The sequence below is a fragment of the Pelodiscus sinensis genome, chromosome 2 (genome assembly GCF_052426305.1).
Source record: "Pelodiscus sinensis isolate ZL-2025 chromosome 2, ASM5242630v1, whole genome shotgun sequence".
Lineage (NCBI taxonomy): Eukaryota > Metazoa > Chordata > Testudines > Trionychidae > Pelodiscus > Pelodiscus sinensis.
In genome coordinates, this window is record NC_143053.1 from 19,932,295 (window position 1) to 20,076,473 (window position 144,179).

General features: G+C 44.2%; 1 long non-coding RNA gene across 1 annotated transcript; it reads left to right on the forward strand.

Moving 5' to 3' along the window:
- The first annotated feature begins 60,091 nt into the window (after positions 1–60,091).
- On the forward strand, positions 60,092–62,476 carry LOC142826692 (uncharacterized). The gene is made up of 2 exons (XR_012900895.2): positions 60,092–60,207; positions 62,276–62,476. It is a non-coding gene; the product is annotated as an uncharacterized LOC142826692 (long non-coding RNA).
- The last annotated feature ends 81,703 nt before the right edge of the window (positions 62,477–144,179 follow it).

Sequence of the window (144,179 nt, forward strand, 5' to 3'; positions counted from 1 at the left end):
AAAGGGTCCCAACCCCCACCCCGGACAGACAGTTCTCAGGGGTGCCCCGCTTGCAAAGCATTCCTGGCTTGGAGTGCCCTGTGTACCCACACTGGGCACATCACACCACTCGGCCATCAGCCCGGCTGCACTTGCTGCAGGCTGCCATCTGGGGAGAGGGGGCAATCAGGGGGCTGCAGGAGAGCTTCCACACCCAGAAGCCCGCAGAGCCAGCCCAGTCCCCCCCATCGGGGGCTCATACCCCATTCCTCCCTCACCTCCTTCCACTTACCCTTCCCGAGCCCCCCTTCCTGATGTACAAAATAAAGGACAATTGTGTTCAAAAATGGAATCTGTCTTTATTGAACAAAACTGGGAGAGACTGGGAAAAGGAGGTGGGAGAGGGGAAGAGAGAGGGTGGGAGAGAGGAGGGCAACTATAATGATTGGGGTTGTGAACAGGTCCCATATGAAGAGAGGTTAAAGATACTGGGACTTTTCAGCTTAGAAAAGAGGAGACGGAGGGGGGGCAGGATAGAGGTCTCTAAAAGCAGGAGTTGGGTGGAGAGGGTGCATACAGAAAAGTTCTTCATTAGTTCCCATAAAGAAGGACTAGGGGTGTGTCTAGACTACATGCCTCCTTCGACGGAGGCATGTAGATTAGCCAGATCGGAAGAGGGAAATGAAGCCGCGATTAAAATAATCGCGGCTTCATTTAAATTTAAATGGCTGCCCCGATCTGCCGATCAGCTGTTTGTCGGCAGATCGGGGGAGTCTGGACGCGATGCCCCGACAAAGAAGCCTTTCTTCATCGACACAGGTAAACCTTGTTTCACGAGGCTTACCTGTGTCGATGAAGAAAGGCTTCTTTGTCGGGGCATCGCGTCCAGACTCCCCCGATCTGCCGACAAACAGCTGATCGGCAGATCGGGGCAGCCATTTAAATTTAAATGAAGCCGCGATTATTTTAATCGCGGCTTCATTTCCCTCTTCCGATCTGGCTAATCTACATGCCTCCGTCGAAGGAGGCATGTAGTCTAGACACACCCTAGAGGACACCAAAGGAAAGGAATGGGTAGCAGGCTTCAAACTAGTAACAGAAAGTTGTTCTTCACAAAGCAGAGTCAACCTGTGGAACTCCTTGCTGCAGGAGGCTGTGAAGGATAGAACTAGAACAGAGTTTAAAGGAATGTGAGATCAAGTGATGGAGGTTGGGTCCATGGAGTGCTATTAGCCCGGGGGTAGGAGTGGCGTCCCTGCCCAAAGTTTGTGGAAGGCTGGAGAGGGATGGCACGAGACAAATGGCTTGGTCACTGTCTTCGGTCCATCCCCTCCAAGGTCCCTAGGGTTGGCCACTGTCGGCAAACAGGCTACTGGGCTAGATGGAGCTTTGGTCTGACCCAGGACGGCCATTGTAAGCTCAGGGCTCAGGGTTGGGGGTCTCAGTAGACCCCCTTGATTTTCATGCAAACCTGCTCCTGGGTGGCCAGGCTGGCAGCTCTCCTGCCCTAGCTGGCCACTTTCCTGTGCCTAGTGCGGAGATCGTGGACCTTGTCCGCCAGCCTGGTTCCGGGAAGAGGGAGAGGGCTGGGGGGCATCGGGTGGCTGGCTCGAGCCTTGCCAGGTGCAGGGTCTGCTGGCTGGGTGCTGGCAGGCTTGCACCTGGCACGGGCACTGTAGCCAGCCCATGCCACTTTAAGGGGTCCGGGGCCGGGAGGGGGGCAAGAGAGTTTCCCTGGTGTTGGCCAGAGTGGCCACCAGGGAAACCTGGGGAGGGCTAGCCTCCCACTAGTTCGAATTAAGGGGCTACACACCCCTTAATTTGAACTAGCTAGTTCGAACTAGGCTTAATCCTCGTAAAATGAGGTTTTCCTAGTTCGAAGTAAGCGCTCCGCTAGTTCGAATTAAGTTTGAACTAGCGGAGCACTAGTGTAGCGCTTATGAAAGTTAGTTCGAACTAACATCCATTAGTTCGAACTAACTCTGTAGTGTAGACATACCCTTTGGTATCATCCGCAAACTTTACTACCTCACTTCTTACCCCTTTCTCCAGCTCATTTATGAATAAGTTGAAAAGGATTGGTCCCAGGACTGACCCTTGGGGGACACTACTAGTTACCCCTCTCCAATCTGAAAATTTACCATTTATTCCTACCCTTTGTTTTCTGTCTTTTAACCAGTTCTCAATCCAAGAAAGGACCTTCCCTCTTATCCCATGGCCATGTAATTTACACAAGAGCCTTTGGTGAGGGACCTTGTCAAAGGCTTTCTGAAAATCTAAGTATACTCTATCTACTGAATCCCCCTTGTCCGCATGTTTGTTAACCCCTTCAAAGAACTCTAACAGATTAGTAAAACAGGATTTCCCTTCACAGAAACTATGTTGACTTTTGTCCATCAAATTATGTTCTTCTACATGCTTCACAATTTTATTCTTTACTATTGTTTCGACTAATTTGCCCGGTACTGAAGTTAGACTTACCGGTCTGTAATTGCCAGGATCGCCTCTAGAGGCCTTTTTAAATATTGGTGTCACGTTGGCTACCTTCCAGTCATTAGGTACGGAAGCCAATTTAAAGGATAGGTTACAAACTACAGATAATAGCTCAGCAGTTTCCCATTTGAGTTCTTTTAGAACCCTTGGATGAATGCCATCCGGTCCCGGAGATTTGTTAACATTAAGTTTTTCTGTTTGTTCCAAAACCTTTAAAGAAAATAATCTTCTGTTGGTAGCATCTGACTCAGATGGTGAAAATGAAGGTACATCAATCCACACTGTTTAGGATCATTATCAAGCCCAGAACCTGCCCATTTTATCTTTCAGGTGACCCTGTAAGTAAGCAGAAGGCAGCATTTCTTCTTAAATATAAACAAACCTATTTAAGCCTTTTGCTGAACAAGTAGGACTGAGTGGACTTATAGGTTCTAAAGTTTTACATTCTTTTTGAATATAGTTATGTCACAAAAATAATTCTGCATTTGTACATTACAATTTCACAATAAAGAGATTGCACTACAGCAGTTGCATGAGATAAGCTGAAAAATACTGTTTCTTTTGTTTATCTTGTTACAGTGCAAATGTTTGTAATAAAATAATATAAAGTAAATACATTTTGTATTCTGTGTTGTCATTGAAATCAACATATTGAAAATGAAGAAAAACATCCAAACTAGTTATAATAAATTTAAATTCATACTCTATTATTATTTAACGGTGCAATTAAAACTGCAATTAATCATGATTAATTTTTAACTGAGTTAATTTGTTTTGAGTTAATCATTTGAGTTAACTCTGATTAATTTCCCACACTACTAGAAAGGCATTTTTAGGGACACATGAAGAGAAAATACCCCAAAATCAAGATGTGTCATCATTTCCAAGAATTCAAGCAGTCTAGAGCACTAATACACTGTTGACTTGGTGTGGCAAAGGAGCTCAGCTAGAAAGCTGGGACCTGGAGAATAGAAGATGCTTACATTCAGAAGCTGAGCAGACAGTGTGTTCAAGAAGGCAGTTCAGAGATGTGTATGACTAGTATTTCCTCCTGGGTGGAGGAAAACGGTATCTTGGATGTACTGTGCTGCAGTATTTGTCGCAGTCTAATCAGGAAGAGGATTTGTAGCAGATGTGAGAACAGCTATTAAACTTAAATCTTATGGCTAAACAAAAGAGGTGCTTGTTGACAGTGGTTGTCAGATGGAAAGAGGCCACGAAGGATATGAGCCACTTGTGCAGATGATACCTTGATGAAAAATTAGATTTATATTATTCCTTTGCTTGGGAAAGTAAATCCACCTGGAACCAGGAGAGCTATTTGCTGGCAACTTCCAGGAAGAATTAAAAATTAAAAATGGAAGCATAACATTCACATTAAAAAATCGGGGAGAATGGACAAAGAAGTTACAAATCTTTGTGAATTAGTTAAAAATCAGTTAAAAATACTGGACCAGTTCCTGAGCAGCAGTAATTCAGCATATCTGAAGCTAAATTGCACCAGTTGAGGATTTGATCCATTATGTTCATAAGTTCAATATTCTTTTATGTTTGTCCAGTGGGAATCCAACATAAAAGCTATTTACATACAGAAGAGCTTACATTCAGCTTTCACTGGAGTGAGAGGGAGGGAACCAACTGGTACACTCAACATGGGGAGAGGGGAAATACTGGCTAAGGACAGATGGGAAAACCCAAATTCCTAAAAAAATGCCATGGCATCTTTAACATTCATTCTGATATTTTCTAGTTTAGCCTTCATCCCTTAGCATCCTTGCTCCTTCCAGCATGACCAGGATGTGTCATGTGTGACTCCATGCAGATTGACTAGGACATGGATTCCCAAACTGGGGGGCATGCAGAAATTCCAGGGGGGTGCGAGATCCCCCCCCTTAATCCCTCTCCCCTACGTTTTGCTGCTATTTTTGTTTTTCAGCCCCAGTCAGTTCCTTTTTTTTTTTTTTTTTTTTTTTGTCCACAAGTTTTGCTGCTATGGGGTGGGGGGAGGGGAGAGGATTTCTCAAAAATCAAAAAGGGGGAGTGATGCTGAAAAGTTTGGGAACCACTGAACTAGGATATTGGGGCTTAATTCTGCTCTGTTGTGGATCCATTTTATGGCATTTTTACTGAGTGTTAACCCTGATTTATGTTTACGTGAAATCAGACTCAAACCACTGGAGTTTTTTTGGGTCTCAGGCAAAACTTCACAACTATCTGCCTTGGAAGCATAGGTCAGAGCCTCAAGGTTCAGAGCTCTGCTGTGCTGTGCCAATGCTTGGGGCTCTTTGAATATGGAGTTGTGATTTGATACCAGCTCTGCTCAGAAGTATGACACTGTTCCTGACAGAATTTGATACAGTGGTTCCTGTCCTTTCAAACTTGATCTCATTTGCTATACCAAAACCTACATAAAGGTGATTCCCATGCTATGTAGACATTTATATAGCAAGGCGTAGCACTGAAGGCAGTGAAAGTTAGTATATCTAATACTGCATTAAATTAGGTTGCCCATTATTTTCCTTCATGTGCCTGAGGCTCAGTAGTGTATGCCTACCTACAACTGGGGCAATTCAAGAAAATTTCTCTCTCTGCATTGTCTGAAACTCAAGTACAAGGTACTCATTCTGCACTGGATTCTGTGCATTACCTAGCCATTTTCTTTAGAGCTACATACTGCAGTTCAGGCAATTAAAAAAGAAAGCACTGCATTAAATGCACAGCCCTGTGAGATGGGTGGGAATTTGGCAATTAATTTTCATGTTGCTGATTGAGGTATGTTGTAAACAATCAAGGTTGCTGGCCAATGATGTTCTGTTAAAGAACGAAATAGCTAAATGGACATAGTTCCACAAAACCTGAGAAAGGCCCCAAATTTGACCTATTTTTCAGTTATCACTTTGAAAAATCAATAACAGCTGGGTTGCTTTAGTCTCAAAATAAAAATCCTCCATCTGTTTTTTCTTTCCAATGCCAGCTGTCCAGGACTCATGAGCCACTGTATAATAATGAGCTGCCGGGCCACTACAGTACAGAATGTAGCAATCAAAGGAGTCAGAAAATTGCAAAGAAGCAACTGTAAGTAATTCTTTTGCATTTAGCAACAGAATATGGTGGGGAACTATCTATGTCACAGTAACTGTTTTTTACAATACAGGCAGCATGCATAAAGCACTGGCCTGGAACTCAGAAGATGTGTGGGTTCTTCCTGGCACTGTCGCTGACCTTCTGTGTGACATAGGTAAGTTAGTCTTCTGTCCCTTCCTGCCCTTTGGCTACGTCTACACTGCAGAGCTATTTCAAAAAGTATCCCAAAATAGCTATTATGCGTCTTTTGAGCAAGCTCATTATTTTGAAATATAACAGGCTCACTCTTCCAACGTCCTTGAAAACCTCATTTTACAAGGAGTACAGGATGTTTTGGAATAGTGCTCTGCACAGAGCCAAATTTCGAAATAAGCTACACAATTTGCATAGCTCAAATTCCGTAGCTTATTTCGAGCTATGGTACAGTGTAGACAAACCCTTTGTCTACTGAGACTGAAACCCTTTGCAGCAGGGACCATCTCCTACTGTGTGTGTACAGCATCTAGCAGCAGAATGGAGACTTGGTCTCACTCTGGATGGTACTGTAATACAAATAAATAATAATAATAAATAGGGAAGTGGAGACGTCAGACAGAGGTGATGGATCTACATAATAAATATTATTATAAACAACCAGCAGGGCCATTCTGTATAGCAACAAAGCAATTTATCACTAAGAAGTTTCACACTTTCATACAAACCTAAATTAAAAATAAAATCATGTCCCCAAATCAAATTTTGCTCTCAGTGGCTACAGTTTAAATGTACAGTAATGCCACTGACATCAATGGAGATGCTCAGCATTGAATGAAGAGCAGCATTACCCCATATGTATCAAATAGTTTTGCTTACTGTGTGAGACCAGGTAATGCATATTTATTTTATATATAAAATATGCTTATTTTCCATGTCCTGTTATTCTTCTGGAGTTTTTTCTTCCGACCTACTTTTATATTTGAAATACATTGTTCAGAGAAAGGATCAGATTCTCAGCTGAAATAAAGTAGTTATGCCAGTTTACACCAACTGAGGGCCAAGCCCATGGGGCCCAACCCTGAAGTTACAACTTCTATAGACTGCGGTAATGTCAATGCAAGAAAAGACTAAATAAACAAGAAGTAAACGCTGAATAGGAACCTGGATTTGGCCCATTAGTTCTGCTTGACAGTAATTTTATTGCTTTATTAATCTGTTTCACAAAGTTCCATTTATGGTGAGCTGCTGGAATATGCATCAAGAAATACAAGATTCTTAATTGCTATAATTCCTCCTTTCTCTCTCCTCTCCCCACAAAAAAACAAGCCCCTTCAACTCCATTGTTTTTCTGTTATCCAGGGCATGTGATCAATTTCATGCAGATATTATATATGTCACATCATGATCCAAGCCCTGGCCTTGCATCTGGAACTGCAAGTGTAGATCCCTTCACCCAAAACTGACTTCAGTGGAACTCTGTATAAACACAAAAGATATATGCTAGAAGACTGTGATATAGGTCTAGGGCTTCTTAGGCCAGGTCTGCACTAAACTAAGAAGGTTGGCTTAAGGCACGCAACTCCAGCTACATAAATAATGTATCTGGATCTGACATACCTTAAGCCAGGGATGGGCAATAATTTTTGACCGAGGGCCATTTGAGGAATTTGTGAAGTGGTCCCGGGCCACCCAGAAGGGGTGGGGCCTCAGGTGGAAGGGGTGGGACCAGCACACTTCCGCACTGGTGGTTGACTCTAAGTGGTTAGGTCCATAAAAGGCTATTAGCCAGGGGATAAAATGGTGTCCTTGGCCTCTGTTTGTCAGAGGCTGGAGAGAGATGGCAGGAGACAAATTGCTTGATCATTGTCTTCGGTCAACCCTCTCTGGGGTACCTGGTGCTGGCCACTGTCAATAGACAGGATACTGGGCTAGATGGACCTTTGGTCTGACCCAGTATGGCCGTTCTTATGTTCTTATGCATCGCTCCCTTGCAGTGCGGGAGGCGACTTCACGTCCTCCCACTGCCCCCAAGCTCTGATTGGCTTGGGGACGGGGGAACACATGAAGTCTCCTCCCACCCTGCCCCCGTCCTTCAAGGAGTATGTGGTGCTTAGAAGCAATGCACGCCTCGCAGGGTAGGAGGAAGCTTTGCGTGCTCCTCTCCCCTTCCCCCCGCCCCCACTCCCATGCCATTCAGGCTTTAGGGACAGGGGGAGCATGCAAAGTCTCCTACTGTCTTGCCAGGAGCTTGCGGCACTTCTAAATACCGCACACTCCTTGCAGGGTGGGGCAGGAGGAGACTTTGCATGCTTCCCTCTGCCCCTTAGGCCCTGATTGATCTGGGGACAGGGGGAGCAGCAGGGCCTCCGCAGGCTGGATCAACTCACTTGGCGGGCCAAATCCAGTCCGTGGAGGCCCTTTTGCCCATCCCTGCCTTAAGATGAGTTTGGCACTTTTTTTACCGTGGGAGCTTGATGGGAGTAAATGGTCCTATTGGCTTCCCTTACTCCTCGTGACTGCGAGGAGTACCAGTGAAAATTGAAGGCACCCTCAGCATTCAATTTAGTGTGTCTTAACTAGATCCGCTAAATTGAACGCCAGAAGATCAATCTCCATGCATACGTATAGATGTGGCTTTCATCTAGTTTTAAAGGACTCAAATTATAATGTTTCCACCTTTTCCTTACAGATACTAGTTCACAAGCCACTACTGTAGATCTCAACAATAGGACATATTTTCTGACATACAGTCAGACTAGATTTTCATTGTTTTGAATGAGGTTGAATACTGTATGGTCGTCTTCACGTCTTTTTTTTTTTTATCTGTATATTTTCAGAGTTCTAATCCATCACGGATATCAAACAAATTATTTTCTGTAGGTTATCGGAATATGAACTGACAACATTTAACCATCCTCCTCACCCCCTCAACAAAACATATTTTGAGCTGTCAAACAGCTATTTTATAGCACTATCCTATTGCAGAGGCTTTCGATTGCTGATGCTGTTTTGTCTTTGATTATGCTAGTCAACCACTAGTCAGTTTGATCTGTATAAAATCATTTTTTCTGGCTCTAATTCCAGGAGACTAATAAAATTCTGGGCAGCATTTTGACAAGGGAAGTACATCTGATTTGTCCAATATATTTTATAACATGATGCTTTCCCAGATTTTGATACAATAGTGAGTGATTTTGGTGGCTTGTATATTAGGTTTTTAATTGTAAACAGAATCATATGCATATATTAATAATATGTGGGCATCTGCCTTGTCTTTTTGTATGCTTTTTGGTTCCGGTGGTGTGTGTTTATGTTTCAAATTCTAAGAATAATAATTGTGTTTTTCTGTGTATTTTACTATCATGGTTCATGACAGATGGGCATGTGTATGGTGCTTTGATTAACTTTCCAGATTTATATCAAAAACTGTATTTATTGACCTTGTAGTACAGATAGACTAGAGTGAGACTGTCAAAAGATTTTTCAGTGTTTGGTGATTTTGTTGCTCTTGAAGTTTCTCATTTTCCTTCTAATATTGTGTCATTAATCATTATATCATTAGTCATTGTATCACCAGATGTAGCTACTACAGATGTTCTTGTTAAAGCTATATTTGCTGTAACTGGATTGAGAGTGCAAGTCTCCTTGAGTATGTCTACACGGCAGCTGGGAGGTATGATGGGGTGGCTAACAAACTCCCACCAGCTCAACTGAAACTAGCATGCTAAAAATAGTACTGTGAGTACTGCAACACTGTCACTGGTTTGGACTAGCTGACTGAATCCAAACTCACCAGCCTCCCTGGGTCTGTGCTCAGGCAGCTAGTCCAAACCACTCCCAATAGCACAATGTCCACACTGCTGTTTTTAGCTGAGCTAGCAAGCTGGGACAGGTAGGGTAATTCCCAATTACAGTATAGATATAGCCATTGACTTTTAATGTGATCTGAAAACTACATCATAGTTCAGAATAAGCATTTCAACCAAGAACTAAATGCTCACAAACTGATGGGGGGATTTTCAAGAGTGCCCACAAATGTTCTAAATCATATATATATATTGTAGCCCAATGTCTGTGACTCAGTAACCCTGTAGCATTACGTGTTGCCTCTGGGGGGCGCTGTTGCCTCCCGCCGTGGTGCTCGGCTGACTTCTGCACCACTCAGCCAGGCCTCCATGGGGGAGCAAGCGGCCCAGCTGAGCGGCGCAGAAGTCAGCTGAGCACCACGGCGGGAAGGGAAGGGAAGGGAGGACGGGGCAGTGACGTTCACGGCCAGCGGCCGGGGCCTGGAGCTACTGCCACACCACACTTCACCGTCCCACCCCCCTTCGCCTCCTGCTGTGGCGCTCGGCTGATTTCTGCGCCGCTCAGCCGGGTCTCCATGCAGGAGCAAGCGGAGCAAAAGGCTGTTTGGGATCCCCCGCAGCGGCCCAGCTGAGCGGCGCAGAAGTCAGCCGAGTGCCACGGTGGGAGGTGAAGGAGGGGGCAGGGCAGTGACATGCAGCATGACAGCAGCTCCAGGCCCCGCCCCCTGGCCGTGAACAGACCCTGGCCGGGGGGAGGGCAGGGGAACAAGGGGTAGGGAGAGGAGAAGGACAACTAGGAGGCTGCAGGATCAGTACTGGGGTGAAGGGAAACAGTGCAGGGGGGCAGCTGGAGATCATAGGCAGCCACTCAGCTGGGCTGCCACATGGGAGCTAGCGGCGCAAACAGTCGTTTGGGCTCCGCACTCCCCATGAAGGAAGAGGAGAAGAGAAAGAGAGACAGAGAGAGAGGCAGGAAATGGAGGAGAACTGAGGGGGTGGAGGCAGTAGGAGTCAGGGAGAGAGAGAGAGATGGAGTAAGAGACCGGAGGCTCAAGAGAGAAGACCGAGATAGAAAGGGAATAGGATGTGGAGGAGAGACTTGAAAATTCCGTTTTATGATGGGCTAATTGGCTAGTTTTATAAATAATAAAGGTTGCTGGCCAATGGTGTTCTGTTAAAGAATGAAATAGCTAAATGGATATAATTCCACAAAACCTGAGGTCCGGTCTAACTAAATACATAGCAGGAGTTGGCTTACCTTAAGCCAAACTTGGCACAGTCTTCATAGAGGGAGGCTGATGGGAGCAAACATTCCCGTCCGCTTCCTTTACTCCTCACAACTGCAAAGAGTACTGCCCCTAACCAGAGTTGCCCTCAGCATTGATTTAACAGGTCTCAACTAGACCTGCTAAACTGAACACCTTGGTCTGAGAAAGATGTATAAGATGTATGAGAGTCAGGCAAGTTAATAATGTGGCTCTTGAAAGAAGTGCTTTTTGGCAATTATACTTCTTTTAAGCTAAGCATAGCATCAAATAAAACTTCTCTTCAGTGCCTGAATTTCACCTGAAACACATTCTCCAGTATAGCTGTTGCCTATTGATTTATAATCATGCAATCAAAACAAACCAATATATTGTATTGAGACATTATAAATATGTGCTTTTTGGCCTACATTTTGTTTGGTTTTGAGAAGGAAAGGGAATGTGATTTAGATCCAAGTAAAGACTGTAGGATTTTTCCCTATTTTGTTTAGCCTAGTGGCACATCTCCTAGGGTACGTCTACAAAGCAGCGTTATTTCGGAATAACTGACTTTATTCTGAAATAACAAAGAGCACATCTACACTACAAGCCTTTATTTTGAAATAGTGTTGAGCTGGAAGACTTCTTACTCCAATTCATGGTACCCCTCTGTCGTGGGGTTATCGGGGCCCGTGGCCCACCCCACATGTTCCGTGAACTATCTGTAGACTGGCCCCAACCCTCGGGGCTGGGTGGCCGGACAGCCAGAGGCAATAACCCAGCCCTTTAAAGCAGGGCTGGGTGGCCTGCCAGCCAGAATCTCTATTAAAGTCAATCACAGGCCCTTCAAAGCACGGCTGAGTGGCCCATTGGCCAGAGTCTCTATTAAAGTAAATTGCGGTCCTTTAAGGTTGGGCTGAGTGGCCACTGAGCCAAGTCACAGGGTGGGGCTGTGCCCCAGCAGGGGAACCCGGGCCCACCCTACTCCACCAGGTCCCAGCCCAGGGCTCTGAGGGTGTGTCTAAACTACACCCTCTGCTGACAGAGGGATGTAGATTAAGCACATCGCTATTGCAAATGAAGCAGGGATTTAAATATCCTGCACTTCATTTGAATAGAAATGGCCGCCGCTTTTTGCCGCCACAGCACTCTGCCGGTAAAAAGCTGCAGTCTAGACGGTGATCGGTCAACAAGGAGAGCCTTTTCCGACCGATCCTGTAAACCTCATTGCACAAGGCATAAGGGATCGGTCAGAAACGCTTTCCTTGTCAACTGATCCCTGTCTAGACTGCCACTTTTTGCCGGCAAAGTGCCGCGGTGGCAAAAAGCGGCGGCCATTTCTATTCCACTCAGTGTGGACGCGCTATTTTGAAATAGCAAAAAGCTATTTCGAAATGCATTTTGTGTGTGGATACATTATTTTGAAATAACTATTTTGAAATAAGGTATTTAGAAATAACAGTGTAGTGTAGACGTACCCATTGAGATTTGTTGTATATCTTTTAGCAAGAGAATCATATCTAATCGCTATCTCTGCACTACTGTTTTGGCCCCATCTAATATTTTGTTCTCTTGAGCAATTATAACATGCAGGCAGTTGATACATCTAAAAATAATCTAGTCAGAAGGAGATATTACGGCAGAACAAACTTTGCTGGAGATATGGTCAGCTGTCAAACAGCATTTTCCCCAAGATATAACTTCAGGATAACCCACACTTTTTCATCTTAATATACTATCTGTAATAGCATCACATGGTGATGTCCAGTAATGTGACATCCACTTCTTTAAAATCAGAGAGATGTTAAGTAGTCCCCAAACACTTTCTGAAATAAAAGGCTATCACACATAAACATGCCAAAATAAAACATTTTAGATACATTTTTTCTCTCTTGAGTTTAAAAGGCTGTACAGATTTTATTTTGAAAAAGACAAGTCTCTTCCATGATGAAAACTGTTTTCTTGATTAATTTTTCTCACATTTTGATGCTGCTATTTTTTTTTATCCTTGTGATGTTTCAGCTTCTATTCCATGGTGTAACCATGGAGCATTTGATCCAGATTCTGACAATGTACTCTGGAGGTGTGTCTACACTCGAAATAAGCTACACAATTTGCTTATTGCATAGCTTATTTTGAGTCAGTTTTGAAATAGCTTATTTCAAAATTTGGTGCTGTCCACACAGCACTTATTTCTAAATAAATCTCTATTCCAAAATGTCCCTTACTCCTCGTGGAATGAGGTTTACAAGGACATCAGAATAGCGAGCCTTTTATATTTCGAAATAATGGGTGCACTCAAAAATGCAGAATAGCTATTTCGGGATACCTCCGGAAATCCTGTGGATAGCTCCACAGTGTAGATGCAGACTGGATAAATAGAGCTTAGGACTAGATGCACACTACTAGCTGCCACTTTAGGTACCTAATTCCAACATTTAGTTGCTACTGAGCTCTTCAAAATCACTCCTCAGTTATCACTTAACTCTGAAGGCGTCTAAAGTCTCTAGGCACCTAAATGTCCACTGGAGAAGTCTCTCAGCTGTCTAGATTGTTAGATACCATCTGATGCCCAGATGCCAATTATCCTCAAACTAAGTGTTCCCCCTACCCATTTTTTTTTGATCTGAGGAAGTGGGTCTGGCCCACGAAAGCTCATCATCTAATAAACCATCTTGTTAGTCTTTAAAGTGCTACATTGTCCTGCATTTTGCTTCAACTACCCCAGACTAACACGGCTACATTTCTATCACTACCCTACCCATTGATGTAGTAGACTGTCTCAACAGCCACCTACCAGATTGTACCCCACACAAAATGCCAGAGGAAGAGGTATTGCCTTTCCATTTTCAGGTCAGTAGTGGGAGCTCTCTCCCCAGAAGTGGGAAACTCTGGTTCAATTCCTTTCTCTGCCTAATGTAAAGAAAAGGTGTGAACTGGATTCTTCCCATTCCCAGGAGAGTGCTCCAACCACTGGGTTGTGCAGATTCACTCACTCTCTTCTGTTGAAACTGTTCCAATGTGTATAAATATATGTGTATGGAGCCAGAGAGAGTCGGAATGACTCTACATCCCAGTGGTTAGTGCAATTACCTGGGATATAGGAGACACTGACCTCCTACTCCAAAGCTTGTTAAGTTATTTAGCCACAGTGGAACAGTGTCAACAGGAGAGAATGAGACCGACTTCGATAGCCCATAAGGTCCTCTCCTGGAAGAGGAGACACCCAAGCTCAAGTCCCTTCTCTAAATCCAAATGGTGGGTGAACTGAACCAGGCTCTCCCACATGCGGGATACTCTGACCACTGACCTAGTAGTTAAAGGAAGGACACCACCACTACCTTTTCTGGTAGTGTCGTTGTTTACAAGAAAGGTCTCAGGAGTCTAGCAGCAGGCAAGGGTTCTGGCTATGAAACCCTAGCAGATGGAAGTGCCTAACTTCAACCCAGAGTTAGAGACCTGCTGCCATATGTGGGGCAGGGATTAGATCGCTCTGCTATGCTTGGTATTTCCTGTTGGTCAGAGTAGGTGGCTCCACACTGACCATCCCTTCGTAAGGCACTAAACTATCCCCATGTATTATACAGGGAGCCTACATGCCTAGCTCGGGAATTTCATTGGGTGGCAAGATCCCTAAAAGTTAGGAGCACTGCTATGTGTCTTTGTGGGTCCAGCCTCTACTCTATCAATAGTACTACTCAAGTCCATTGGCCGCTTGTGGAATAAAATGCTTCCTAAGTTGAGTAAGAGTGTCAGACTCTGGCCCTTAATATCAATTACTTCCATGAGTTTTGCACCAAACAGGGTCAGTCATTTTCCTCATGTTCTATTTGCTGAAGAGTAGGTCTCCTGGGATGGTAAGTCTCTGTTGCTTTTTCATCATAATTCCATTCCTTTTTCTCATTCTATGGAGTGGAAAATATTCAGGTGATTTCATCTGAATATTTCAGTTGAAGATGGTACTTAACAGGGATCATCTGGTGGTACTGACACAGCTCTTTAGTGGTACAGAAACATCTACATTTCCTATGTCTGATTCTTAACTAAAATGCATTTCCCAATAGGCTTTTTTGTAGTAAATCACTTAATTTCTTCATTTGTCTTCAGCTAGAATCCTGTTATGGTGAAACCCTGCATATGTGGCAAAGCTCTTAAATTTCTGCCCCGAAAGGGAAGGGTAGGTCATCTCCATTTTCACTGTCTCTGGAATTTGAAATATGGAAAGTGTCTTGCACAACAGTTGGAAGCTTGTGTTGTCTGCTATAGAATGTACTATTTCTGCCTCAAAGTACTGTGAACACTCACCATCTAGCTTCCCTTTCTGGGAAAGGTCTGTGCAGTTGTTCACTTCTTTCCATCCATTGCCTCTCAGAGATTTTGACCATTTTCATTTTCGTGACTCTCAGTTTGTGGGTGAAGGGGGGGCAGCAAGACACAGAATCCAAATTTTGTGCTACTGGTAAACTAATGTGTCCATCAGAGAAAACTAGATCCTGCACTGAAAAAAAAAGTGTTTTCTCTGTATAATTCCTTGGTGCCCACCTGGTGCATGTGGTACTATTGATTTTTTGATGTATCAGGGAAGGCAGGATTGGGCTTTGACAGCTCCATTGTAGCTGACAGTTCTGTAGCTTTCCACTGGGCTGCTAAGTTTAGCTGTTTTTTCCTTTGTTTACACTGTTTGTGATTTTTCAAAAGCAACTCACGATTTTGGGTGCCTCGATTTTGAGGAGTCCATGTTGAGACATCTCAGAGAAGCAAATCTTCGCCCTGGTTCTTTTTTGTGCTTTTCTGCTTTTAACCCTTATTCTGTTCACCAGATTATCTCAGACACAGACATGGATGCTCCTGCAGCTATTGTCAGCTAAGTTTTATTCTTCTGGAGGTCCCTTCCAATTCTAGTATTCTATGATTCAACCTGTTAACTCTGACCCCTTGAGGTCACTTGCTGTACTTCAGACCTTTAAAGCATACGACTGACTTTCCTGGATTCCCATTTAATAAATAAGCCAAAACTCTTTTTACCTCATGAAAAAAAGACCCAAATCAGTCATTTCCCACACTCACAGACATTAAATTATATTTCCAGAAATCTCTTGGCAAATGGCACGAAAAGACATGATGAAAAATCCTAGAAGTCTTTACTGAGTTTTGGTAACAATATAATATATTTTTAAAAGTTTGCCTGAGAGTAGAAGTGGTTCTGTAAAGGAGCCTCTTGCCTTAGATGTGCAACAGCTTGACAGGGAGAAATGATGCTTTGAAGAATACTGCTTCAAGACAAAATGCTATCATTTGAGAGAGAAAGCTCATCAGATGGTTCTATTATATCTCTTGCAAGGCTGAGACATGTTAAGGATTGCTTAAGCAGCAGCGTCTCAAACCATTATGCTTCCTCATATTAGAGGTAGAGCACTGCTTGCTTTCCAATATGTCTCTAGTGGTGCATTGGGGGATTCTCCTCATCCTAGCAAGCTGTTTCCTCCCCTGCATGCTCTTCTGACTTTGGAAGGGGGATGCACATCTTCCCACTGCCACCCCCTTGGGCATGAAGGCAGGGAAGGTACAATTTAGCTCTGACTGTGGGGGATGAAAAAAAGCAAACAGCAGTCTTGTAGCACCTCACAGACTAAGGGTGCATCTACTCAACAGGGCTTAACTCGAAATAAGCTACACAAATTGAGCTAGGTCAATTGCGTATCTTATTTCGAAATAGCTTACTTCGAAATTGGGAGCATCTACACAGCACTTCTTTCAAAGTAGAGCACTCGTCCTCTGACTTCCGTTAGGGTGTGTCTACACTGCACCCTTAACTTGAAATATGATACACAATTTGCATAATGCACATTGCATATCTTATTTCAGCTCTATTTTTGTCTATACAGAGCCAAATTTCAAAATACACTATTTTGAGACATCCCTTTTCCCTCATGGAACAAGGTTTACAGGAATGACAAAATACCGCATTCACTATATTTCACAATAACGGACACGTTCAAAAGACACGGAGTAACAATTTCAGGATACCTCTGCTATCCCAAAATGATGATGATGTTCATCCATCGTGTTCGAAGAGGACCTCGACATCTAACGAGTTGTGGGCTGTCCACGGTGTGTCCGCAGATGGCTGATAAGGCCAATGCAGGCACGAAATGTTCTGCCACATGTCAGGCAGACATGTGCAGGCACCACTGTTGCAGCGTTTGCCACTCTGGCTTTACGGAGTGCTCGCTTCTCTTGTGCTATGGTTGTCCTTCTGGCTTCAGATGTTTGACAGCCTTGGTGGATCAGCATGCGCCATGTCGATTGGTCTTGTGCCATGGTCTCCCAGGAGGTGGTGTCGATTTCCAGGGACTTGAGAGAGGCTTTAAGCATGTCATTGTATCTCTTCTTTTGTCCCCCGTGCGATCGCTTTCCTTGAGACAGCTCACCATAGAAGAGCTGTTTAGGGATGCGATGGTCTGGCATTCTTACAACATGGCCAGCCCAGCGTGTCTGGGCTTTCATCAGCAGGGTGTGAACTGACGGCAGGCCTGCTCTAAAAGGACTTCTGAGTCTGGCACCTTATCCTGCCACCGGATCCTCAGAAGTCTGCGGAGGCAAATCATGTGGAAGTGGTTCAGTTGCCTAGCGTGCCTCCTGTATACAGTCCAAGTCTCACTGGCATACATCAGGGTAGTTAACACTACTGCTCGATAGACTTTAAGCTTTGTAGCAAGGCTTATTCCACGGCGGTCCCACACTTTGGTCAGCAGTCTGCCGAATGCAGAGCTTGCCTTGGCAATTCTGCAGTTGACCTCGATGTCAATTGTCACTGCGCGGGAGAGGGTGCTGCCAAGGTATGTAAATTGGTCCACTGCTTGCAGCTTTTGTCCCTTCTCTGTGATGGTGGGCTCTTGATGTTGGGCTTTCTGAGCTGGCTGGTGCATCACTTCAGTTTTCTTTGTGTTTATGAGAAGGCCGAAGTTGTCGCATGCTGCTGTGAATTTGTCCATGCTGGCTTGCATTTCCTGCTCTGATCCAGCATTCAGGGCGCAGTCGTCTACAAAAAGGAGGTCTCGTAGCACAGTCTCCTTTATCTTGGTGACAGCCTGGAGTCTTCGCAGGTTGAACAGTTTCCCATAGGTCCTGTATCTCAGGCTGACTCCCAAGGAACTGTTCTGAAAGGCGTCTGACAGCATGGCTGAAAATATTATGCTGAACAGGGTCGGTGCCAGCACGCACCCTTGCTTGACGCCGTTTGTGATGGAAAAAGCCTCTGAAGCTTCTCCGTCGTCCAGAACATGAGCAGTCATGCTGTCGTGGAACTGATGTATCATCAGGATGAATCTGTCAGGACACCCAAACTTTGACATGATGCACCACAGACCTTCGCGACTGACAGTGTCAAAAGCCTTGGTGAGATCCACAAAGATGGTGTACAGTTCACGATTCTGCTCTTGACACTTCTCTTGGAGCTGTCGGGCTGCAAAGATCATATCCACAGTGCCACATAGCCTTGCAGTGTAGACGTACTCTTATTCCTTATACAATGAGGGTTACAGGAGTTGGAGTAAGAAGTCTTCCAGCTTGACAGTATTTCGACAATATTTCGAAGTAACTGCCTGCTGTGTAGATACAACTAAGTTATTTCGAAATAATGTTGTTGTGTAGATAAACCCAAACAAGTGCTTGGCATAGTCTACTCTGCCCATCTAGGACCAGAGAAAAGAGCATGGAATGTCTCAGGGTAGTAATGGGAAAAGAAACTAACAAACAAACCTGGTAATCTGTTCAGCCAGAGACAGATGTCTGTGCATGGAAAATGGCAGAATGATAGCATAGCAAACACCAATCACGGGCTACAGCCCTCAAGAGTGAGTGTAATATGCATGTAAACAACCTGGAGAAGAATAAGCAGGACGGGAGGGATACCTATAGACATGGGTCAACTGCAGCAGTTGGTTGCACATTAGCACTCAAACCCAACCCGATGTGCTATAGATGTTGGAAATAAGTAATCTACTGGCAATGGGCATGAGCCCAAGCAGGAATTTATCAGTAGGAATGAGAATCAGCCAGGCTTACTCACTGCCTGCATGAAGTGGAGAAACAAGGCTGTGTGTACCTGAGAGTATGTGCGGAGTGAACACGTGCCTTCATCTAACCACACAGTAAAGATGTCAGCAGCCACTAAATACAGAATGGCTCTTGATTACCAAAGTGCTGAAATGTTTATCTCTGACATAGGAGAGGGAAAGAAGGTACTTTGGCACTTTTAAACTTATGGAACATTTTCGGCTTCTAGGAAGGATGCTGTATAAAATGATTTAGTGTCACACTGTATCACATGAAATCAAAAGTTTGCCACAGCAGGCTTGAACATTGGTTCCCCTCATTCAACAAAAGCAGTAGCCTTCGCTCCATTGTTCTGCCCTTCAGGAAGAATTCTCTGACATGCACTGTACAGGACTCCTTTTGAAGAAAGCCTTCGCCATGTTCATTTTGTGTCTGAAACTTTGATGTTCAGGGCAAACTGCACATTTAAATAGCTAGCTCTGTCCCATTGTTTTCTCTATTCTTAAACCAATGCAGATGATCTGGGGAGGCACACACCACGAGTTTTCTCAGAGGAACATTACTTTTGTTGTTGTATTAATCTAAAAATACAGTATTCAAACCGAAAGGCTCTTTTTGTTCTTTGTATATGCTAAAATACTATGTTCTAAATCCATCAACAAATGAAAAGAATTTGCTTTAGTATTTTAGATGTTTCTTAAAGATTGTCAATGTTCCTTTAGAGCGCTGCAACTTTAATTCACCACTGATCTTCAGAGGGACTACAAGAGCATGCCAATAAAACTGGATTTATCTTGCCCCTCAGCAAAGTATAACCTTTCTCCCAATACATTATCAGCAATGCATACGCATCGGGAGCTTGCAGAGAATTTTTTAAATCCAGTAACGCACTAGTGCTGCTACATGGATTAGTTAGCAAAAGCAACCAGAGCAGATTGAATTTGTCAAATGATTTGTTGTCTACACAGAATCTGACATGTAAAAATCCTATTTTGCCACCAGATCATGATCTAATAATGTTTATCCTGAACGTATAATTAAAATATAATTAGCCCTAGTTTTGCTTTTCTTCCAGTATCTATATTCATCTACTATGTATTTGAGAGAATTTGTCTGTTTTTGTATATGTCTGTCAGTCTGTCTGTTTGGTCAAGAACTCCTCCTAAACAGTAAGAGTTAGGACCACCAAATTTGGCATATAGCTTCCTCTTATCATAACTTAAAGCAAGATCAAGGTTTGGTTGTACCAGGAAAATGGGATATGCCTGAAATGGGATTGCTTCTAATAAAACCATACAGAAAAGACACAGAATCACAAGGCAGGAGCTGGCTGGGGGCACACACCCGTCCATCTGGGACTGCTCCAGTCCCAAGCCTCCCACCCTCCAGGAACCCTTTAAGGAGGATGAGTGGGCTGAAGCTCTTCTCCTCCCCCAATTTGTACAAGGACATTGCTGCCTGATCCCCTTTGTATATGAGGTAGACAAGGCTTTCTTCAGACAACTAACAGAAGCTTCCAGATCAGAGGCCCTCGTACTTATGGGGGAATCACCTTGACACATGCTGGGAGACCAATACAGCAGTACACGGACAATCCAGGAAGTTTTTGGAGAATACAGGGGACACCTTCCTGGTACAAGTGCTGAAGAAACCAACTAGAGGCCATGCACAGCTTGACCTGCTACTCACAAACAGGGAAGAATTAGTAGGGGAAGTAGATGTGGGTGGCAATCTGGGCAGAAGTGATCATGAGATGGTCGAGTTCAGGATCCTGTCCAAAGGAAGAAAGGAGAGCAGCAAAATACACACCCTGGACTTCAGAAAGGCAGACTTTGACTCCCTCATGGGCACGCCAATAAAGCTGCCCCTCAGCAAAGTATAACTCATGGGCACGATTGCTTGGGATACTAACAAGGGGAAAGGAATATAGGAGAACTGGCAGTATTTTAAAGAAGCCTTATTGAAGGCACAGGAACAAACCATCCCCATGCCCAATCAGAAAAGCTAATGTGATAGGCAACCAGTTTGGCTTAACAGTGAAATCCTTGGCGAGCTTAAGCACAAAAAGGAAGCTTACAAGAAGTGGAAACTGGACAAATGATGAAAGAGGAGTATGAATATATTGCTCGAGGTCAGGGAAGATACAGGATGCTTACTGAATGAGGGAGGTAACCTAGTGACACTAAGCTAGGGAGAGAGGTAGATATGTCAGAGGGCAGGGATAGAGTCCAAAGTGAATTAGACAAATTGGAGGTTTGGGCCAAAAGAAATCTGGGTTCAACAAGGACAAGAGCAGAGTCCTGCACTTGGGACGGAAGAATCACAAGCACTGTTACAGGCTAAGCAGAAAAAGACCTGGAGATTACAATGGATCAGAAGCTGGATATGAGTCAAAAGTGTGCCCTTGTAGCCAAGAAGCTAACAGCATATTAAGTTGCACTAGGAGGAGCATTGCCAGCAGTTCTAGAGAACTGATTATTCCTTCTTTATTTGGCACTGGTGAGACCACATCTGGAGTAATGTGTCCAGTTGTGGACCCCTCCCCCCATTACAGAAAGGATGTGGACACATTGGAGAAAGTCCAGCAGAGGGCAACCAAAATGACTAGTATCAGAGGGGTAGCCGTGTTAGTCTGGATCTGCAAAAGTGACAAGGAGTCCTGTAGCACCTTATAGACTAACAGAAGTATTGGAGCATAAGCTTTCATGGACAAAGACCCACTTTGTCAGATGCATTCTCCAATATATCTGTTAGTCTATAAGGTGCTACAGGACTCCTTGTCGCTTTTGCGAAATGACTAGGGGGATGAAGAACTTTGCTTACAAGGAGAGGCTGAGGAATTTGGGCTTATTCAGTCTACAAAAGAGAAGAATGAGGCAGGATTTAATAGCAGCCTTCAACCACCTGAAGGGAGGCTCCAAAGAGGAAGGAGAGAGGCTGTTCTCAGTAGTGATAGATGACAGAACAAGGAGCAATGGTCTCAAGTTGCAGTGGGGAAGGTCTAGGTTGGAGATTAGGAAAAACTATTTCACTAGGAGCGTGGTGAAGTACTAGAATGGGTTACCTAGGGAGGTAGTGGAACCTCTATCCCTAAAGGTTTTTAAGTCCCATCTTGACAAAGCCCTGGCTGAGAAGATTTTGTTGGTTTGGGCCTGCTTTTAGCAAGGGGGTTGGATGACTTCATGAGGTCTCTTCCAACCCTATGATTCTATGATTTAGGGAGCAAAGGGAAAGTGCACAGTTTGCTGCATTCCTCACTCTGGCTGGGGAGCACAGGGGGCAGATGAACCTGGACCTGCCCCAGCTGGGGGACATGCACCCATCCCCTGGCTATGCCTGCTGGAGCTGCAGCAGCCTTGGAGGGGCACGTCCCACGTGGCCCCAAGCTGCTGTGGTCAGAGAAGACTGGGTTAGTCCTCTCTCCCCTGGGGAAGCCTCTATACTGAATCTCTCATCCCAAGCCCCACCCCAGAGCAATGATTTAAATGCAGCATGTACATTTTCATTTTATTTAAAAAAATGGAATTAAGAATCCAAGCAATACCAGTTTTCTACTATGCTATACATATATGTAGAAAATTCCCTCCCCACACCCCAAGACCACTCGTTTTATAAACAAATGGCAAGAAAAGTCATTGCATGAAAACTCTTGTGCAGGGTATTAATCAAAATCAACAGAGCTTCAGATGGTATAAAATTTGACACTGGAATAAAGAGAAATGAGTCTGGTCCATATCCATAGTTGGCAACATCTCCAAACAACAGGCAACAGGATCTGGATGCCTCTATATCTGAAACTTGTCACAGCCTATGTAATAGATTGCACGGAAAACCCTTCACTAAAACTCCTCAAACTTTGGGAACTTTAATTTCCTCTCCAAACTTTATGTCCCACCCATCTCTCATAAAAATGCACTATTCACTTCTTTGTTAATTAGCTCAGTCTAGCTAATCTTTAATGCCTTATCTGAATGACATTATGTTTGCATCTCAGTTATACTAGCGTTCCACTGAAGATTGGTCTTTAGGATTTAAAATATTGAACATGACAGCACAGCAACATCATCCCTGATTTGATTGCTATCTTTTTGTCTAGAGTGCTGCAGGCTCATTCATGCCTTTGATGCATTCTAATTAACAAAGTGGTTGCCTTGGTGAAAAAGATAATCACTGGTCTATTTTTTTCTGTATCTTGTGAATAATATAGACTAATGTTTTTCCTAACAAAGAGAAATCCCCCAAGGAAGGTAAATGCAGTTGCAACATTTATCATAAAAGAACTATTTCTACCAGTTTGCTTACCTGAGAACAGTGAGCACATCCATTCAGCTATACCCGTGCAAAACCACTGATATCACATGGATGAAATGTGGCCTGGTTCTCCTCATTGCTGAAGTCCTGTAAGTTTAAGACAAATCCTGCTTTTGGATGCAGTACTGGTGCCCAATTTACTTCTCACTTAAGACAGTGTAAGCTAGGAATAACTCCACCAACATATATGACACCTCACTGGTGTAAAACTCAGTGAGTTGGAAAGAAACAGACCCTGCAAGTTTAAAAGGCACCTCTGCTCTTATATCCCCATGTGAGCAGAGGTGTCTCTCTCTCTCTGCAAAGTGAATTTAAAACACAACAGAATTAACCCCCCTATTAAAACAAAAAGAATCAAAATTGAGGCAATGCCCACAAACTAGATAATATATAACATTATTATTCATGGCAGTATTGCAGAGCAGAGGTGATGCATGAGGAGGACATGTGGGGTCACATGCCTCTTCGGGTTTATGTCATCGGCTTTCCTTTTCCCACTGTACCTACAGGCAGTAGGAGACTGGGTGGGCTCCTTCCTGCTTGTTCCTTAACAACTCAGAGCCATCCCTTCCCTGTGATCCCCATCCGGGCATGAAGCAACTGATTACTAGAAGTGCTGTCTGAGCTGAGCTCCCCTCCTCTTCTTCTCACTCCGTAGGTCAGGTTCTCTTTCCCTGCCACTCCCAGGGTCACATCCACAGGCAAAACAACTCCCTTCAGCCTCACCTGTCTTCCCCAGCCAGCTCACAGGCTGGTGTCTGCCAGGACTGAGCTTCTTACCTGTGAATGGCTCTGCTCCAGCTGCCTGCAAAAGTCCAGGAAAAAGTCACTATCTGAGGTTCAACTGTCTCTATGTCTCCTCCCATCACAGAGGTGATGCCAACTTTTACATTGGGCCCTCCACCATCATCAAGAGCTCTGCGCTGTCTCTAGCCTAGAGGTTCCAATCTGGGGGTAAGGTGGTCCTATCCTGCAAACTGCTGTACACCCAAGTCAAGCCCTTACCCATAGAGTGTACAGGCTGACCATATGACCTGAGAACAGGTGAATACATTACATAAATGGGAGGAAAGTGTGGATAGGACACAGTAAAAAAGAAACAAACTTGGTGTAGTATAGCAGGCAGGAGTCACAGCACACCAGCTACTTAGCTATTGCAGAGTGTTTGGTAGGCATCATGGCACTGGAGGATTTCAAAGGAGGATAATGTGATGCCTTTATGGATTTTTTCTCATGTCTGATGGGCAGCTTGAGAGAAAGGTGAAAGCGTGGAAGGGTAAATTAGATTAATGGTCACTGAAGGCTGGCATGCTTGGCACAGCAGTGGCAGGAGCTAATGGCTCAATTGCCAAAGAATTAAATCAAGACACATTTAAATTAAATAAGCTTTAAAGTAGCAGCGGAGGAGCTTTCTCATGCACAGCTGCCTTCATACACTTGTCCTCCCACTCTTCTCCACTGTGCTAACTGTTCTATAGCTCCTTGTGGAATCACACTTTAGAGAGTATTCCTTCCTGCTGTACTCACAGAGCATCCTGACTCTAGGTGGAGAGGCTCTCGCATGTTAACCTGACAGCAAGGGCAGAAAAATGGCTGCTCCCTTCTGCCCTGTTCAGGAAGCTCCAAGATAGCTCAGTCCTTGCTAGCATGAGTGTGTCTACCAAGCTGCATAAAAGCTTGCTATTAGCTACAGTGTACCTATACCCGCATCTACATTGGCTTATTCCCAGCATCCCTTGTAGCAACACCTTCTAATCTCTAAGGGTATGTCTATACTACCCTCCTAGTTCGAACTAGCGGGGTAATGTAGGCATACCGCACTTGCAAATGAAGCCCGGGATTTGAATTTCCCGGGCTTCATTTGCATAAACTGGGCGCCGCCATTTTTAAATCCCTGCTCATTCAAACCCCGTGCCGCACGGCTACACGCAGCACGAACTACGTAGTTCGGACTAGGCTTCCTAGTCCGAACTACCGTTACTCCTCATTCCACTACCTAGTTCGTGCCGCGTGTAGCCGCGCGGCACGGGGTTCGAACGAGCAGGGATTTAAAAATGGCGGGCTTCATTTGCAAGTGCGGTATGCCTACATTACCCTCCTAGTTCGAACTAGCAGGGTAGTGTAGACATACCCTTAGGTTCCCTCTGGACTAAAAAAATCTCATTTCTACCAGAAATAGGGTAGTTCTAGGCCAGAGTATAACACCCATACTGCAGTTCTATACTGCGGGGAGAATTAACATGGTGTGCAATAGCTTGTGAACTAAGAATGAAATCCACCCATATAAATAGGGGCTGAGGAAGCCCAGAGCAAGTGTCACAATTCTGCTGTGCAGCACACTGATGGGTGCAATGAGGCCAGCTCAGACAGGGTAGTGAAGGCCAGCGAAGGCCATATTCATGGATAGTGCGTTGTTAGTCACACAGGGCATGTCTACTCAGCAAAGTTAATTCGAAATAACAGCTGTTATTTCGAATTAACTTTAACAGCATCTCTACATGCAAACTGCTATTTCGAAATTAATTTGAAATAGCGGAGCGCTTATTTTGAATTTGGTAAACCTAATTCTACAAGAAATAACACCAAATTCAAAATAACTATTTCGAATTAAGTGCTGTGTAGACACTTAATTCGAAACAGGGGGCCTCCAGCTCTTCCCAGGGAGCCCTGGTGGCCACTCTGGGCACAACCAGGAAAACTCCTCTCCTCTCCCCCAGCCCCGGGGCCTTTAAAGGGGTAGAGTCTGGCTATTGGGCATGTACGAGCCAGAGACCTGCCTGCAGAAAGCCAGCACTGCCAGCCCTGCACCCAGTGGCCTGTCATGAGCCGGGCAGCCAGTGCCAGCCCGGTGTCCCCCCCCCAGTCCCCCAGCTCCCAGGGGCCAGCCAGGGACCGTAGATGGTGCGCTCCCGCCTGGACTGGTGCAAAGATCATGGACCTGATTGAGGTTTCGGGGGAGGCCCCCAATGTCCATGATCTCCGCACCAGGTGGAGGAACGCAACCGTCTATGGCAGCGTAGTGGCCACCATAGCCAGAAAGGGTCACAGGCGCACCCTAGATCAGGTGCGCCTCAAAATAAAGGAGCTGCAGCAGGTGTATGCCAGGGCCACCAGGGGCGGAGCAACAGCAGGGGCTGACACCTGCCCCTACTTCCCCGCCCTCGACCACATCCTGGAGGGCAGGACGGTCAAGTATTCTTGAGCAAGAGGGTAGGTGTAGGCAGGCAAATTCATTTCTTGCACAAGAAAGCCTGATGGCTAAAATGGCTTTTCCTATAAACTTTTCTGTTAAAAGTATTTGCGTGAAATCATGCTCGTCTAGACGCAGTCTTAATGTTTTGCAGGTGTGTGTTGATTTTTGATGACATTTTCAATGGAAACATTCTGGACACCATGGCTACGTCTAGACTGACTGCTTGAATTTGCGCACGAACACTGACAATCTAATGTAAGATTGTCAGGGTTCTTCCGCAAATGCTATGATGCTCCCATTCAGGAAAAAGCCCTCTTGCGCAAATGTATTTGCGCAAGAGGGCCAGTGTAGACAGCTCAGGACTGTTTTGCGCAAAAAAGCCCCGATGGCGAAAATGGCGATCGGGGCTTTCTTGCGCAAAACTGCGTCTAGATTGGCACGGACGCTTTTCCGCAAAAAGTGCTTTTGCACAAAAGCGTCCGTGCCAATCTAGACGCTTTTTTCCACAAATGCTTTTAACGGAAAATCTTTTCCATTAAAAGCATTTGCGGAAAATCATGCCAGTCTAGGCGTAGCCCATTTGAATTAAAATGGAGTATTTTGTTTTGCCTTTCTCACTTTGATTTAGCTATTTTTTAACTTTAAATTAATTGTAACATCTCTATTATATGCATGTAATATTCATAGTTATTATAGTATAACGTTTAGCTATTACATTTTTCAGGAAGGTTGTCTGGATATTTCTGAAATGAAATATTTTGGAATTTCCATGCTGTGGTAAATTGAAACTCTTTGGCCTGAGTGGTCTGAAAGGAAATTCAAATTAAAAGTGTTGAATTATCCTGCAGAAATGAAATTCCATCTCCCACCACCCAAGCTCTAAAACATAATGATTCAGAGAAAGAGGAGAATCTGGACCACAGACCAGTCACCCACAGAAATAATAAATTATTTTATTTTCTGGTGCAAAGAATTGGTCTAAACATCTGAGTAAACATGAGCTGCAGTCCCAATGCAGAGGAGGCTTCAAACACTGAAGACAGTGGGACTGGAAGCATCTGGGCCTCGCGATGGAAAATACATCGCCTATTCATTTTTTTCTTCAATCTGGTGCTGGCATTACAAATTTATCTTTCATATTTCATATGAGCATTTAATAAACCGAAAACGGGAAAAAATAGCATACATACATAGAATGGGGAGGGAAGAAAGCTGTGCTCTGAGAAAAAGCATGCAACTTTCAAGATGAAAAATGCCAAGGAATATGCCAAGAGTGTTGAAATACATTGTGTGTATAATTTATAGAGCAAGACTCCACTTCAGGGGAAGAAAGTCTTGTGGATCCTCTTCAAGTTCTCAGTGTATGTTTTGTCTGGGAGTTAAGTTATATAATTAGTGCCCACTTCAAAAACTAAACTTTCTGAATAATTTGTATGACATGGCAATATGGGTCAAGATTATGGGAGCCTGCAGATAACCTCTGCATATTACAAAAAAAGACAGAGGAATCTGTTAAATAAAAAGATGCCATTCGTGGGTGGGGGGGCGGAATATTGAGGGAGTATAAAATACAGAGCTGGAAAAGGATGAAACTGCAAGCAACTGGCATCACTCATAAATAACTGTTCTCTCAAGGATTTGACATTACAGTCACTGGGAAAAACTAACAAGTACAATTATTTTCAACTGGCTGCACAACATTTTTAATTGGTCGACGTGGCTCCGTGCTTGACAGAAGAATGAACTGAAGCCAAAGGCAATCTTGATCCATCAGTCTGATTGAACACCATTAGCAGCAGCATCGGCAATATATGAAACCTTTGCTCCCAGGACAAGCCCAAACTTTTCACAAAGTGAAAGCATATCTGAATGTGAGATGCATTCTGCTAGACTTGTGTGGTGCTTATCCTACCAACATGCAGGCTGATACACTACATTTCCAGAAAAAGTCATCTGAGCACAGGTCTGGGAGCAGGGAAATCAAGTCTCTTCACTACTTCCACACTCACTCACTCAAGCTTTAAACAAATTATTCAGAACCTGATCTTCACTCTGGCTGATACCAACTATTAACTTTAGTGGTGCAGAATCCAGGCTTTCACCATTCCACGTTAATTGTCCTCATCTGTAAGATGGAGATAAAAACATGACCTTACAGAGACTTTGAGAGAATTCCTAGTCAATGCTATAGTGATGCTACTGATGCCATCATTAAATGCTATCTGTCTTTTCTCTTTATCATACTGTGTCATTGTACTATAAGATCATCATTGCATCTGAAAGTGAAGATAGAGGTAGTACAGCTGAAGCAGCAAAACTGTGATGCAAAATCAGTGAATTGTGTCATTTTAAGTAAATGGGTTCAGTGTGGTGCATTATTTTGTTTTGTATCTCATCCTATGACAACATAGGATGCACACTGCAATCAGATAGCTTTAAAAAGCAAAGGTGAACTCAGAGGAGCAGAGGAATGCAGCTTTTCTAGACCTGACCACAGTGATCTACACATTCATGACATCAAGACATGAGTACTGAAGCTCATTAGTTCTAGGAATGAAGTCACACACACACACACACAACTGCACCACATTTTAAAAGTCACACATACACAACTGCATCATGGTGCAACACATACATCGGCACATCTGGTTAGCAATGCAGGTCACTGCCGGCAGAGCAACTGGGCATTCTGCTGTCTTGTGTTTGTTCCCCATGGAATACACAATTCGAGGTCACTGTCTTGAGATTCAAAGCCCTGTACTGGATTGAGCCTGAAAGATCACCTCTCCCTTTTCATATATGACTTCTCATGACAGATATCTTCCCACAGAATTTGGGAAACTTGAAATTGTTGACAAATAACAGAAGACTTGTCAGTGTTGGAGACAGCACTTGGTCCGGAGAATGGAAAGCTGCAAAACTTAAGTCTCGCCACATGCAGAACTAACTGGAAAATTAATTTATATGATTTTGGCTGCCTTTCAATAATATCTTCAAATAGACACAAAACACCCACTCACCCACATTAAAAGAATAATCCTAATCAAGCTATTTCTCCTACAGGCAAAGAAGAAAGAAAAAGTGAATAAGAGATTGTCATTGCTATTTCTACTTTTAAAATCTTTCAAGACACTTAGCTGTTACATTGGTGGAACTATATAAGAACTACTAGATTGACAGTTTTCTGGGAGACAAGCTGTTTTTCCATTATTTGTCTGTACAGTGCCTAGTACAATGGGACCCTGATTGGGGTCATTAGCAAGTAGTATAATAGCTAATAATAATAGATTGAGATCTAAAGATCTTTCACAGTGATATTTTTAAAAGGAAGGGAAAAGGAGATAGTAGAGATGAGCCTGAACCCCAGAATTTGGACTGGATTTTGAATTGCGTAATGATTCAGAGATGTTTCAAGAGTTATTAAGATAAAAGTTAGCTGTGAGGAGTCGGCTCATGCAGATCTGGATTCAAATTCAGACCCTCTCCTGTAACATCTGGCCATGAGGGTTGCTTGGGGCTTTTTTTACAGGTCAAGGCAATTATTTTACCAGCTGACGAGTGCAGGAACAAAGTCAAGTTGCTGGCTGTCAGCACCTAGTCATTAGAAAACCTAGTACAACATTTTTCATTGATGCTAATCCAAAATCACTTTCTTCTCTCATCAGAGAACAAGAGATTCATCTCATGACAGGTTTGGAGATGAAGAAAATGTTAACTATGTCAGGATTCCTGAAGCACTGACAGAACAACTCCTGCAGCAGCGCTGGAACAATTTTTAGTGTGGGTGTGCTGAGCTGTGCAGCTCCCTCTGCTTACCCCATCCACAACCCCCACTGCCACAGGCTGGGGCCATATCTGGGAGAGGCTGTGGAGCCCTGAGCAAAAGGCCAACGGTCAAGGCTCCAAGGCCTGCAGCAGAAACCCTGGGCCTAGCAGCCAGGACCCTGAGCGGCAGCTGAGACCTCCAGTGTTGGGACCCTGGGACTGACAGCAAAGCCCACAGGGCTGGTGACCAGGACCCCTGGAGGCAGCAAGGCCAGTAGCCACTGTCATGATTATGAGGGTTAGCCAGCAGCCTGGGGATTAAAGAGTTAACTAAACCTAGCCAGGTGGAGTGACCAGTAGGAATGTAGGTGGGACTTTCAAACTGGGACAAAGGAATTTGGGTTTTTCCCTTTTCTCTCTTGGAGTCCTCTGCAGCTACAGGGAGGGACAAGCATGTCTCTCTCTCCAAGAAACAATTCTTCACTTTCTGTAAGTAGGGTAACATTTAGGTAGTTTCGTTGCACTTTATTCTTTTAAGGGTTGGGTATGGGATCTGATATCTGGCACTGCTTAAGAGAGGTTTGGCTTTTCTTTTTAACTAAGTTCTAGCCCATGGTGTAATTTCTCCATGAGTATATTTTGTTACCTTTCCCTCTGATCCTTATGCTTGCAACAGGAATATTGTTGTAATAATAAAAGTTTTCTCTTTTCTTTTTATTAACCTGGCATTGGTTAATTGTGTGTCCTGATTTTTATAATAGGGGTGAGATTTCCCAAATGATCTTTCCCCTGATTTCTTTATCAACATTTGGGTTTTCACACTGGTGCAGATTTGTCAGGCCAGCGGAATCTGTTGGAGCCATACCAGAGGTCCAGATACTTTCATGTCTCACTATACCCGAAGGCATAAAACATTGAGTGGGCCAAACCATCCCTTCATTCCTTTGTATCTTTCTTGGCTGTGTGACAGAACCTTTTGTGTGTGTGCTATGTAATATAAATCCCCTTTATATATAGATGTGTAGGGTTAGGATTAGTTATTACTACCCATGCGCTATTCAAAATTTTTCTCCTTTACAGAATTAGGATCTTCTGGGAACCCAGGCTTCAAAACTTGCCCCTCTTCCAGGTATCTAGCTCGTGGAGGGCACTCAAGGTAGGGACTCCCCAATAGGTGTGGAAGTTATCATTCTTTCTTCAAAAGAACTCAGAAGGCAAAGCAAACCCAGCATAAGCTTTTTCTTCTGGAGCACTCAATGAGAGCATCCTATGCTCCAGAAAAAAAATCCTGTAATGGATCCAAGCAGACTGCATCTCTGCATGCTGCTATGAGCAATGGCTCAGCCTTGAGTGCCTGGCCTCAAGACAGCTGATGATCCATACTGTTGGCATCAGCTTCTGAGAGAAGCTAGGTCCTCCCTCCACGTAATCCTCATAAGGGGGTACAAAGGAACAGTGAGCACAGATTAGGTCATCCTCTGAGAACTCAAATAGAGACAGGCATACACTGATAGCCTCAAATTGATCAATTAAAGGCTTGTTCATGACACAAATCAAGGTTCCTCTGGCGTCTTCACAGAGATGGGTCACCTACCGCTGATAATCTTCAATGGAGATGAGTATTTCACCCAGTACCAACTGTTCAGTACTGTCATTGGTGCACAAGGTACTGATGACCTCACTATCCATAACCCTGGTACTACAGAGCAATTGCTCTTGATATTGACCTTCTCAACACTATTTTTGGTACTGAGTGATTTAAAGATGCCTGCACAGCCTGAGTCACCATTACTATCCACTATGAGAGTGCCATGTACAGTGCTATCTTGATACAAGAGGCTTTTAGCTGCATTATCCTGGTTAAGAAAAGCAGCAGCACTGATGAGAGCAATCAGCCACGCAGCTGTAAGCATGCAGAGAAGGAGAAAACATCATAATTTCACCTGCCCAATTAGCAAAGCAAAAGCAGAGCCTGTATCATAATGCTTAAATATGCACTAAAATGTAGTTATTTAGGCTTTTTATAAATATTACACAGTGATACTTTAAGGTAAGGTTAGCTAGAAATCTCAAATGGAAGTCACAATGATTTTACCTTGGAAAATCAAAATGGAGGATTTTGAACTGACCAATAGTGTACAGGTACCTAGGGGTGAAGTAAAGTTCAACAGGGTAAAATTATTAATTTCACTCTAAAATGTCTGGAGAGAGGGATCAATCAAGTGAGGAGTTTCTCAGCTAGCTCCATCTCAAATGACAGATAAAGCTGATTGTTTGAACAGGTATCACCCCACCAGCAGGGGACTATGCTAATTGCTAAGCATTGAGAAAGCAACCAATCGAAAAGGGTCAAAAATCATATATAAGGCAGAGAACTGACAAGCTTTACTGTGGGTGTTTAGCATTGGAGCAGATGAAGTAGAGCAGACACAGACCAGAAAGTGAAGACAGGAGAAGAGGGCAGAAGAATCCATCAAAGAGCTGCCATCATTTTGACAGAGCCGAAAGACCTAGACAAATCAACAGGATATGAAGAGGAGTGGGTCTGAGAATAATCATCTTGACACAAAGAATGCATAGGAATGGTTACAAATAAATCTGGCTGTCTGCACCTGAATGGATTTTACCCCACTCATTCTATGGTTGCCTGCTCACCACTTAGAGAATGCTATTTGCTCAGTAATGTCATCTAATGTGTCATATTGTAATATTGTCTTATACATTGATATATAAGGGATTTCTATGTTACATTGGTATAGATTTTGTACCATCTTGCAACATTGCACTGAGGCTTTATACATCTGTATTATGGGTCTAATTATACCATATTGTGCAACATTTTTTATCTGCTATATGGATTACGTAGTTCATAGCATCACCTTACTCTAGCATGTGTTACTGCATTATTCCATTGATTATTGAATACATTATGATTGACTGAGGTGTTTAACTAAACATTAGTTTGTTTTCAAAGAATTTCTGTTGAGTGGCAATCCTTAGAGCAGAGGGCTGTATCTGCATCTTCCCAATGGTAAACAGAATTACTTTGTTCTGGGGACTCCTCTAAGGATCAGGGACAAACTCCCTGATAAAATTAGGTAATTCCCATAGGGTGGGCCACTTCCTGTGACCCAGTGAAATGGCCAAATTCACAATTGACTTACAGTCATAGGCAAGCCCTTACTGATATCTTGGGTCCAAATTCTGAGGTAACTAACTACCACACCATGACAGGCTCAACCACCTCTTCAGTTCTGACAATGAAAGAGGACTTTAACTCACCCTCAAACCCTTTAGAGTAGCCCTGGCACTTGAGGGCTCAGAGCCAAGTGTCATCCCCTACTCACTCATCTTGGCCTCACTCTTTGACTCCTACTGGTAAGACAGGAAATCTAGGACTAGACATTATGGACAGAGCCCAAGAGGAGAAGTCACCTTAGTATGCATTCTGGGGCCCCCAAGACTCTTACTTCTACAACACTAAGTTCTGGCCCTACTTAGGGCATGCAACCTACAAGGAAACGTACTATGCCTGAAAGTCTAACATGGCCTCTTCTGGAAATCGTCCTCCCCAGGGTGCACTGCCTCGCACTGCTCAGCAATAAAATGAGGAGGAGGAGCACATTCAGACAGAGGAGCAGTTATTTCCTTGTCATCCTTAATAAGGCAGTAGTGCCCACCACATCTTGTCACCTGATGATTATACGCCTTTTCAAGAACTGCTGCACTGGACAGCAATATCCTTGAGATCCCAGCTGAAACTGTAGAAAATTTTTTAAAAACTATTTGATATTTTGCATAAGATAATGCCAAGGAGAATGATCAGGCTAATTAATTAGCAGCTCTTAGAGCTAGCAAAACATTTTCTTTTTCAGACCTAAGCATCTGTAGAACCTGTCTTTGAAAAAGGCAGGCAAGCAATATGAGCCAGGTTAAAATAGTCACACTCACTCAGCCCAAAGATCCTTAGTGATAGATAGTGCTTGTGCATGAGCAATTCAGACAGCAAGGGCCTCTGAAAGAAACTCCAAGAGACAAAGAGCTTCTCAACTTTTTTTTGAAGTTTAGAAGTGTATGTTGCTATCAGTGCCTATTAGCAAAATACAATTACTTACCTGGGACCCAATGTCTAACTTTATTGAAAAATTTCCCCAAGAGCACAGGGAAGCACTAAAATCCATTATCAGTGGGAGTTAGCTGATAACCAGTACTTTTCTGCAGGCAGCACTAGATGCATCGGACAGAGCAGCAAGATCTATGGCCACATACATTGCCACATGCCTACGGCTTCCTCATTACCATCTGCAGGGATACCAAAGGAAGTCCAGACAAGTGTGACCTCTTTAACATCAAGACTGATGAAATGTTGCACTTCTTGAAAGATCTGCATGCTACTCTTTCATCCTTGATGGTTCATGCCACAGCATCTAAAAGAAAATAGTCTCATCTGTAGAGTTATGCTAGACAGAGGTCCTCAACCAAGAGCCTCTGAACAAACTAGGGAAAAGCAGAGATTTCACAGGAGGTGATTTTCTGCTTCTACCTCTACGACTACTCATCCTGCACCCAGCTGAAGACAGCAAATGTAATGCTTTCATCAAGAAATGTTTGGAAAATGCAGAGGTTCAATTTATTCTCACCAGGCAGGATGCATGTTTTCACTTACCAATCCATCCAGTACACAGAAACTGCCTGGGTCCCAAGTGGGAAATTCTCACTATCAGTATATAGTCCTGCTCTTTGGTCTTTCATCAGTGCCAAGAATATTCATCAAAGACTTAGTAGTTACGGTGGCTTGTCTGAGAAAGTGAGGGATCCAGGTTTATCGTAGCTTGATGACTGGCTAATTTGAGGAAAATCACCACAAATGAATTTCTCCATTTGCATGTTCTTACAACTTTTCACTATCCTGGATCTCAGAATTGTCCGAAAAGATGCCAGTTCTAGTGCCTCCTCAGAGGTCATAGGAGCAGAGCTAGGTTCCACGATGGCTGGAGTTTATCTGCCTTAAGACAGATTCGATACATGGATCAACCACAGAAATCACACTTGGGTTTCCTGCTTGGCAGGAGAAAGGACCAGCATGTCCGAATGAGAATCTTCTCTAATGGCAAACCCCTTCAGAACTATCCCTCTTCTGCCTTGTCAGCCATTGGGAGCAGTACAACCTCTCGCTCTTGGTTTTACTGTAGCTTAGGGGAGAAGCGGAGCAAATTCTTTGCTGAGGGGAAGAGATATGTGAACATTAAAGCCGGTGTCTCTCTTCTTAACTTCTTCAGATGGCAGAGCCCCTGATCGTTATGCCATTGCAAATAGGAGACCTGCATAGGGATCTGTGTATTTCCAGCCATGGAAGGCAATTTTTTGCACCTGCAGGACAAGGAACAAACCAGACAGATAATCTTTGTTTCCACAGATGGTCCCTATAGGTTTAATATCAATATATAATAAGTGCAGTTATCATGCAGGGCCCAATTATCTACCAGCTAATATTAACTAATTATTCATCTACTATAGACAGGAAGAAGGAAGTACAAGAATACATGGTGACATTCATGTACCTCCAGATCATAACAGATCCAAGAGGGTTTTTGGAATCCTGAGCCATTCAGGTTACACTAAGGTACAACATCTACCTGTCAGTATCAGTTTTATAAGGTCATTTATCTCCATGAAATTTGAATCTCTGTGACACATTGCACAACCTCCAGCCAGGCAAAATAATTATATGAAGAACACAGCTATTAGTTACAGCTATTTCTCCTTTTTAACAAACACGCTGTGCTACATGAACCCAGTGAGCCAGTACTGTTTCTGCAAAGATGATGTTCAATATCCCTCAGTAGGATCTAGATGAAAAAGCATCTCAAAGAACCATGGTTACTTTAAGGGGGAATTGTCCACCTAATGTGTCAGGCAGACTAAAGGAGCTTTGGAAAATCATTTCAGTGTCAATAACTATGTTATCTCCTATTGATTGACTATATTGGTTCAATTTGTTAACAGGTAAAAGTTAGAACAACAGTAGAACCAGGAAATCCCCAGCTCATACCAGCAGCAAAAGAGAAAAAAATCCACCAGTAGTATCTGGAGACTATGGAAGTTAGCATGGACATCATAAAAGGCAACTAAAGTCAAGATTTATAACTGTGGAGATATACCCTGCAATTATTTCATTATTGATCTTCCGGAAGGATCTCATGAGGCATGCAAGCAACAACAAAGCAAAGGGAAAGGAAAAAAGCACTATGTTAGTCATCAAAAGTTCTTTTTCAGAATCAATTCTGTGATGTCTGAAAAAGCCAAAGTGCCATACAGTCATTAGTTTTGCTGTATTGCTGCATGCCACCATGTTTAATACAGAAATAAGCTTCATGCCATCTTCCAATTTCTGAAACCTGTTTTGCTTTGTTTTAGCAAATGGAAGAGGAATTTAAAAACTTAGCACGGTAGGCACATTTCCATTTTCCTGTGGGGCCGCAGATACTGCACTCCTGCTAGGTTTCATTCAACACCCTCCAACATAGCCTCTGGCAACCCCTCAATGCATCCACATGCCCATCTGTCTTTGAATCCTCCCATAACTTTTATATTTTAAGTTGAAATTTACTAAACTTGGATTTTGCTTTCCTGAGCCCTGGGTACTTCCACTTTACATTTACACATGATTTGGCTTGTGGTACTCTGGAGGCTACATGAGTACAGTTGAATTCATAATAAATGACTGTCCAGAGGATTCAGCAGTGGAGTGAGTTGCCACATAGAGAGCTCCTCTGCATGCCAAAGGGATTAAAAATTTAGCCAGAAGAAAAGAGACACATCCACCTTACTTGGAAATATAATAAGGGTAATGGGCTGCCCTTTTGAGAAATCTGGGATCTATAACACTCTCCAATGTTTTCTGTCCCGATAAACAGGCTCCTATCAAATATTTGTCACTAGCTAGATAAGTTTCTGGGGAAACAGAGAAACTAAACACTGGGGGGGGGGGGGAGGGGGAAGCCTATGGATCCTAACTCACCTATTCCCTGAGTTCCATTTAAGAACCCTTTATGGGACAGAAACCTTACATTGTGTTATAAAAAAAAACCTTTAAATGTAGTTAAATATGCATCTACTATTGGTTCAATCAGTCCTTCCCTGCAACATCACTTTTTCTAAGAATACACCACCCCCTCACATAAGATAGGTGCAGTGAAACTTTGTAATGAGCAGATGTCCCCATGTCTTTGGGTTAGTGAATATTTCAGTTCTCTCTCCTCTTAGGTATTGCTCCCTTTCTAGTTTTGCTGTCGTCAGTAAACTTTATACCATTAAATTTACTTCCACTTTCCTCTTGGTTCTTGAGAACAGTGTAGATCCACAAACTGACCTCTGCTGTCTTTTATTTGATACCAGTGTCCATTTGTGGGTCTTTACTCTCTGCACTACTCTATTTTAATAGTAAATAATGGTTGAAAAAGTCACCAGAACTACTTAGCATTGCCTGTACACTTTTTTCAAGAACAAAAGCATCATCCAAGAATAGCCCTGTTTGGACTTTGTACAAAAGGTGTTGGAATGTTACCAGAGCATTGCAAAGCTCAGATAGCCTGACATTCCAGTCAAGAAAGTCTTTGTGATGACAGGATGTGGCTACTTTATGTACTTTTGGGGCCCCTGTGATTTATCAGTAACCAGATACCAAATTCATAGTAGAAAACCAGTGAACATTAATGTGTGGAGAGTTTACTGGATGTGTGGTGATGGACAAACATCTTTAAGTGTACCATCACTGAGAGGATTGAATTTGATACAAAAAAATAAAGATTTGGTCTTTTTCATCTCCCATTCTATCCTAGTCTAAACAGTTTCTTAAGCCACCCTGAGCATTGTAGCACCGGGGTACCTTTAACTCCACACCATCACTCTGGCTCTTTATTTTCAATTTTTACTAATTTTCCAAAAAAAATTATGGGATTTTAAAAAAAATATTATTTTCACCAAACTTTGGATGCACCAGAACTTCTTGGACCTAGCTCTCCACTCCAGATGGAAATATGATTGCTCAGTCTCCCCACACAGTATTCATGCTCAGAGGAAGGTAATTTCAGTTTGGTGGCTACTTTGATGCAGTGGGGGAGCATGATGGACTAGGTCAGCTGACTGCTGCAGTGACAGACCCACAAGGAGGCAAAGGTTTCATCCAATGCTACATCAAAGTAAATACCAGGGAACTTCACCTCCTCCATCTGCTTCTGCCCCGCTTCCCCCATGAATTCTGGGCATCCATTCCCCCACTGAGCACCTGCCACCTGCAGCTTTCCTTGAGTACTGATTGAAACTTTGAGCCATTGTATGAAGTGCAGCAGAAACTGGAATCCAGTTCTTCCACAAACAGAACTTTCTCTAATAAAGGTCTATTTCATTTTGATCAACAATGTCTCCATCAAACTTTAGCAGAAAGAGCATTGGTGGAAAGTTCAGAGAAAAACAAATCTTTTCATGCCCATGTTGCCAGTCAGTGAGCAAGATACATTCGGAAAGGCTTTCCAAAGACCCTAATGCAGAGCTGTCAAGGAAATGAAAAGCTACTGTCACTCATATTATGTCCCCGCAAGCTTTTAGAGCCAGCCATCATTCTGGAAAGTTATTGTGCTGTTTAATCTCCCATTGCAAAGGGTGGCCTATACTGACAAATGTCATAATTGTTTTTGCATCCTATTCCCCACTATGTCTCCTAATGAAAAAAAAATGGCTAAACTGGACTGTGAATTGCATGCACATGTTGTGATATTTCCTCTAGACATCACTCTATTTAAAATATAGAAAATCCTCTGCACCAAAGGTGTGTCATGTAGCTTCTCACACCCTCATTGTCATGCGTGGCTCAGCTGATGTAGAGAGAATATTTTCCAAATTCAGCTACATCTGGAACCGTAGGAGGATGAACCTTGAGAAAAACACATGCACAAAAACTGATGTGAGCCTACACCAACCTGGATTTTTGAAATTCAAACTGAATCCTCTTGTATCAAGAGTAAGAAACAAAGAAAACCTCTTTTTAAAATAAAGTTTTATTTCTGCAATGGGGATCAGAGAACTATCTTCCTAGTCTGATCAGCTATTTCTTTCTGGTTTTGCTTAGCCAGTTTCACAGGGAGCTCCTCTAGTTTATATGCTATGCTGCACTAGTCAAATCTCAGGGTCTTGTGGAAAACACATCAACACATATTTTTGGAGCATGAGTCAATCCCAACATTTCCTTGCCTCCTAGTTCTGTGGAACAGCTTTCCATTGTTGTATTCACCAGTGCTCTCTGGGATAGCACAGGGATTATCCGTACCATGTTGCTGAATAGTGCTGACAGCTGTCCCTTTGTTGCATCTAACAGAAATACTTTCACTCCATCTACCTCCCTTCATTAAAGTTTATAGTATTGGTTGCAACTTGTAGATTCTCAGAGGAACAATTTTTGTGCTCTGAGTATTTGCCAGAATTCTGGTTTTTAGTACAGTGAAACTACATAAAACTTTGAATACAGGTTGGACCTCCCTGTTCCAGCACCTTCAGGACCTGACCAGTCCTGAACAAGGGAATTAGCTGGACCAGGGGAGGTTCCCTTCCACCGTCCCCCCAGCCTGCCAACCCTCCCCACTACCAGCTGTGCTTCTGGCCCACACAGCTCTCTTCCTCTAGCCCAGTTGGATGGCTGGCCCCAGGCAGACCCTAGCCTCCCTACCACTTGGGTAGGAGACTGGCACCCTCCGCCCACCTTGGGAGTGACCAGACAGCCAACACAACATAAGAGACCTGCTGAAGGCAGGGCAGTGGAGTGGGATCTGGAGTGGACTAGGGGTTATTGCATCTGCCTTAGTAGCACAGGCTGGTGGCCTCAAGTCCCCCCACCCTTGGAGCAGCCAGACAGCCAATACAATGCCCATCATGAGGCAATGTCACATGTGCTCGCACAGTAGATATGTGCCTAGTTGCCAACAGTGAAGCTGCAGTGTACAAGCCTAGCAAAAGAAAATCAGCATGAAGTGAGTTCAGGCACTTACAGGATTAGGGAGCCAGTGTTTTGTGGGCTGCCTAAAACCAAGACTCAGACACTTAAATACCTTTGTGGGTCCCAGCCCAAACTTAAGGTCTTTTAAAAGAAAGTTTCCCTCTCTTCTGTTGTGCCCGCTGGTCCTGCTGTCTACTCTGACTGCCCAGTACCCTGACACAGCTCCCCACCACCACCCCGACTCAGATTCTGATCTCCTCGTAACAGGACACCTGACTTTGACCCTGCCCTCTGGCACTGCTGTAGAATCTGAACGCCTGGCTCCCGACCTGGACTCTCTCCAGCGCCAGCCATTAAGTCAAATTGCCTGCAGCCTGGTAGTGAAATGACATTTCTGCTGCACTTTTAATTACATTAGCTATTCTCGGTGTTCTGTCATAAAACCTAAGGCCTAACTTTTATAGCATTGCACACAAGGCTGGCTAGGTCTCAGTGTTGGGAGAAGCGGTTCTCTATACATCAACTGTAGAGCAGTTTAAATTTGTCAAGAGCTTTGTATTTGTCCAGGATGGAAAAAATACCATATAAATGTAAAATACTCCATTATTGTTTATTATTCCATGCATGGTAAGCACCACTGGGATATCCTCTTTGATGTGCATTAGATGTAGTGTGTTATGATGCTGATATGCTACCCAGCATTGCAACTTGCCTCAGCAAAAGGAGCTTCACACATGAAGACATTAGATAAATGAGCCAGCTCTCTCCCAGCCTTGCATTTTACATTTCTTAGATCTTGTAGCTTTTGCTTCTTTAGGTGTCTGGAAATGACACCTTCATATTTATTGAGTGAAATCTCTCTGCCGTATCTGTCTTCCGTCTGTCATTGCTGCTCAGTTCGATATGGATGAAAGTAGCCTGTGGTTCTAAATAGCTGGAGTGCGCCAGCCTGGAAGCTTTGCTCTGAGAGTAACTCTGATGAATTTTTGTTTCTTTCCAAAGAAAGGACAAAGGACTGGCAGAGAAACAATATACGTTTCTGTTTTCAAAGGAGGTGCTGTGATGTTTTGGAAAACATCTCTGGAACACTCAGTTATGTTTTGCCATCCCTGACCCAGACACCTAAGCAAAGCCGCCCGTCCTGCTTTCATGCAGGTCTGCGTTTCAGATGTGGTCTTACCACATAGGATCCATGCTTTCATCACTTCTGAAAGCTCCACATGGGGCTCAAAGTGAAGGCAACACATTCAGCAGGCAGATGCTTACCTTTTAAGTCCCACATCCCATGAGATTAGAATCCCTCAGATGTGGAGATTCACAATGATTTCCCACCTAATTTCAAATCAGTGTCAAGGTTCTCGTCCTTATCTTTAAAGTTCTCAATGAAATATTGTTGAGATGGAACCTAAGAAAAACCTGTCCATGTTCCATTGCAACCGGAAAGGTTAAAAGACCCTGGTGCAGGGTGTTCAGCGTTTGGGTAATGTTGATTATAGAATTCTCTGCCAGTTTGAAACATGATTCACCTAACTTCTGGCACTTTTAGGGAGCAGTGTAATACTCTTTTCTCCGGGCCTGATCCCAAGCCCATTGAAGTAATTAAAAATATTCCCCTTCTCAAATAGCCTGGGAAAGCAGCTGCTGGAAGCATTTATCTGAGAGACAGTTAACACGGAGACCCCTAACACGTTGCCCTGGGGCCCACCATGGCTGTCAGTCCCACTACAATAGCATAGATTGAACCTGTTTTATACCAGGCCGGTGAGGGATATGTGCAAAACCAAGGAGTACAAAGAAAGGAGTGAGGAAGTCAAATATTACTTCATTGTGGTATACATATGAAGACCATATAGTTCAGATCTACTGTGTCTAGAGCAAGTGTTAGATTTGGATTGGGAGGCTGGGAAGGAAGGTAGTCTATGGGAGTAGTCATAGAGAATCATAGGGTTGGAAGAGATCTCAGGAGGTCATTGAGTCCAACCCCCTATCCAAAGCAAGAACAACCCCAACTAAATCATCCCAGAGGCTATATTATCAAACTGTGAGTCAGAGGTACTGAGAACACTGGAGAAGGGAGAGTGAAGTCTAGCCTACAGCCTTAGCTAAGGGTCAATCAGTTTTTAGCTCATGTGGTAGAGACCCATGGCTTTAGCCCCTAAGGTCCCAAGTTCAATCATGCCTGCTGAGGCCTCGGATTCATTGGCTTTACAAAACGAATGGAGTACACAACATTGAATATTCACCAAAAATAAACTGTGCATAGTGTTGTTTCACTGATGTTTTTGTTCCTCACACAAGCCATCTTGGGCCCCAAAAAAGAACAAAGAGGCCCTGAACATGTCCCATCAGAATCATGCATGGGACAGAATTTTTTCAAATGCCAAAGAATTTATTTCTAGCTACATTTGTGTGTAAGAGCCAAGGTCTTTGTTATGTAAATTCAGCTGCCACAATCAAATCTGTCTTTGTATTCAGGGGGATTCCTCCACTACCAAATGTAATGAACATCTGTCCGTGTATGTGACTGCTAAGCAAAGTTTGGTTGCAGAGATACATCTGTCTTGATTTCTAGCCAAATAGGCTAGTTAAGGCTTTTACCTAAAAACCTTAGTTTAATTTGGCCAGTGTGATTATTAACTGCATTGTTACAGTCCTTCTTATTTGACCTCTGTATCAGTTAAGCCGAGACATCCGAAGTGAGATCTCTCCAAAGCAGACCCTGTCTGATTGCAACACATTTATAATATATCTTTTCATAAGAAGTTCTTTAAAAATATGTGGTGTCTTGCAAAACTCTTTTACTTTGGTAATATAGTGTGCAAGTAAAATGTGCCTTTGCAGTGACATGGTGTAAAAAAGCAAACAGCTTTGATTTTCCTCCACCTCAAACTTCATGAAAGGCAGCTAAACCAGAGCCTGCAGAGTCCAAGCAACACACAAAAAACTCATGAGAAACTCTCAGAAATACAATCCTTATCTTCTGGCTTCTAAGCCTAGACTGATTTCTTTCTTTTCATGCTTCTTGAATTCAGGACTTCCCTTTGTGATAGAAAATAATTTCTGTGGGTGAATTCCCTTTTAAATGGACAGGCGCCTGGCTATCTCCAGACTTTGTGCAAACACTTTTTTTCATTACTTCTCCAGGAATTCAGCTGAATCACTTAACCAAGATAGTATTTTGGAAAAAAAACATATTCCTGCTTTACTACTACATGTACAGAGCTCAGTCAGTACTGGAGATGGGGGAGGGGAGGCATTTAGCTGTTTCCAAATGCTGTTGAAGGATAACTCCCCAATATCAATTGAAAGGGCTCTGTGTGTGTGTGTGTGTGTGTGTGTGTGTGTGTGTGTGTGTGTGTGTGTGTGTGTGTGAGAGAGAGAGAGAGAGAGAGAGAGAGAGATGCATATAAAAATCAAAAAAATTTCCATAGTAATTAAAAACCCATTGAAGATGCTGTAAATATATCATGAATTCCAATTCATATGGCAACATGAAACATTTTACCACTTATATACAGCTTGTAAATTAGTACACATTAAGTAATATAACAACCCACAGAATTCTGATAAGATTAAAACCTGATTGCAAAGCATGACCATGTGTAGTAAGATGTTATGAAAACATTTAAAAACTGAAAAATTTCCCTTTCCCTAACTGACATTAAGTCAGTTTCCATTAGCAGAGGTCTGGGTTGTCTTTGTTAAGTTCCACTAGCATAGAATTGAGCTAGCTGGAAATTTGTTTTAACCACTGAACAAAGCACACGGTGCCTTCTGTACATGGTGTGCCAGGCGTTCCTGGGCCTGGAGCACCATCACTTGCACACCAGGGGTTGGCTGTTTTTACAACACCCAAGTGTATTTATGTTTCCTTTGGATCCTGATCAGACAATAGCTTGACTTTTTTCTTGTGTTGAGATTGTAGCCTAGATCATTGTTAACTTTCTGAAGATGAACACTAGGAATTTGACAGGGTTGTTTGTATTTTGTTTGGGAGGCTTTTTTGTCATTTCAAATTTCTCTTTGGAGCTTCTTATCCACTTCACTACCCGCTACAATGAGATCAACTTTATTCTAGTTATGAAAGACAAAGTTAGAATGTAGGTGTTTCCTTATTCTGAAAGGTTCTTACAGAAGCATGTTAACAGCGGCATTAGAGCATACCATGTATGTCCCTCTTCCAGTGCTTGACACAGAGGTGTAGTGATGGATGACAGAACAAGAAACAATGGTCTCAAGTTACAGTGGGGGAGGTCTAGGTTGGATATTAGGAAAAACTATTTCACTAGGAGAGTGGTGAAGCACTGGAATGGGTTACCTAGGGAGATAGTGGAATCTCCATCCCTGGAGGTTTTTAAGTCTCGGCTTGACAAAGTCCTGGCTGGGTTGATTTAGTTGGGATTGGTTCTGCTTTGAGCAAGGGGCTGGACTTGATGACCTCCTGAGGTCTCTTCCAGCTCTATGATTCTAGGAGACTCTGGAATGTGCCTTTTGTTTTCCATATGTCAGGGGGTGAACACCCCCAGTGTGCCTCAGTGCCCGCTGACTGTCCTCATATAGCCCCTCACAGGGCCAGTTACAGTCTGATTGGGGTTGCTCATCATAGGCATTTGTCTCAACTGCTCAGCTTACCTAGTTGGCCTCATGATCTGCCCGCAAGCCAGGGGCTTTTTTTCCAGCCCCTAGCCAGGGGGAGTTTTAGCTGGCCCTTCTCCAGCCTATCTCCCTCCAAGGAGCTCCTGCTTCCTCTGCAGTCAGCCCTCCACTGGCTCTCCTTAAGCAAACTGTGCTTCTCTATTTATAGTTGTCAGCTGGGCTTTCACTTGCCCTAACAGCTTCAGCTGGGCTCTCCAAGCCAACCGGGCTTCTCTGTATAGCTGCCTGCTGGGCTCTCACTAGCCCTAATGGGTCCAGCTGGCTTCCACAAGCCAATTGTGCTGCCCTAGATAGTTGCCAGCTGGGCTCTCCCTGGCCCAAACAGCTCCAGCTGGCCTCTTTCTTTCTAGCCCTGGCTCAGGGCCTGAGTCCTGGTCTTAAAGGGCCAGTGCAGGGCAGGCGCCCTGTCACACCATACTACACTGTTACATGTAATGATTCACTGATCTTTCTCATTTTTGCACCACCAATACTTGACTGGTCATTCTTCCCATGTGTGCAACCTCCATCTCTCCTTTAAGTCTGAAATCGTGTCTCAATTTCAATCTGAAGCAGCATTTTGTCTGGCCAGACTCATCTGATAAAACAGGAGCTGCAGTTTGTGGGTTAGAAATGGACAGTTGTCACACAGGGATCTGTCACAGAGTCCATCTTCAAGGCAGAGATGGGAGAAGGTCACAGGCTGAGAAGGAAGAAGTTTCTGGCTGGCATAGCAGAGGTCTTAATCTAATCAAGTAGCACAGTTGTCTAAAAAGCCAAAGAATCACTGATCTGCACCTTCTGTAAAATTTGACCATCGAACTTACAAGCAACTAAGCTGTCTTGTCATGTTATCCATTACAATTCACATGTCAAAATGTAGGTGCATTGGTGCCAAGAACAGAGGCTGGCTGAGAGTGATCTGGTTGGAGTTCAGGCTTAGTAAGTCTGTTGATCGATTGGCCTGCCAGGTGCCTGGTTTTCAACCAGACCATCTAGTCGAAAAGAGACTCCGGTGATTCCGATTACCACCACTGACTGGTCTGGTTGAGAGGCTTCCTACATGGCTCTGCACATCTCCTGGAAGCGGCAACACGTTCTTCTGGCTTCTAGGCAGAGGGACAGCCATCGGGGCTTCCCTGCCCCCATGTGCTGCTGCTGCAGCTCCCATTGGCTGGAAACTGCAGCCCATAATCCAACTCCCCAGCCCAGAGCCTTCCTGCACCTTAAACCCCTCATCCCTGGTCCCACCCCAGAGCCTGCAGTCCAAATCTCTTGCCCCAGCTTGGAGTACCCACTTTCATCCTAAGACCCTCATTTCTGACCCCAACCCAGAACACACATCTCCAGCTGGAGCCCTCACCCTCTCCTGAACCCTAACCTCCTGCCTCAATCTAGTGAAAATTAGCGAGTGAATGCGGGAGGGGGAAATCAAGCAACTGAGGAAGGAGGGATGGAGCGAACAGGGATGGGACCTCAGTAAAGGGACAGGGTGAAGCCTCATAGAAGGGGCAGGACAAAGGTATTTGGTTTTGTCCAACTAGAAAGTTGGCAATCCTAATGATTGATAAAAGAAAGCAGGAGTGACATCTGCTCCTTTGCTTAGAAGAGTTTTATTTTCTTTTGTTGTTTAAGTTTACAGTCTGATTGGGTCTCTAGGACCTAGGAGGCTAAATAATAGGAGAGACTGATAACACTTATTTCTCCTATCTGTAACTGACCAGGAAAGTATAACCTCTTTTTTTGGATGAAGGCCTTGATACAATCATTCATAATCTTGCACCCTCCAGATTTTATTATTGTGATGTGTTCTATACAGGAATGCTCCTGAAGACCATTAACTGCTCACTTTATATTCTTATTTTATTGCAATTATTTGCACTGTAAAAATGATAAAAACCAGCATTTTCAATTCACCCCATACTATTACTGTAGTGCAATCTGATTGTCATGAATGTGCAACCTTAAAATGTAGATTTTTTTGTAGATTTTTTATATAACTGCACTCAAAAACAAAATAATGCAAATCTTTAGAGCCTACAAGTCCACTCAGTCCTACTTTTTGTTCGCCCAATTGCTTTGCGAAACAAGTTGTTTACATTTACGGGAGATCATGCTGCCTGCTTCTTATTTACATTGTCACCTGAAAGTAAGAGCAGCTGTTCTCACATGGCACGTTTGCAGCTGGCATTGCAAGGTATTTACTTGCTAGATATGCTAAGCATTCATAGCCCCCTTCATACTTCACCCACCATTCTAAAGGACATACATCAATACTGATAATGTTCATTTAAAAAAATGCATTAAGCAAATTTGTGACTAAACTCCTTGGGGAAGAATTGTATGTCACCTGCTCTGTTTTATCTGCATTCTGCCATATATTTCATGTTATAACAGTCTGAGACAGTGACCCAGCGCATGCACATGTGAAGAACACTTTCACTGCAGATTTGACAAAATACAAAGAAGGTAACAAAATGAGATTTCTAATAATAGCTACAGCTCTCAACCCAAGGATCAAGAACCTGACATGTAGGAGCGATTGGTGAAGGGGGCACAGGAGGGGAGGGGGCAGCAGCCACGTAACACCCCCCCCCACCTATACCCAGGAATGGACGGGGCAACCCCCTCTGCCTCAGGCCCCACCTCTCCCTGCTCCTGCTCTCCTTGTCCCCCACCTCTTATCCCAACCAAAGTGGCCCGCAGACTACCAGCCTCAAGGGTCTCTCACCAGCAGTGGCAGAGGAGATGGAGCAACACAGCCCCAGCTCATTTTGCTCCCCCAGCATGTCACTCTGCTTTCCACTTATGAGTGCGGGGCAGTCCTGCCCCTCCCCCGAGTGATGCACTGGGAGAGTAGAGTGAGCTGGGACTGTGTTGCTCCACTTCCCCCGTCATTGCTGGTGAGTGCACGAGGATCACACCCCTGCTGCAGGCTCCAGACCCCCATGCAAATTCTGTGGATGCCCAGGGACTCTGGCCCTGCCAGTTTCTGGCTGATCTGTTACCCCTCCTGCCCACAGCATTTGGAAGCATATGCCCCCTTGTATCCTCGCACATGTCGCCCATGCTGATGTGACATCCAAAATCGTAGAGGGAAGAGCTGCAGAGCATTCCTTCAGAAGTCTTAAAAAAGCAACACGCCAGTGAGGAAACTACAGAACCCAAACCACCAAAAAAAGAAAATATCTTCTGCTGGTGGCCTCTGACTCAGATGCTGAAAATGAACAGGCGCTGGTCCACACTGCTTTGGCTCATTATCGAGCAGAACCCATCATCAGCATGGGCACATGTTCTCTAGAATGGTGTTGAAACATGAAAGGAATTTAAGAATCCTTAGCATATCGAGCATGTAAAAATCTTGTGATGCCAGCTACAACAGTGCCATTGAGTGCCTGTTCTCACTTTTAGGTGACACTGTCAACACACTGTAAACAAGAAGTGGGCAGCATGATCTCCCATAAATGTCAACAAACTTGTTTCTCTAAGCAATTGGGTGAACACAGAGTAGGACTGAGTGGGCTTGTATGCACTAAAGTTTTACATTGCTTTATTTTTGAATGCAGTGGGGGGGTTTATGTTTGTTTTACAAAATTCTACATTTGTAAATTCAGCTTTCATGGTAAAAAGATACACTACAGTACTTGTAATGAGGAAATTGAAAAATAAACATTATTTTGCTTTTTTAGAATTCAAATATTTGCAATAAATATAAAGTGAGCACTGTAAACTTTGTGTTCTGTTGTAATTTAAATCAATATGCTTGAAAATGTAGAAGACATCCAAAAATATTAGAATACATAGTATTCTGTTATTGTTTAACAGTGTGATTAATTTTTTTTAATCACTTGGCAGCCCTCGTTTCCCTACTTTGGGTTGCCACAATTATAAAACTAACTACATCTCTGTCCCACTGCAGGTTTGAGTGTACCCCCTCAATAGTCAGGCCTCCTGCCTTTCTCTCTCTATGAATGGAATTTTGCAATTCTCCCACTCTTAGACCAGAGTGTGCTGAGTATCAGCTGTTTTTATCCACCTGGCCTGACTGAGTTCAGCTACTTGAGATCCTTTGCTTTGGGAGTCTGTGATCAGTAGCGTATACAATAATCAGACATCCTTTTGAAAACAAAGTGTTATTATTTTGAATGACTGGGACAAACCATCAAAGGCACAAATGGAGCTAAGATTCAAACTGAAATTCACACTTCTGAAAACCTCCCCAGTAATCACTACAACACTCAAAAGCCTCTTGCTACATAAACATCCAGTAACAGTGAACTTTTTTTCACTACTAACCTGAGCTGGATTTGAATCAGCAATCTAGACTTTGGCAATAGCAAATTCCAACAGAACCCCTGAGTACAAATACAAATGGGTGGAAAATAGAGATAATTAATTAGTCATTTCATTTGTTTTCCATTGTTCATTGATTAGGGTAAGAGCTTCACAAATAAACTCAACTACCTATAGACACTATATAATAGAATTCACTGCAGTTATTTGTTATAAAAAAGTCAATAAGGAAACAAAGATCAAGAAGGAAAGACTATGAATTCTCCAGTCAAATGGATTCAGGCTGAGGTCTCCATAAGTCTTCCCAGTATTTCATGCAATTTATTTTTAAGAGGTAAAATAAACAACCTAGTACTGCCTACAACAATAAGCCTTCTGCACAATAATGAGTATCACCTGTTTCATTAGCTATGCCTAGGAACAAATTACATAATTGAATTAGACCATCTGGAATTAGTTAAATTGAATCCTTGAACATAGACAATTGTGTTCCAACAGTAGCTGTATCTGATTCTCCTTTAAGGTAGCGAGGGACATCTTGTAAATAACCAAGGATTTCTCTTAAGCCCAATCATCTTCGTATGAACAGTTCAGTCCAACAGTCAGTTTTGCTGGCTAGGACACCATCTTTTGCATTCCAATTTGAGAAAATTCTGCTCAGAGAATTATGTATTTTATCTTCTCATTGGGTTCTGATAGGATAGGAACGTGTTCATATGTTGTCCCTTATATATTTGGTCTAAATTGTACCTTAGGCTCAGTTCCAAACAAAATGTGGCGTGTAAGTTGCACACCATATCAAGGGTGGCTCTAGAAGAATTGGATACCAGAATAGTGTCTAGGCCTTCCTCTTTTTTCCCCTGTCGTTCTTAGACAAGGAGCTCTCACTCTCCCTTCCTTCTTGGCATGACTATATAAGGCTAGACTGTGACTTAAAGATGGCTCTTGTAAAATGATAGGTATTTTCAAATCCATATGACTTTTTTAACAAGTGGTTCATTTAGTCACGATTACATCCCACAAAGGGTTTGATCCAGAGACCACTTAGGTCAATAGAAACCTTTCTGTTAATTCGGTGCACTATGGCTCAGACCCAAGCTACTGAGAAATATCTACAAATATCACAAGGAAGTTTCATGCTTTCTCATCTACCTTAACTCTGCTCTGTCATGACACTTTACCCATAAGACTAGGGGATTTTAGTGTGTCTGCCCCTATAAGCAACTATCTTTTAAATACACGGTAGGCATTTGATATTTCTCCATTCCAGGGTGAGTTGTTTAAGTGCCTTAACCATGTATTGTCATAGCTTTGAGCGTTAGACTAAAATTGTAATTTGTTCTCTTAATGTATCTTTAGCATCCCTGTCCAGCAATGAAATCTGCTTCTGTGCTTAAGCAGACACAGAGATCCCTCTTAACAAAGAATATCGTAGGATGTAGCCTTTGATTGCAAGCTGTCCAGAGAAGGGTCTGTGTAGCAGGTGCTCAGCTGGGGAAAATGTCAGTAGAACTATGATCACTTGCATTGAGACCATGCTTTAGCTGGTGCAAGTTCTTAGTAATAATGAGAGAGCAAAATGTGTTTATGCTGCTTATAAGTGTGAAATGGCAATTGCCAACACAGCAGAGTATAGGCCCTCAAACAGACACAAGACACAAACACCACACCTACCTTTTGATTGCTACCAAGAACACCACAGCGAATCATAGAGGATTAGGGTTGGAAGAGACCTAATTCCAGGGCTTCACCATTCTCAAAGTGAAATAGGTTTTCCTAATATCCAACCTAGACCTCCCCCTCTGCAACTTGAGACCATTGCTCCTCATTCTGTCATCTGTCACCACTGAGAACAGCCTCTCTCCATCCTCTTTGGAACCCCCTTTCGAGTATCTGAAAGCTGCTATCAAATCCAGCCCTTATTCTGTTCTGCAGATTAAATAAACCCAATTCCTTCAGTCTCTCCTCAAAAGTCAGGAGCCTCCTTATAATTTTTTGTTGCCCTATCCTGAACTCTTTCCAGTTTGTCCACATCCTTTTTGTAGCGGTGGTACAGGGCAAACTGGATGCAATACTCCAGATGTGGCCTAACCAGTGCTGAATAAAGGGGAATAATCACTTCCCTTGATCTACTGCTAATTCTCCTATTAATGCAGCCCATTAGCCTTCTTGGCAACAAGGACACACTCTTGACTTATATAGATCTTCTCTTCTACTGTAACCCCCAGTCCTTTTCTTCAGAAGTACCACTTAGCCAGTCGGTCCCCAGCCTGTACTAGTGCATGGGATTCTTCCATCCTAAGTGCAGAGTCCTGCACTTCTCCTTATTGAAGCTCGCAGATTTCTTTTGGCCAATCCTGCAATTTGTCTTGGTCACTCCGGACCCTGTCCCTACCCTCCAGCATATCTGCTTCTCCCCCCAGTATAGTGTCACCTGAAAATTTGCTGAGTGTGCAAACCAACCCATCATCTACATCAGAGGCGTGTTCTGGGTCTGCAGCATACACATATGGGCCTGAGTGGCCCACGGTCCACCCACTTAGCACCAAGACCCACCCCCTTTCAGCCTGCCCAGCAAACCAGCCAGGGAAAGGGGCCAGGGTGCCCAGGATTGCCCTGCTCAGCCCCTGCTCTGGCCAGGGAGTGGGCCTGGGACTTGCTCCTTTCACCCTGATGCTCTGCCTGGGAAGCAGGGCTGAGATACTGGGACTTGCTCTGCTCCAAGCACTGGGGTGGGGCTCAGAGCTTGTTCCACTCTATTCCAGCTCTCCGGCTGGGGAGCAGAGCTGGGGCTCAGGGGCGGATTTGCAGTGAAACATACCATGCTCTGGCACAGGGCCCTCCCAACAACACGGGGCCTCCAGGACCGGGAAGTCCAGCACTGGGTTTGGCACAGACCCCTGCACAGGGGAAGGCCACTCTGGGATGGGGGGGAGCAATCCCTCTGCAGAGAGATTTATGGGGGGTGGGGCAGAAGATCAGGGAGGCTCACCTGCAGGCTGCAGCCTCAGGAGAGCTGGCAGGAGGCAGTGAGCAATGCAGACATGGGCTGGAAAGCTTCAGAGTTGCATAGGGCAGCCACGTAGCTGGATGGAGAAAAGCAGCGCTTGGAAGGGGGAAAGTGATACTTCTTGCCAGCTGCCAGCTGTGTGGCTACCCAGTGTTCCTCTGAAGCCTTTCAGCCCATGTTCATGCTGCTGGCCACCACCTGGTGAGTGGCGGCAGGGTGAAGGAGAGTGGTTGGCTGTGGTTCCCCACGTGGGCGGGGGGTGGTGCCCAGGGGCTGGAGAGCCTGCAAACTGTATAGCTGGCAGGAAAAAGCTTTTAATTTGAAGCAGGAAAGAGCTGCTTCTCTCCCGCAGCTAGCTGTGTGGCTGCACTTCCCCCTCCTCCTGAATCCTGTAATGTTGGGTTGCTTTTGGCTGCCACCTGGTGAGTGGCTGCTGCCCGTGGACCAGGAGGAGTGGCCAGTGGATGAAGAGCCTGTGGCGGTGGGGGGAGGTGGTGTTCAGGTGCCCAATGGAACTGTGGGACCCCCCTCACCTTCAAGTGGAGCACATCTGAGTCTCTGCCCACTTCTCTGGGCCAGCCAGCTGGGATGCCTGAAGCTGTCCTCTGCAGCCATAGAGATCTTTGTATCTCCTCTGTCAGTCTTCTTCTCCAGCCCCACCATAGCAGCTCTGCTCCTGCACTGGGCCCCCAGCTCGACCCTTTCCACCCGAGGCCCCACCCAGACCTGCCCCCCACGTCTTGCCCAGGGGCCTGTCTATTCTGTCAGCAGCCCTGTGTGACCCTTAATTCTTGTGCCTATGGCCCATACCCAGGTCTGGACCTGCACCTAGGAGAAACAGGGGCTGGCTTTCAGCACCCCATTATTAAAATGTTCCAGTGCCACTGGTGTTAAACTTAAATGTGGTATGGGTGTTGAAGTAAAGGAGGAAATCTACCCTGAAGACATTGCTTTATGGCCAAAATCTATTTCATTGGATATGATACACTATTTCTTAGTAAATAAACTGAAACATATAGGTAATATGGAATATTTGAGAAAAGAGTATGAGGCTGGAAGACAAAAGCAATTTAGAGGTCTTAGTGAGTCCCATTTTCTGAGGATGAAGAAAAATGGCATCACAGAAATGAAAAATTGGTTGATTTTTTTTGGAAACCACCAACGCAATCTGCTGTTACGTTTGCAAATTGTTCCCTGACCATAGTAAAGGAAAACAAACATTTGTCGATGGACACTCTAATTGGAGTGCGATCAAATTGCTGATTATGAAACTTCCAAAGCTCATATTAATGCTGTTTAAGTTTGTTCAAAGATGTAAATTATCTGGAAGAATTGATTCTGTGCTATCAGTTCATTTTGAGAAGGAGTGCTCTTATTGGAGGAAAGTGCTGAGATGTTTTTGCTACGGTGAAACTGCTGTCTTCTTTGGGACTCTCTCTAAGACAGGGCTTCTAAACACGTGGCCTGCGGGTCACATGCAGCCCAAAGCCCATTTGTTTGGAGCCCACGATGTGGTTTGGGTTTACATGGGACTCAATATGCAGCCCGTAGGTGGGATCCTTTGAACATGGCCTCCACTGGGAACACACTTCACAATGGCAAGGCATCACCCAGGTGGGGTGAGCATTGAAAAATGCAAGTGGACGGGTTGGGTGGAACAGATGGGTACAGGGTGTTGGCATTTTTAGCCCTCAGGGAGGAAGTGCCAGAAGCGCCGGGGCATTGTGGGAAGTACTGGCTGCTTAGCCTTATAGGCAGAGCCTGAGAGGTGCAGACTGGCTCATACTGGCCACGTTTGGGTCTGATGCTGAGGCTTAAGGCTTAATCTTCATGCCCATCAGTGTGAAAGAAGCCATTGCATATATTTGCAGATATATATACAACCACACTTAAGTTGCAGCCCTGGGCATGTGCTTTGAGTATCATTGTGGCCCATGGGGCTTCCAAAGTTGAGTAGACCTGCTCTAAGAGGACATGATGAGTCATCAGTGTCAAATCGAAAAAAGTAATTTTTTAACCTGCCTCAAATATTTTAGTGAATTTGACAATATTCTCAATGAACATATGAAAATGATCACTATTGTGGCTCAGGGAAGACCAATTTTTTAACACACCAAACCTAGAATGAATTCATTACTATAATGGCAGAGCAGCTCAGAAACCAATTCTCTGATGACGTAAAGGATGCAAAGTAGTATTCCATAATAGCCGATTCAACCCCAGGTGTGAGACACGTAGACCAATAAACATTAATGTTAAGGTATGTGACTGGCAATGGTGACATTGTAGAGCGATTTCTTTGTTTCGTCCCACTAAAATCCCACACTTCTGAATGTCTATGTATGGGTGCAGGAGGAGGGGCAGAGGGTTGGGGGGAAGGAGAGGCTGGGGTGTCAGAAGCAGGCACTGGCTGCGAGACTTACCTGGGTGACTCCTGGCCAGCAGCCCACACGTTTCTCAGGCAGCCTCCCTGTCTGTCCCACCCTCGCACCGGTTTCAGGGGCCATCTGTGTCTGTGAATAAGATTCTGAGGGAAGGTGCTTGGGCGCTTCCTGTTCTTCAAAACTGGCCAGTGGGATTGTTCTGAGGTGGGACCAGTGCATGAATCTTCTCTGCCCCTTTCCCTGGCTCACAGCAGTGAAACACAAATGGTGCTGCAGCTGCTTTTCTGAGTGGCATGTGGAGGGAGGAGGCTGCATTGCATCCGTGGGCTGGATCCAATGGCTTGGTGGGCTGGATCAAGCCCCCAGGCCATATTTTGCCCTGCCCTGATCTAGATCCTTAATGAAGACATTGAGCATAACTGGCCCCAGGACCAACCGATGGGACACTCTGTTTGAGACCGGCTGCCAACCAGACATCAAGCCTTTAATCACTACCCATTGAGCCCAACAGAGTCCATTCATTCAAGCCATACTTCTTTAACTTGCTGGCAAGAATCCTGTAGGAGATTATATAAAAAACTTAGCTAAAGTCAGGATATATCACATCCACTGCTTTCCCCATATCCACTGAGCCAGTTACCTCTTCATAGAAAGCAATCAGCTTGGTCAGGCCTGGCTTGCCCTTGGTGAATCCCTGTTGACTGTTCCTGATCACATAGTGGTTGTCTCTAACTACAATGGTAAGCAAACATGATTCAAGACCCAATACCAGAACTACAGCTTGGAGACAGTTTGATTTTCAGTGCCTCGGTGACATGCAAAAGTGACCCGAAACTTTTGACAGAAAAGTGAAGTGTAGTACTCAACAGGCCAGTGAGGTGGGGGAGGGGGGAGCTAAGAGGCCTTATCAGACAGACACCTGCACCCTTGAAGTGTGAGAAGCGGGATTCAGAAATGTCTCAAGAGGGCTCTGCTGATGATTTGGAATAATCCCTTGACTGGCAGTCACAGGAAAGTTCAAACTAACGTTTTCTACTAAAACCAGCAAAATACCAAGGAGCCTGAAAGATGCAGCAAGGTAACACGGAGAGAGGCCAGAGGCCTTAGGTCAGAGCCTACAGCTTTGAAGCTGCTGGGAGTATTAACATGAGATTCGTTAGCAGCAGAATCTCATCCATAGTGCTTGCTCAGGTTGACCCAGCTGTGGCATTGCTGAGATACTTGGGTTGCCCGTGGTAACTCAGTTGTATTGATTTAATTAAATGAAACATGTGGCTGTGACTCTTTTAATATCCTTCTGGTGAGAACCTTTAGCAGAGAATAGCTGAGTTACCTCAAGCTACATTTCCTCTTTGAACAAGGAGTATTAATGGCTCTATAAGGAGGAAATAAAACAATTCATTTATTGTTTTGATGCTATTTAGCATTTGTTCAAACTCCTTCATGCTGAAATAAAAGAGTTACATAATTGTGAACTTCCCCCAAAGGGTTAAGATAGTAAAAATAAAAGAGGACATTAAAGATTCTCTTCCCTAATCAGTATTTTTTTATCTGCCACCACACTGGATTATATGTATCTGTGGAGAATTGCAAGAATTTATAGTGATTCTTGCATATTACTATGTCTACTTCTGAATTCCTCAGGCATACCAGGAATAAAAGCAGTTGGCTGTTCTTTTTAACTCTCTGCTTTTCATTCTGACCACGAAGAGAGGAGAAATAGGTTAATGGTTTGAAAAGGTTCCCTAATTTTCCATTGACCCATTGTCTATCTGTTTTAAAAGATTTGTGAGTAACAGATCACTGAAGTTAAATAACTAGTTTAAAAGCCATTTCTTGCAAGTTACCCATTTTAAACAAAATAGCATTAATGGGCTGACCCTAAGCCAATAATTGCATTTTAATTTTTCACAGCTAATATGTCAGGCTTTTAGTGCCAACTGGAAATCAGCATTAATATTGGATTACCAAAGTATTTGTAACACAACTTCAGGAGTCATTCAGATAATGCATCATTATAATTTACATATGCACTAATGTTTAGATTGTTATAACTTTGCCCACAGTAGGTATAGACTAGATGACTTCTTGGGGTCCCTTCCAATGCTACATTTCTACGACTATTTTGTCCTACAAATAGTGCCCTGGGAAGTCAAATTGTGAAGAATACCCCTACCCTATGTAAGCATGTTGCAGTCTTTGGTCACAGTGTAATACATTAATGTTATATTTAGTGTTTAGGATACAGTTCTCAAGAGTGACAACCCAATTATTTCAAATGAGTGCTGATAAAAACTTATACCATGTTACTCAAGTAGGTATTCTGTAATTGTTATGTGTTACAGAAATTATTTTAGTAACATTAAGTTTTCTGTAAAGATGTTAAAATGTTAGTGAGACTTGCATCTGTCTGCCTCTAAAGTCAGGAGTATTGGTTGCCATCTGAGTTCACGGCAATTACATTTGTATTCCTCTTCTGTGTTCTAGCAAGGGCACCTGCTCTCCGGCTTTGGCACCCATGTCTCTTCATGATTACCAGGCCTTTTCCAGATTGCAAAGTTCCTTGGATATGCACGTTGTGTAAACAGGCCTGTTCTGTGCTTTCTGCCTCTTTGAAGGCTATAAAGAGAATAATTACCCACAGCTAACTTACCATCCAGCTCTTTCTAAGGAAGCAGATTTATTCTTAAGGCAAAAGCACTACAGAGAAGACATATTAAAACATAAGAATCTATGTGCCTGTTAATAACCAGACATCATCCCTGACTCCAACAAGGGCTTTGGACAGCAAATGGCCCTTTTCATAGAATCATAGAATATTCGAACTGGAAGGGACCTTGAGAGATCATCAAGTCCATCCCCTGCCCTTACAGCAGGACCAAGCACCATCTAGATCATTGCTGACAGATGTCTATCCTATCTGCTTTTAAATACCTCCATTGATGGAGATTCCTCAACTTCCCCAGGCAATTTATTCCAGTGTTTAATCACTCTGGGTATGTCTACACTACCCCGCTAGTTCGAACTAGCGGGGTAATGTAGGCATACCGCACTTGCAAATGAAGCCCGGGATTTGAATTTCCCGGGCTTCATTTGCATAAGCGGGGCGCCGCCATTTTTAAAACCCCGCTGGTTCGAACCCCGTGCAGCGTGGCTACACGGGGCATGAACTAGGTAGTTCGAACTAGGCTTCCTAGTTTGAACTACCGTTACTCCTCGTGGAATGAGTAGTCGCTTCCCATTTTGTATATGTGAAATGGATTATTCCTTCCTAAATGGGGTACTTTGCATTTGTCCTTATTAAATTCATCCTATTTACCTCAGATCATTTGTCCTGTTCATCCAGATCATTTTGAATTATGACCCTATCCTCCAAAGTGCTTGCCACCTCTCCCAGCTTGGTATCATCTGCAAACAGAATAAGCATACTCTCTATGCCATCATCAAAATCATTGACGAAAATATTGAACCGAACCGGACCCAAAACAAACTCCTGTGGAACCCCACTTGTTATGCCCTTCCAGCATGACTGTGAACCATTCATAACTACTCTCTGAGGGTACGTCTACACTACAACGTTAATTCGAACTAATTTAGTTCGAATTAGTTAATTCGAACTAAGCTAATTCGAACTAACGGATCCAGACTAAAAAACTAGTTTGAATTAGCATTTTGCTAATTCAAACTAGCATGTCCACATTAAGTGGACCCTGAACCAGGCTTAAGGATGGCCGGAAGCAGTGCCGGCAGGGCATCAGAGGAGGACTTAGAGCGTGGAGATGCTGTCTCAGGCTAGCCGAGGGCTGTGCTTAAAGGGTCCCGACCCCCACCTCGGACAGACAGTTCTCAGGGGTGCCCCGCTTGCAAAGCAGTCCTGGCTTGGATTGCCCGGGGGGACAGAATAGAGGTCTCTAAAAGCAGGAGTTGGGTGGAGACAGTGCATACAGAAAAGTTCTTCATTAGTTCCCATAAAGAAGGACTAGAGGACACCAAAGGAAAGGAATGGGTAGCAGGCTTCAAACTAGTAACAGAAAGTTGTTCTTCACAAAGCAAAGAGTCAACCTGTGGAACTCCTTGCTGCAGGAGGCTGTGAAGGCTAGAACTAGAACAGAGTTTAAAGGGAAGTGAGATCAAGTCATGGAGGTTGGGTCCATGCAGTGCTATTAGCCAGGGGGTAGGAGTGGTATCCCTGCCCAAGGTTTGTGGAAGGCTGGAGAGGGATGGCATGAGACAAATGGCTTGGTCACTGTCTTCAGTCCATCCACTCCAGGGTCCCTAGGGTCGGCCGCTGTCAGCAGACAGGCTACTGGGCTAGATGGACCTTTGGTCTGACCCAGTACGGCCATTGTAAGCTCAGGGCTCAGGGTCGGGGGTCTCACTGGACCACCTTGATTTTCATGCAAACCTGCTCCTGAGTGGCCAGGCTGGCAGCTCTCCTGCCCTAGCCGGCCACTTTCCTGTGCCTAGTGCAGAGGTCGTGGACGAGATCCACGATGTCCGCACTAGCCCAGGAGGGTGCCCGCCTCTTACGGTCCCGGGCAAGCTCCCAGGAGCCGCCAGCCTGGTCCCGGGAAGAGGGGGAGGGCTGGGGGGCAGCAGGTGGCTGGCTCGAGCCGTGCCAGGTGCAGGGTCTGCTGGCTGGGTGCTGGCAGGCTTGCACCTGGCACGGGCACCGTAGCCAGCCCGTGCCCCTTTAAGGGCTCCGGGGCTGGGAGGGGGGGCACACGAGTTTCCATGGTGTTGGCCAGAGTGGCCACCAGGGAAAGCTGGGGAGGGCTAGCCTCCCACTAGTTCGAATTAAGGGGCTACACACCCCTTAATTCGAACTAGCTAGTTCGAACTAGGCTTAATCCTCGTAAAATGAGGTTTTCCTAGTTCGAACTAAGCGCTTAAATTTGAACTAGCGGAGCGCTAGTGTAGCGCCTATTAAAGTTAGTTCGAACTAACTTTGTAGTGTAGACATACCCTGAGAATAGTTATCCAGCCAGTTATTCACCCACCTTATGGTAGTCCCATCTAGATTGCATTTCCCTAATTTATTGATAAGAAGGTCATGTGAAACTGTGTCAAATGCCTTACTAAATTCTAGGTGTACCACATCCACTGCTTCTCCCTTATCCACAAGGCTTGTTATCCTATCAAAGAAAGCTATCACATTCATCTGACATGACTTGCTCTTTACAAATGCATACTGGCTATTACTTATCATCTTCTTATCTTCCAGATGTTTGCAGATGAATTCTTTAATTATTTACTCCATTGTCTTCCCTGGCACACAAGTTAAACTGACTGGTCTGTGGTTTTCTGGGTTATTCTTATTTCCTCTTTTATAGATGGGCACTATATTTGCCCTTTTCCAGTCCTCTAGAATCTCTCCTGACTTCCATGATTTTTCAAAGACAATAGCCAAAGATACCTCCTCTATCAGCTCCTTGAGTATTCTAGGATGCATTTCATCAGGCCCTGGTGACTTGAAGATATCCAACTTTTCTAAGTAATTTTAACTTGTTCTTTTTTTGTATTTTAACTTCTAAACCTACCCCATCTCTACTAGCATTCACTATGTTAGGCATCCCTTCATCAAACTTCTTGGTGAAGACTGAAACAAAGAAGTCTGCCATTTCCAGGTTTCCCGGTTCTCCCTCTTCACTGAGCAATGGGCCTACCCTGCCCTTGGCCTTCCTGTTGCTTCTTCTATAAATATATTAGGTCTTCTTGTTATCCTTTATGTCTCTGGCTAGTGTGAGCTCATTTTCTGCCTTTGCCTTTCTAATCTTGTTCCTGCTCACCTGAGTTGTTTGCTTATATTCATCCAACCAATGGCTGTGGCTATGAGTTCATAATGGAGTAGGCTCACAATAAGCATGCCTGTGAATCTGAATCATTATTTTATCCAGTTTGGGCCTCTGGTCTTGTCCATATGTAATAGGTGATCGACAGAGAAAGGCTTTCCCTTCAGGGTACAGCTTCAAAAGGTTGGCTCCAGAGGTGAGGAGTTCATGTCTTTCCAATAGTAATAGAGATGTAGCCGTGTTAGTCTGGTGTAGCTGAAACAAAAGTCAGGACTATGTAGCACTTTAAAGACTAACAAGATGGTTTATTAGGTGATGAGCTTTTGTGGGCCAGACCCACTTCCTCAGATCAAATTGTGGAAGGAAATAGGCACAACCATATATACCAAAGTGATACAATCAAAAAAATGAACGCATGTGAAATTGACAAATCAAATTTTAGAACAGAGTGGGGGAGAGGAGGGAAGGTTAGTGTCTGTGAGGTAATGACCTAAGGGTGATAATAGGGGAGGAAGTGGGTCTGGCCCACGAAACCTCATCACCTAATAAACCATCTTGTTAGTCTTTAAAGTGTTACATAGTTCTGTCTTTTGTTTCAGCATGTCTTTCCAAGTATTTCCTGGGAATCCATTGTAATTTCATTTGGTGCATTGTTTCAAAGAGGCCTCTGAAGCTCATAATATTTCCCAAGATTTACGTTTGTTTCCTTCCTAGAGACACTACATACAATCCCACAATAATAAATATTTGCATTTTTAATACAACGAGCTCCTAAGATATTTAAACTTAATTCAACATGACTTGACCAGAATATTATAGGAAATAGCAATTTCTGTCAAAACCACTACCAAACTTTCAATGTTACATTCTCAATCTTGGTCTCACTTTCTAGAGACCACTGGTTTTGAAATGCCTCAATGTTTCAGTGTCCCTAGTTGGATAGCTCATAGGGGTTTGATTTTTAGATAGTGTTGAGCATCCATCCCCTGAAAACTGGGTCCCTTCAAAATTACTCAAACAGTGCTTGAATTATAGGGTTGGGGTGAGGGGAAGAAGTCAACGCGTATTGAATGCACACAGTCCTGAGACTCTGCAGAGTGAGGTGCCAGGGTACTTTTTGGCCAGTTTTCCTGTGCTAGCATCCTCTGTGCTGTCTTCCCTCTTCTTCTACTTGCTCCCATACCCCTAACTCTTCCTGTCTGTCCCTACTGCTTAACCCTTTTGTCTGCTCCTGCCTCTCCTATCCCTAATTGTCCTCTCTGCCCTACACATATCTTCTCCCATCTCCTTACTTGTTAGCCCCCCACCTTCTCTCTGCCTTCTCCCCTCACTACTAACTCACTCTTCAGCACCCATGTCAGCACCATTCCTACCTGCCACTCCCCTTATTCTTCTGCCTCAGTTCCCACCTATTGTTTCCGCCTCCACACCTTGCCCCAGCCTTCTGCATCCACCCAACAGCCTCTAACTCCCCTGCTCTTCTGCCTCCCACTGCATCTAACACCCCCTCTGCTTTCCTAGCCTGGCCCCACAGTCTTTGTCCCCCATTTCACTCTGACTCCCCCCACCCATCCTATAGACTCTTCTCCCCAGCTTGGAGCTTCTAAAAGGTGCAGAGCTAGGTCTTTGTCCCCCTCATTCTCTGAGTCTTCTGTGGTGACAGCTCCCATTCTCTGCCCTTTCTCCCCTCATATGTTCCCCTGGTCCCAACCCTCCAGCTTGCCCTGGATCCTCTGACCCCTGACCCCTTGTCCCATCTCTTTCCCCAGAGAGCTACCAGCAGAGAAGCAGGCATAATGGGCCACAGTGGGTTTGTGCTAATCTGAGGTGCAATTGGCCAGGGCACTGGGCAGAATCTCTGGCTTCCAGCTTTGATGAATGGGCTTCTCTCCATCAGGGCACCAGAGCTTTTTTTCTGCCAGTGAAGCACCAAGCGCAGACAGGAGATGGTTGGGTGAACTAACAGATATATAGCACCTGGGCTCTGATTACTTTGGCAGCCTCCCCCTCTGTCCATGACCCATCCTCTCACTGCAACCTGATTCTCCCTTCACTCCTATAGAGCGGTGGCATCTGTCTCTTCTGTGGGTCATGCAGGGAGAAGGAAGGGGTCCAAAACCAGGCCCCCATTGATTTTGAATGTCAAAAGTGGCATAGCCCCTAAAATTAGCATCAGTCTTCTCCTGCTTCTTGTGTAATTGGAGCACTGGTCTTATTTTTACTTGAGATATCTAAATATAGATTTATCCTGTTTTTTTTTCCAGAGGTGATGAGCATACAAAACTGAGCGGCAGCTGCCTAGTACCTCCAGAAATCAGGCTACTTCTCCTTTGAAAATGTTGGCCTTTGACTTCAACTGTCTGACTTCTTTAGCGAACCTAAAATAGCTTTCCCCCGACTTAAAAATGTCACAGCTCTAATTTGTAATGTTATAAATGGCTCCTGCAGGGCCATGAGCTACTGGACTTTGAAGCTGTAAGACTTTAATTTATAGAAAGTCTGGTATTGGTAGAGGAGCTGAATTTTATCTGATGTGAGCCCAGGGGGTAGGGTAATTTGGAAGCAAGTTCCATATTTTTGGAGAAAACATTTCAGTAGCAGTCTGGCTACATAAAGGTGCCCAGATGTTTGAAATATTTGTGAATAGAGAGCGGAAAATGATACGTCTTATTCATCACATGCCTCCTATTTATTCCATGTTGTCATGTTTTCTCTTCCAAATAGATTCCATCTCCATACACTTGACATATTTACAACCTGTGCATAGAGGCACACACATTTATATTTAAAATAACAGACATTTGGCCAGTACATTTGAATAATAAACCTCTGTAGGGTGGGGGATTCAGACAGGGTGTACAGTAAGAAGATTTGTATAACATAGTGTCACAGTTTCAGGGCAAACACACGTGTCTCCTCGCCACTCTGCGGTTCACTCCAGGAATATCAGTTAGGTTTCAGGCCTCCAGTCATCACATGTGTAGGCAAGGACTCTTGCCTCACTGGGCAGTTTAATGATAGAAATGTGGCCGTATTAGTCTGGTGTAGCTGAAACAAAAAACAGGACTGTGTAGCACTTTAAAGACTAACAAGATGATTTGTCCTTTTCATATGTGTTCATTTTTTTTAATTGTATCCTTTGGTATATATGGTTGACAATTTTCTTCCACTATTTGATCTGAGGAAGTGGGTCTGGCCCACGAAAGCTCATCATCTAATAAACCATCTTGTTAGTCTTTAAAGTGCTACATAGTCCTGTTTTTTGTTTGGGCAGTTTAAGACTGCACAGCTGCCTGTCTTATACTGTGTTGTTCCCATTGGTGGTGGATGAAGCCTTCTCAGAAGGAGGTAAGTTCGCTGTCCTCCCTCTTCTGTCCTCGGCCCTGTTCACACTTCACCCCACCCACTCTAAGTGCCACCACAGCTCACTTTCCCCCTCCCCCCCGACCACTGCTCCCTTCCTCACTCACACACCCCCCCACCTGCTACTTGAGGTGTCCCTCTTCATGTCCCATCCAGACCCCGCCTACCTGCTGAGACTCTCACTTGCCACTGGCTTGCCAGATCTCTCCTCACTGCTCCACCAGCTGAGACCCATCAGTGCTGCTTACTCCTCAGTCCCCTGCCACATCCCCACCCTGCCTGCAGTGAGAACCCCGGCAGCCCCTGCTTCCCTTCCCAAACCTCCACCCAACTGCTGGACTCCCCACTCTATTTCAGGCCTCGCCTGCCCACAACAAGACCCTCCCCCCCACTTGCCTCCTCACCCCTTTCCAAATCCCCCCACCTGCAGAATGATCCCCACACCCACCCACTGGTCACCAAACTCTCCCCACCTGCAGCGAGACTCCCACATTCATGCCACTCATCACCTCACTCCCCTTCTTGCTGGGAGACCCCTTCTGCTGCTCCCTGTGAGGGCCAGGGAGGTCATGAGGGGCTTGTGGCTCCACCATGGGTGAGCAGGCCTGTGGCAGGGAGAGCCGTGCGATCAGGTGCTGTTCCCAGGCTGGCTTCCTGCCACAAGGCTTGTCCAGGGTGCCTGCAGCTTTAACAGGTGCCAGGAACTATAGAATTGTGATTAGTATGGATGGAGTGTCCACCAGGGCACCTGTGTTATTTCCTAGAGGAAAGAAAACCCTCCTTCCCATCCACATACACCTTTTTCCGAAAGAGCTCTTTCGGAAGAGGTGTTCTTCCTCATAGAAAGAGGAGTACCAATGCCAGAAAAACCCCTCTGTTCTTTCAATTTTCTTTCAAAAGAACACAATTGCAGTATGGCCGTAACTCAAGTTTTGTTGGAAAAACGGCCATTTTTCTGACAAAATTCTGTAGTGTAGACATACCTCCAGTAGTGGCTATTGTGGAAATCAAACAACACCAGAGTTTGTACAAGGTCAGACTAGGCTAATGTGTCTGAAAATGCCAGGGAGTAAGCAAGAGCATGTAAAAAGGAAAAGGAAGGTTGTTTAGTGTCCATCATGGCAGAGGAAGAAACAGATGGCAGTAAATCATAAATTGGATGATTTTAATGTGGTTGCTGGGCATTGATAGCTCTGTTTTGCTTTCTAATTCCCACACAAGCACCTTGTGCTGTCTAGATCAGTGTTTCTCAGCAAGTGGTACAAGTACCTTTAAGGGTACTCAAAGCAATGTAAAACTTAAAACAAAAATTCAGTTTTCTCCAAATTTCAGTTGTGTTGATGTATCCTCCCCAGACTTCTCTTATTATTTTTGCACTTTTTACACCCAAAAATGTCATCGCCCGCCCGCTTATTAAGGGTGTGTCTAGACTACATCCCTCTTTCGACAGAGGGATGTAAATTAGACACTTCGAAATTGCAAATGAAGCTGGGATTTAAATATCCCATGCTTCATTTGCATAGTCACATAATGGCGCTCTTTCAAAAAAGCGCTATTTTGAAATTGAAACCACAGTCTAGACGCGGTTCTTTCGAAAATGGGGCACTTTTTCGAAAGATCCTGTAAACCTCAAACCCAGCTCACTTCCCTTTCTGAGCTTGCAGAGGGGAAAGGAATGAAATGAACCAGGGCTAGTATGCGTCTGGCTCCCTTTGGTTTTACTTCTGGAGCAGAGCAGTGTGTAGAGCAGGGGCGGGGAACTTTTTTGGGTCGGAGGCTGCTGACCCACAGAAAAAGAAAATCAGTCAGGGGCCACACACACAAGAAGCAAAAAAAAACCCACAACGCCAGGTGAAGTTAATTATAAGTCGGATTATTTTAATGTGGTTGCTGGGCAGGGATAGCTATCTTGGTTTCTAATTGCCACACAAGCAGCTTGTGCTGTCTAGAGCCATCACAACTAGCATCATGGCTATATCTTGCATGGACAAAGCATTCATGAAGAAGGCTGCTGGTAACACCACACTTTCATGCAGGGGTTCCCAGACTTGTGTCCCTGACGCTCACCCTTGTAGCAGCAACAGGCACAGTGGTCCACTAGTCACATGTGTCTGTCAGGGAGAGGGGGACCAGGGGGCAAGCATGGCTCCTCGCCTCAGCAGGGCCCCGGGTCAGCAAGAGGGACAAGGAGCCAGGCAGGTGCTACAGCCAGTCCCTGACAACTCTGTCTGCCTCAGCAGCAGACTAAGGGTATGTCTACACTACCCCCCTAGTTCGAATTAGGGGGGGTAATGTAGTCATACGGAGTTGCAAATGAAGCCCAGGATTTGAATTTCCCGGGCTTCATTTGCATAAAGCTGGCCGGCGCCATTTTTAAATGCCGGCTAGTTCGGACCACGTGCCGCGCTGCTACACCCGGCACAAACTAGCTAGTTCGGATTAGGCTTCCTAATCCGAACTAGCTGTACACCTCGTTCCACGAGGAAGCCTAATCCGAACTAGCTAGTTCGTGCCGCATGTAGCCGCGCAGCACGCGGTCCGAACTAGCCGGCATTTAAAAATGGCACCGGCCGGCTTTATGCAAATGAAGCCCGGGAAATTCAAATCCCGGGCTTCATTTGCAACTCCGTATGACTACATTACCCCCCCTAGTTCGAACTAGGGGGGTAGTGTAGACATACCCTAAGTGCCTTGAGTGGGTCGCCTAGCAGCCCTGCCCTCCAACCCAGCACCCTGGTGTGCCCCACACACGTACACTTTGCCTGGGAACAAGGGAAGGGCTGAGGGCCAGCCAGAGCCAGGAAGAAGAAGGCATTGGGACTAGGCCCAGATGGTAATTTGACAGTCCTGATCATGGCATAGTCCATGCACAAGCAAAGCTGCACTGCAAAGCCCAAGTCCCAGTGCTGGGGGTAGGGCCGATACTCCAAGGGGCCAACAGCCCTGGATTCTGGAGTGGGGTGGCTGAGCATGGGGATGTCCACAAACCCACCTGCCTCCTCCACCTGTGCTGGGAGCAGCTGCTTCTTGGGACTGGTCCCTTCTCCTCCACTACCCAGCAGCCCTGCTTCACCCTCTGCTGCCCACTAGCAATGCTGGGCTCTTTTGACTGAGCAAGGGGCATTGCAAGCCATCCATCTGCCAACATACACAGTTTGGGATAGGCAATGCTCCTCCATGCCCTCATGGCAGACCAACCAGGACTGTGTTACAGGCCCCTTTTGGGCTACAGCCCAGAGTTCGGGAAACTCTGCTCTAGTGGATATGAAAATTCACTGGTTTGTTTAAATGGATCCTGCTTAGTCCAAATTTTGCCTAAAAATGTAGCTTTTAAAACACTGACAAAAGCAAATATTAATATTTTTATTAAATTCCAATAAAAACTTAAAACAAAAACAATTATCTGACGTGCCTGCAATTCTTATTCAGCTAGTACCTAAGACAAAGAGTGAAAATAATTAGCTACTTTGTATAAACAAAAGTGCAACTGACCAGTCCATTTTCATTGTCTGAAGAAACGCCATCAATGGTAAAGATAGGACCCACTAAAGTCTCCAATGTGAAGCCTTCCCAGACTTTGGCAAACATTTAGCATCTTATCCCAGATCTAAATTTCACAATTGACTCCCACATGTATTTAAAGGAAAACTTAAGCCCTGCTTCACCATTAGGTGGTTTGAAATTCAAGTCACATGCATTTTTTGTAGCTTGGGCACGATACTAAAATAGCATGAAGTAAATTAATTGTAGATGTCTCTCTGTTAGTATAACAAAATAAATATGTCTTTAAAAAATTATCCTGACATCTCTTCAATATATAAGCAACAACAACCAGAAATTCTAGAGCAACCCAGAACAACTGTGAAACTGACCTATCTAAAAGAACCCCAAATCTTTTTTCAAATGGTAAAGTGAGTCTCCCTTCTGTGTGTTCTAACCACTGCAGTCGCTCATCAGCATGTGTCCCCAGGACTGAGGTTACATCCATTTTTACTGAGCTGTTCAGAACGTATTTACACTAATAATGTGTCTAGCATAACAATCACAGAACAATCTTTTATTTCTTAGGTGAAGTTGGTTCTTATTAACAGTATGTATGTTGGTCCTTATTAAATTCCACTCCCAGCAAGGGAAACTGGAGTTCTTTATCCAGAGAATAGCTAGAGGCCAGGCAATGACAGTTGTAGCTTTCATATACTACACCACAATGTGCTTCATTCTGGAGCGGGGTTGGATGGTTCTGTGGACAACTGTGCAGATTTGGTTGTTGCAGCAGCTGGATCCTTTAGCCAATCAGGGAAGTGAGAAAGTTCAGTCAACGTATCGTTATTCCAATTCTCCATGCCATTAGCAGACATTCTGTGTGAGGCAGCTGCCTCGGAGCTTAGGGGGTGTATAACGCACACGGGCATGCTTGGTAGAAGATTCCAAAGTAGCAGCAAGCTTAATTGAACAACTTGGCAGCCACAGCAGGGCACAGATGGGCATTTTAAAAACTGCCCTTTAATTAACAAACACATGTGTAGCTATGGCAAATTACAGCTAACATGCTGACCAAGTGCCACCACTGGGCAGGATACCGAACCCGCCCAAGCCAGCTGCATATGTCCCTGCTAAACAGTGTCAGGGTTTGGATTTCTCATTTGTAGGCAGAACATGGTAGAGTGTGGGAGCACAAATGGAAAGGTGACACCACAGTTTATGCAACCTCAGTGTAGAGATGGTGGGGATCAATTCTGTCCTATATCATTTATTTTATGCTGTGCTCATCACTGTCCAGCAGCGCACTAAGTAATACAGCTATAAATCTGACACATGATTGTTTTCTCATACTTTTCCCCGGGGGAGAAGGAAGATGCTCTTGCCTCAGTATAGACTTGAAGCAATTCACGTTTCATCCTGACTGTATCAGCCCTTATTTTCTGCCACCAACATTTTAGCCTCTGCCCATCTCTTCATCTGGAGTAGTATGGTGGTGGCATCACAACAGTAATAATAATAATAATGACAATAATAAATACCTAGGGTACGTCTAAACTACATGCCTCCGTCAATGGAGGCATGTAGATTAGCCAGATCGGCAGAGGGAAATGAAGCCGCGATTAAAATAATCGCGTCTTCATTTAAATTTAAATGGCTGCCCCGCTCTGCCGATCAGCTGTTTGTCGGCAGATCGGGGCAGTCTGGACGCGACGCGCCGACAAAGAAGCCTTTCTTGATCGGCACAGGTAAACCTGGTTTCACAAGGCATACCTGTGCCGATCAAGAAAGGCTTCTTTGTCAGCGCGTCGCGTCTAGACTGCCCCGATCTGCCGACAAACAGCTGATCGGCAGAGTGGGGCAGCCATTTAAATTTAAATGAAGCCGCGATTATTTTAATCGCGGCTTCATTTCCCTCTGCCGATCTGGCTAATCTACATGCCTCCGTCGACGGAGGCATGTAGTCTAGACACACCCCTAGTGATGAGCCTTACAAAAAGGGGAGATGTCAATAGTGTCAGACATCCATTTATTTTAAATACGCAGCCCATCTTGTCATGACATATTTGTTGCTCTTACCTGCATTGGGAGAGAGGCGGATAGAAGATGGGAAGAAAAATTGTTCTTATTCTTTAGTAATGTCTGTTACAGGTATAAAGTGGTCCTTATGTCACTGCTGGTTATGGGGAGGTGGGTGAGAGATGTCCAGGGAGGGGGAGGACTCAGCCATGGATGATTTAAATATTTAAATATCACCTAGCTATAGGGACTTTGCAAGAAAGCTTCAGGCAAGTGCTTTGAGCTTTAGCTTTGGAGTGACAAATTTGTGGAATTCTCCTACAATGCTTTAGACTGATATGGAGCCAAATCCTGAGGTTCCCATGGGGAAAGTAAATACCATGTTGTTTCCCATTATTGAATTTTGCACAAATCCCTCTGTTGGGAGAGCAGGGTTTGCTGGAGATCTGTCAGAGGCACCAGGCCTTCTTCACAGTTCCCTTTCTTTCTGTCTGCTGCTAGGCATCTTGGCTACCAGGGCTTTTCCTACGAGCAAAGACTCCTAGGCTATGTCTACACTCGCGGCTTCTTGTGCGAGTAATATGCAAATGAGGCTAAGCGTGGAATATCGCCAAGCCTCATTTGCATACCTAATGAGCCACCATTTTTTTCAGAAGAGGTTCTTGCACAAGAAGGAGCATCTACACTGCCCCTGCTTGCGCAAGAAAAACCCTCTTGCGCAATGCGGTTACACCTATTACTTTTCAGGAAGAACGGCATTGCGCAAGAGGGTTTTTCTTGCGCAAGAAGGGGCAGTGTAGACGCTCCTTCTTGAGCAAGAGCCTCTTCTGAAAAAAATGGTGGCTCATTAGATGTGCAAATGAGGCTCGGCAATATTCCACGCTTAGCCTCATTTGCATATTACTCACGCAAGAAGACACGAGTGTAGACATAGCCCTAGAGTCCCCCATAGAAGGGAGTTTGTCCAGCACAGAGTGGGATCATGGAAAATTAATGTGGTCTCAGTGCCAAACGTATGTTGCGCTGATTTAATGGGACTTTGGTAACAATGGACACAAGTAGTGGGCAAACCACTATGCAAGCCTAAAACTGGCACCTGTAGCCATGGCAATGCAAATCCCATTAACACGAAAAAATTCATCCACCCATAAATCCCTCTGAGAGGAATCATGATAAACTACTGGGAATTGCATTCACCTAAGGACAGAATTTTTCCTTTTGTGGCTGCCTAGCCTGGCATCTAAATGTGTAAGAGAATGATTCAGAGAGCAGATCTCAGCTTGTGGGTCAAGTTTGTGTTTAGAGCTTTCCTGTCTCTAAGCTATAAAAAAGCCACACTCTTATGCATGCATTTGACCAATACTGAGGCCTACTTTATTACTGAACATAAAAACTGTATTGAAAATTAGAGGGTGGATGAAGGTGGAATTTCATATGTAATCATTTGATCGTGTTGCACAAGAAAATTATGTATCTTGTGGATTATATTATTCAAAATAAATGTGTCCTTCATTACACAGCATTACAACAACATAGTGCAGTATAAAATGTACAGATACCCAAGGCCCTCTGATTTGCCTCAATCTTCTATGTCAATCCCTCCCCCTCAAAAAAATGCCCTAGAGATCCCTTCTGTATTCAAATGATCAATGTCCTCAGTGTGGCATGAATGTAGTATACTTTTTCTTTACCCATTATATTGCAAGATATCAAGACATAGCATGCAGCAACTTTCATCATCATGGTTTGAATATTCAGTATCACATATTAAATCAAATCAATCATACTGTGAGTAAGGGTGCCTTGCAAATAGAAATTTAGAATTATCATCACAATGTTGTAACAATACATTAGGTTCTGATAGTAATGTGAAGTAGTGTAATGTTTAAAAAATAGGCATAATTTTGAATGCGACAATACAAAAGGTGTAATTTCCTTGATTAATGTGTTTGTGACCATATGTGACACATTTTCCCTCCATGTACCTGTTAGTCATCCACTTACTTTTCATAACAGCACTTTCCACCTGAAGTCATTGTGCTATTTGTGGGAGGGACCAAATAAGAGGCAGAATCTTGGGAGATAGCCAAATCATAGAATTTCTACCCTGACTAGAGAGTCGCGGCAGGCTGAGTTGATTACACACAACAGGGAGCTCCCAGCATCCTTCCATTCACCAGGTGGCCCCAACACCTGTTTATTGTCCCACAGGCCCCTTGATTTCAGGGACTCCTTATCACCTCTCATTCCCCTCCCACCTCCTTCCACGGTCTTCCATTTGCCTCCCATGCCAAGGGTTCTGTTTGCCCCCTACATTTCTCCCTCCATCACATACTCTGGGCACTGTGTACTCCCATATCTCCCTTCTACCTCATACCATTGCTCCCCATGTCCGCCTATGGTTTTCTCCCTTGCATCCTATGCAAGGGAGTGTGTGCTTTCCATTACCTCTGCCAGTCTATACCAGGGTCATTCCCCCTACCATGCCAAGAGCTCTGTGCATCCATCTTCTTCTCCCCACTCCAAAGTTCCTGCCCCACTCCTTCCCACACACATACACCTCAACAGGGCTGCAGAGGGCTATCGTCCACTCTCTTTGTTTCCCTCCTGCCCCAGCTTCCCAGGAATGGCAGGCGAAGCCCTGGGAGGGTGAGGTTTGGAAAATAGAGGCTTGGATAAATAGGACTCTATTGTACCAGTAAAATCTGCTTTGAACGGATATCTATGTATATTGTGCCACAGAGAATAAAATTCAGAATTTCATGTTAATCACAGGAAAATGTGCATTTTTGTGGGGGGTTTTACAATAGAATTAGTTTTCTGTGACAAAAAAAGTGCCCCGGTGATCACTCCCATAAATGGGGGCCTGGCCAGACCATATAGCGGTACCCTCCCAAACCTACCAAAGTTCACTGTCCCTGATTGCTTGGGCTCTTTTGTTGACCCACCCAGATAACAGGTGGGCTGACCCTGTCAGGAGTCTCTCTGACTAACTGCAGCAGATGCATCTAGTTAACCACAGCATGGGGGTGTTTATATTTCAAGCTGGGGCATGTGCTTCCCAAAACAAGGGCACATACCCGCAGTCACTCTCATCAAGCTAGCCCACTAATAATAGAGTGTAGCTGTGGCAGCACAAGCCTCAGAAAGGACTGGCCACCCTGAGAGTGTGCCCATCAGAGAACGTGGCCATCTTAGGGTGGCCATTTTCTTCCACTCCTGCAACCACTGAATCTGTGTATAAAAAAAGGAAAAACTATATTAAACCAGAAAGAAACCGGCATTAATGTGGGCAAAACCAACAATCACAAAACAGTACATGTGTACAAATAATCAGTAAAACACCCACTCATCTCCATCTTTGGCAGTAACCTTTTGCCTCAGTTTCCCCCACATGCTAATGTGGGTGATGGACAAAAGTTCCTTTTAATACATCACTTCTCCCCCCAACTGAACAGCATTCATGTTTTGTTGTCAGTGTTTAGGGAAGCCCCAGAATCTCTGGTGGCACTCAGGCAGGTTCACCTCTTGTCTCTAGAGATGGTGGCTGACTTCCATGATAAAATGTCACTGCTGCTTCCTATGTGTTTGCTTACTATGGATATTAGGTCTACACTATCCCTTACAACAATGCTGCCTCTGCAGCAAGTCCTATCTAGAGACTCTATCACATCACCTAGCCATAGCAATTGCACATCCATGGCCACCTCTGCATTACCTCTCATAGTAACAGCCTCCGCAATGCTACCTTCGGCTATAATATCAATGTAAGTCCCCATATACTATCTAAAGGGTGCATCTACACAGCATTATTATTTTGGAATAACTAACATGTTGAAATAACAAAATGCGCGTTCACACAGCTAGCTGTTATTTCGAAATAATGTCGAGATGGAGGACTTCTTACTCCGACTTCTGTAACCCTAATTTCGCAAGGAGTAAGGGAAGTTGAAGGAAGAGTCCTTTGACTTCCTGCTGTGTAGACAGTGCCAAAAGCCAAATTAAGTTATTTCGATTTCAGCTACACAATTGGTGTAGCTGAAGTTGTGCAGTTTAATTTGACTTTTGCCCTGATGTGTAGACATACCCTAACTGTGCTACAATAATTTCTCTTTTAGCAACATGACACTGAAAGATTCTTTCCAGAATTTGGATCTCTAGCATTACACAGTGAAAGAAAAGAGCTCACTAAGGCTTTGTCTAATGCTAGTCGCGATGTCATTAGCATATTTCCCAAACAGGCATAAGGAACTTGCGTAAAAGGGGGGTTTTGCGCAAAATGGAAGCGGCTACACTGCTTCTTTTTGCGCAAAAAACCCTTGGGCTCGTCTACACTGGCCCCTTTTCCGGAAGGGGCATGTAAATTTCACCAGTCGTCGTAGGGAAATCCGCGGGGGATTTAAATATCCCCCGCGGCATTTAAATAAAAATGTCCGCCGCTTTTTTCCGGCTTTTAAAAAAGCCGGAAAAGAGCGTCTACACTGGCCCCGATCCTCCGGAAAAAGTGCCCTTTTCCGGAGGGTCTTATTCCTACTTCAAAGTAGGGCCTTATTCCTACTTATTCCTACTTCCGCACTTTTTCCGGAGGATCGGGGCCAGTGTAGACGCTCTTTTCCGGCTTTTTTAAAAGCCGGAAAAAAGCGGCGGACATTTTTATTTAAATGCCGCGGGGGATATTTAAATCCCCCGCGGATTTCCCTACGACGACTGGTGAAATTTACATGCCCTTTCCGGAAAAGGGGCCAGTGTAGACGTAGCCCTTGTGTAAAAAGCATCGGCAGAAAATATGCTAATGACATCGCGACTCATGCTATTGAGTCCCTCATTACTGTATTTTCTGCCACAAAAACTTGCAATGTAGACATAGCAATAGAGTATGTCTACACTAGGACATTATTTCAAAATAACTTATTTTGAAATACTAACTCCCAAAATAACTATTTCAAAATAGTGTGTCCATACTACAGGGAAGCCTCAAAATTAGTCTAAAGCAGGCTCCCTTAATGCAGACATGCTACCTCGACTTAGAGCCCCAGGAAGCACTGGGGAGTAATTATTTCAAATGACTCTGGGGAGTAGTTATTTCAAAATAGTAGCAATGGAGCATCCACACTACTGCTATTTCAAAATAAGCTTTAATTCTCATTAAAGCAAGAGTTATTATCTCAAAATAACCAGCCCATTATTTCAAAATAATAGGCTTGGTAGTGTGCACGCTCCACGTGTTATTTCAAAATAAGGGAAGTTATTTTGGAATAACTCCATAGTGTATACCAGGGCTAATACATAGAACTCGCAAATACACTCCTTATCACAAGACACACACAGCTTCTTTCTTCCCTCTGGCTTGTGGCCATATTCCTTTACCCAGCCAAACAAAACTGAGAGTTTCCTTATAGTGACTTTTTCACTCAGAACATATTGGGTTCTAGACTGGCAAGGTTTTCCACAAAACGCTTTTGCGCAAAAACTTGCCAGCTGTCTACACTGGCCGCTTGATTTTACGCGAAAGCACTGACGTTCTACTGTCCGAAATCAGTGCTTCTTGCGCAAATGCTTTGACGTTCCCGTTTGGGCAAAAGCCCTTTTCCGGAAATGTTTTTGCACAAGAGGGCCAGTGTAGACAGCTAAAAACTGTTTTGTGCAAAAAAGCCCCGATGGTGAAAATGGCGATCGGGGTTTTCTTGCGCAAAACCATGTCTAGATTGGCACGGACACTTTTCCACAAAAAGTGCTTTTGTGGAAAAGCGTCCGGTGCCAATCGAGACGCTCTTTTCCGCAAATGCTTTTAACAGGAAAACTTTTCCGTTAAAAGCATTTGCGGAAAATCATGCCAGTCTAGACGTAGCTATTTAGTACTGCTCTGCTGCTCTTTTGTCATACAATAAGATAACATTTCACCACCCCTCCACCCAAAACATAAATGTTCACACTGGGATGGTGGTTAACAATCTTGTCAAATAAAGCCTGACTTGTTCTTTGACTCTTTCACCAGTTCAACAAAGGATGGAATCAGAAAACTCCTCCCCTCTAGAGATTTAGACCACGGAAACTTACAGTAAAATGAAAATGACTCTTAAGAATACTCCCCACTCCCTTTCAGAAATACATGATGTGGGGACAGAAAGCATATCCAGGTTTTTGTATACACACCACCTCTATACTATCTGAGCCTAGGTCTACGCTAGACTAGTAGTTCGGCTTAAAGTACACCATTCAGCTATACAAAATGCACAGCTGGAGTCAGCTTGTTTTAAGCTGAGCCATTGCAGCATCTACACCGCAGGAGGCCATTGAGATCACATGCTCCTGTTGGTTTTCCTTACTCCTCGCAGATCAAGGAGTACCAGATGCCCCAGGAGCACCAGAGGCTGCCCTCAATATTCGATTTGGGGGTCTGTACTAGACCCGCTAAATCAAATGCTAGAAGATCGATCTCCAAAGAGTTGATCATCTCAGTAACATGCCCTGTGTGATGGTTCAGATGGGATTTAATCTTTAATAGACACATGAGCATCATAAGTGGCATTGTCTTAGAGTGGACTCCCTTGATTGTTTTTGCTGGTTCTCAAATAGAAACCCTCCTCCTAACTGTAGCTCATAAAAAGGAAAGAAAAAAAAGGATCCTACTCACTAGCACTTAAATGTGATTTTATCCCATATGGAACAGCCTGTGACCAGCTATAATACAAGACAAGCTGCAACAATCAGCACATCACAAACTTTTACAAGCAGAAATCAGAAGTCACATTTGGTGATTCCTCTGAGTAAGGTTTGGTGAATCTTGTTGATTTCCTCGGGATGGCTAGTATGTATCATTTAACAGAGGGGATCAGCCTCCTCTAATTTTATCTCAATAGGATTGTACCTAAGCCTTTAGGTGTAGAATACTGTTCTGACTTTAGCGTAGCTTTTCCTTTTTGTTTCCTCCCTCAGTATTTTAGAATAAAGCTGTACTATTTTCTGCTTTTATTAATTTGAATCCGTACAGTCTGGCTGTTGAAGAATCTCTACAGGCTCCCTTAACCAAGCCCCGTATTGCTATACTGTTAAATAATTCAGGAATTTTAGTTTTTGAAGTGGGCACTAATTATAGAGCTTAGCTTTCATCTAAAAAAGTACACAGGGAAATTTGAATAGAACGCCTTTTCCTCGACTTGAAATCTAGGGGATGAGCTTTCAGAATGGGAAAATGTGGCTGAAGCCCAAGTACAGCTGTGAATGCTGATTGCAGAATATGAGTCTGATTTTTCAATGCCTTCCAATGGGTTTCATCATTTATTCCTAAGCAAATGCAGGGCAAAATGCTAACACTGATGTAAGCTAGGGTCTAAATGAGCTCTTCCCTAACATATAGGCTAGGTCTACACTATAGGGTTTTTTGGGGAAAAAGCTATGCAATTTGCGCTCTGCAATTTGCATAGCTTTTTCCAATCACTTTTCTGGAAGAGGCTTATGGGGCCAAATGGCGGAAAAGCCTCCTCTTTTGGCGGGACCCTTATCACTCGTAGAATGAGGTATACAGGCCTCCCCAAAAGAGCACGTTTGCTCTTCCACAAAAAAAGCGGAAGAGCAAACCCATTCCCTGGACGCAGCGGAGATTTTCCGGGATACTTCCAGTACCCTGGAAAACCTCCGCAGTGTAGATGTACCCCTAGGGTGTGTCTAGACTACATGCCTCCTTCGACGGAGGCATGTAGATTAGCCAGATCGGAAGAGGGAAATGAAGCCGCGATTAAAATAATCGCGGCTTCATTTAAATTTAAATGGCTGCCCCGATCTGCCGATCAGCTGTTTGTCGGCAGATCGGGGGAGTCTGGACGCGATGCCCCGACAAAGAAGCCTTTCTTCATCGACACAGGTAAGCCTGGTTTCACGAGGCTTACCTGTGTCGATGAAGAAAGGCTTCTTTGTCGGGGCATCGCGTCCAGATTCCCCCGATCTGCCGACAAACAGCTGATCGGCAGATCGGGGCAGCCATTTAAATTTAAATGAAGCCGCGATTATTTTAATCGCGGCTTCATTTCCCTCTTCCGATCTGGCTAATCTACATGCCTCCGTCGAAGGAGGCATGTAGTCTAGACACACCCCTAGTGACAAACAGGGGCAAAGAGGGCGCAAATTCAGGAGATGACTGTATAGAATAGAACTGCTTTGCCAAAGTGATCCATTTTTGGCTGTTTGGGGTTTAAAATTTACATTGGTGACAAACAAATGTCATTATTTTGTTTATATGAGTAAAGGGCAGCAGGACTTTATTTAGCAAGTGTAAATAAATCCAAATAAATCCACCAAGTGGATTTGAACCTGGGACCTCAGTATAGGAGCCTCTACCCTTTGAGCTAAAAGCCACCTAGTATGGCAGATCTCATAATATTTTAGTGTGTGTCAGCATATTGTGGGCTGGATTCCCACTGACCCAGTAGTAGCCAGGGCTGCCACTGCTAGGACCTGGGCTGGAACATGGTGGAGTAGGGAGGACCCGTGTCCCCCCTACTACCACATATACCAGGTGGCAGTCTCCCCCTCCCCACTCGTGCCTGGGGAACTGTGTTTGTTTGCCTGCCCCACCCTGAACCAGGCCTTGGGCCGAACTAACTTTGGAACTGTATTTGTTTGCTGCTCTGCCCTGAACCAGGGCCTGGGACATAGTGACAGGGGGACTGCATTTGCATTGCTGTCTGCCCTGTCCTCAGGCCCCATGGTTTGAATGGAACCACTGGACCTTTACTTACAGGCCTGAGCACAGGTCAGGGGCCCAAGACTAAGCCAGCTGGATTACAGACCATTAAAGAGATGACATCACTGTAAACATAGGTAAGTGATGGAATCGCAAAACTCAGCAATGTAGGAAGAGGCAGAGACACCCATGAGCACAAGTGGAGGCATCATTCAACCATCTTGTCTCCTCAAGAATGGGGGGGGGGGGTGAATCCTCCCCTCCCCCCCCCCATGATTCCCCAGATTCTGGGGATGTAGCTGACATCAAACAACAAACTGCGAGTGCAGCAGAGGGAAAAGAGAAGTCATGTCCCTTTGTTGGACTGTCCCAACACAAAGTGAAAATCTGAGGTAAAGGACACAGCCCAATGCCTTGTGAGGTGGATGTTTACTTGCAGTTTACATGCTTATGCATGTGTTGCAGTGTTTTCCCAAGTTAATGCTGAGTTACCTCTCCCTTTTAATAAACGTTTTGTTATAGCAGAGACTCAGGAGAATATTACACTAGAGCGTTACATCGGTGCAGCTGCTGCTGTAGTAAAGATGTGCTATGCTGACAGGGAACCACTCTCCCATCAGCATAATTATTCCACCTCAAAGAGGCGGAAGTTATGTTAGTGGGAAAGCATCTTCCACTGACATAGCACCAATATGGACAGCGTTTAGCTCGCTATATCTTGCATTACTCAGGTGGGTATCTGTTTCATAGACGTAAGTGATATAAATTACATTGATTTAAGTGGTAGTGTAGACCAATCCTCGCTACTTACAAGTGGGGACGTATTGCCTCTTAGAAGTGCCCGGGAAGGGCATGAACTTTTCTCAAATTATGAGGCCAGTTTTGGTTTTAATTATTAAGGTGAACCCTTAGATAGTGAACCCAGCCTTTTTTGCTGCTGACACCATCTGGCAGAAGGGTTACATGTAGATTTAAGGCCTTTTGCCCCATCTTCTACAGGTATACATGACAACACAAGGCACTGAAGAATGAATTATTGTATGCCTGTATAACTCACAAAGTCATCTTCAAAGTAGTTGCCAGTCAGCCTTAGAGAGGCTTGTCTAACCTTTTGCATTTTTCCTTAGTCCATTGGTGTCTCTCTCTATTCCAAATGTAGCTCTTTGGAATGGAAAAGCTTAACCTTCTCTGAATATAATGATTTATGAAGCCTTAGGCCAAATATCTCCAAACTCTGAGGGTCACTCAGAATGGAAATCTTGATCCAAGACCAGTTCTTGCAAAGAGCTGCTCTTTATACACTGGCCAAACTAAAACCTCCAATCCAAATGTTTCTTTAAAACTCTGAGGTGTTCAGATTAGGACATGAATTTTGTAGCTTGGGTTTGTCACTAAATGTGCAGCTTAATGGGCATTTGGTTTTATGTTTGCATTCAGCAACTGCTTACTCTCCAGAATTATTAGCGATTGCAGTGTTCAGCTATTGGCTTGTGCTTTTTATTTATAGAACATGCCAACATGCAGACTTTTATTCATTAAAAACTATATTAGAGAACATACTGCATTGCATTACAAAGTAGGGCTACCTAAACTCAAACTGTGCTGTAGGTGGCTGGAAATGTTATGCATAATTTCAATAAAAATTTGGGTAAATTAGATTAGCCCTAAAAGTCTCCCTTTCTATTACTGCCATTAAGATATGAGTAACAAAGCATCACATAGTGTATGCTGGTCATTTTCTATTGCACAAAAGCACTTTTCTCTCTCTTCCTGGCTTTCAGTCATGTCTGCTTCACTGTTAGTAACACCCTAGTTTCTCTGGATACCTAAGAACTCAACGAAGCCTTGGTGATACTCACCTGCATTGTGGGCATTTTGTAGCTGCACAGTCACCATCTGATACATAATCAGAATATATAAGATTAATTATAATTCGTGAGCTACCAATCTTCCCCCAGTACTATGTGGATCTAAAATGGCAGATGTAGGAATGGGTTCTAGATGTTTGGAAATGGGTTCTATTCAAGACAACTTTTCCACTACTCTCACTCATTCGTGTCTATTAATTGAGCTTGTGAGAAATTACTGGCACTAGAAGAACCCCCTGAGCCATGAAATCTATATAAAGATTTATAAGCTGCATCAGAAACATTGTCTCGAAGCCCAGTGTGGACCAGTGATTGGATGGTGTCAGTGTAGATCAGCCCAGAATCTGAGCCTCTGGTCTTACCCTGTACTGCGTTGCATGATGTTAACAGTTTCTCCAACATTTGTTTTGTGCTGAGATAGGAGGACTTGCTTTGGGGCCCCTCGCTACTAAGAAAGTGTCTCAGAGAAGACCTGTGTGCCCACAGCCAAATCAATCTTCTGTCATTGCAGAAGACTGTGTATCAATTGACAGCATTTGACAAGCCCCACAACAAAAAGGCGTGTGTTTTGGAACCTTTTCAAATGGCAGAGCATCAGATCCCTTGACCCAGCTCTGCTCTCGGAAAGATTTGGTAAAGGACACCTGCTGTATGGAACCTGCAGATATAAAAATATTGATGTCCTGAGGAAAGGAGATACCACCTGACTAAAGCATGACAAAGAACCAAATCACCTCTATAATCACACAGCAAGGCTGGAGATCAAGTGTCCAATGGACAAAGACTTTCCTGAATGCAGATTGTGGGTCAGATCATCAGATGTTAGCCTCAAACATCAAAATAAATCATAAAGAGATACAATGTTGGATGGATCCATTGCCTTTGGATTTGTCCAGAATCAACAAAAATCATAGAACTTCTCTCCAGAATAGAGGTGAGGCATTGGGACAGGTGACAGAGGAGAATAACCCCAAACACACATGCTGAAGAGTCAGTACTAGACAACAAGATGATTAGCAGGGAAGGTATCTGAGCTGGCAGAAAAATGGCACAGAGTGAACAAGAACTGCTAAAAGATGGAAGAACATAGGAGAGAATATAAGGAACTGAGCAGACAGATTGAAAGGGAGATTAGACAAGACAAGATATAGAAGGGCAAAATGTATGGAACTTGAAAATTATGAAGAGAGTAATAATATAAAATGTAGGTTCAAATGGTTGGACTTTTTACCAAAAGGTTTTCCATGCGATCAAATATAATAAAAGAAACATGATGGCAGAGTGCTCACTGACAACAATGATGCCTCTGGTGAGATTACTATGCCAATATGCCTCACCAAAGCCACTCATCCTACAGGACAACAGAAAAGAGAGCACAGAGCAGGAGCCATCAATCCTGTGGCAGGAAGTAGTGCATGCTATTATGAAAATGAAACCTGAGACAGCATCGGGCAGCGAATGTGCCAGCAGTATTACCAAACGTAATTGGTAGGCAGTACTGATCTATGTGGAAATTTTGTAATTATACATAGATTACTAGAAATTGGCCAAATGGCTAGAAAAAGGGAATTTTTCTACCCTTACCAAAGAAAGGAGACATAACAGATTTTAGGAACCAGCATGTCATCTCCATATTGCACACAAAGTTCTGCCCTACATCATCCAGAATTGCATGAAACAAAAGGTAGAAGCAGAACTACCACCACAATGAGCTGGTGTCAGAAAGGACCAAGACCCACAAGATAAAATCACATATATCCATCACGTCAATGAAAAAATGCAAAGTACAATCACCCACTGATTATGTGCTTCATTGATTACCCAAAAGCAAAGCATTTGATACCGTCAAGCACGACCTTCCTTGGAAGACACGAGTCCAAAGCATTGCACTGAATTCATTGCAAGTCTCTGTGGCACACAGACCACAGAATGACCAGCAGTAAGCAATAAGCTGTTTTCCACTGGAGGGAAGGAAAGGACATATTTTGTCCCTTCACCATTTTATCATACACACCGAAATTACTACAGGGAAATCCGTGGAAGTTTTTGACAAAGTGAAAGGAGCTGGGATCTCTATTGGTGGACACCTGTTAACCACTTGCAGATATTCAGATAACATAAAGCTCTTTGCTACACCTACCAGTGCAATGCAGCTAATGTTGGAATCTGTAAAAACCATTAGCCAGGAATATGGCATGTAACAAAAACAAACTCAAGTAACAAAAACAGAATGCAAGAGGACATCATGACTAATGGACAAGTGGCAGAGGCAGAAGATTCATTTAATTGTCTGGGAAGTGGACCTGGATGGTGTAAATCAACAGACTCAGATTCATGTACTTTGATTACATTCGGATTTTATTTATGTATTTATTTATAAAGAGATGGAAATAACCTCAGAAATAACTTCAAGAAAGTTATTGTGAAAGGAATGGTGGAGGGGTATCATAGGATGGGATGGCCAACAAGGAGATGGGTGGATGGAAACTGAATTCTTGAAATTAGTGATAGAATTTTCAGAAGCGTTCTGCCTCCATCACCAACATTCAAATATGCATACATTGAGAGACTTACTAAATCAGTGCTTAATTCTCTGAAAACATCCACTCAATGTGCAGTAGCTGTCTAAAAAGCTAACAGAATATTTGGAATCATTAGAAAAGAGATAGATACCAACAGAGAACATATCATATTTCTTACCAGGACTTTGGAACAACTGAAGACTGCTTGATTTATTTAAATCAGCAAGTTAAATCTTGATTTGAATCACCAAGTGGAAAGTCTCAATTTAAAACACCAATTTTAATCAACTTTTCCATTTGCACTTCAGTTATTTTCTAAACAAAGATGCAGTTTCATAGGTTGATATAATCATTAAAACATTTATTTACAATTAAATAGTCTCTACACTAGATTTGGCACATCTTTTTGCTGCATAGGAGAGTACATTACAATTATATAGATTTATTTGAGCAATTTATATAGCTTAATGTTTTCAAATCCTTACTAATTATACATTTTAGTGTATTAGTAAATGGTGAATGATATATTGTTTATTTACTAGATAATTAACTTTTTGCTCATGGTTTGTGTCAAGCTGCATTAGGATGGTAAACAGAATTTATTTAAACCCACAAAATAGCATATACATTTCTAGTAAAAATACAACCTTAATTGTTTTGGATATATAAACTTCTCAAAACATATTTCAAATTTACAGCTAAATGATTTGTTATATGAACAGAGGGATTAACTATAGTCAGTGAGTTAAGCCAGTGAATTCCAGATCAGTCTGGTAACATTTTCAAATATACCTGAGTGAAAGTGACTGAAATTTAAGTTCCTACTCACCTAAGTCATTGAAAATGCGGAAATAGTCGATTACTTACTTCATGTCTAAACTAGGAGATTATTTCAAATTTACTAAATTAGACTTCTGGGCATCCAATTTTGCATATTTGAAGTTCAGTGTCCTCTCTATTGGCTCCGTTAATGTGGATGCGCTACCTCGGACTCAGAGCTAGGAAGCACTCTGGGGATCTGTGGGAGGCCAATTAGTTCAAATTAGCAACACCGGAGCATCTACACAAATGTTATTTCAGACTTACAGGTTCAGGAATAGCGTTATTCCTCATGAAAAGTAGGACTACAGAGTTCAAATTCAGCAGCCCCTTATTCCGGAATCACCAGCTTGGTAGTGTGGACGCATTGCTTACAAAATCGACCTTGGGGGGGCTAATTTCGGACTAAGGTCCTAGTGTAGGCCAAGCCTTAGGCTCTCCTTCAAACTTGTACTCATACAAATAGCTACATGAGCTATTTCTGTGCCTGCAGAAGAGGCTACTGTTGTCAAAGGCTTGTTAGATAGAGACTTCCAACATTGCAATAGGGTGACTCTTTGTAAAACGTCAACAAACATATATTGCTTGAATGGTTGCCTCCAGCTCTGAGATTTATTGTAGCTGGCATGTTTCATGGGTGATTATTAAATGCAATCATAGCAGCATCTTCTTCTTCAGCAGTTAGGCATCTACCCTGGTACATTGGGTTGAGAATACTGGCAAGAAAGTGAAGCAGAGTAAGAGCTGGATCCATCCATTTCTTTACAGCTGCAATTTAACTTTGCTGTTGGGTATTTCTTTCTTCAATGTCTCTTGAAGATCTTTCCTAATTTCAACTGCATCAGCAATAGCCTGTCCAAGGCTATGGAAATAGGTTTGAATATATTCAGCATTATCTTCTTCATTTCTCTTTAGTTTGATGTTGATGGCTTTGGCTGTGGTAGTTCCATCTTTATTGTCACAATTTTCTTCGTGTCTTGTCATCAGAATAGCTCATTTCTTAATAAATAGCACAAAGGACTCAGCCACTGAATTCCGTCATATATCCTGGAGCAAAATTCGTTTGGATCTTCCTGCTCTCTTCAGTGAAACTGAAGCAAAGTGATTGTTACAGAAGGATTTTGCAATCCTTTATTCCAGGAATAAACATTTTCCTTTGTTCCCAGAGCTGTTTTAAGTCTTTGGCTAAAAGATTAACCAAATGAGCACTGAATCCATCTGTTATACATTTCAGGTTCCCACCCATATCTTCTTCAAGATTTCTTCTCATCTTTTCTATATTTGCATCATAGTCTTCATACTTGAATTTCTGTTCAGTTTGTTTTACTGCTAATTCTTTTCAGTATTCTGCTGATCAGGCATTTCCCGATGTATCAGTTGTTTCTACAGGACAGACAGCCACAGCTTCTTTTGTCACATTGGTACATATTACTGGAATGTTATGTACAATGCACCAGCCATTAAGACTTAGGCTAGATCTAGACTGCACTCTAAAATCGAAATGAGATAGATAATTTGTGCTATGCAAATAGCGTATCTTATTTTGATTTTATTTTTAAATAGGCCATTTTGAAATTTGGCGCATCTACATGGTGCCAAATTTCAAAATAAAGCACTATTTTGAGACATCCCTTATTCCTTTACAGGGATTCCAAAATAGCATGACACTTATTTTGAAAATTATTTCAAAATAGCGAACGTATTCCTTGGACGCGGGATAGATATTTCAGTACCCTTGCAGTCTAGATGTACCTTTAGACTCAGACTGTTTAATTTCCTTCTCACACATTGTATCCAGCAGCCTTCCATCAATGTTTGCTCTGCTAGGTGGAGTATAACCTGGTCATAATGACTGAATCATGTCAATTAAATGAGTGTTCTCAACAAAACAAAACAAAATGAGAATTTGTTGCATAAATGAACTGAGCAATCTTTTCATCTGTTGAGTCTTGCTGGCATTTGTCAGTCCTGATTATGAACCCATCCATGGTTTTCATGGATGACGAAGAAAGTATATTGTATACAGTTAATTTACAGTATAGTGAGGTGGCAAAATTTGCAGATACAAAACTACTCAAGACAGTAAGTCCAAAGCAAACTGAGAAGTTGCAAAGGGACCCCACAAATCTGGGTGAGTGGGCAACAAATGGAGTGAGCGGATGAAATTCTGTGTTAATAAATGCAAAGTAGTGCACATTTGAAAATATAATCTCAGCTAAACATTTGAAATGATGCGAGTCTAAATTAGCTGTTACCCCTCATGGAGTTACTGTGGATAGCAGTGGCTGTCTAAAAATGTTGGGAATCATTAGAAAAGGGATAGATAACAAACAGAAAATATCATATTGCCTCTATGTAAGTTCATGGCATCTTGAATACTACATGCAGATCTAGATATATTGGTATTGGAAATGCACAGAAAAAGGACAACAAAATTATTAGAGGTATGGAACAGCTTCCACATGAGGAAAGATTAATAAGATTAGGACTTTTCATCTTAGACACAGATGACTAAGAAGGAATATGAAAAGATCTATAAAATCATGACTGATGAGAAAGTAAATAAGAAATTTATTTTCTCCTTCTCATAACACAAGAACTAGGGATCACCAAATGAAATGAATAGGCAGCAGGTTTAAAGAAATAAAAGGAAGCATTTCTTCACACAACACACAGTCAACCTGTGGAACTCCTTGCCAGAGGATGTTGTGAAGGCCTAGACAGCAACAAGTATCAGACGGGTAGCCGTGTTAGTCTGAATCTGCAAAAGCGGTGAGGAGTTCTGTGGCATCTTATAGACTAACTGAAGTGTTGGAGCATAAGCTTTCGTGGGCAAAGACCCACTTTGTCAGATGCATAAGGTGCCACAGGACTCCTTGCCATTTTTTAGACAGCAACGGGGTTCAAAAAAGAACTAGGTAAGTTCATGGAGGATAGGTCCATCTTGACTATTAGCCATGGTGTCCCTAGCCTTTGTTTGCCAGAAGCTCAGAATTAACAACAAGGAATGGATTACTTGATGATTGTCTGTGCTATTCATTCTCTCTGGGGCACCTGGCATTGGCCACTGTCAGAAGACTGGATACTGGACTAGCTGGTCCTTTGGTATGACCCAGTATGAATGTTGTGTACTGTCTATAGTGAGTGGAGATACCAGCAGATAACTCTGAAATAGAATTATGAGCGTGAATGTTTATAAACCCTTATGTCTAAGCTAAAGCCTGAAACCAAGTGGTTTTTTAAAAAAATCGTTGACAACAAACTATTACTCAGTGCCCTCACTTAAAAAATAAGAGACTAAGTGAAAGATTCTTCCTACCACAACTGTTTGTATTGCTGATTAAATTATATAATTTATTCTAAGAACAGTTTTATAGGGAAAATTATTAATAAATCATAAGGATTATCTATATCCATTTCAGCCTTGGTTCCAGCAACATACCAAAAAGCTTGAGAAAAAATGTTAAATTAATAAATCCCTAATAAAACTTTACTGTTCAACAGGAATCTTCATATAGGATGTTTGGTTATACTGAGCAATCAAAAATCATTTCAGAAGCTGAGCTGTGGGTGTAAAAATGTAATTGATAAATACTCACACAACTAACTCAGATGCCAATTACATTTTGAGCACAAACATTTCAAAATTTATAAATAATTCATCCAAATAAGGGCAATAATCTAAGACAGCCTCCCTTTGCTAAACAAGTTTTTCTGAGCAGAGACTGGTCTTTTATCTAGAGTGAACAGATTTCCAGTTATTAAGAACTTAAAAGTCAGCTATCCTCTATTGTTGTTCTTTTTCCACCAGTCTTTTTCCACCAGTCTTCTGGGCCTAGGTCACCCTACCACACCTGTAAAGAATGCATGGTTTGCAGGAAGAGCTTAAAAGCAGTCCAGCTCAGAGGCAAAATCACCTGCACTCTGAGCTCCTGCTGCCTCGGGCTATGTCTACATAGCAGCGTTCATGTCTACACAACAAGCGGTCATGTCAAAATAATGTCGAGCTGGAGGACTTCTTACTCCGACTCCTGTAACCCTCATTTTACGAGGAGTAAAGGAAGTCGGAGGAAGAGTTCTCTATTTCAAAATAAGTGCTGTATAGATGCTCCCAATTTTGAAATAAGCTATTTTGAAATAAGCTACACAATTGTTTGCTAGCCTATTTTGAGTTAAGCTCTGCTGTGTAGACGTGCCCCTAGAGAACTGGACAAAAGCACTGCAGCTTCGGTAACTGAACCTCAAAAATAATCACTTTGAAAGGAACCTTGCACGTGGGCCCTGGGCTACGGAAGAGGCAGTTCTGGGTACCACTGACTTTTTAGGGGCTTAGAAAAGTCCGTATCACCTAATGACTTCTGAGCTCTCACAGACTGCACACACAGTCTATGCAGACTCTCAGTCCAAATTTTCCGACTCCTCCGTGGGCATTTTTATCATTCATGGCTTTTTTTGGCTCAGTTAAGGGCGGTGCAAGTTTTTTCTTTCTTCTCCCTTGTTGATCTGCCAGTATCTTTCTATCAGATGAGACAGAATGTAGTACGCAGCCCATAGTCCACAGCAAATGTTAAGGGTTCAAGGAAAGCCACTCAAAATGACAGATAGCAGAGATGAGCAAGACAAAGTAGGAAGAATGAAAGGATCCAGAGCCGTATATAAGGTGCCTTTGTCTAGTATTTCTCTTTGAGAAATATGACAGCATATGCCGCACACTGCCCCCTTGGTTTTTCAGCATGTCTGCTCTTAAATACCGACATTGTTTTATTGCCTTTGGCACACAGCCATTTAAGAAAACAAGCCAAAGCCCCTCAAAGAGCACAGCAGCTGGCTATGAACAATCTGGGCTTTGACAGCTCCCTCACTTTTTTCCTTTTTCTATGGAGACGGCTGCATTGTCTCCAGGGTTTGGGTCTGATGTACTTAAGCAGGAGTCTCAAACTCAATTTATCTTAGGGACGGTGCCAGTCCTCAGATCCTCCTAGTGAGCTAGCGGGCACCTGTCACTGGCACAGATCTGGGGGAGAGGATCTCCGTGAGTCTCCCCCCCCCTTGTGCATCCCCTGGCCCTATAGGCTACTTCCAGGTGATTTAAGCACACACACCCCAAGAGTCAACACCACCACTAGCACAGTGGGGATGGAGTGTCTTCCAGCTGCTAGCTCTGTGTCACTGCCAGCACATCCCTGTAGCCTGAGAGAGGTGTGTGCTGAGCTTTTCCAGCCATAGGATGGTTCAGTGCGGCCACCCTCAGCCCTGCACTTTGGGGAGCCCAGCAGCAGTCGCCACAACCATCTTAAGGATAGGATGGTCCCCCATACTCAGGTTAGCCCACGGGGCCCTGGGTGGGCTAAGACAAGCAGCGGGATCAGGGGCTCCCCTGCACTCACTGCAGCAGCAGGAGCTACGGGAAAGCAAAGCTATGCAGCAGCCTGCTCCACTCCACCACCACCTCCCAAGCCAACTCACACTGGGGTTGGGGCGCTGCACTTCCTGCCACCATGGTGAAGCAGAGCCACCAGGCTGGCCTGGGAGATGGTGGCGGAGCAAGAGCAGAGGCTGCTGTGTTGCTTCACTTCCCCACGGCTTCCATCACCGCAGTGAGCGTGGGAGACCCAACCCCATGCCAACCCCTCCCCCCCCCAGTAATCCCTGAGGCTGTGTCCCTTGGGGGATAGGGGCTTGAGAAAAGGAGTGCAATGAGCAGGAGAGCATGGAGCAGGAGTGGGAGGAGGCAGTGTGGGGGCAGAGCAGGGGCTGGACTTGGGGGAAGGGTATGGACATCCCCACAGGGCCGCAGGGACTCACGTGCCAGCAGCCATGTGCAGGCCGGATGGTGGAACTGCTCGGGCCACAGATGGCCCCTGGGCCATGAATTTGAGATCCCAGGCCTTAATTGTCTAACTCCTCCCCTGTTACTTCTCCTCCCTCCAGTAAAAACCACTAGCCGAAGTTGTCCCTGCATGACATAGGCTTTGTGTCTCTCAATACATACATTTACCCCTGAGGAAGCCCAGTCCAAGTGCCTCTGCTGCACTTCAAGTCCCTTATTTGGGGACTGTGCTGGAGTCATAGGAGCCATGCACAGATGGCTTTGTACCCTGCGCGATGTGGATAGGGTTTCACAGCTGGCTCTGCACAGGCCAGCATGGAGGACAGTGATGGAAGGCTGTGGAAGGATACACATTTGCACAGATCCTGTGGCACACATGCTATGCCACGGCTACATAGCAGCTCTAACTGCTACTCCAGCACATAGACAGCCATCTACTGCTGCTCTGAATTCGGGGTGGGAAGTGGATTTCATCTTCCCAGCTGCTACTCCATTCATTTCACCTGCAGCATGAATCTTTCCTCTTAACACTCAACAACTCACATACTGACTTGGAGAGAGGAGCAATTAATTCCTCGTAAGCACAAGGTTAAAAAATGCCCCCCACTCCCACCTCTCACTGATGTTACCAACTCACTCTCTGCTCCTGAGTGTGTAATTTCTGCACAGAGGCAGACGCTCCCTATCTTTCTTCTTGTCCTTGAAATCACCGCAAAGCAATTTCCAGAGCACTGGCAGCATTGGAATGTAACAGGATGATGCTGTTCTCCATCAACTTCACTTTTGCTATGTGATGTTGTACAAGTGGCCATTCATAAGACTAGTGTTCAGGAAAGCAAAATTGTGCTGTATCTCTTTTCACAGTGTAATAATTAGAGGGCCTTCATTGTCAGGACACCCTGATTTGGTCATTGATTTGCTGTATGATCCTGGGCAAATCATTTTAGGTCACATTTCAGTAAAGCACTTAAGCATTGAGTTTAAACACTTCATTGTCTTCTAAATAGTCTCCTTGCAGTCACTGGTCTGCCCTTGAGCTTAAAGGTAAGCACTTGTTTATGTGTCTTCCTTAAATGGGGACTTTAATCATAGAATACTAGAACTGGAAGGGACCTCATGAGGTCTTCATGTCCAGTCCTCTGCCTTCACCACAGGACTAAGCACCATCTATATTATCCTTGATACATGTTTGTCTAACCTGTCCTTAAGTATCTCCAATGATGGAGATTCCACAACCTCCCTGGGCAATTTATTTAATCTCTCCATGTTTTAATTTTCTTGCCAGTAAAATGGGAACATTTGTATTTATGTGTCTTTTCAAGCAATGTGGCAATCCTCAGATAAAAGGTGCTACGATAGCCTATTACTGTAATAGACAGGCACTGCAAAGTACAGTATACAGGGTGGCCAACTGATAGCCATAGTTGTACAATTTTGGCAGTTCTATCTCCGGGGTTAACACCACCTGCCAAGAATGCAAATACACAAGTTGAAAACATTGTAAATGTCTCTGTCTCTTGTTTTTAATCTCCTTGCTATACAGGGTTATTCTCCGAATACTGTCAGGCACTCTGTGATGTGCATCCTCTCATAATCCAATTTCTCCAGTTGTTGAAGGCATCTGAGCCTTGGATCCACATTGTACCAGTACAGCACTACCCACCAGTGCCTTGCGGCTCAGTCATGCCATTTGGACCTCTTGATACTAAATACTGCAAACCTGTAGCCTATCAGCGCGATGTTCAGAATGGTTCCAGAGGCAATGAGCTGATTGTTCTGGAGTGACAAGCGTACATTCTTGGCTGCCAGGTCTCTATATTTGAAGCTTGCTATGTTGGTCCTGTAGCCCTCTATCTCTGATAGCAGCTGCTCAAGATTAAGGAAATAACATTAAATGTCTGTCTGGCACTTTTAACTCAACCCTCTTATATGTAGGTATAATTGCACATATGGCTTCTATCACAGGATTCCAAAATGCTGGGAATTATGCACTGCAACAATTTACTTTTAGACAATTGCACAGGAAGGACAAGAATGTTAGAGATAAACCTGGATAGATCCTACATCAGAGGCTTCCAGCGACATCAGCCAATGTGCTATTCATAGAGAATTATTTTAAGTGTAAATATTTTTGAGCTATAAGACCCATGCAAGAGACTTTGTTCTCTGCAAAATTATAATTTAAGTCACCGTGCCCTATTATGATCTCAGGACGTCTTTGCATCAGTGAAACTTAATTGATCTAAGTGTCGATGGTGCCACAGGACTTCTCATTGTTTTTGCAGATTCAGACTAACACGGATACCCCTCTGATACTAATCTAAGTGTAGTTACTCCTGATTTGCACCAGCCTTACAGAGATCAGAATCTCCTACAGTGCATTTATCTCTGAGTTTGGATTAGTGTAAGTGAATGCTTGCAAAGTAATCAAAATTGCTCTGTTGTGTGTTTATATATATTGGTGGTGTGGAGTTTTCAAACTGTCACTCATGACACTGCTATTTCTGACATTAGATGAACAATGTAAATGAGATCATAATTAAACCCCAAGAGTTTTAGGCATAGTCATAGTGAAATTATCCATCACCTACTTAGCACAAAGTTATTATAACTGTCCCTATCAATGTATTTGAGTGCCTTATCCATACAACACTCATATGAAGCAAGGTATTATTTTACAGATAATGAACTGAGGTGTTATTCCTCATGGAATTAGGTTTACCAACATCGGAAAAAGCACTCCATTATTTCAATTTTCTTTTGAAATAACGCAATTGCTGTGTGGATGCTAGTATTGTTCTTCTGGAATAACAGCTGTTATTCCGGAATAACGATGCAGTGTAGATGCACCCTAAAAGTTAAGACAACTTTAAAGCCCTTCAAAACTAATCTACAATCCACATACCAAGAAAGAATAAAATTCTATTTGCACTGTTAACAGATGTATACTGAATATACAAGTCATAACTTTCTATCAGAGTCAAATACAGCACACACGGTCCATCTGTGAACCATTAGAAGAAGACTCTCAACTATTCCAGACTGCTGTATCCCTTATAAGATGCTGATTTGTCTTGCATAACCCACGTTTCACCTCACTTAAAATCTACTTGCTTACAAAATCAAATAAAAATATAAAATTGTTACAACACACTCTTACTGAATTGCTTGCTTTCTAATTTTTACCATATAATTATAAAATAAATCAATTTGCATATAAACATTGTACTTACATGTCAGTGCATAATATAAAGAGCAGTATAAACAAGTCATATGAAATTTTAGTTTGTACTTTGCTGGTGCTTTTTATGTAGCCTGTTGTGAAACTAGGGCAATATCTAGATGAGTTGATGTAACCCTTCGAAGATCTCTACATGCCCATAAGGGTACACATGACCCTGGTAGAGAACCACTACATTAGAAGATTCCCCACTCCCACCCAAGCTGGAATTGCCTGTGAAATTGACCTCAGCAGGATTTGTAGTTGGGTTAACAAGATTTTTGCTCAACTTGGGGAGCCCCATAGTAAAATTATTCCACATCAAAGAGAATAGTTTAGATCTCAAACAGCTACTTCACTTCAAATACTGACTAAATGTCAAAGCTACCTCAGGTATAAGCAGCTCCCAGTGAAGTTTCTTGCTCTTTTTTTAAGCTCCTAGTTAAAAACACAGAGACCAGATGATCTTGAATGCACCTGAAGAAAAGGCAATGTGGTCTTCTAGATAAGAACATAGCAAAGAATGGCCATTCTGGCTCAGACCAATGGTCCATCTAGCCCAGCATCCTGTTTTCTGACAGTGGCCAATGCCAGGTGCCCCAGAGATAATGAACAGAACAGGTAATCATCAAGTAATCCATCCGCTGTCACTTATTCCCAGCTTCTGGAAACAGAGGCTAGGGAGACAATCCCTATCCAGGCTGGATAATAGCCAATGAGGGCATGTCTGCACTAGGACATTATTTTGAAATAACTTATTATGAAACAATAGCTCCCGAAATATCTATTTCAAAATAGTGTGTCAACACCAAAGGGAAGCCTCAAAATTAGTCTGAGGCAGGCTCCCTCAATGTGGACACGCTACCTCAACTTAGCGCTCCAGGAAGCATTGGTGAGTAATTACTTTTAATGACTCTGGGGAGGAGCTATTTTGAAATAGCAGCAGTAGAGCATCCACACTACTGCTATTTTGAAATAATTATTTCAAAATAAGCGTTATTCCTCATGGAAAGCAGGAGATATTATTTCAAAATAACCAGCCTGTTATTTTAAAATAATGGGTTTGGTTGTGTGAGCTCTCTGCTTGTTATTTTGAAATAAGGGAGACCAGCGCTGATGGACCTTTTCTCTATTAATGTATCTAGCTCTTCTCTGAACCCTGTTAAATTCCTGGTCTTCACAATATCCTCTGGCAAGGAGTTCCACGGTTGACTGTTTAATGTGTGACATCATTATTGTCATAAACATATGCCCTCTAGAGATCTACAGACCCTATAAATATAATAGGCCAGATCCTCAGCTAGTTTCAATTAGCATTAATCCACTGAAGTCAATTAAACACCATACATTTACAAGACCACGTCTAAAGATCTGGCCAATGTCTTAACTAGGCCAAAGGATCAATTCTGAGTCCTGTCAAGGACTCACAGGAGCAGTTTGTACTGTGGCATCCTAACTTACGCAGGATTACAAAGAGATTGGGAGTAAGAATCCAAGCCTCACCTTCTCTCACAGCACATGAGAGGGCACACCCAATGATAGAAATTCAGTAGCACTTGTTCACAAGCCTTGATGGTTTTATTGTATCATATAAAGGAATTATTTCCTCACGAGAGAAAAGCTGGCTGTTTTGGAATGGCCCTGACTTTACCACCCACCTGAGACCCAGAGTGAAACTTAATCAGAAGTGTCTAATAGCAAGTGTCCAGGTCCACATATTGCTCTTTAGAGCCCAGATTCTTAATGGGAGCTAGGGGCTGAGGCACTTCTGATCATCTTTAATGCCTAAATACCTTCAGCTCTTGGCCCTCTGTGTGGAACAGGGTACCTGGATGTTCTGGTGGTGTCTGAGTTTGAAGACTGAGCCACTGTGTTGAATTTCACCTTGATGAAATCAAGTTAGAACATGTACTTTGTTCCTTCCCTGTACTGAAGTGTCCTGAAACTCCAGGACCAAATGATTTTGATACTGGAAACTCATTCCAATCTCATCACTACTGATAATGGTGGTGGCAGCCATCGCTCTAATCTCTTGTACTGCTATTCAGTGACCCATTATTAAGAGTTGGAAGCAGTGATCTAGGCATTCTGACTTTCCACATCTGAATACAGCTCATTAGTCATGATAATTAGCAGAATTATAGCTCTCTATTCCCCATTTGGGAGTAGAATAGTCATAATCTTATTACTGCCAACTTTACACTGTATCCCCACGTCCTCAGAAACAGAAAACAACACTTTGATTAGAACCAAAGACCTAACAGGTCTAAAATGGTAGAACAAAATAATAATTTAACGAGGCAGTTTTAACACTGTTGCTGCTTATGGTTTATAACTCAGTTAGAATGTTCAGCAGTAAGGGTATGTAAGATGTGGGCCCAGTGCTGAAAATACTACCAGCTGGAGCATTCAGGATGGCAAGCCCTCTGCGGGCACATTTCCAGGACCAAATCAATACTGCCATCATTCAAGTAAAGGGCAAATCTCCAACTGATGTCAGTGGGAATAGAAACAGGCCCTTTCAGAGATGAGAAAGTATCACGTAGCCTCAAAGTGCACCCACCACAATATTTTGTTTGCATGGGTTTTAACTGGTGAGGTATATTTGAGGATACGAAGCGTTTGATTTCAATGCCATTTCTCCTTAAGTTATTTAGCACCAATGTAGTGGGAAAACACATTAGCCCCATAAGGCAGACGCAACATAGATTAGATCATTTTGAAGCAGCATGAAGGCCCAGAAGCCCATTTCACAGATAATTGGCATTTCTCACATTGCTTTCTTCTTTAGAGAATCCCTCTCACCTGAACAAATTGACACACAGTCCCTCCCCCGCAACATTTCACTTTATGAGATTCAGGCAGAATCCACCATTGATGATAAAAAATTAGTATTAGCTGGGTTTTGCTTTTTCCAGCGCTGCTGGGGTATTCCTCCACTAACCCAAATGTTTTTTTTTTAAAGCTATTATGCACCGGCAGATGGTGAACTGAACTTTTCAGTGTCTTAATTTTTAGAATGTTCCATTATTTTTAGAAGCAATTTATCATGTTTCATGAATTTGCTGTTTTTCCTTTTCCCTTTATGTTTACTAAAAAGAAAGGATATGTCTGTTATGAACAGGAGGGCTGGTTCTTTGTAGCTAATCTGCTTCTGCCTCTCATGTTTCACCGGACGGTATACTATACCTCCCTGCTTGTGATATACAGGTAGTCCCCGGGTTACGTACAAGATAAGGACTGTAGGTGTGTTCTTAAGTTGAATCTGTATGTAAGTCGGAACTGGCGTCAGAATCTGTATGTAAGTTGGAACTGGTCAGACCAGGGAGACGGGGAGCAAAGCTTTGGAGCACGTCCGCAGCGGGACAGCCCAGGTCCGCCGCGGCTGTCCCACTGCGGGCGTGCTCCGAGGCTTTCCTCCCCATCTCCCTGGTCTGCTGGTCGGGAGACGGGGAGCAAAGCCGCGGAGCACGCCCGCAGTGGGACAGCCCAGGCGTGCTTGGGCTATCTCCCTGCGGGCATGCTCCATGGCTTTGCTCCCCGTCTCCCTGCAGACCAGGGAGACGGGGAGCAGCTTTTCTCACCCCGGAGGACGGGGGTGGCGGACCGCGGCGCATCTGGGCGTCCCGCCGCTCCCATCCTCCGGGGCGAGAAAAGCCCCATTCGTAACTGCGGATCCGACATAAGTCGGATCCGCGTAACTCGGGGACTGCCTGTATTTATTTCCACAGTTATCAGCACTGATGTTACAGGGTATTATTACAAATGCAGATGCATAATGAAGTGCAAGAGAAATTAGGAAAGAAAAGAAGGTCAAATTCTAAAGATCCATCTGAAACAACGCTCAGAGTGAGGTTAATGTTCAGATATGTTCAGATAAGTGATAACTTGGGTCCAAATCACACCTCTCTTATGGGACCTTATATACATAAATTTTACCTGTCCCAGAGGGTACGTCTACACTGCATCCCTAGTTAGAACTAGGGATGCAAATGGAGACGACCGAAGTAGTTAATGAAGTGGGGATTTAAATATCCCGCGTTCCATTAACATGATCTCGCCGGCACGCTAGTTTGAATCACGGCTAATTCGAACCAGGAAGTGCGCGCCGGGACGCATTAGTTCGGACTAAAGCCCTTAGTCTGAACTAACGTTAATCCTCATTATGATTCTAGGTTGTATCAACAGGTGTGTTGTAAGCAAAACTCGTGAAGTCATTCTGCCACTCTACTCTGCACTAGTTAGGCCTCAGCTGGAGTACTGTGTCCAGTTCTGGGCGCCACATTTCAAGAAAGATGTGGAGAAATTGGAAAGGGTACAGAGAAGAGCGACAAGAATGATTAAAGGTCTAGAGAACATGACCTATGAAGCCAGGCTTCATGAACTGGGCTTGTTTAGTTTGGAAAAAAGAAGATTAAGGGGGGACATGATAGCAGTTTTCAGATATCTAAAAGGGTGTCACAAGGAGGAAGGAGAAAATTTGTTCCTCTTGGTTTCTGAGGACAGGACAAGGAGTAATGGGCTTAAAGTGCAGCAAGGGAGGTTTAGATTGGACATTAGGAAAAAATTCCTAACTGTCAGGGTGGTCAAATATTGGAATAAATTGCCACGGGAGGTGGTGGAATCTCCCTCTCTGGAGATATTTAAGAACAGGTTAGATAGACATCTGTCAGGGATGGTGTAGACGGAGCTTGCTCCTGCCTTGAGGGCGGGGGGCTGGACTCAATGACCTCTCGAGGTCCCTTCCAGTCCTATGATTCTATGATTCTATGATTAGCATGAGTCGCAATATCATTAGCATATTTTCTACCGATGCTTTTTGCAAAGGGGTTTTTGCACAAAAAGAAGTAGTGTAGCCACCTCCATTTTGCGCAAAAAAAGCCTTTTGCGCAAGATCCTTATGCCTCCACAGAGAGCTCTGGAATATTAATACAAATTATCCCGAAGAGGTTTTGTGCAAAATGGAAGCGCATAAAGCATCGGCAGAAAATATGCTAATGACATCACGACTCATGCTAATAAGTCCGTCATCAGCATACTCTCTGCCGAAAAACCTTGTAATGTAGATAAAGCCTGTGGGATGGAGATCAACTCTGGGACAGGATTTGGGGGCCTGGGTTGGAATGATCAGAGTTCATAGACTCCTAGGGTTGGAAGAGACTTCGGGAGGTCATTGAGTCCAACCCCCTGCTAAAAGCAGGACCAACCCCAATTAAATCATCCCAGCCAGGGCTTTGTCAAGCCAGGATGTAAAAACCTTGTGGGGGATGGAAATTCTACCACCTCCCTAGGTAACCCATTTCAGTGCTTCACCACCCTCCTAGTGAAACAGTATTTTCTAATATCCAACCCACTGCAATTTGAGACAATTGTTCCTTGTTCTGTCAAGTGGGAGATGTATACACCAACCCCCTGCTCCCCCTAGAGAGATCTGGAAAAGTAATACAACCCTCACCAGGGACCCCTATCTGCGGCCATAACCAGAGGAACCTCTGGCAGCATTACTCCACTGGTGGAGGAAATGGACCAGTATGATGGCTCATGTGAACCTCCAGTCCATGGGTGGGAGGGCAGGCACGAGAGGAGGGAACTCCTGGAAGATTTATAGGGAAGGTTATTCCCTCCTCCAATCTCTCTACTCTCCAGTATTTCTTGGTGATAGAGGTGAAGGGAAGGGAACGTGACTTGTCCTGAGTAGAGCAGCAGGGTTTGGCCGCTGCTTCTAATGAATACAGATGTGCCCAGGATAAACAGAAATGGGAGCCACATTGTACATTTCATAATGCGGTGTCATGGAGTGTGGGGGGAGTCCCTGGGCCTTGCGCCCCCATCCGCAGCCAGATGTGACTCCTGGCCAGCAGGTAGGACAGAAGATTCATTGATTTACAGGGACACAGCGTAGCTCAGACTTCTTGTTACAGGATCTAGGAGCAGTCAGTACAATCTCCCTTGGGGAAAAGGGGGGCCCAGAGCACCAGCTCCCCAGCCCAGCTAGGCTCCCTTCTCCCCCAGCCAGCAGAAAACCAACTCACACACCCAGCAAATTGTCTCAGCCCTTTAGGCAGCCCTGCCTCCTGCTTTGTCCTGCTTCCAGGACTATGGTGTTATTTGCTCTCAGCTGGTCCTCAGGAGTGAGAGTCGGACATATTCCCACAGTGAGGGTACGTCTACACTACATGGCTCCGTCGACGGAGCCATGTAGATTTGTTTATTGGGCAAAGGGAAATGAAGCGGTGATTTAAATAATTGCCACTTCATTTAAATTTACATGGCTGCCGCGCTGAGCCGACAAACAGCTGATTAGCTGTTTGTCAAAGCCCTTTGTCGGCAGCCCCGGTAAACCTCATCCCGCGAGGAATAACAGGGCTGCCGACAAAGGGCTTTGATGTCAGCAGGGGAGCGTCCAGACTAGCGCGCTGAGCCGACAAACAGCTGATTAGCTGTTTGTCGGCTCAGCGCGGCAGCCATGTAAATTTAAATGAAGCCGCGATTATTTAAATCGCCGCTTCATTTCCCTTTGCCTATAACCCTCATCTACATGGCTCCGTCGATGGAGCCATGTAGTCTAGACACAGCCTCAGTCATGCCCAGCCTTCCCCTCCTCATCCAGGTAGTGCTGCAGTGCCCAGGGAAACTGAGGCGCCCACACACACACAAACGCACGCACACAGACACACACAGAGTCACTCCAGAACAGTAGAATCACATCCAACACAACAAAGCAAACCGAGTGAATACAGTGACTACAGGAGCCAGCACAGCCCCCACTATGTCACATGCGGGTCATGTTCCCCAAAGACTCAGTTAAGGGAAACTCACACACTGCAAAGCATGTAGGATTTAAATAAAAATAGGTATTCCTCAGATAGACACCTCCTGAAAACCAGCCACCCACCCACAATCTACAATCAAATGGCAGCTGACGCTACAAAATGAGTTACATTGTTTTGCATCAACCAGTCCATATAATTATGAAAGTACAATTACTTAAACATGTTTGTGATGTAAACAACTGTGCAAATTGCATTTCTAACTGCTATGCCTGTACCCACAGCATAATTAGAAGGAGTAATTCATTACTCAGTGTAATAATTAGAAGTAATTAACTACTATATGTAATTAGAAATAGTAATTCATTACTTCATGTAACGAGCTGCTTTTCCTATGTGTGTTGTGTGTCTGTGTGTGAATATTTAATAACTGATCATTATTCAAAAAGGCAACTGTAATTTATTCAGGGCTACGAAAGCTGCCTTGCAAATGTACTGCATTCCTCTCATGGAGGAGAGAGATTTGTCATAGCACTCAGCCTAGCAATTTCCATAGTGAATGTCGCTGAACGATGTTTGTTCAGGAGCCAGACTTCCCTCCTCTTGCAGTTGTGTTGTCCCTCGTAGACTCTGGGAGTGGTTTGGCAGCCCCAGCTGACTGGCAGCTGAAAATGAAGATACCCTGCAGGTTAGTGCTGAAGTGTCAATTTTAGCTGCAGCCCTGAAGTGGGTGTGAAGCCACAAGGGGAGTGTGAAGGAACAGAAGTGCTGTGTGTTAATCGATGTGTAAAAAAGGTGTGACGATTGGAAGTGCCCTGGTCAGGGAACTAAGCGACTGTGTAGCGGTGCTGGGATATCTGTAGGGGACATTCTAACTTAGAGCGGACCCTGGGAAAAGCGCATGTGAACATGGCACAGTAAATCTAGATAACGACACAACAGCACATACTTGAAAGACAAAGAAAAAAGCAGTTTCCTTGAAGGATCCTGTCTCCAATCAATTTCAAGGCTTGTTTTGCCCCAGCTAGAGCCCTGAAACGCCGAAGGACACTACTCAGTTCATACAGCCTTTCTCCAGGGAAGAAGGGGGGGGAGGCTCAGCAGTGAGTGGCTGTCTAGGGAAGACAGGCTGCACGGTGGCTGGGAGCATGCATCCTAGCTTGGGTAGACGGTCTGCTCATGCTAGCATGCTAAAAGCATCAATGGAGCTAGGATAGCACAGACAGAGGCTCAGGCTAGGTGCCCAAGTACATAACCTGAGGGTCCAGGTGGGTATGTACTCAGGACGCCAATCCAAGCTGCCACCCATGGTGCCCTACACTGCAGTGTTCACTGCATTAGCCCAAGCTGTGCTTAGATGCATAGGAGTCACCTTTATGAATTTTGGCCTGGGGGGGCTTGCCCCCCTTCTCTGCCTCTGCCTCGGGGCCTTTCCCCGCTCTACATCTTCCCCATAGCCTCCACTCCATCCTACCTCTTCCTGTCTTGCTTCCTGCCCCCATTCTGCCCACTCCCATGTACCTGTCCTGCCCTCATTCCTCCTCTTCCCTTTCCCCTCCCCCCCAGCAACTCCTGAGCACTGCCACGCGACTGGTCTGCAGCAGGGATCAAGGGAAGGAGCTGACTGGTAGGGCCACCAGTGTGGGGGAAGTGCTGGGGGAGGAGGAGGCACTGATCCATAAGGCTGTCAGTGGCAGCTGAACACCCACTGGAGCACCCACAGAATCGGTGCCTATGCGAGCATGTGTCTGTCGGCCCATGCAGGGAAGTGAGTCGACAGAGGCAGAGCGAGCCTCTGAGGGGAGAAGAAAGAAGTCCCACATCCCATGATGCGCCTTTGCAGAAAGCTAGCTCTGTGCACACACTGTTTTCTTGTTGAGACGATGTTTTGTTTCTGAAAGGCTCTTGTGCTAGGTACCGAATACTTTGCCTGCTCTGCCTCCCCTCCTCTCTCCACGCTTCCCTGTGTGGCTTGGGGTAGGGACACAGCAGCAGTCAGTTCCTGCAGCGAGGACAGCCCAGGAACTGCAAATATGGCTATTCCCTGCAGGCTGTGTGTGCTCTGCTGCCTGGTCCAGACTCCTGGCCTGTAGGCTGCACACTGCCTTCCCTGCCCCATGTTTGTGGATGGTCAAATCCAGGGCTGAAACTAAATAAGTTAAATGGGTTGAGCCAGAAACCCAAACCGCCTCAAACTTTGAAGAAGTCAGGGCTCTATATTTGATTACCCAGACGTAGCACTTCTCCATGCAATGACCCCACCTCCAGACAGACCTCCTCTGCTACACTTTCTCGCCCTTTGTTTTACACGGGCTAGGGCAGAGGTGGGCAATAAGCAGCACACGAGCCAAATGCAGTTTGTCAAATGGCCAGACACTTTATTTACCTGCATGTCCAAAGGTATGGCCTCTTGCAGCAACCATTGGCTGCAGATCGCTGTTCCTGGCCAATGGGAGCTGTGGGAAGCAGTGTCCTTATGCACTTACTGCCCATCCATGAGTCAGGACATAGCTGACATGGGTAAAATCATTGCAGTGAACAGAACAGAGGAAGCCTGGAAGGACACGGCCAGGAGATCTCACATTGTATTGGCACAGGGGCAGTTGGAGGGGGATAATGAAAACTGTCTCTTTTCCTCCATCACCAGGGCTCTGTAACCAGGTGGCAGTCGTGTTAAGCAACCAGTGTGTTGTTTTCAGAACTGCTCCTCTTCCCCCAAGCCTCTGCCTTCTGTCCCACCTCTTCCCCCAAACCCCTGCCTTCTGTCCCACCTCTTCCCCCAAACTCCTGCCTTCTGTCCCACCTCTTCCCCAAAGCTCCACCCTTGCCCTGCATCTTTCCTCAAGGCATCACATACTGGCCCACCTCTTCATCCAAGTCCCCACTTACTCCTCAGTACCCCTGTGCTCTCACCCCTTTCCCTCCCTTGTTGCTCAATCCTTTCTACCTCTCTCCCTCCTCCAGCTGGGCTTCCTCTGCTCTGGGGCTGGGACAGGAGCTGCAGCACTTGATGCAAATCCTGCCTGCTCATGAGATGCAGGTAAAAGGCAGCTCCAGCTGCACATGTTCTGTCATGGTAACATACCTTTTGGTGTCCAGTTAGTATCTCTGACCAGACACTATACAGGTCCCCTTTTGACTGGACTTTCCAGTCAAAACAGCATACCTGGTACTCCTAGGCCAGCACAAACCAATCAAGGAGAAAGACTGGAGACTGTCACAGATGGTAAATAGGAATGTAGCCGTGGGGATGAAGGAACTTGAAATGCCCTATCTATTAACCCAGGGGACTTCTCAAGATGGGAAGGAAAACTGTAGCACACCATGTTCGCAGCCTCTTGCCCTCTGGCGAGGTATGATGCAGCATTCTCCCCTTGGTATCCAATAAAACAGCCTTTTTCACATGACTGGCTGCTCACTCCACCAGTGACAATTACTACAGCTCAGCAAGTTGTGATGGTAGGGGGAATGAGCCATCAGGGGAAGCAGGAGGGCATATGGTTAACAGGGAAAATCTATCAGATTAATTAAAGAAAACCAGTTAACTTTACATTAAAAAAAGAAAACAACAAATTCATAGCCCTACACAACAGGAAGTTTGGGAGTTTGAAACAGAGCAACTATCTTGCTTAGAAGCATTGAAAAGAGACTCTAAGGATGCTGGTTAGCAAAAGAGATTTCTATATCCCTTTATAGGCCCTTCTTTTAGTTTAAATAAAACATCATATGTAAAGACGTAGATGGTAAAGAAAACATCAGGGGAAAGGTAAAAGCATTCACTAGGATGCTTGGCTTTTCTTTCTAATTTCATTTTTACTTGTTTTTGGTTATCTGAAGAAAATTGGCATCTTTGCTAAAGATGCAGAGGAATCTGGGACCTTTTACAATCAGAAAAAGAGTAAAAGTGTCATTTAATGGTTATTCCCGATGCTCTAAACTACAGCTGTGAGTATGTGGTTGGCTGGCACTGAAATTAAGAAACGGAATTACTGCTAGATAACATTAATGCGAGCATATAGATGAGTCAAGCTTTGTCTTATAGTAACACCCATAAGTTTCCAATAAGGATCATAGGTGCAGTTTAATCAGTCAGTCCCTGCTCCATTAGTGCTGACATTCATGATCAATTTGTGCTGTTCCTTCCCTCTACCGTTATCTGTCTCTTAGGGTGTGTCTAGACTACATGCCTCCGTCGATGGAGGCATGTAGATTAGACAGATAGGCAAAGGGAAATGAAGCCGCGATTTAAATATGCCTCGTAGGATGAGGTTTACGGGGGATGTCGATAAAAGGCTTTCATGTTGGCAGGGGAGCGTCCAGACTAGCGCGCTGAGCCGACAAACAGCTGATCAGCTGTTTGTTGGCTCAGCGTGGCAGCCATGTAAAATTAAATGAAGCCACAATTATTTAAATCGCGGCTTCATTTCCCTTTGCCAAATAAACAAATCTACATGGCTACGTCGACAGAGCCATGTAGTTTAGACATACCCTTACAGGCGAAGGGGAACACTTTATATTCCTAACTCTTTTCCTAGTAGACACTGTTGCCAAGCCTACAACTTCCAGACCCCCTTGGTTCTGTGCCAGGACAGTAGCCTGTATCATTTCGTATATGCCAGACTTCTGTTGGTTTTGCAGAACACTTAACAGAGGCCTGGGTCTACACTACAAAGTTAGGTTGACGACAGTAGCCTTGCATCAACCTATTTGTAAATGGGTCTACACTCCAGTTTGTCCCTGACCAATATACGCACCCCATTATGGCGACACAATGAAACAATCTCTCTGAATGGTATAGAGTCATGGTCAACCAACTGAGGTCATCACCGTGTGAATGTAGATACTGTATGGCCTGTATTGTCTAAAACAGTCTTCCAGCAAATGTTCTAAATGTACTGTCATTCTCTGTGACAGTAACCACTCTGGTCATAATTTTAAACTGCCCTCCCAGGGGGCCACATCCTTCCTGAGCAGGGAGAGGCAGCAAGCACAACCACAGTTTCACATACAGCAGGAGACTCTCACACACCGGTGTATGTGTAGCCACAATGGATTTACATTTGTGCACCAAAACGGACAGAAATGCTTGGTGCCTTTACAATTTTAAAGTTCTACCCCATTCACTTATTAAGAATTGGCATTACATTGCCAGTATTTTTGCACAACTTTTGCACTGTTTCTCCCACTCAGTAAAGTCCACAGTATCTTTATTAGCTCACAACAAATGTTGCAGAATGCATAGCAGTTCTCAAAGCAAACAATACTTGTACATGTACAGCAATCACTGCAGAATTCAGTTTCATGAAAAACACCCAATCATGTTTACACAGGTACAGCAGCCACTACACTGTTCTTAGCAGCACCCCAAACTCCAAGGCTACTGTGACTGCCTGTTAAGTGCTCTTTCAAAGGCTCTCTCAACCATATTGTGCCATATTGGACTCTTGTAATGCCCCTTATATCTAGCTTCTCAAAGTCAGCAGACAGCTATTCTATCTTTGTCCTCCACACTAGCGGCAGCTTTCCCTGACAGATGTTATGCAGGACACAACAAGCAGTTATAACCAAGGGGATATTTTTCTCACTGAGAACCAATCAAGTGAATAATCACTGCTAGTGCCTGTTCAATCTACCAAAAGCACATTCATCCATCATTCTGTACCTGCTGAGCTGTAGTTGGATATTTCCTTGGAGCTGTACAGATGGCTGGTATACAGCTTCATTAGTCAGGAAAGCAAAGGTCAGGCTGAGGTCCCCTGAATCTCTACCGGCATTTCAGTAGCACCGCTGGTAAATCACCCATCAGGAAAGAAGGTACTTGCTTGCAGCTTTCTGAACAGTCCAGTGTCCTTGAGGACATGCGTATCATGCATCTTTTCTGACCATCCATGTCGATATGCATGCAGTGACTCCAGTGATCCATCCACATTTGCATAGCTAAAGAAAAAGCTTTCTCTGTGCAGTACTCTTGCAACTTGAGCTGATGCCAGGATAGGGATGTACATGCCATCTATCATCCCCTCGCAGCTTGGGAATCCCATTGCTGCAAATCCACCCACTGTGTCCTGCACATTTCCGAGAGTCATAGTCCTGTATACCAGGAAATAATTAACGGTCCTATGAACTTCCATGACAATAGCCCCCACTGTGGATTTTCCAGCTGCAAAGTGATTTCCCACTGATGAGTCGCAAACTAGCATTGCAATCACCACTCAGTTCTCCAGGGTCAGTGAAGTTCTCATTCTGGAGTCCTTGTGCTGGAGGGAGCTCAGCACACACCTCCAAGAATATGGCTTTTCACATCTAAAAGTTTTGCAGCCACTTCTCATTATCCCACACCTTCCACTTAGGAAGGAACAATCAGTTTCACACATACAGAATGGGAAGCGACTGTCTAGGAAGGAGTACGGCAGAAAGGGATCTAGGGGTTATAGTGGACCACAAGCTGAGTATGAGTCAGCAGTGTGAGGCTGTTGCAAAAAAAGCAAATATGATTCAGGGATGCATTAACAGGTGTGTTGTGAGCAAGACACGAGAAGTCATTCTTCCGCTCTACTCTGCGCTGGTTAGGCCTCAGTTGGAGTATTGTGTACAGTTCTGGGTGCCACATTTCAAGGAAGATATGGAGAAATTGGAGAGGGTCCAGAAAAGAGCAACTGTTACACCTTGGTTCGGTGATGTGGTGGGAGCCTCAAGGGTTAAAGCTACCTACCCAGTGAAAACTACTGGATGATGGTGAAACAAATGATTTTTTATTAAATGGAATGATTCTTTTATCAAAACCAAATAACTTTCAAATGATTTTAAAAAACAAGCAATTACCTAAGGCTTATACAGGGTGGAAAAACCTAAACTTAGCTATACTTAACTAATTACAAACTTCTTTGATTACAATTCAACTATACCAAATCACTGTTTCTAATTCTCTTAAGGCAGCGCAGCATGCAAGCAAAAAATACAAAAACAAAGCCAATATAATGATAATAAAAACTTCATCCACAGCCAGCCCCTTTATGGTTATTTTAGGCGCTGGTGGAGTTAGTCATAAAGCTACCTTTACAACTTAACAACTCCTGGGTTTCTATTTCTAACACTTATACTTAGCCTAAATACAACACCACTACACAACACAAGATTATACAATTTACACAGTGTGTTTAATAGAACTCAGTTACACTTTACAGAATTACACAGTGAAATTAACACAATGCAACTATTAACTAAACCAATAACTAATATATTTAAGCAATACTTACAAATCCAGCAATGATAACAACATAAAGACACACTAAAACTCGGAGCATGCTCAGGACTCGCGCACCCCTATCTTTGACTCGAAGGGTGGGGAGGCAGCCTCAGGGTGATCAATCCTTCAGCCAGGCAAAAAAAGACATGTGCCCTCAACACTCGGAACCTCGCTGAACAAAGGGGTCGAGGGTCTTTTATAACATAACCTGATATCCGGTACCTTATTAGGATTTGTTCCCTGGCTGGGCCTGATAGGCTGGTAATGAGGTAATGTGCAATATTGCCGTATAGGATTTTTCATGATGCCCACCTGATGGCCCCGTGGACAGTGCCGGGTGCAGGCATGGTCAGTATTAATGGCAGTTGCATCTTATCTCCCTATGCCTACCTCCCTACCTTCAAGGACTGGTCAAGAGAGTCTTAACTATTTCTTGCAGCTGTGTTCTATCTTTTCATGCTCACCTCCCTGTTCTATGATGCCTGCAAGGTTAAATTTCGTTCACAAAAAGCTGCATTGTGCTTCCCATGCTCCTCTGAGTATCTCACGGTCTGGGTTTTCTGTGAGGGGCCTTGTGTGGCAGAATGGGCTATACACGAAGGCTCTACAACAGCAAGAAGAATGATTAGAGGTCTAGAGAACATGACCTATGAAGGAAGTCAGAAAGAATTGGGTTTGTTTAATTTAGAAAAGGGAAGATTGAGGGGGGACGTGATAGCAGTTTTCAGGTATCTAAAAGGGTGTCATAAGGAGGAGGGAGAAAACTTGTTCATCTTGGCCTCTGGGGATAGAACAAGAAGCAATGGGCTTAAACTGCAGCAAGGGAGGTTTAGGTTGGACATTAGGAAAAAGTTCCTAACTGTCAGGGTGATTAAATACTGGAATAAATTGCCCACGGAGGTTGTGGAATCCCCATCTCTGGAGATATTTAAGAGTAGGTTAGATAAATGTCTATCAGGGGTGGTCTAGACAGTATTTGGTCCTGCCATGAGGGCAGGGGACTGGACTCGATGACCTCTTGAGGTTCCTTCCAGTCCTAGTATTCTATGATTTGTATTATTACAATGCAATGGCAGCTATCCATGCTCATTTTTCAGGCTCAGCAGCAGTGCCTGGCAACTGCTCCAGGATCATGACCCAACAACTTCAAATTGTTCTTATCAAACTGTCTCCAAACAAGTCCTCATGTCTCTATTGCTGGGGTATTTTCTGCAGGTCTGCAAACCCAGAAAATTCATGAGTCCTATATTTGCAGCATTCAGGAAAACAGTGCAGAATGCTGCAGCTCTGTGCATATCTCTCTGATCTGCAAAAGTGTCTCATAGGTTTGTGGTGAGGGAGGTTTTAAAGGTACAAAAATTATGGGATATGAATGGCGTGGGATGATGGAAATTGCATGCTGGTAATTTGTCCTTAGAATGCTCATTTCTATCCCACAACATATTGTGAAAATGTGCCAAAAAATCATTGTTTGGACAGTGGTACATGGCGCCTACCCATGGTGCACCACAGTTTGCATCAACACAAGCATTCCTGGTGAGCATGAACAGCATTGATGCAAGCAGCCAATTATGCACGTGCACAGGCAGTATACAAACTCAGTTGGCTATATGACAATGTAACTTGCAAAGGCTCAAGTTCGTAGTTCAGCCAAAGCCAAATTGTCGCCATGATTAGCCCCTCCTGCAGTATTTTTAAAAAATAAAACAAAAATCATCTATGTAGTTTTCACTTTGAGGGAAGTATGCTCTTTCCCTTCCTGCCACTGGCCTTGAGAAGGAAGGGATATGTCTGGATAAATAAGAAACTTTAGCACCTTTGTACCAGCTAGAGCTTATATTGCTTCCATTGCATATGCTGCTTAGTTCTAATGGGATGCCCTGCAAGAGGCCCAGCACAGAAGTTACAGCCCAAGAGAAGGGGAGACTATGCATCCTTCTAATCCTTGGATACCTAATCACAGTAGTCTCCCAGGGCTGCCCAATAGGAAACCACACTGAATGGAATCTTTGCCCCGGTCTTGTGCTCCCAGCCCACTTCCTTAGCCAGCCTTTGTGAGGGAAGCTTTAAATATGTCTTCCGTGGTTCCTGTACTGAGGGAATCCTCTACATCTGGATACAAGGCTCTTAGGGAACCTTTTAACCACTCTGGTCTTATTCACAAACAGAGGGATACTGGAGCAGGGCTGAAGATCTCATTCTGACTGCTTTTTTCCACAACCATCATGCAAGTGTGGGTAACCGAGCATCCAGCTTCACTCTTCTAGTAGGCAAAGCACTTCCCCCCTTCACCCTGGGTAGGAGTTTGAAGTAGCCTTTCTTAAACTGTGTGGTGCAAAGAGGGACCTCACCACCACCGGTTGCCTAGTGGACGGAGCGGGATGTGACAGATTCTGTTCCAGATAGTCTCCGTTCTGACTGCCTCATTGCCTGGTGATGGTCTGTCTTTCCAGAGACTCTGTCCTCCAGGAAGGTCATGAGTTCAGACCTGTCCCTTTCAGTGCACATATTAAGAGTCCAGCAATGCAGGAGTTTTGGGGATTAAGTGGAATGCCTCGGAGCTTCCTGTCCTGGGCCAAGATTTTGCAGGCCAGACCCTTTTATCTTCAGGGTTTTCTACCCCAACTAGGTTCTTCACATCAGGGATAGACCTCTGGAATTGTTCCCCGTTAGAGGATGGCAGGTGAGCTGGGGTTTTAATCCAGGACCCAGCGATAGGTAACTAAATGCTGCATCCTGGGGTGTAATGTGTCTGCCTCTGTGAATCACTCCCTATCGGCCCCTTCTCCTCCCCAAGGTAAAGAACTAAAACACAAAGATAATATTGTAACCTTCTGAGAGTCACGTGTCCCTTCGTTGCAGGCTTAGCCAGGCAGGCCCATCCATGGGAACAAAGGTGGCAACTGCCCCAAGACCCAGCAGTTCAAAAGAGCCCTTTCCCAGCCGCCACCGCTACTGCAGCAGCCGTAATGCCCAGAGCACTGAGCCCTTTAAATCATCACTGAAGTACTGTCCAGCACACTCCAAGCAGTGCTGAGGGCTGGCAGGGCAGAGCATGCTGCATTCTGGGTGACACTGAAGGCTGGTAGCCCCTAGCTCCACCCCTTCCACCTGAGACCCTGACCCTTCCAAGAGCATGGAGCTGGGCCTCACCCACCTTGTTCAGGGGCGTGGCTAAACAATCAGTTTCCCCATGGCCAAGTCACTACAGCCAGGCTTCAGGCAGCAAATGCTCCTGGGGTGCTCACCTCCACTGCCTGCCTGCCACTGAGTTACTCTGTTTCCCTTCATAAGGTCCTCTGCCAGCCTGTGCAGGCTTTGCAAGTGAGTTGGGACAGGGGCGTGTGAGCCCAGAGCAGCTCTTTAAACCCTCGCTTTCCAGTGTGGGGCTTATCCACCCTATCACATGTGGTCAGGGGAAAATATTTGTAAAAGGCAAGGTGGAAGTTGGTATAAGCTTTTAGTCAGATTAGTTGTGAAATGGCCTTTTCAACCACTGATGAAAGTCAGCAGAACCATGAACTCCAAGCCAAAAAATTAGCCAACTCTGATGCTCTTGGTGTTATAGTAGAAGACTTGAAATGTAGCCCTGTGGAGAGAACTAACACAGAGTCCACACGGCTCACAAGTCCTGCTCAAATCTATTCACAAGGATGAAAGAGTTCCGTGCTGGAAGATTTTCAATGGACAAATGGAATTGAGGCAATTAATTCTCACTCACATCTCTGAAAATCCCCCTCAGGGTGCAAATGCACAAGGCTGAATTTCACCTTAAGTATATTGGAGAATGGTTTTATGACCTGTAGTATTTAAATTTATGAAGCTACTGTGTTTAGAATTAGATTGAAATGTTTTCTGTCTACACAATTGCCTTCCACTTGAGATCTCTGCATATCAGCTAGATGGAACTAAATTACTATTGTTATATCACATTTTGCTCATATTTTATTATTTGTTTATGTTCTTTGCCTGCATTCTGCTTGGAAAATTAATTTTAAAAATAATGTATAAGCTACCCACACATCCACAGAGATTAGCCCAGGCAAGGACAGTGAATACAAGTCATTTTAATTCAAAAACATATCTGACAAGAATTAAGCAGTACACGTGTATTAATGGTTTATAACAGAAATCTAATATATTTTTTCATTTATTCAAATCTGATTTTACATTCTGGAATTATAATGCAATGAGGGATTCCAAAGTTTGGTGCAGTTTTTGGGGATACCTTCAATGCAAATTGCCCTATCAGGAGGTGTGAACATTTATGGATTGGGACTACACGAAAGTGAAAAGCAAAAAAAAATTTAAAACACCTCAGTGTTGTGGTCCCGGACTGATCAGCAGAAAGACACTCTCCACATTCCCCTTGCAAACCAGTGCCTGCGGGGGCCCAAACTAGTAGATTTTGTGCCCCCCCTCCCCCAGGTTCTGGGGTGGGGTCAAAAATAAGGGGTCCAGTGTGTGGGAGGGGACTGCTGGGAAGCATGTTTAGGGTGTGGGGTATGGGCAGGAGAGAGTGTTCAGGAGTGGGTTGGGGGATATGGAAGGGTGTTAGAATGCCAGAGCAGGCTGGAGGTGCAAGGGATGGGTGGGAGGTAGGGTACAGGTGCAGAGTGGGGATGTGTGGTCTTGAAGGGATGGGGTGCAGGAGTGGCTGGGGATTGGAAGTTGGGGGTTGGGTGGCAGATAGGGTACAGGAGCAGAGGGGGTGCAGAAGCAAAGTGAGGGTGCAAAAATCTGCGTGGGAGGGAGAATGCAGGAGCAGGCTGGGGTGAGGGGTCTAAGCAGGAGGGGATGCAGGAGTGGGCTGTGGGTGGGAGTCAGGGTGAGAAAGGAGGGTGTGGGGTGAAGTGCAGGGTCTAAGTGATGGGGCAGGGGTGCTTACTTGGTGCAGCTCCTCAGGGACACACATGGCTCCATGTTCCCTGCCGTTCCCAGATACCACCTCCACTGCTCTTACTGGCCATGATAACACCAATCGGAGCAGTGGGGGAAAAGCCTCCAGGCACTGGTTTGCAGAGCTGCCATTTCCTTATCTGGGAGAAGGGGGAGTGGCAGCACATAGAGCCACTTTCTCCCCCTGCCAGGCAGAGCCCATGGGTCAGAGCGAGCTCCAGACTGGCTCCAGCTCATGAAGGTTGGGGCTGCCCCCTCTCTTGCAGAGGGAAGCCGGCACTGTCAAGCCAGCCCCGTAAGGAGGTGCAGGGCTGGAGTGCCAGCATCAGCTCCCTGATGTTAGGGGGGAGCTCTTATTCTAGTGAGAACAGATGGACTGGATCTGGCAGAATGACAACATTAACCGGGGAGACAGTTCTATATTCGGGAAGAGAGGACAATCAGCATGAAGAAGGAGTAGCCATCATTTTGAGAAAAGGAATTGAAAAGTGTCTGATAGAATGGAAACCTGTCAACAGTAGATTGATGAAAGTGAGAATGAAGGGGAAGTATGTAAATATGACCATCATCCAATGCTATAGCCCAAGCAACGACAGCGATGATGAAGTGAAAGATCTCTTTTATGAGCAGCTAGAGGTAGAAGTCAAGTCATCACCTTGACATGACGTGATGATTATCATGGGTGATTTAAATGCAAAAGTTGGGAGCGACAACACCAACAACAAGCGTGCAATGGGAATACATGGATGCGGGATAAAGAATGAGAATGGAGAAAGGCTGGTTGAGTTCTGTAACACCAACAACTTGGAGGTACTTTGTTCCCACACCGTGACATCCATAAATTGACATGGTATTCGCCCAATGATAGAGACAAAAACCAGACAGATCATCTGCTCATTAATGGAATGTGGAGGAGATCATTGCTGGATGTGAGGGTGAAACGTGGGGCTGAAGCTGGAAGTGACCATCAATTGGTAATTGCAATGGTGAGACAAACTCTGGAAGGCACAGAACAAACCTCATATACAACCAAGATTTGATATCCAAAAATTACAGGACCCACGCATAAAATACAGCTTTGCCACACAAGTAAAAAATAGATTTCAAGTGCTGCAGGATTTAGTTACAGAAAGTAATGTTGGTAACATCAATACAGTCTATAATAATATAAAGACTGCATACCATCAGCATGCTGAAGAATGCTTGGGCTATAAGGAGAAGAGAAAATCTAAGCAATGGATCCAACCAGACACTTGGAAAGTTATAGAGGAGAGACGTAAATTGAAGAGACAGACGATTAGCACTCGATCAGCAAGATTACAATAACGTTATAAACAACTGTATAATGAGGCCAATAAGATAGTTAAGAGAATGGTATGTGCTGATCGCCGTGCTTTTGTCGACGACCTCGCAAAAGAGGCAGAAAGTGCTGCGGCTCGAGGAGAACAAGGACAACTGTATAGAATTACTAAGCAAGTGTGTGGTAAGTACCATTCCATAGTCAGCCCACCTATTAAGGATAAGCAAGGAAAATTGCTCACGACACAAGCGGAACAAGACACACGCTGGGCTGAACACTTCAAAGAAATACTTAACAGAGAATCATCGGAAGAAGGTGTTAATATATGTGGAAGGGAGACAGATTTAGATATTAACATCGATCTACCTACCAAAGAAGAAATTATATCAGCAATCAAGAAACTGAAGAACAACAAAACCCCAGGAAAGGACAACTTGAATGCAGAACTTTTCAAAATAGACCCAGAGACAGCAGCTGGAATACTGGAACCACTTTTCAGAACAGTTTGGACAGAAGCCTGCTTACCGGAGGATTGGACTAAAGGGGTGATTATCAAGATCCCAAAGAAGGGCACACTCAGCGATTGTAACAACTGGTGCAGAATTACCCTTCTATCAATACCCAGCAAGATCCTTGCTAAAATCATCATAGGTAGAATATCAACAGCAGTTAATGAAACGCTGAGGAAGGAACAGGCAGGTTTTAGAAAAGGTAGGCATTGTATAGAACAGATCTTTGCTCTGCGTAACATCATAGAACAGAGTGCAGAATGGCAACAACAACTTTACGTGAACTTTGTAGACTTTGAAAAGGCTTTCAATAGTGTAGACAGAGACAGATTATGGCAGATTTTGAGGGCCTATGGAATACCGTATCATATGGTGAAGCTCATTAGGAGCTTCTACAAAAATTATAGCTGTTGTGTTGGAGGAAGCGATATATGGTTTGAAGTCAAGACCGGAGTTCGTCAAGGTTGCGTAATGTCACCACTGCTCTTCAATCTTGTTATTGACTGGGTGATGCGACGTACGACTGAAGAGGGGCATACCGGCATTAGATGGACGCTTTTCTCTACACTTGAAGATCTGGATTTTGCCGATGACTTGGCACTTCTCTCTCACACTCATCGGCATATGCAAGATAAAACAGATAAATTAAATAAGTATAGTTCACAAGTTGGCCTTAAGATAAACCAGAAGAAGTCAGAAGTCATGATTCTGAACACTACAATACAAACCCCCATTAAGATCAATAACAACGATCTTCCTTTTACTGATAGATTTGTATATTTGGGTAGTATCATCACCCCAGATGGTGGAAGTAAGCAAGACATTCAGAATAGACTGAGTAAAGCATGAAATGCCTTTATCAGTATGAATAACATCTGGAAATCCTCAAAGTACAGCGTGCGCACCAAGCTGAAACTATACAACAGCTGTGTTCTCCCAGTGCTTCTCTATGGAGCAGAATGTTGGCGCATGATACAACGAGACCTTACTAAATTGTCTACATTCCATACCAAGAATCTTAGAAGAATAATCAGGATATTTTGGCCAAATAAAATTTCCAATGAAGACCTTCTGTCTCAGTGTAAACAAGAAGACATGGCCACTATAATTATGAAAAGACGCTGGCGATGGATAGGTCATGTGTTACGAAGAGAAGACGGATCTATTACAAAAATTGCACTCCACTGGAAACCAGATGGGAAGAGAAAGAGAGGAAGACCAAAAACAACCTGGCGCCGAATGGTAGAACAAGAATTAAAAGACCATCATCACACTTGGGGAACAATAGGCGCTTTGGCTTGCGACCGACAGAAGTGGAAGGACTTTGTTGCTGCCCTATGCACCATTGGCGTAACGGGCAGTAAGTAAGTAAGTCTTATCCTAGGGGGCTGGATTCAGTTTCCAGGCCATAGGTTCCCCAACCCTGTCTTAAATGAACAACAAAATCTATTTAACCGGTCGATTCTTGTACCACAAAGGGACAATAGGGGGTTGAAATTCATATTACAAGATGCCTCAGCTAGATACTGAGGGTCCAATTCTTGTCTCAGTTACAACAGAGAGAATCTGGAGTCAATGTCATTGTATTATATTCATGAAAGTCTTTGTAAAAACGGGCTCTGCTATTATTTGGTGGCTGTTTTGCCATCTGTTGGTGAGTTGAAGTTAATGGAATTCCAGCTGTGCTTAGCTGGTGCACGTAAGAAGAATCGAACTCTCTGTTTTTCTGAGAAGGAGACTTTGAGTTGTATTTTTTGTAAGCTAAGGAACAAATGCCTAGTTCAAGAAACTCTGTAGGTCCTAGGCCTGCTGCTCTAAAGTCACTGGCAAAATTCTCATTGACTTCAGTGACTGCAGGATCACACCCTCATTCAAGTTCCATTATATTGATATAATTCAAAGCAATGGGCCTAATTCTGAAATCACAATAATATAAAGCAAAACTACCCCCATTACAGTCACTATGCAGTGGTTTCCAAACTTTTCCAGATGGGGACCCATTCTGACAATTCAGGAAGACTTGGTGACCCAAGGCAATTCAAAAATGGGGAGAAGAGGGGAGGCAGAGCCACCTAGGGAGATATTTGGCTACCCTTTTGAAATGTAATCATGACCCATATTTGGATCCTGACCCATAGGTTGGGAGACCCTTCACTATAGTGTAAACCCAACGTAAGCAAAAGGAGACTCCAATATATTGTTTTTTTTAGTTTCAGTTATAAACTAGGTTATGAGCCTAAATTACAGATATACATTTGTATTAATTACATTGAAAACTATAAACTCATTGGAATCACATTTATGCCAGTGTTCCTGAGATTAGTATTAAATGTGTGTCTTCTCTAGTCATAAAGCAATCAACTCATAATGAATAATAATAGGATCTGTAGTCATTGGTGAAACAAGTAAGTCTCAAAGACTCAATGACTAAGGGCATGTCTACACTATGGAGCAATGTCGATCTAAAGTACACAACTCCTGCTACGTGAAACTCTCGCATTAGCTCCCCTTATGCTTCTTGTTCTGGTGGAGTACTGGAGTTGATGAGAATGTGAGTGGGAACATGGATTAACTGTACCAATAAGGAGAGTCTTCTCCTGTCAACGTATAGCATATTCATTAATGTGTTACTGAGAAAGAAAGTGTTCAAATTTTTCTTTCAAAAATTTTTTCTTATGGAAAATGGGTTTTTCAGCTAAATGGATTATTTTAAAGTAAATATTTTTTAGATTGTTATAAATGGAAAAAATGGTCAAAACAAAAAAAAATCCCCTGGGGAGGGAGGTAAAGCAAGGTTTACACTTACCTCAAGGTCAACACTCCAGAGATCGATCTTCAAGGGTTTGATCTAGTGGTTAAAGCCACGTTTCTCAAACTGTGGGTCCCGACCCCCCAGGAGGTCGTGAGCAACTTGGGGGGGATCACGGTATCACAAAGTTTGAGGACCCCTGGATTATAGTAAGGACCCACTAAATTGACCACTGATGGTACCCTGTTGACCCCAGCACTCCACAGGGTCGCAAGAAGTAAGGGAAGTCAATGGCAAAGTTTCTCTCATCATCCTCCCACAGTGGGGACGCTGCAGAAATTCAACTTAAGATACATCACAACCAGCTGCACTACCCTTGTAGCTGGAGTTGCGTATCTTAGGTTGACATTCTCGCGTAGTGTAGAACTGGCCTTAGTCTCTAGAATTTTTTGAGGTTTTCATTACAAAAATAACTAGATAAAATTACTGATGAAAAATAAAAATTATTGACGAAAAATAAAATCAAATCCCAACTACCTGTAATTATACACATCTCCAGCCAGTGGGTATCCTGCAGGAGTATTTTGTACCCCTCCTCTTGGATTTTCTACAGTGATCTCTACTGAGATCTATGCTATTCAATGTATTCATAAATGATCTGGAAAAGAGGGTGAATAGTAAAAGTACGTCTACATCAGAGGTGGTCAACCCATGGCTCTTCAAAGAAAAAATTGCATCTCCTGATGTGCACCTGGGTCTGAAAGGGGCAGCGTAATTCTGTCTGAAAGAGTTAGAGTCATGGAGTGCAGACTTCAAAGTGGCTGCCTTCAAAATGGCCACCTTGAAAGGGCAATGCCTGCTCTGCTCTTAAAAGGGCGGTGGCCAGTCCCCCTCCCCCCTTTATTTTTTGCTCAGCAACTTTTTTCCCCTCAGCTCTTTGCACTGTATCCATCACTATTTTTGCTCTTCATCCGTAACAGGTTGGCCTCCCCTGGTCTACACAGGAGGGCTAAAATTGAATTAAGCTACGCAACTTCAGCTCCGCCAATTAATTCAGCTTTTGGAGCTGTCTACACAGCAGGAAGTTGAAGGAAGAAAACTTCCTTCGACTTCCCTTACTCCTGATGGAATGAGGCTTTCCATGAGTTGGAGTAAGAAGTCCTCCAGCTCAACATTATTTCAAAATAAAGGCTTGTTGTGTAGATGTGCACTATGTTATTTCGGAATAATATCAATTCAAAGAAGCTAAGTCCAAAACTGATTGTGAAAAATTACTAAACTGGGTAACTGGGCAACAAAATGGCAGATAAAATTCAGTGTTGATTAATAGAGCCCTGCATAGCTACACTATAGAATACTATAGAATACTAGGACTGGAAGGGACCTCGAGAGGTCATCGAGTCCAGTCCCCTGCCCTCATGGCAGAACCAAATACTGTCTAGACCATCTCTGCTAGACATTTATCTAACCTACTCTTAAATATCTCCAGAGATGGGGATTCCACAACCTCCCTGGGCAATTTATTCCAGTGTTTAATCATCCTGACAGTTAGGAACTTTTTCCTAATGTCCAACCTAAACCTCCCTTGCTGCAGTTGAAGCCCATTGCTTCTTGTTCTATCCTCAGAGGCCAAGATGAACAAGTTTTCTCCCTCCTCCTTATGACACCCTTTTAGATATCTGAAAACCGCTATCATGTCCCCCCTCCTATCCACTTCATATCTGCAGATATGTGCAGGGCTCCCCCTCACACACCTGCCCACCAGGCAGGTCCCTGCACTGCTGGCAGGGAAAGGATGCAACAAGCTCCATCCTAAATCTTCCTTCAGGAGGGACCAAGTGCCAGCCCTGCCTGACCCTCTTATCCCCTGCCTGGTGCACACTGACCTGCGGAGCCCTGGCCCCAGATCCCTGCTGCCCCTAATCCCCAGTCCCTGCTTTCATGCAGCCTGCCTCTTCCCTGCACAAACCTACCCGCTCATCTGGGCACCTGCCTGCCACCCTCCAGATGGTTTTCTGAGCAGATGCATGTACAAACTGAATCAGGGATTATGGATCAGATGATGAGTTGAGCCTGGTGGATGTGGATCCACATTTTTTTATTGGTGCAGAGCTCTTCTGATATATGCAAAGTAATGCACATTGAAAAAAATAATCCCAACTCTACATACAAAATGAGAGGTTGAAGTCAACTGTAACCACTCGAGAAACAGACATAGGTATCATTGTAGATAATTCCTGAAAACATCTACTCAGTGGCAGTCAAAACATTCTAACAGAGCCTCCAGAGCCATTAGGAAAGGGACAGATAATGAAATACAAAGCGTCACAATGCCTCTGTATAAATCTATAGTGCATCCACAGCTTGAATACTGTGCAATTCTGGTCACCCATTCTCAAAGAAAACATATTAGAATTGGAAAAGGTGCAAAGAAGGGCAAAAACATTATAAAGGCTCTGGAACAGCTTGCAGATGAGGAGAGATTAGAGAGGCCAGAACTGTTCCATTTAGAAATACAGAGAATTAAGGAGAAGGATATGATAGTGGTATGGCAAAGGGAATAGGGAAGTGTTATTTCCAACTTGGCAAAACACAAGAACGAGGGGTAGAATTAATAGGCAGCAGGTTGAAGCAAACAAAAAGTCGTGCTTCTTTGTACAGTGCACAGTTAGGATACAACTCTACACCCTGGTTCTCCCTAAATCTCCAACTGCCAGAAGTTGGGACTGGATGACAGGAGTTGGATCACAGGGGATATGACAGAATTGCCAGGTCCCTGGGCAAGGTGGGAGGAGCTAGCTGTCTGCTCCTGGAAGGGGCGGGGACTCAGGCAGAAAGGGGAACTGGGGGCTAGCCTCCATCACATCAGCCTTCAGCGCCACCCACTCAGCACTCTGGTGGTGATTTAAAAGGCCCAGGGCTCCCAGCAGGTAAGGCAATTACCACCTTTGTTCTCCCAACAGTGGGTCTGAATGGCCCCTAATTGTCACTTTCACAGCATGCAAACAAATGACAATGCACAATGAAGTGCCACAAACTGCAGATTATTTGCCTGTTACTGGAAAGCCTGATTTTCAGTTGCAGGTCTCTGATCACGCATGTCATGTTCCTCCAAAACAGCAGGCCAAGGGCTGCTTTCCACAATGGGACACTAATGAAATGGTCTGTCCTCAGAAATTCAGGCTGATTATAAGGCCAGAAGGGACCCTTATGATCATCTAAAGTGGCCACCTACATCACACTGATCTTTGAATTTCTCCAAGTGAGTCCTCCAGCAAGCCCATAACTTGTGGACAATCTCCAACGTCCAGGGATGACTTTTTCTTAATAGAGCCCAGGAAGTGAGCTGAATGTTTAATCCCGCCTTAAAAAAAATTGCACCAAAGATATTTCAGAACTTTACAGCAGTGGACCTAATCCAGTGCAATCCTTGCAAGGGGTGGTCCATAAATCTCGCAGCTCTGCTAACACCCTTTGCTTCTGTTCAGACAACATACCCAACCTCCAGGCTAAAAATGAGATTGGATGTTACTTTTGCATAGCTGTAGTTCAGGTTTAATGGCCTGCTTACTTAACTAAAAGGACCAGTCACATTTCAGTTATAAAATGTGCTGCATACATGTTGTCCCTAACATCTGAGCTATCGTCCGGCCTCTGCGGTGTTCCACCAAGCAGGTTATATATATTTCTAAAATTCCAAAACCTTCTGGGTAGTAAGTTCAAAAAAATCATAGGCTCACAGATGTTAGGGTTGGTAAAGACCTACCAGGTCTGTTGGCTCCTCCTACCACTCCTTGGTTGTTCCCGTCATATAATGACAGGTTACAAAGTCCAGTGAAGTCAACGGAAAATTCATGCAGACCCAAAATCATCCACTTTTGCTCCCACTGAAATCAATGGGAACTTTGCCATTGATTTCAGGAGGAATGGAGTTAGGTTTTCAATTAATGCTCCCCAAACTGTGAGGCATGGGGAGGTGACATGAGAAACATTCAGTGGGGCCAGGACCAGTCCCCATAGGGAGTGGAGTGGGAGCACCACTCAGCCACACTCTGCCCCCAGCTCACCTCCACCTTCAGCCATATCTTCACTCCGCCCCCTGCTCCACCCTCCGGCAGGCTCTGACTCTAGTCCCAGCTCCTCCTCCAGCTCCAGTTCTCCCCTCAGCTCTGCTTTCAACCCGAGCTTTTCTGCTAAACCACCTGTGCCGTTATTGGGGGCATGGGCACAGACGGACTGATAAAGGTGGGGGGGCCACAGGAAAAGTGTGGGCATCACTTCCCTCAGTTTATTTCCAGTTCAAATTGAATATTCCAAAAGCATCACATTTTCCAACCTGCCTAATTTCAGTAAGATAAGGCCACAGATCGCACAGACAGAAATGTTACCGCACTGCAGGTTGCATCAGGAAACGGTGACTGACACAGCCAGGGTTAAAAGTGTGTAGAGCAGAGATCCTGGGAGCCGAGCACACGCAGGTTGTTCCTAGTCCTCAGAAAAGATCTAATTAATTTCTATATTTACATAAACGCATGAGACAGAAGGGCTCCACATATCCCACATCACAGCAGGTGTTGAATATGCAGCACAGTCCCATTGCTGATCATTTCTGTTCAGCAGTCTTTTCTGATTTAAATATCTTAGCTGTTATTTTGCTTCTGCTTGTTACAGCTATAAAAAGGTTGCAGCACAACGTGAACTTTAGAGCTGGTTTGCGGGGCAACCGGCAATGTGGAATCCAAAAGTGAGACCATCTCAAGCTGTTCAAGTTCTTCCCTCTCCGAAGCCTCCAGCTGCTTCTGTTAAGGAGAGCAGAGTTTTTTGTGAGCGTTACAGCTGAAGTAGAGAGGTTTCCATCTGCACAACCGCAGGTGGCTATAAAAGTAACCAAGCAAATTTCCGAGCTCTGAAGAGCCATCTAACAGGATTTCCACTGTTGTTCCTGTACATCTGTTCAGGCTACAATTAACAAGAAACAAATCTGTTTTCTTTAAACTAAGTATTTTAACTTGAAGACACACCTGTTTCAACAAAATTAATGTTGTGCATATACTGACAGTAAAATATTTGAGAGTTCAAAGTACTGCTCCAAACTAGAGACCAATATCATGTCAGCACTAGTGAGGTTGTAGCACGGTGTTTCTTTTGTAAATCCCTCCTTTCCGTGCTTTTCAAAAGGGAAAGTGAAAATGGTTGTGATTAAGATGCAAAGAGACCCAAACCAGACCTTTCATATTTTGAGGTTCAGAACAGTGAAGAATAATTCCAGAACTTGTGGTTTTTGTGGCTAAATTTTTCCTCTATTTTCTGGAGAGCCATATCATCCTCTAATACTGGACTCTATAGTTGCACAAGAGCAAATCTCGCAACAAACCAGCATATTCTCCAGAGGAAATGACACATTAACATTAAGATTTATTTTTAGAGACTATCATAGGGTGCGTCTATACTTACCACAAGATTAATGCTACAGAGTTCAATCTTCTGGTGTTCGATTTAGCAGGTCTAGTATAGACCCCCTAAATCAAATGCCGAGGGCAGCGCCTGCTAGTATCCATACTCCTCCTTTTGCAAGGAGTAAGGGAAGCCAACAGGAGCATTTGCTCCCATTTGTCTCCTGCAGTGTGGATGCTGCCAAGGCTCAGCTTAAGGTAAGCCAACTCCAGATACGCATTTTGTGTAGCTGGAGTTGTGTAACTTTAAGACGACCTTCCTAGTCTAGTGTAGATCAGGCCATATGGTCCAGTTCATTAATCCATTGGTTTCAGAGGGCTTGTAAAGGGGGTGGATGATCCACTGGTTAGGATATTAACTCAGACCCTGAAAACACAAGTTAAATTCCCTCCAGCACCAGATTTCCCATGTAACATTGGGCAAGTCACATAATCTCTCTGCACCTTCATTCCCGATGTGTGAAATCTGATAGCTTTCTTTGATTGGATAACGAGCCTTGTGGATAAGGGAAAAGCGGTGGATGTCATATACCTAGACTTTAGTAAGGCATTTGATACGGTCTCGCATGATATTCTTATTGATAAACTAGGCAAATATAACTTAGATAGGGCCACGATAAGGTGGGTGCATAATTGGCTGGATAACCATAGTCAGAGAGTTGTTGTTAACGGTGCTAAATCCTGCTGGAAAGGGATAACAAGTGGAGTTGCGCAAGGGTCTGTTTTGGGACCCATACTGTTCAATATCTTCATCAATGATGTAGATATTGGGATAGAGAGTACGCTTATTAAGTTTGCAGATGATACCAAACTGGGTGGGGTTGCAACTTCTTTGGAGGATAGGGACATAATTCAAAATGACCTTAGCAAGTTAGAGAAATTGTCAGAGGTAAACAGGATGAGGTTTAATAAAGAGAAATGCAAAGTGCTCCACTTAGGAAGGAACAATCAGTTCCATACATACAAGATGGGAAGCGACTGTCTAGGAAGGAGCATGGCAGAAAGAGATCTAGGGGTCATAGTGGACCACAAGTTGAATATGAGTCAACAGTGTGATGCTGTTGCAAAAAAAGCAAATATGATTCTAGGTTGTATCAACTGGTGTGTTGTAAGCAAAACTCGTGAAGTCATTCTGCCGCTCTACTCTGCACTAGTTAGGCCTCAGCTGGAATACTGTGTCCAGTTCTGGGCGCCACATTTCAAGAAAGATGTGGAGAAATTGGAAAGGGTACAGAGAAGAGCGACAAGAATGATTAAAGGTCTAGAGAACATGACCTATGAAGCCAGGCTTCATGAACTGGGCTTGTTTAGTTTGGAAAAAAGAAGATTAAGGGGGGACATGATAGCAGTTTTCAAATATCTAAAAGGGTGTCATAAGGAGGAAGGAGAAAATTTGTTCCTCTTGGTTTCTGAGGACAGGACAAGGAGTAATGGGCTTAAAGTGCAGCAGGGGAGGTTTAGATTGGACATTAGGAAAAAATTCCTAACTGTCAAATAGGTGGTCAAATATTGGAATAAATTGCCAAGGGAGGTGGTGGAATCTCCCTCTCTGGAGATATTTAAGAACAGGTTAGATAGACATCTGTCAGGGATGGTGTAGACGGAGCTTGGTCCTGCCTTGAGGGCGGGGGGCTGGACTCGATGACCTCTTGAGGTCCCTTCCAGTCCTATTATTCTATGATTCTATGATTCTATGAAATGGGTACAATGATACTTCTCCATAGGGATGGGGCTTGGAAGGGTCAATGCATTAACAGTTGTGAGATGCTCAGTTACTTTGCTAATACGGCCTTCTAAGGAACTTGATCAAATAAGCGTTACTTTCTGCTCCCAGGTGTCATGGCTACCAATCAGAACCTCACAGAGAAACTAGAGTTTGTGAGGCCTATCAGTCACAGTGAGTTGCATGAACTGACTGCCATCCAGGATGGAAGGGAGGCAAGAGGGAAGTGCACCTGCTCTAGTGGGTGGGGTCCAAAACCCAGCCGTCCCAGCCTGTGCATTGCCCATTTGCAAATTCCTGGAGAGAAAATAGAGCTGAGTCAGGGCTGGGCAAAATACATCCCAGGCCCGCAAAGCCACAGGATCTGGCCCACGGACCACCCTGCCGGGACTCTCCAGAACAAACTGCTGCTGTGGTTTAAAACCCAAACTGCTTTCTGCTCTGCAGAGAGGGAGAGGCTTCATGCGCTCTCCCCGCCCCCAGCCCAATCCTCAGCTCCTATTGGCCAGAAAGAACCAGACAATAGGAATTGACCCCAGCCAATCTCTTAGCTCATATTGGCTGGAAATAACTAGCCCAAAGGAGCTGAGAGATTGGGCTGGGTGGTGGGGACAGTGCAAGCCTTTTTCCCCTCCTGGAGCTGAAAGCCACATGGAGGGAATAGCCTGCAGCTCTAAGTGATCTGGGGCTGCAGCAGGTAGGGAGCCCAGCTTTCCTCCTGTACCCCAGTCTCTTACCCTTGCACCCTTCTGTACCCAACCTCCATCCTAGACCCCACACCCCTTCCACAGAAAGTGGCCCTCAACCACTTTCCAAAATCTTGGAGTGCCCCTCCCCCTAAAATTATTGCCCACCCCTGAGCTGAGCCCTCCTTCCTGGTGGGAGCGGGAAGTCTATGATCAGACAGTCCCTTCTAAAGGTCCCCCTTGGAGACAAGACCGGTAAATAACTCACTGGAATCTGCATGAGCTATTGGGAACTGTTGGGAAATGCCTTGAAACTAATCTCCATCCAACAATGGAATTTTAAATTTTTTTTAAAGCCATCGCTCAGAAACCTCTCTTCTACCCCTTTAGTTTGACATCACATGAAGGATGCAAATGACTGAAAGACAACTTTAAAGATGGAATGTTAAAACATTTACTTTTACGTTATGTAACTGTTAGAACATTTTGTGCTCCCACTGACTAGTGGCAGCAGCAACAAGCTAGCTGTATTTGTCAGTAGAATACATAGTAATTCTGCACTGAGTGTTGTATTTCAGGGTGGCTCAGAGGTGTAAGACACATGTCAATTCGGCTCATATGCTGAAGCTTTCACGTTGCACTCAGCTGCTGAAAACAGAGGGTCGACTTCAACCCTGAAACAAGCACTGCTACAATTAGTGGGAGAAAGATTGCCTTCCTCCAGCAAATTGTAAATGATGTGCACAAGACATGCATGCTGTATCATGTAACTGAGAATGATAAGCATCTCTTGTCTCTCTCCTATTGCTATAGTGGCTACTCTGTCTTCATGAGCACTCCCGTGTGTGAGATCAGAAGTGACAAAAGCAGGGAGGAATACAAAGCACCACCTACCATCTGTCGGCACAGGCACTTCCCTAGCAGACTGGGCATGGGGGGAGAGGCAGTGAAAATGGTGCTTGTTGTCTTTTCTCAAAATATCGATATGGAATTGTATCAACTAAACCACAGGTGAGCCCTGTTTCCATAACTAGTTCTCCTATAGAAACTAACATCCCTGGTGCTTAATTGTGCAAGTAGGATGAGAGCCAAAACTGCAAAGTGAAACAAGATGGCTCTAGTCTCAGACATACGTTCCTTCTATTTTCAAAAGGGGCCCCTACCAAAATAGCGCTTCCCTTTGCAGCCCACTTGGGCAAAAATGTGGAGTGCCTGCTTCAAGGCACCTAGCACCCTTGCATGCTCGCTCCATTCACCTATGTCACACCTCAGATATTGATGCCCATTTGTGGAGAGGTAAGGCAGTGGAGAATCTATTCACTTGTTTTCCCGTTGCAAGACAATACACTCCCTCCAAAACCAGAACCAAAGAGGGAAGAAAAAACACTCAATAAAGGCAGATTAAATGCATGCCTGCTGGAGTGTTTATTCTTTGCTGCTGACAAAAGATACAAAATATAATGAGTAGTAATGTATAATCAGAGTGTGAGATTAACCTGTGTGAATGTGCGTGCATGCACATGCACATGCACCATTAACAGGCATCCATCCTCAGGAATATGTTTTGCAGCTCCTGAAACACTTGCTGCAATCTGCTGCATTCCAAACAAATTGCTCTAAGATTCTTTTTCCTGATCTTGTGCAGTTTTATCCAGAGGGAAAAGTTCATTCTTTCCATGAGAATGGTGGGAGACTTTAAACAATGTACCCTCCAGTAGATCACTGCTATGCTTACATTCTGAGGATGAGATGCTTGTTGGGTCCAATCCTGCAATGTCTTGAGATTGCTCTCATGGAAACTGGCTAATGCAATGGGAGCTGAAGCTGTTCAACACTTGGCAGAGTGAGATAAAGCCTGGCAGGATCAGTGCCTTAGATGTAACCCAAAATCATCCCACAATTTCCTAGTTGTTTTACGCTTTCATGGGATTTATTTGTTTTGAAGATGTGAAAGCCCCCATCTAGAGTTCAAGCTATGGTTCACTGAACTAGAATTGCAGTTTAACACTACAATGCAATACAACAACTGGGAGCTTTCATGCTACTTTGCTGTCTACGTCTGAGTTCATTAAAGTGCATTCAGCTGTACTTGAAAAAAAACTTCAGCCACATTCTACATTTTACCAGTATATGTTATAGATTTGGGGGCATAAAAAACACCACCAAATTCACTACCTAACCCAGTGAAGGACAACCCACCCGAGTGAGTGGGCCGCATGACTAACCCTCCTTCATTTCAGTGGGACGCAAGATTGTCGTAACCAAAATGCTCTCCCGGCATAGAGTAGTTTTGCTACCTGCGCTTGCGTAGCTAGAATTTGCAGTGTGTGCCGATTGAACCGTAGCAGCACTTTGGCCACAGAACACACACATGGCTTTCACAATCAATATTGCGTGCAGTTAGCATGCACCTCACTTCACACACTCTTACTTTACATGCCTGTCATTTTAGTGATACAGTAAGAAAAAAAATGACACAGAGAGAAACCAGCAGAATCTGGCAACCCTGTGCATGAGCAATGGACTCACAAGACACACATAGAATCCCGATGGGCCACACGTTGCCCACCACTGACCTAAACTCCTTCCATGTACAGCATAAACCTTGACATAAATTCATGCTTTAAATATAAATGAAGGCTTTTGCCATTGCTCTCAATGTTTCTCTAGTTAATACACTGTACCTTCCCCCTTCCAAAGCTGCTATACGCATGAATACAGGGATACCAGGTGCATGATACCAACCCATGTATCCTGTCAATTTAGAACCAATGGTCATTTATCCTGACACATTTCTATGTTGGTCCTCTTTTTTGTCCCTGCTCACTTTGTATTCTAAAAGTTGCAAGGAAGGCTTAGTGTCTCCCGACTGTACGGGTGGATTTATCCTGAGATAATGAGTAAGCCTCCCAGGCTACAATGACCCAGGAGGAAGGCCAGCCTAACTTTTGAGAAGTCTTGTCTTGTTTGGAGCTTGCGACAGTGTAGCAGATCATTAAGCAACTAGTACAGAGAGATGCGACTATAACGAGTCCGTCTTCATGCTGATTCTGGCTGTGTTAATCTCCTTTCATTGGCTGCGTGGAGATGCCCAGGTCCTTAAAACAGACTCTTCAGATCCTGTCTAATCAGAGTACTTAGCGTGAGATAAAAAGTAATAAAACAGATTGCTTTGAACCAGTGGGCAACTAGCTCTTGGAAAGAGTTCAATACTATTTCCTAAAGACAATGTAATAGAGGGGGGAAAGTACACTATGTAGCAATGTAAAGGGTTTATTTATGTGCCAGAAAAGTACCATACTGCAGCTGCTGTTTACTTGGGAATGATTATGAAGTAAGCCCAACATGCTCATCAGGATGTATTTTTCTCAGCTGAATCCACATATAGAGTGGCATGTTTTGCTTTTAGGTTTTATGCTAGCCCACTAAAGTACCAAAATGATGCTGTCATCTCCAATTAGACAACAAACATGCCACTGAAAACATAGTCCAAATGCCCATTTGTTCTTGTCTCCAGTTATTGATTTGTAAACTTTACCCTGAAGGATAGGACCAAGCATAACACTAACTCAGGGTAAAATTCACCTCAGTGCCAACCAAAGGACTATGTATTATCTAAATTCTATGTACTTCATATTTTGAGTTGTTTTGCATTTGTGCATAGGTGGGTTTGTTTGGTTTTTTCGCTGCCTGAATTCCACCTAAAAGAGGAGAATGCGAAAAGGTAGCAATGAGCAGAAACCAATCCTTTAACCCTGTCACCCAGATCCTGCAATTAACTCCATGTAGGCAGTCTCTTGTAACTGTACAGAGCCTTACAGGTCATTAGAGTGAAATGGAGTGAATCACCTGCACAGAGCTGAAAGATTAGGGTCTTAATAAACTTCAGAAGGAAAGGAAAGTTGGTTTAACACTAATTGGGTACATTAAATTAATAGCTGTTAAAGTTAATTTTACAGTCTGGTATTGTTTTTAAATTGACGATAGATCTGGGGTAACACTATGTTGAGAGGAATTATTCCACACCAAATGAGTTTCTCCGGTTTATTTTAGGGAACACACCACATGCTTTTCACTCAGATACTAAGGGCTTGTTTACACACAGACTACGTCTACACTGGCAGCTTCTTGCGCAAGAACTCTTTTGCGGAAGAGTTCTTGTGCAAAAACTCTTCCACAAGAGCGCGTCTACACTGGCATGTGCTTTTGCGCAAGAGCAGCCTTGCCAGTGCAGACACTTTCATGCGCAAGAAAGCTCTGATGGCCATTTTAACCATAGGGGCTTCTTGTGCAAGTAATTCATGTTGCCTGTCTACACTGGCCTTTTCTGGAAGAGCTCTTGCACAACAGGGCTTCTTCCTGAGAGGGAGCATCAGAGTTCTTGCGCAAGAAGCCCTGATTTTCTACAGTACAACTTCAGTTTACTTGTGCGAGAATGAACGGCCAGTGTAGACCAGTGGTATGTTTTTGCGCAAGAACACGCCAGTGTAGACACAGCCATACAGTGCTACAGTGGCACAGCAATGCAGATGCACTATTATCATGATTAGTGAAGATTACTACTGACACCAACCAGAGAGCTTCTCCCATCAGCATAGGTATTCCACCTACCCGAGAGGCAATAGATATGTCAGTGGGAGAAGCCCCTCCCATCCACAGAACACTGTCTATATTGGGAGTTTAGTCAATATACTCAGGGCTGCTTGTCATATAAACCAGGGATAAGTAAACACCAGGTTTCCTTTAGTAGAAACACTAGGTTTCCTTTAGTACAGAGCTACTCAACTTTGGAAGCCCCAGGGGCCACAATGATACTCACAGAACATGCAGAGGGCTGCAACTTAAGTGTGGTGGCATATACATGCAAATATATGCAAATAGCTTCTTTCACACTGACGGGCATGAATACAAAGGTTACGGCAAGACTACACATGCAGGCCCCATTTACTTTCTGCTGATTTTAATAAAATGCAATATTTACCCCATTTCCACACATACAACAGCACTTCTAATGCACAATGAGGGTGTGTCTAGACTACAGGGTTTTGTCGACAAAAGTGGCCTTTTGTCGACAAAACTATACTTGCATCTACACTACTGCCGAGTTCTGTTGACATAATGTCAACAGAACTCGGCAGTTTTGTTGACGATGGTAAACCTCATTCTACAAGGAATAACGCCTTGTGTTGACAGAGTTCTGTCGACAGAAGGTGCTATTGCATCTACACTGTCCTTTGCGTCTACACTCTCATGTTGACAAAGCGGCTTGCTTTGTCGACAGAACTGGATGTAGTCTAGACACGCTTTGTCGACAGAAGCTTTATCGACAGTATCTGTCGACAAAGACTCTGTCGACAAAAGCCTGTAGACTAGACATACCCTGACAGTCCAGGAATTTAACTACTTAAATGCATATCAACAGAAGACCATTATATTGACTTGCTTTTGTGGTGGGTGTTCGCAGTGGAGGTCATGTTCAAAGGATCCCACCTGTGGGCCACGTGTTGAGCCCTGCGTAAACCCAAACTGCACCACAGGCCGCAAACAAATGGGCTGTGGGCCGCACATGGCCCCCGGGCTGTGTGTTAAGTAGCCCTGGGTTAGTGGATGCCACAAAACGTGAGCTTGATTTACGAATTACTGCGTGAAATCCCACACACTGTGTGCTGCAGGCAGTCAGTCTAGATAATTAGAATGGTTCCCCTGGCTTTGAAATCTACAACAGCATTGTTCTAAGTATGGCCAAAACCCCACCAGGATTTGGCATATGCCGGAAAATCTAGACAGCTAATCAGAATACACAATTATCAGATAAGCCGCAGAATTATGATGAAGAAGCAGAGGATGGTTCATTCATTCTTTGTAATTGATGACTTAGCTTTTATAACCCCAGATAATTAAAGCATTATCCATTTGTCCTTTATAGCCAATATATTACAGTTTATTTTTCAAATGCTCAAAGCTATTAAAGATGATGGATAGGAGAAAGAAAATAAAGGAACACAGAGAGATTATTCTGAAGACAAGACATTGTACCTGGCACTGGCATTCAGTTCACTATCAAGAGATAAACCTTCCTTGGGTTACTGACACGCATAGTCCCATTGATTTTCGTGCAATTACTGTCTTCAAGGAATTTAGTCCTTGATGTGTCATTTGTATAGAGCCTAGAGCATGAACAAGCAGAAGAATGGATTTTTCTTAGCCCTAATTTTTATTTATACAGTAACAGCAATTGAGATTTAGGTCCATTGTGCTAGATACTTTACATGCACATAGGAAAAGACAATCTTGTCTTGTCTCAAAGAGCTTTCACATTAAATAGACAAGACAGAGGAAAGTAGCATTATCTCTATTTTGCAGATGAGGAACCGAGGCACAGAGAGAACACCCAGGATCACCTAAGTTCCTGGCAGTGCTGGAAACTGAACCCAGAACTCCAGGGTCCCCATCCAGAGCTTTAACCACAGAATCAGCCTTCCATTAACCATACATGATTTATGCCCCAAATACCAAACTGCAAAGGATATCGCTTGATAGAACATTTACCTGGACTTGCTTGGGTCCTTACCTCAATTTTTGATTTTCTTCATTTAAGTCATTGCTCTGGGGCTGGGTTGGGGATGAGGGGTTCACTATGCAGGCTGCCCCAGGGGAGAAGGGATTACCCCAGCCCTCTCTCACCACAGCAGCTTGGGGCCAGGTATGAAGCATCTCTCCATGGCTGCTGCAGCTCCAGCAGGCCCAGTGGAGGTTGAGGGATATGTCCCTTGGCCAGGGCAGGACCAGATTCAGCTGCCCCCTGCATTCCCCAGCCAGAATGAGGAGTGAAGCAAATTGTGCACTTTTCCCTCGCTCACTGAAGAAGGGGAACAGCCAACCATGTTTCCGAACGAACAGGGCAGAGCTGCAGGCCTCCCACTATTCCTAGAGAGAGCCTGGGGGATGGGACACTCAGGGCTCAGATGGGAGCTCTTCACCTGCCTGGTGATGTTGTCTCTTTTATGGTTTTATGCATGTCCATATGCATCGGGGAACTGGGAGTGGGAGAGGTTCAGCCTCCACCTCCCCTCTTCCACAACCAAACCCTGACCTTGCTTTACGTTATGATAAGAGGAAGCTGCATACTAAATATGGTGGTCCTAGCTCTTACCCTTTAGGAGGCGTTCCTGGACAGACAGACTCTCTTGCTCACTCACAGACAGATAAATGCTCTCAAACATATAGTAAGATTCATAAAGGCCAAAATCACAAATTTGGTCCCTGGTAGGTTGAGAGCTATGCTGACGCACAGTCTAGGGGATGGAACTTATGGACCTTAAGTAATTAATAGACATTAATAACTAATAACTGCACCAACGTGTCCTTTACCATTCTAAATAAAGTTACAAATAACAGCAATAAAATGAGCTGTAATATGTTCATAATGGAAGGTGCCTTCCAGAAAAAGTATAGGCCATGGTGTGTGTAATAACACTGCCATTGTTATTACACCATACATCTCATAATATATACAAATACAAAAATGCCCCCAACACCTCACCTAAAGGGTGAGTGTAAGTGATCTTGGGTGCATTTGGCAGGTAGGTGAAGTAAGGGCAAGAGAACCAAATCTGGGTTCTTAATGTAGGCACCTAAACAAGAGCCGTATGTTGTTCAGCTATGCTGAGCACTTCCCGCACTTGTTGACTTCACTGGGAATTTACCTGAATAATTGATCTCAACAAGAAACCAAACGCCCAGTTCAGGAATTGGTGCTTTCCGGGTAAAGAAGTCTTTGCATTTGTGCAGCTTTTAGCGCAGTGGGGCCCTGATCTGTGATACAACAACAAGGGGGGTTGAGTCAGACACTGAACAAGGACCCATAATATGGGCCAGCTGTATTGACTGGTCACTATTTCTGTAGCGCCGTAAGCCTACGTGGCAATTCACAGAGCAATAAAGAAGGAATTCCTGCCTCAGAGCGTACATGTACATTGTATGTGGGATTAAGTCTCAGAGCCACAATCTCCAGACTCAGGCTTGTGCTGCAGCACTGATAATAACTGTGTAGACTTTGAGCTCAGACTGATACTTGGCCACTGAACTCCCCACATGCTCTAGGCTCAACCACTCCTGGTGAGAACATGCTGTGCTCATGCAAAGAACCGAGAATGCACAGAAGCGATATACTTGTTAGATAGTCGACTAGTCACTTCCCCCCACCCTTGCTGCCTCTATCAGAAGGTACTTCAAAGCGGCAGCACCACATGGAGCCTGGGTTCCAACCCTGGGCTCCACGCGGCATTTCAAAGCGGCAGTGCCATGTGTAGCCCGGGGTCATTGCCGCTTTGAAACACCGCGCACAGCCTGGGGCCAGATCACAATCCCCAGCTGGTCCCGGACTCCATGCGGCACTGCCGTTTTGAAACACCACCGGGAATATAGGGCCAACGGGGGACTGCTTGAGTCTCCCACTGGCCCTGTGCTTTCCACAGCGCTTTTGCCTTTGAAGTGTAGCAACAGCCCTAGGGCTCTTGCTACACTTCAAAGGCAGAGTCACCCTTATCGACGAATCGAATAGTCGATGCAAGTTGCATCGACTATTTCATTGGCCAATTAATCTACATTTAACATCCCTGTTCTGTAGTAGGAGGCCCCAAACTGGATGCAATACTTCAGATGCGGCCTCATCAGTGCTTAATAGAGGGAAATAATCACTTTCCTTGATCTGCTGGCAGTGCTCCTATTAATGCAGCTCAATATATCATTAGCCTTCTTGGCAACATGGGCACACTGTTGACTCATATCCAGCTTGTCATCTAGTATAATCCCCAGGTCTTTTTCTGCAGAACTGCCGCTTAGCCAGTCGGTCCCCAGCCTGTACCAGTGCATGGGATTCTTTCCTCCTAAGTGCAGGACTCTCTATTGTCATTATTGAACTTCATCAGATTTGTTTTGGATCTAGCCTATATGCCTAAGTCACTTATGTCTTGCAAGGCTGGGTAAAACAATTCAAGAATACCTTTAAAAATCTGGGCCTAAGGCCATCTCTGCACTGCAAAATTGTGTTGACCTACCAACTGCTCTGGTCAGCAGTTTGAACTCTACTGGTCTGCAGCCAAGTGACCAGCGACCCACCCCTCCTTCTTGCAAGCTCCAGGAAATTTAAACCCCATTTCCTACTGGCTGGATTTTCTGTGAGAGTTCATCCCAGAGGACATTGATTGTCTGGTTTCATCCACACAGTTGTTGAGGCATCTGATTCAGTGGATGTGGTACATCACACAGAGCCGACCTTACAAATTGCAGTGCACTGTGCAGCCTGAGAACCTGCACTCACATACACATACACACACACACACCCCACAGGCTGGCTCAGCATGCAGTGGCCTCATAGCATTTTCCCAGGTACCTATGCCTGGCTGTAATGGAACTAGGCCCTAAGGCAGGCATGTCCAAAGTCTGGCCCGCGGGCCAATTGCGGCCCGTGTTCTGGTTTAATACGGCCCCCCAGGTAATTTGGCAATATCTATCTTTTATGGCCCCCAACGAATCCATATGTATTGAGATGAATACATTGTAAAATCTCAGTTAATGTCAGTTGGTCTAAATCAGTTATAAATATATTTGGACACAACATGTATACTTGGTGTTATGTTCCTGTTCATATTTTTTGAACTTAAAAGTTGACAGACAACCTTTATTACCAATAATATGTAATGTACTTTACAATGTTCCTGACACATATTTCAGCTTCCTGGATTTTTTTTTCATCTGGCCTTCAGATATGAAAGGCAGAGTGATTTAACGCCTGTTTAGATTTGTCATCCATGTGACGAAATGAAAAGTATGCTGTTTGCAATAAACTTTGCATAAAATAGTTAATTTGCATTTAATTTTAATGGTTCAAAGAATGTCAGGCAAAATGGTCGGCCCTCACGCATGTTCACTTCATCAAATCTGGCCCTCGTGGAAAAAAGTTTGGACACCCCTGCCCTAAGGCCAAAAGGGCCATAAAGTAGCCCTCCAGTTGGCTAGAGCAGCTACAGGAAACAAGCCAATCAGGAGCGAGGAGAGACTATATAAGAAGCTGTAGGCACAGAGGCAGCTCAGTTGCTGCCCAGACATGGAAAGAAGAAGGTTGGGGCAGGCAGGCAGGCAGGCAGAAGTAAGGACAGTTCAGGGTAGGAAGCTGTTAGAACATTGTCTCCAGAAGGAGAAGCCTTGGCAGCACCACTCTCAGACTGAGTGGGGAAAACAGACAAGAGAATAGACTGAACTGAGAGGCGCTATCAGGGACCCTGGGTTGGGCCCCTGGTAAAGTATAAGGAGTTGTGATTTCACATGAGAGCTGAATAGCCAACAAGGTTTTTAAAGAGACAATGCAGGCAAATGCACTCGACCAAACAGAGGCGCTCCTGGGCGGTGAGTGCCACCCTGTTACACTGGCCATCACACCAGGCCTTCCCCACAGAGCTGTTGGATCTGATCAGTGTGTGGGGAGAGGAGTCTGTTCAGTCCCAGCTGAGTGTGACCTGTCGGAACTGGGACAGGCTTGTGCATATTACCCAATCCCTGTGTGAAAAGGGGTATGAATTGGACATGCTGCAGGGCAGAGTGAAGGTTACAGAGCTGAGACAAGCCTCTCTCATAAGACCCATAAAATGAGCCGATGTTCTGGAACATCAGCAAAGATTCCCGTTTCTATAAGGAGCTGGACACTATCCTCGGCAGTAACCCCACCTCCACTGCCAAGAGCCTCGTGAATACCTCTGAGGGCACGACGGCAGTGCACAGGGGACCTAACCCAGAGGATGAAACAGTAGATGAAGAGAATGAGGTAGAGGAGAATCAAGAGCTTCCCCGGGTGTTGCCGAGTATGTTTGGCAGCCAGGAACTATCCTCCACTTGTGAGGAATATTACTGATCTGAACAACCACTTCCCGAGGACCAGGAAGCAGGGGATGATTCGCAAGGTAAGTGGCTGTGGATTGTGGAGTGCAGAGCTGAGAGCTTAGAAAAATAAGAGGCTGGCTGTGTTTCTGTGAACTGCACATATCCCTGTGTAGCTGATCCATATGGCCGAGCAGGATGCTGGTACTCGCCATGTTCTCAATGGAATCCTGCAGAGAGAGGCGATCAGAACTTTTCCCAGGATATTTGTTAATCTTCTGCTACAGGCTCGCTGGCAGTGCAGCTTTGGCCCTACCCCCACTGTAGGACACAATCTTGTACCATTCAGCAATCACTTGTGCAGGCACCAAAGCAGAACATAAGTGGGCTGTTGATGGAGCATGGTGAAAGCCACAAGTCTGGAGAATTTGTGCCTTAGTTTCCCTCTTTCCCACAGCGGGGAAATGTCTGCCAGGGTGATACCCATCTGTGGAGTAGTGTGGCATAATTAGAACTATTTTCCTGCAAAGGACATTTTCGATCCCAGGCTGCTATGTCCTTTATCCATATGCAGAGCCACTAGCCACCGCCGCCTTCTCACTCACCATCATTATAGAGCTTGCCCAGATGCACTTCCTGCAAGGGTGAGTGGGTAAGTGCATGGAAATGTTGGGAAAGAGGTTTGTAAGTGAAATGTTACAATGCAGGACTTGATAGTAACCAAGTCCTTTTTGTGCATTGTGCTGAACAGCCTGGACCTTGACCCACTACGGACTGCGTCGAAGAGGTTGCAACAGCTAAGGAAGTGCCTGAAAAGAAACAGGGAGGATATTGTTCATGAGTACAGCCATCGGGAACAATGCCTGGGAAGGGAGCTGCGCAACTGCAAGGACAACAAGGCCATTGCCAGACAGGCCACAGAACACACAATCAGGGTGATGGAGGAACAGACAGAGACCCTTAAGTAGTCAACCAGCAGAGTAAGTCCACTTTTGCTTGCCCCCTCCCCCTTCTGCAGCCAGTGCAAAATTCTGTGTCAGCAATTCCTTTTACGTCCTCACATCCATTTTCACTCTGTGGCAGTCCTCATTTTCCCATGCACTCCACCTCCTCCCCCAACTTTAATTATGACAACTGGATCTATACACATTTGTGATGTGTAACCCTTTGCAAGCATCTCCCTGACTAATAAAGGCAAAACACTTATTTACTGTTCAACAATCTTACACACCAATCACTGCGATCCCACATACAGACTTTAAAGGCACATTATTGTCTATTTGTTGCATGGAATGGAGAAGTGCAGCCTGGAAGCAACTGTAATAGAGGTTTATTTCAGTGCCACTCTTTCTCAAAGTGTTTCCTCAAGACCTCCCTGATGTTAATGCTCTTTTTTTGCTGCTGGGCTCTTTTTTGCTCTGAAGGGCAAGGATTACTAAGGGCAGGTGAACAGTTAAAGTCAAGCAAAAATGCTCCTATGCTGCTGAAGCATTCTCCTGCTGGTGTAATTAATCTACCTCCTTAAGAGGCAGAAGCTACATCAAGAAGTTCTCCCATAAAAATAGCACTTGTCTACACAGGGGATTAAGCTGGGCTGGAGTAGCATCTCCACCTCCCCGCTTTAATAGGTTAACCAGTTAAATAATTAAATGGGATTTTATATCCCTGCTCTGAGGGATGTAGCATAGGTCAGTAGTTCAGACCTGATGTAAGCATCAGGAAAGCATTGCCAGTGGTTGGCCTGGATTAGACCTAAAAGAGATGGAGAGCTTGCTTATTAGAGAAGCTTCTATGATATTTTGTAACGCAAGATTGAAACTCATTTGTGTGTGGTTCTGTTTCCCTGCTCTAACCTTGTGAATCACTCTTTTTTTTCCCTTTTCCTAATTGATAAATGTTTGTTAAAGGAATGGCTACGCGCTTGTCTTTGGTGTGAAATCTAAGGTATAACTGACCTGAGCTAAGTGATCTTTGGTGTAAGGCACCATGTGTCACAAAGGTAAGCTTACATTTGCAGCAAGACTGAGGGCTAGGTGATTGTCTATGGTTCAATATTAAGGCTGTTGCTGTGCCTGAAGGGTTTACATTTGACAATTGGTTGGTGAACTCTAAGTATAGGACTCAACCATTTTGGGGTATGTGCCCTGCTTATTAACAGTTTGGCCTGAGGCTGGTACTCACTGTCTGAAACCACTGTAGGACTATTTGACAGATGCAACTCTTGTATTCCAGGGCATAAAACAATCTCTGACTGTCAGGAATGAGGAGGAAATTTCTTCCCAGAGCAGGTTACACATTATGGTACCCTGAAGGGTTTCTTGCACCTTCCTCGAAAGTATCAAGGTACTGATCAGTGTCCAAGACAAATCACTGGACACCCTGGACCAGGGATCTGATCCAATATGACAACTCCAATTAACTTTTTCAGTGTTTGTAAAACAATTTTAAGGGATATTATCTAGTGCAGTTTGTTTATCCAGCCTTACTAGCTGGCTACATTCTGTTCTCGTTTGCACTGGCAAATACTAGCAAAAAAAAAAAACCCCAATGGATTAACAACTAGCAATTCTTTATTTTGGTATAAATTGCATCAATGATTTTTGAAAATTAATTCATCCCATTTGGCCCAATTTTGCTCCAACAGTTCTGCTGTTAATCCAAGCAGCAGCAAACAATGAGCTGAGTCAGAGATGGTAGGTCCATTTACACCAGCTGTAGAGCTGTCCCAATATGTACATGTACCATAACTCGCAAGCTATGCTAGCACGATGCTGTGAGTCTCAAGGATTTCCATAAGTACTAAAAGAAGGTGACAGTAACTTTCCTTGCCATCAATTTGCTTTGGAGTGAACAATAGAAACACAATAATGTTAACATTTCAGGGTGTTCTTAGCTCTGTGGTGATTTACCTCTATTGGCTAATCTGGATGAACAATACAATGTACTTACATTGCTGGAGGGGTGGGAGAAGGAGGGAGAGATCTGACTACTCTTTGCTTTCCCATCAGAAAGTCACGTGCGTGTTTGTTTTGTTTTTTTGAGGTGGCATAAAGAAATCTGAAGGGGACATGAAACCTGCACACATGCAGTGGTGCAGAGTTACCCCAAGAGTGAATAATAAATTCTACACTCTGTATTGTGCCTTCAGGCTAATGGAGGGAATGAAAATCAGCCCTCCTGGTTTTGGAGAGCTCATAGACTCTCATAGACTTTAAGGTCAAAAGGGACCATTATGATCATCTAGTCTGACCCCCTGCACAGTGCAGGCCAGAGAATCTCGCCCACCCCTCTTAGAATAATCCTCTCACCTATGTCTCAGATATTGAAGCCTTCAAATACTTTGAAGGCCCCAACATGCAGAGAGTCCTTCAGCTGTGATCTGTGCCCAATGCTACAGAGGAAGGCGAAAAACCTCCAGGGCCTCTGCCAATCTACCCTGGAGGAAAATTCCTTCCTGACCCCAAATATGGCGATCAGCTAAACCCTGAGCATGTGGGTAAGACTCACCAGCCAGACACCCAGAAAGTTCCCTATAATGAATAGAGCTAATGATTTGCTGTTCTGATTCTTTTTATATGGCTTCCTCTTTAATAATCTATGGTAAAAAAGGGGGGCATTTACTCTGCCTTCTGCTTCTAGTCAGAAAAGGAAAGTGAGTGAGAGCAATACATTTCAAATATTGTTCCCTAAAACCAAAAGAGTTTGCTTTTGTTCCTAAAACAAACTTATGTGCTGTGTGTTCCCATTAGGGTACCCTTGCTTTTATTATCAGTTACACTTTCCTTCAATGTCACCTAGCTTTGTGCCTCAAAGAAATCTGCCAGCCCCCTCTGTGGTCTCCCTATTTATAACCTCAAGCTACAAGGAGGCTGGCTGAGTTTCAGAACAATGGCTGAGTAGACATTCTCCCTGCGCTCCTTATCAGCTCATGTGAAGTTGAGTTCCCACTGTTAAAAGAGACCTAATTGCAGCTGTGTAATGGCAATCTCACTGTGATCCCACCACAGCAGGTAGTTGACTAATTACTACAGTCCATCATATAGGATTTGAGTCAGAATGTTTTTAAAAGTAACTTTACATTACTGTGAATCCTGGAATTGAGATGAAGTGGTTTTTTCCCACTCTGATCTGAACTGTGTCACGCATCTGCAGATTACTTCACTTAAGGCAAAATTGTGCCTCAGAAGTTTGATCTCCCTCTCAGTTTGCTGGTGTAAATCCAAAGTAAGTCTTGAATCATTGGTATTCTTGTTACACTGCTGCAGAAAAGACTGAAAAAGGGCCCCGTTTTTTCTAAATATATACTGGTGTTACTGAGAAGAGAAATTTAATAAAACAAATACATGATAAACAAAACCTTGGCAAAAATTCCAGCTCCTCTTGCACCAAGCAGTCCAACAGTAAGGAATAAGGTGCTGTAAAAATAAAATGAAAAATTCTTGTCTTATAAGGCAGGGATCAGCAATGCTCCTTTCATGGTCATAGAGTCAGAAAAAGGCTTAGTGGCGTCTGACTGTGCTCTCAGCCACTAGCACATGTAACCCTTCTGCCAGGGGAAGCCAACAGCAGCTAGGGCTGGGTTCAATGTTTAGGGTTTCCTCCCCCTCTATCCGACCCAGAACCAGCTTGAGTCCCCACTCAGTAACGTGGGAAGTTCACACATCACCCCTCTGAGAGGCAATGCTTCCCCCTTTGCAAGCACAGAGTCTGAGTGTAGATGAGACTTTTAATAAGAGGAAGTGAAGTAACTTGGCATTGATTTTAAGGGTTCTTAAAAACTGAGTAAAAATCCCACCGCAAGTAGGTTGGACAAAGTCCTTTTCCTCTCAGGTTCTTAAGTCCAGGAACCTAAATGTCCCCATCGCATGCCTGACCCTTCTCTACACCCCACTCACAGTCGCTGCCCTTAGGGCAGATCCAGAGTTCAGATGTCCATCCACAGAGTTCACCTCCCATCCTGAGTGAGGGGAGGTAACGAAGCATGTTACTCACTCGCTATCCACCTGCTCATTGCTCTTAGCAGCCACCATGATGACCATTCCTCTCACCTTTCTGCCACCGCCCTACTGGCCTCTCGTTACACCTCTGTGCCACCATCCTGCTGGCCAATTGTCATGGCGTTGCCACTCTGCTTGCTGCGCATCACATCTCTCCACCAACACCTTGCTGGCTCTCAGTCACCATCTGCTGCCATCCACTTCGTGGCTGTAACTTCTGCCCATCAGTCTCAGATGATTTCAGCGTCCAATGATTTCAACTCTTAGCAAGCAAACACAACTCCAACATCATTATCATGAAAGAGAGGCACCTAATGAAGCCTATTTATCTCTGTTCTTTGAATAGTAGGAGGAAACGGATCAAACCAGTCCAAGCAGGAGAAGCCATATTGCCTCCTGACCAGAATAACCGTTCCTCACTCCTACCCCTTCATAGAACTCTGAAAGTCAAGCCCCTGCATTTGTAAGGTTCTGCTAACCGGCAGTGCTTTCATTTTGAACAATTAAGCAATCCTACTTTTCTGTATTCCCACTAAATTAGAAACAGCAGTAACTATATTTTAGCTTTCCCTGCATTTAATACACCCATAGCTGCTGTTGGGTCACAAATTAAGTTGATTACAATGAGCAAAATGCCACTCCATCCGCTGAATATCTAACAAATCTAGCAAAGCAGGAGCAAACTGTATTGACATAGACACACCCAGGGTTTCTCTCCCATTCCAGCTAGCTGTAATAGAAACATTATTTTAGATCCGGCTTACACATAGATCAGGGCCAACCCCAAAGAAGTTACCTGGGGATGAAGTCGGTGTGAGCAAGGGGAAAGCCAGTCTGTTCTCTTTATAGAAAATGGAATGTAACCCCTTTGGGAGGGGTGCTCCTGAAATAGCACACTGAGCCTTTAGGGGACATGTCCCAGGACTACAACTGCAATGGGAACATAATTCCATTTCCCAGATTGCCTAGGGTCCAGATATAACTGGCTAGCACCACTATTAGAACATATCATAAGCCAGAACTCAGAGACCAGGGGAACCAACAGCCTGCATGGGTCTCCGGGCCAGATGAGGGAGGCCAACTCCATGCTCCTGGAAGGGGTGGGACCTCGGGAAGGAGCGGGACCAGGAAGCCAGCCCTCTGTGCCACATGTAGCACAGCACACTCTCCCCCCAGCCCTCAGAGCTGCATGGCACTCCAGCAGCTCTTTAAAGGACTCAGGGCTCCAGCAACCAGCGCTGCCAGTAGCAACAGTGGTAGTTGGGAGCTCTGGGCCCTCTTGAATCACTGGGCCCTGGGGCAACTGCCCTCTTTGCCCTCCTCTGTTGACAGGCCTGTTTAACTTTCCAGTTTGGAGGTAACAGGAAGAGAAGCTTGACAGCCAGGGAGGGTGCTTGTAACCCCCACACTCTTACCCCAGGGAAAACTTTCAGGACTTCCGGTGCTTTGCTCAGGTCAGAATCCCAGGAGGCTGAGGAGAGAGTCCAGGTCAGACCACCAAGAGCAAGGCCAGAGAGCCCTGGTGTGGACACTTTGTGTGACCACCCATCTTTATTTATTTGGAGATCTGTGTTCTAAGCCAGGCACCGATATCAGTTCGGCAGCACCTGTCACAGACTGAGCCGAAACTCGCTTGTGGCCTCTGTTAGCGCTGGGAAGGAGCACAGGCTGGTTGGTACTGGCTGTAAATGTTGGGTGGGGTAGAGATTATGTATTGTTGCTTTTGTCTTCTGTTATCCTAATCTCCTTTTCCACTGTCCCCTATGCTGAGCTCTCCTAATAAAGCCACACTTATGGTTTACTACTCTGGGAATTGTGGTAGCTCTTATTATTTGTGCTCTTGTTGACACTTCTCTGAATGCAATTGGGTCTTAAATATTTTCCCTAGGGACAAGCCCTCTATGTGCTCTGCACTAGGAAAGATTTTCTTGGGTGAAGTCACCAAGCACTCTTGACAGGAGGACCCAGGACTCATATACCTGCAGAGAAAAGAGAAAAAGCTGCAGCTAAGCCTCAGGGCTAAGTTACCTACATATGTTTAATCTATTGAGCACTATTATTTTTACTGATGTTCATTCCTGAGGCTCCCCAGCGGCCCCAAGCATGCCACTATTAAGAGATTTGCACTTTTTGCATGTGGGTGGAGATCCGTGTCATTACATATCCCCACTAATTTCAGCAGGGCTCTATCCAGGTGCCAAGGGCACCATTTCAAGAGGATGGGGGGCAGCAGCCGTGCACTCCGGGACGTGGCTCGCTTTTCATCCCTTTCCCTGGGCTCCTATCAGGGAGTGAGAGGAAAGTATTTGCATTCCATGCAAGCCTCTCACACCTGGCTCACCAGTCCAGGGAAAGGGATGAAAAGCAAGCCATGTCCCAGTGCGCACAGCTGCTAGCCCACGCCCACCCTCCTGAAATGGCCCCCTTGGTACTTAGAAGAAAACACTTTTTAACATCCATCAAACAGCCTTTAATTCATCTCCCATGTTGGTCCTTTGAGCTAATTAGAGTAGCTTGCTTGTACACATATGTAGGTAAGGTGAAAACAGGGTTTCTGTTATAAACTCACTGTTTAGAATTTGATGATGCAAAATTGCTTTGGGCTAAAGCTTACATGGAAAGAGTTTTAAGACCCCAACAGGATTTTACAGACACTGGATGCTATTCTGTGCCAGGGAAAATAAAATCAACCAATTTGGGTAACCACTTTGAGGATTTTTTAAAAAAAAATTTCACTCAATTTTTTTAAAAAATGGCTACTGACCTGAACTGTATCTACTGTGCTTTCCTCACTGATTTTTTTATTACACAAACCAATATGTGCATTTCAAAAAATGCATCATTACATTTTCAAAGGCTTGACTGTAACGGCTCTAAAAAAGCCAATTCCTTCTAGGAGATATATAGGTTATATTTTTAAAAATGCTTTAGCTCACACAATGGCCTATCAATGCCTCCAAAAGCTATTTTCCAGATTTAGCTTTTGAGCCCTTTTAAAATCCACCCAAGGATTAATCTTTTTATGCTTACAGTTGTTATTTGTAAGTCAGCATAATCCAAATATGACAAATAGCCATATGCATCACACATTCCAACACTGCTATCATTTGCCTTAAGTCAGAATCCGCCAATTCAAACACCATTACCTAAATATATGCTGATGGCAAAACTCTCTCAGTAGTACAGCCCAGACTTGGCAACTCACTTTCTGTAGGAATACAGTGAAGTATAAGCCCAGCTGCTTTTAGAAAAAGACCCATTGGCTGCGTCTAAACTGGCAAGCTTTTCCGCAAAAGCAGCTTTCTACACTGGCCACTTGAATTTCCGCAAGAACACTGATGATCTCATGTAAGATTGTCAGTGTTCTTGCGGAAATGCTATGCTGCTCCCGTTCAGGCAAAAGCCCTCTTGCACAAATGCTTTTGCGCAAGAGGGCCAGTGTAGACAACGCAGTATTGTTTTGCGCAAAAAGCCCCAATCGCAAAAATGGCGATCGGGGCTTTCTTGCGCAAAACTGCCTCTAGATTGGCACGGACGCTTTTCCGCAAAAAGTGTTTTTGCGGAAAAGTGTCTGTGCCAATCTAGACGCTCTTTTCCGCAAATGCTTTTAATGGAAAAACGTTTCCGATAAAGCATTTGCGGAAAATCATGCCAGTCTAGACGTAGCCCTAGGGTTTAAGTTAGATGGGTTTTTAGATGAACTGGGCAGACAACAGGGTTCGGTCTCTCTGAGCTCTTGCATGTCTCAAGCTGTGTGATGACCAGCCATAACGATGATGGGTGCAAAGTAAATAAGACTTACGTAGCTATATGTAAGAACAAAGCAATGTCACTTTTGTAAAGTGATTCCAAACTTTGACAAAAATTACATTTTACACACAGGACTGCAGGATGAGAACTTGCCTCATCACAACAGTCAGAGGAAAACTCCCACTTACAAAACAGAGAGTGAGATGGAGCATGGCTCCACCTCTTAATACCGCAGGTAATGCAGTTCATCCTGTGGTGACACTGGCAAACCAGGTACAGCTCTTGCCGAGGCTGTCAGTGTCAGCTAAGCACGAACAAATTCATAGCTGTAATCCAGTCCAGTTCACCTTTGTGTTCCCAACACACAGGTGTTGACTTGTGTTTAGACTCTATAAAATGCTTCTATATTGCTGCATGCATTAGTCTGTATGGGTATGTCTACACTGCAAAGTTAATTCGAAATAACAGCCATTATTTCGAATTAATTTTAATAGTGTTTATACATGCAAACCGCTATTTCGAAATTAATTCAAAATAGAGGAGCACATATTTTGAATTTGGTAAACCTCATTCTACGAGGAATAACGCCAAATTAGAAATAGCTTAATCGAAATAAGCGCGGTGTAGATGCTTAATTCGAAGTAGGGGGCCTCCTGCCCTTCCCAGGGAGCCCTGGTGGCCACTCTGGGCCAAACCAGGACAACTCTTCTGCTTGCCCCCGCCTCCCAGCCCTGGAGTCCTTAAAGGAGTAGAGTCTGTTTGGCCACAGTGCCTGTGCCAGCTCCAGGCCTGCTAGCCCAGAGCCCACAGGCACTGCCCCTGACCCAGTTGCCAGCATAAGCCAGCCAGCCAGTGCCAGCCAGCCCTCCACTGCTCCCCAGGAGCAGTCTGCCAGCTCCCAGGAGCCTGACAGGCACTGGAGAAGGAGGGTGCCTTCCTGATCCAGGGTGGAGATCATGGATCTTATTCAGACGATGTCCCCAACGTCCATGATCTCTCCACTAGATGGAGGAATGTGGCCGTCTATGGCAGGATAGCTGCCAGCCTGGCCACCAAAGGCCACATGCAAACCCAGAAGCAGGTTTGCATGAAAATCAAGTTGGTCCCGCGAGACCCCCCAATCCTGGGCCCTGAGCTTCCCTTCCCCCTTCTTCCCCTTGCTTCCCCCTTCCAGCTCCCTCCTCCCAGGTTTCCCCCTCCCCTCTCCCAGACTCTCTCTTCCCCTCTACCACCTCCTTTTCCCAGTCTCCCCAGAGGTTCACCCCCCCCCCCAGTTTTGTTCAATAAACCCAGTTTCTATTTTTGAACATACGTGTCTTTTATTTGACATCAGAAAGGGGGGCTAGGAAGGGGTAAGTGGAAGGATGAGAGGGCGGAGGACTGGGGTGGCTCTGAGGGCTCCTCGGGGTG